Raw genomic sequence first — 144,179 nt, forward strand, 5'->3', positions numbered from 1 at the left:
GACCCTCACATGATGCACATCAGCCTGTCTCAGAAAGGCTGGGCCATACAGGACCAACGTGTTTAAACAAATTATTGAATACATTAAGAAATAAACTAACAGAAAATACTAAATACATGTACGACAGATGAATTTTGTTGACCATCAGTCACTACTGAGAGTTCCCAGATATCCTCAGCTTGAACACTCACTCCACCTAATGTCGGTGTCCAGGGGTCCCAGCAAGCTCTGGAGACCACGGGGGACTTGCTCCTGGCCAGCCTCCTATTGTCTGAGATGCTCAGACCCCGAAGCTCCGGCTCATGGACGGCGAGGCCTTCACCTCCTCCTCCTGCTGCTCTGTGAGAGGTGTGGCCCAGCCCCCTGCCCATCATTTGCCCAGTTGGTCCCCATGAACACCGACATCCACTCAGGTGTTCGACTCCTGTTTTTATAAAATAAGCCTGTATGTTCAGTTATATTTAGTTATATTTAAAAGGTTACCATAAGAAATTAGGAGTCTAGTGGGAAGAGTACAGTTGCAAACATCCAAAACCTTGATTCAGGCCTCAAATCTACCACTTAACAAGCTGTGCGATCTTAAGAAAAATGGATTTCCAATAACTGTTTTGAATGCATTCCTACAAAGGTGAGAGCATTGGCATAGATTAGTAATTTTCAATCTTTATTAAGCAGTTAAATTCTTTAATTTTTTTCCAAAGTGTAATGTTAAGCAGAAGCTCAGTTTGAAAATGAAAGAGTTGTCCTAGATTAAGGGCCCTGCTTTCAGAGCCCAGATGTCCCGGTCCATTGTGGGGCTCCTGGAAGCTCTTGAAATACTGATCCTGTTCCAGTGCAATCTGACATGATTGTATCAAGTAACTCAACAGTAAGAAAAACATATGGGGTTTTCCACACAAAGACACGGAAAGCACAGAAATGGTGCTGTCTCTAAAATGAAGATGTCTCAGGTTCTTGATGAAGGAAGATACAAGGAAGTTGTCATTTATGAAGAGAATCACCCGGGTTAACAATAGCAGCCTCGAGTCACAGCGGCTGATGGTGTGGTTACTTCACTGACAGAGTGACATGCGTGAAGGTTGGGTGTGGTTACTTCACTGATAGAGTGACATGCGTGAAGGTTGGGTGTGGTTACTTCACTGATAGAGTGACATGCGTGAAGGTTGGGTGTGGTTACTTCACTGATAGAGTGACATGCGTGAAGGTTGGGTGTGGTTATTTCACTGATAGAGTGACATGTGTGCAGGTTGGGTGTGGTTACTTCACTGATAGAGTGACATGCGTGAAGGTTGGGTGTGGTTATTTCACTGATAGAGTGACATGTGTGAAGGTTGGGTGTGGTTATTTCACTGATAGAGTGACATGCGTGAAGGTTGGGTGTGGTTATTTCACTGATAGAGTGACATGTGTTAAGGTTGGGTTTGGTTATTTCACTGATAAAGTGACATGTATTAAGGTTGGGTTGGTTATTTCACTGATAAAGTGACATGTATTAAGGTTGGGTTTGGTTATTTCACTGATAAAGTGACATGTATTAAGGTTGAGTTTGGTTATTTCACTGATAAAGTGACATGTATTAAGGTTGAGTTTGGTTATTTCACTGATAAAGTGACATGTATTAAGGTTGAGTTTGGTTACATGGGGGTTTCCCTGGTAGCTCAGCTGGTAAAGAATCTGCCTGCAATACAGGAGACCCTGATTCGATTCCTGAGTTGGGAAGATCCCCTGAGAAGGGATAGGCTACCCACTCCCAGTGTGTTCTTGGGATTCCCTGGTGGTAAAGAATCCACTGGCAATGCAGGATACCTGGGTTCAATCTTTGGGTTGGGAAGATCTCCTGGAAAAGGGAATGGTTACCCACTCCAGTATTTTGGCCTGGAGAATTCCATGGACTATATAGAACACGGGGTTACAAAGAGTCAGACATGACTGAGTGACTTTCACTTTCTTTCTTTCCTTTCTTTCACTTTTGGTTACATGGACCAGGATATACAACTTGCAATGGCCTGACCCCATAGAGAATTATCTTTTGCATAAAATAAGCAGGTGCCATTAGGCAACCCAGCAGATACACAGCAAATCCACAATATCACCAGCCTCCTACCAGCCTTCTGCTTCACATACCCTAGACTTAGCGAGGTTCTCTCGGCCAGCAGGAAGCCCACCCAAGGGAGGGAGAGAATACCCTTCACTGTCACCCCCCTGCTCCCTGCCTGTGAAGTCACCCGAGCTGATCTGTCTCTCCTGAAACCAGATCTTCTGTGGTATTCTCACCCTCATCGCTCTGGGTGTGGGAGGTGGAAGCCCTTGTGTTTCCCATGGCCTGTCTCTAGTCATCATGTCATTAAATATCCCCTCCTAAGTCTGATGACTGATGAGCGTAGTCATGATCCGTGCTCTTGCAGAGCACCCCCTTTGACCAGCCAGTCCCCGAACACTCTCCTCTGTAAGGCCTCACTCTCTCTTCACCTGCATTCTGCCTTCAGTTCAAAAATCCAGGGTTGCAGACAAAGTGAAGACCAGAGGTGGCTCCCCCCAGTCCACCGACCCATTCTCTTAAAGGCTAGAACTTGCTGACATGCGTATGCTCTGGTGCAGCAGAAACAGGAACAGAACTAAATCACACAGTAAACCCTGGTCATCAACATCTTCGGTCACTGAGTTGGGAAGACTCTCCACTGGGGCCTGGGGAAAAAACCCTGAGTCTAAGGCAGCCAGCATGAGACCAGGACAAAACATCCAGACGAATGACGGAGGTGCCGGACTGACGTCCTAGAGCCACTGACCAACGCCCAAAACTCCTACCTGGCTCTGTGTGCGTGTGCATACACACATGTACATGTGTGTATGCATTGTGCATGTATATTTTTAGCCCCCTTTGAGTTTCCTGTTATTATTAATAAAATCATCACTAAATCCTTCATTCTCAACTTTTAGGCCAGCTATAGCCAAGCATGACAGTCTTGATGGTGGTCTGAACAGAACATGTGACTGATCAGCCTTGAAGCTAAAACGCAGAGGCCTAGATACTGATGTCGGGAAGGGGCAGAGTAAAAGAAGTTAAGTGCTTGTAGAGCAGAAGGGCAGGTAGATTATTTACAGTAAGAGTCAGAGTAAAGTGTGTGCATCTCCAGTGGAACCCACGGAAAAGCAAAATGCAGAGAAATAATTCCCTTTGTCTCATGAGAGGAGAGAGCTAAGAGGAACAGGCCACATCCAGACGCCACAGGGCAAGTTTGAACCATCTGACGAGTCCAGTGTTTGAACCATCTAACGAGTTCAGTGCGAGGCAAATGGCTGCTTCTAACCTTTAATGTGTGTGGAACTGCTGGGCCTCGCTGAGATGTAGATGCGGATTCTTGGTGAAGGGTGTGGAGGCGGTTATGCCAAGGGGATGCCATGCTGGCCGGTGACCCGAGGCACCACCTGTGCCTGGGGTCCAGCGCCAGCCCAAAGAACGGCTTCAGGAACCGTCTCCTTGGAGAGGAAAGGACTCAGGACCTCATGCTGAGGGTGGTTTTTTTCTGTTTGAGGCTTGTTTACTCATCTGACCGTTATAAGTCAACCTTTTTGGAAGGGACAGTGTATATATAGAGAATGTGGCATAATGAGCAAGTGGTCTCTCCTTGACTGTCAAGATTTTCCAGCAAGTGATGATAAATGATGATGAGGAGGAGGATAATAAGATGGACAACAGTAAAGATGAATCCTTCCTGAATAAGAAAAAGGGCTGCATTGCACTTCTACGGACTCTTTCAAAGCCCCAGATTCAAGTATAGCCAGAGTCCACTTGGAGGTAATGAGGCTTAGAAATGCAGAATTCCACAGTGGCAAACATGAAGCCTTTGTATGTCTGTAGATACCAGGTACCAGAGTTCTTACATAGCTTATTATAATTTAAATATGAGGATTAAAATAACTATTGTAAAAATGTAAGGAAATAATCAAAAGAAAGGCATCCAAGATTGTTTTAAAAATCTATTTCTACTTAGTGAAATAAATTTAAATTTGCAAAAAATTATAATGAATATCAATTTTCCTCATTTTTAAAAAGTATATATTTCTTTAAAAATAAATTAACCAGATTCTTTAAATAACACCGTTAACATGTTTAGGATTCAACTCAATTTAAATTTCACCCATGTTCTTGGGAATATACATAAGTAATTACAAGCATATTCTCAGGGTCAGCTCTATCAAAATACTTTCTAAAAAATGAGCTAATTATTTAGATGGAATTTCTACAGATGCCAAACATTTGAAAGCATAGAAATGATTGATACCATTATTCATTTTTCATCTGAATATTCTTGCCTTTTGTAGAGTGGATATTGTCATACTATATATCAGTTTCTCAAAACTGAGTGCATTTTAGAAGATGGAGGAAATTATAATTACTAAACCCCTACATATGGGACTATTCTTTCACAAACTGGCTAATCATAAGGGTTCAAATAAAAGTCAAAAGTGTAAAGAGCTGTTTTACTTTCTGTACATACAAATTACATCAGGGAAAAGCTGGATCCAGTGAAAGCTGCGACTTTGGAATTGATATAAATTTGTTTCTACCATTTTCTATCACTCTAATTTCAATATGCTGACAATAAAAATGGAATGTCTTCATACTGTGGTATGCACATGGAATTCATTTATTTACTCATCAGAATCTGAGTAGGAGCACACTTAGGAAGTAAGAAACGCTGTCAACCACTTAAAGTAGGACATCAATTAATTTTATCAAAAACGTCCTTTGAAAACTGCTTATTGTTATCACTTCAACTAGGAACGCTTTTAAAATTACACCAATCAATTCTAGGTTGTTCCAACACAGATCTCCATTAGACTGGTTACATCCTCATCAATGCCATGGTATTGATAACATTTAATCAGGGCCTGCCTGAAGGAAGTCCGATAATCAAGATTCTGAACAATGCAAACTGGATTTACTTTTTGCTATTTATATCCAGTTACTATTTTATAAAATAAATGCAATACAATGCTAAACAAAGTGTCCCTTTTAAGGTGCTCTCTCTTCTCAAACTCAAGTCCTCCCACTCTGTGGGGAAAAACCCCACTGCCGCTGGCTTAAGCTCTGCTGTACAGGAACTGTTCACATTTCTGTGGCAGTGGCAAGAAGCAGCCAGGTGTGTGACTGTGTCCCCAGCTGCAGAGCAGGTTACGGCCTTGGTTTAAACTTTTGTTTTTGTTGCCTATTTTTTCTAAGTGGCTAACGTTACCTCTTAAGCCAAGTAGTGAGAACTTCGGCTTTGCACACTGCAGTGTTCCCAAATCTGCTGACTGCTCAACGCACGGTGGGCACAAGACCGGTTTCTGCTGAGTGGAAAGATGAACCAGCTAATGGAGGTTCAAGCTTTGATCTTTTCACTGTATTTTTAACGCACGTGGGGACCTTGCCTCACTGGGCATGTTGACCTCATGATGAAACAAGAAAACAAAGGAGGTAGTCGTCCTAGGCAGCCAAGACTTCCCTTCCTTTCCAGCCTCGTCTCCGCGCCCTCATTCTGGGCTTCATCCTTTCCTCACTTCTATTGCTGTTTCCATTCTTCAGATTTCTGTTCAAACGACACTTCTTCAGAGATGATTTCTCCTGCTACCTTGTGAAACACAGGTTCCTCTCCACATCTTTTGACCCCATCTTTCTCAGAATTTCTTTCTTTCCTTCTTCTGAGCCTTTTGTAATTTGCGGTTTTATTCAGTCATCTGTTGTCTGGCATGAGAGCAACACCAGGCAGGGACCTGATGTAGTGCTGGAGAATCAGTGAGGCCCACGGTGTGAGGTCCACAGTGAGGTCCACGGTGTGAGGTCCACAGTGAGGTCCACGGTGAGGTCCACAGTGAGGCCCACAGTGTGAAGTCCATGGTGTGAGGTCCACAGTGTGAGGTCCACGGTGAGATCCACGGTGAGGTCCACAATGTGAGGTCCACGGTGAGGTCCACAATGTGAGGTCCACGGTGAGGTCCATGGTGAGGTCCACAGTGAGGCCCACGGTGTGAGGTCCACGGTGAGGTCCACAGTGTGAGGTCCACAGTGTGAGGTCCACGGTGAGGTCCATGGTGTGAGGTCCACGGTGAGGTCCATGGTGTGAGGTCCACAGTGTGAGGTCCACGGTGTGAGGTCCATGGTGAGGTCCACGGTGTGAGGTCCACGGTGAGGTCCACAGTGAGGTCCATGGTGTGAGGTCCACGGTGAGGTCCACGGTGTGAGGTCCATGGTGAGGTCCACGGTGAGGTCCACGGTGTGAGGTCCACGGTGTGAGGTCCACGGTGAGGTCCACGGTGTGAGGTCCACGGTGTGAGGTCCACGGTGAGGTCCACGGTGTGAGGTCCATGGTGAGGTCCACAATGTGAGGTCCACGGTGTGAGGTCCACGGTGAGGTCCACGGTGTGAGGTCCATGGTGACTTCCACAGTGTGAGGTCCACAGCCCTGCAAAGGACAGCTGCTGCCTGGAGGGAGGGTTGAGTGAGAGAATGAACCGCAGGCCTCTTCACTGGGCCATCTGCTGCTGGCAAACCCTCTGAATCTACTTTTCACATCCACCCCCAGAAGGATCCATGTAAAATATAAACCTGAGGACCCCACAAACATTTATCACACACCATAGGAGAGAGTCCACAGAGCTCAGAATGGCCTTGTCTCTCTTCATTTCCCCAGAGAGGAGCTCCTCAGGTTTTCCAGGACTTACAGCAGCTGAAGGTGTGAGTTAAAGTTTCTCCACGTGCATTCACCCTGCCTTCCTAGAAGTATCGCACTGTTTGTGTCTGATGTCGCTGAAACCGAGCTCCATCAGGACCAGGTATCAGGCTGCATCTGATGGGTGCCAAGTATCCCAAATGCTCTGCTGACGGATTGCGTCATAAAAGTGGCAGAAACAGAAGTAGTGCTGCACATTCAAATGTTCCCATGATTGCAAGTGAGGGGCAGGTGATCAAAAAGAGACCGTTCCTACGTATTCGTGTCCCAAGCCAACCACACACACTTGTCTTCCTCACTTAACAGCGGGTCCTGTGCTGCCTCAGATTAGGGCAGTGGCCCTCACCCGCTGGTCTGAGTGCCAGCTGGTCACATGGACTGTTAATAGTTCTGGATGTTTCAGTCCACTTTCTAACTATAGATTTTCCGTGCAGCTGTGAACGAGTCACCAAATTCTGCTGCCCCAGACACTGTAGGATTTGGATGATGCTCTCTTTCACAGCGTATTGTAAGAAGTGCAGAAAAAGACTTTTGGAGTGGGGCACAGGAGTCAGACCGAGCCGCGCCCTCCACCCCCCTGGGCTCCCTGGTCCGCAGCCTGCTCCCAGCAGCTTCTCACACTCCAGACCCCTGTGGCTTTGTGCACTCAACTTGGCCTTGGACATGCACGTCCCTCATCCCCACGGACAACCCCCATCATTCAAGTGCATTTCAAATATCACTTTTCCTACAAAAGTCTTATGAGATAGCTTCAACTGGAGATAATGTTTTCTTATTAACAGTATATTAGTTGATGGCACCCCACTCCAGTACTCTTGCCTGGAAAATCTCATGGGCAGAGGAGCCTGGTGGGCTGCAGTCCATGGGGTCATGAAGAGTCGGATACGACTGAGCGACTTCACTTTCACTTTTCACTTTCATGCATTGGAGAAGGAAATGGCAACCCACTCCAGTGTTCTTGCCTGGAAAATCCCAGGGACTGGGGAGCCTGGTGGGCTGCCGTCTATGGGGTCGGGCAGAGTCGGCCACGACTGAAGCGACTCAGCAGCAGCAGTCATAGCTTTATCATATGATCAGACACTTTCTAAAGGGATGTCCCCTCTGTCCATGGGATACTCCAGGCAAGAATACTGGAGTGGGTTGCCATTTCCTGATAAGTATTTAAGTCATGCTTTATGAGTATCTGTCAGAAAAATTATATAAAAATAATATCTTTATTCATATTTTCAAACATATTTACTTTGTATGCACAATGTTCCCCATATGACATCAACATTGACTATCTAAAAGAGCTCCTGGCTGCAAGAGGATACAGAAAAGTAACGCAGGATATTTCGGGAACTAAATGGAGTGAGTGAGGTTGATGCTGTGATAGGAAGAAGCACAGATGCGAGGCTCAGGCAGGTGGGGGCTGGGGGTTCCCAGAAGATCTGCTGTCTGAATTGGGAATGAGCTATTCAATGAAAGTGAGGAGTAGAAGGAAGTGGTTCTGCACAAAAAGAGCATTTTGGGTGAAGGTCCGGGGGCGAGAATTCCTGAAGCACAGCTACGTGGCTGAAGCACAGATCTTGAGGCTGGGGTCTCCTTCAGGGAGGCCAGTGAGCCCTGCAGTCCTGCCTCTCTGCCCGGAGCCTGGCAGTGGGCAGCACAGGGCTGTCTGCTGGCAGACAGTCTACCCTGCTCCACTGTCCACAAGCGGGCACAGGGACCCTGACCCGAGGGCAGGGGTTAGGAGCTGTTGCTTCCTGAATTCCTTAAGGGAAAGAAAACAGGTCTTAGGTTTCTGAAGAGAGCCTGCTCCTGCTACTCACACTGATCTGAACCCCACGGTGAGAGGACAAGCTGGCGTGTTTGGCAGGCTGCTGACCCCGGGAACTGGGCGGGGTACCATGTGCCAGCTCCAGGCCAGCTCCCACCACCTGCCAGGCCAGAGGCAGAGGGCCCAGTGGGGCCTTCCGGCCCAAAGAAAGGCGGACCCTGAGTGACAGCAGGGAGAGACCACGCCCCTCTGCATGGTAGACCCAGACTTGAAAGGTTTTATTGCATTAAGCCACTAAAATACAAGGACTGTCTGTTAGAGAAGTTGCTGCTGCTGCTGCTGCTGCTGCTAAGTCGCTTCAGTCGTGTCCGACTCTGTGCAATCCCATAGACGTTATCTTACTTTAAAAAGTACTACTTGGTTTGGGAGTATCTTTGGAATACGGCATCTTTTTGGCACATTGGAATTGCCTACATAACCCCAATCATTACACACATCTCTTTTGATCAGGATGTTTGATCTCCTGCAGAAAAAAGTATCCAGAAAATATTAATAGACTGAGTGGGTATATCACATTTTTCCTCAGCAGGATTATAGTCTGTACAGATATTTCCATGGGCGAACCTGACTGTTTACAAATTTGAGACGTATTTACCAAATAAGGAGTCTTTTTTTGATGTGGGGTGTATACATTTCAATTTACTCTCCTTGTTGCCATCAAAAGGCACCAGAGTGTTACCTCTAAGGACAGAAACGCTCACCAAGCCTCAAGACACCTTCACTAGCTGGGTTCTATAGCTGAACCAGTTCCAAGGAACAAGGTAAGGTCCACACTCCCTTTAAGCTTTGCCCCTGAAGGGCGTCCCCTTCAGCCCTGGACAAAGATCTGAGCGAGGATCAGTCAGTGACGTCATCAGGGGCCCTCGGGCCCTGTCCTCTCTGGACCAGCATGAACACGGCTCTGCAGACTGAGAAGTGTGCATAGAAAAATAGAAAGCGGGTGGACGGCACGGCCTACGTATCTTTAGAATAGCGTGCTCCCTTCTCATATCTGAGGGAAAGAACTATGTGGAAGCTAAATTTCGTTAATCCAAAATACACTGCCAGGTAGCATTGTTACTTCTATGTACATATAACAACGTCATTTGTATTACATTTGTACTAAGAAGGTTGCTCCTGTTAGAAAGATTGTCTTCCTAAATGCACAGTTTTGAGTACGTGCCTAGCATACTAACAGCATATTAATAGTGAAAATAACAGAGCCGATAAAAGTTAAACATTAAACAATATTTCATTATAGCGCATAATGTTATCCTTTATGAAAGGTAATTGTTTTCTCCCTAATAAGAGTTTAGTTAGACTATTAAATGATAAGCATAATGGTTTAACAAATGTAACAATTCATTTTCAAACATGTAGTTAATTAACATATACCTACTTTGGAAGCCTTTGAAGTTAGTTAATAGTTATCTCAAATAAAATATATTCCTTTTGGAGGGAAAGAGAAAATTGATGTAGCTGAAACACTGGAGTTTTACACTGTTTACAAAAAAACACTTTTCATCTCACAACGTACATCTACAGTAAATATAAGTTAAACACAGCTCTTCCCTTTATGATCCAATATTGCTTTCTCAAAAACTGAAATCAAATCTAGCAAAATAAATTATTTTTGTTGTTGTTGTTGTGTAATTTTCTCCCTTATCTTTTCTGGGCCCTTCAGAGTGGAAAGCTGTTCACTTACTAAAGGAGGGAATTAAATTTCTTAATACGAATATATCACCTCTTCTTGCCTAAAAACAGATGTGAAACTTGTAGAGATTATTTCAGTGAATTATCTTCAGCTTTTGTAGGAAACTTCCATTTTGTGGTTTTTAAACTTTGTTGGTAACCATCATGGAATTACACTTAGACTTCAGAAACCGTCCAGTCCAACCAGCATTTGACACAAAAGATAGTCAGTCCAGTTCAGATCAGTCACTCAGTCGTGTCCGACTCTTTGCGACCCCATGAATCGCAGCACGCCAGGCCTCCCTGTCCATCACCAACTCCTGGAGTTCACTCAGACTCACATCCATCGAGTCGGTGATGCCATCCGGCCATCTCATCCTCTGTCGTCCCCTTCTCCTCTTGCCCCCAATCCCTCCCAGCATCAGAGTCTTTTCCAATCAGTCAACTCTTCGCATGAGGTGGCCAAAGTACTGGAGTTTCAGCTTTAGCATCAGTCCTTCCAAAGAAATCCCAGGGCTGATCTCCTTCAGAATGGACTGGTTGGATCTCCTTGCAGTCCAAGGGACTCTCAAGAGTCTTCTCCAACACCACAGTTCAAAAACATCAATTCTTCGGCGCTCAGCCTTCTTCACAGTCCAACTCTCACATCCATACATGACCACAGGAAAAACCATAGCCTTGACTAGACGAACCTTTGTTGGCAAAGTAATGTCTCTGCTTTTGAATATGCTATCTAGGTTGGTCATAACTTTCCTTCCAAGGAGTAAGCGTCTTTTAATTTCATGGCTGCAATCACCATCTGCAGTGATTTTGGAGCCCCCCAAAATAAAGTCTGACACTGTTTCCACTGTTTCCCCATTTCCCATGAAGTGATGGGACCAGATGCCATGATCTTCGTTTTCACAAAAGATAGGGGAGAGTCTAAACAATTTGCACATACAATTTCACATTTTGTGTGAGCCAGTTTACATATATTATACTTCAATTTGCCTTAACCAGCTCAAATTAATTTAGCCAATCAGATGTGTTAACGGTCTGTACAATACACATATTTCTGGTGATTGGAGAGCTCCAGAAAGTTAATTCTGACAATACCACAAGTGGAAAAGCTCAGTAGAGATTCTAAATCAGTGCACTCTTTTATTAAGTTGAAAAAGTTTGTTAAAAAGGCTCATCCAAACTGAGGGCACCTAGTCATGTCAGCCTGTGCAAAAAATGGATGAACTAACACATGAACTGTCTGAGCCTTCATGGGCAGATCTCATGAGTCTAAAGACCGACTAAATACCAGTTTTGTCACTGTTGTTTATACATCTGAGTATCTAATAAGCTGAGCTGAAGTGTTGGCATATATATAATTGGGTGATAGAAGGATTCATTCAAGAAATCCATTTGTCTGTCCCATTTAAACACTGCAAAATAAAAAAGGACGACAGTGATTACTATCAAGGCTTCTTTGACTGGTATAATTTGGGGTGCAGTGGAAGATAGTTCTTACTGGTACTTTTTAGAAAAAAAATCTAGCTTTTGATATGGTAAGATTTAGAAAGAAAGATTATATGCAAATTTAAAATAATATGAAATTGGGCTAATTTATTTTTTCACTGCAGCAAGATGTTTTTACAAAAACAGATTTACACCAAAATATTTTTTCATAGAAACGTCACCTGCTTCCACTATGCTGGAGAGGAGTCCAAAGATATCCCGGCTGCACAGGGATGCTGTTGAGAGCTGGCTGGGAAAGACTTGTCACTAGGCGGTGCTCTCCCTAGAGCAGCGTGAACTCCATCTACCCACAGAAGGGGGAAAAGGAAAAATACCTCTTTTATCTGCCTCAGAGCAGTTTGATATGAGTTTTTACTTTTCTAGAGCACACCTTGACAGAAAGTTCACGTTTTAGTCGTATTGCTTGGAGAAAGAAAAAGTTCACTGAGAAATCAAACCATCTCCTTCAAACACATACCCCCAAAGTGTGTGTGCAGAAGGCGGTGCGTTTAGATGACACGATTTTTCAGCTCTATTCTATTTACCCTACCCGACTCTGCCAAACACTTTCCTGAGGACTCGGACCTCCGGGAGGGAGCGAGAGGAAGAGACGCGGAGATCCGCGCGAGTCCGGCCGGGGTCGCCGCGCGCGTCCCGGGCGTCCCGGGCGCATCCAGCCGGCCGGCGGCCGCCGCGCTCGCGGCCGAGGTTTCCATTCCCGCCGCCGCGCTCCCTGCGGTATTGCGCCCAGAATACCTTTCCCAACCAGATCGCCGGTTTGGAGAAAGTCCAGCTCTTGCCCAGAAAGAGCTAATAAAATGGGGAAGTGCGCAACTGATTGATAATACATTTTACAAGAAGAAAAATTAAAGGAGGTAAACTGCTGAACTCTCACAAATGGGCCTGCCTACAACCTAAAACTTTGTGCAGGACGCGGGCCTGGACGGAGGGCCCGGGAGCGCTCCCGAGGGCGTTGCCGAGGGAGCCGGCGAGCCCGGGGCCGAGGGTCCAGCGCGCCGTCCTCCGGGGGCTCGCCGGGCGGGTGAGGGTGGCAGGGGGCCGCCGCGGTCCAGCCAGGGGGCTGTGTCCGGGGGTCCCAGCGCTAACTCAGACCCTGCCCTCCCTGCCGCGCCCCGGACCGGCCTGGGGCGAAGCGACCTCGCCCCCGGGAGTGGTCCCCAGCCTTGCCGGCAGATCCCCCAAAACACACAGACTCTCGTTGACTTATTAAATGTGAGGCAATCAGGCAGCTCCTTTTTTAATAGCCCGAGATCTACATTTAGACAAAAACAGATCCGAGTTCCTGGTAAAGGCGTTTCTTCTCATCCTGTCATAAGTGACAGGAACGGAGGGAAATAGACTGGAGGAGAGAAGGGGTGGGGGGGGGGATGAAGGGGAGGGACAAGGAGAGGAGGGAGATGGGAGAGGGGGGCCGCCGGGGTGGGGGTGCAGGGTGGGCAGTGGGGGAGGGAAATGGAGGAGACGGGAGAAAGGGGGATCGGGTGCGTGGGGAGAGGGGGTGTAGGAGGGGGTCGGGGAGGGAGGGGAGGGGAGGAGACGGGGAGTGTGGGGAGACGGGGCGGGGAGACGGGGAGAAGGAGGGGGAGACGCGGAGGGGCGATGGGGGGGCAGACGGGGTGGGGAGACGGGGAAGAGATGGGGGTGGTGAAGGGGGTGTCTGACGAAGATCCGCGCGGGGATACGAACACTCCGGCGGCTTCTAATTAAAGACCGGAGCTGGGCCCTCGGGGACCCGCCTGACGTCGGCAGCCGCGGGGATAAGAGGCGCCCAGAGGTCCGAGGCCGGACTCCGCCAGCCCGCACCCCAAGCCACTGCGAGTTCCGCGCCCGCAGCTCCGAGGCGCCGCGTCCCTTCCCCGCGCGTCCAGTGCGCCCCGCGGCCGGGCGCCGCCGGGCATGGAGTAGGGAGCCGGGCGCCAGCTCCGGGGCGCGGGGACGGACGCCGGAGGACGCGCACGGCTGCGGGGCGCGGGGACGGGCGACCCGGCCGGGTTCCTGCGCGCAGGTGGCTCCGCGGCTGGCCCCGGGCAGGTACGAGCCGGGCTCCCTCCCCGGGGCCAGGGGTTTTCCAGAACCGGGCCCAGAGGGCGTCTGGGGAGAGGGTCTCGTCGCCGGGGCTTTTCGGCGGAGATCGGGGACACCGGGAAGAGGGGGCGACCGCCACACAAAGGCGCTGCTGGAAACTTGAGCCCGGCCGCCGGGCGGGGCGCCCACACCCCCGGCTTGCCGGGGTGCGCGGCGGTTCCCTGAGGGAGACGCCTGGGCCCGAGCCCCCGAGCCCCCGCTACCCCCCGCTCGGCGCCCGTGGGGGAAAGAAAGTTGAGGCGCTGCGCCGCGCTGCGGGGCTCCGGCCGATGTGCCATCTCCAGGAAAGTTCGGGGCCGCGGCGGGGCCGAGGCGCGTGCCGCCCTGCGCAGAGGGCGCGCGGCACCCAAGGCGCGCTCTCCACGTCGCCGCGAGGGGCCTCGGGGAGGGGGCGTCCGCGTGGGGACCCCGCCCAGCCTCCCGCCCCGGCCCCGCGGCAGCCTTCCCGGTCCGGACGGCGCGGGGCGCCCCTCCACCGGCTTGGCGACTCCGGGGCGCGGGGGCCGGGGCGCGCGGTCCGAGGGGAGTGGCCTCGCCGCCCTCCCTACCGACAGGCTCTCCAGGTCTCCCCGCACCCTGTCCCTCCAGCGAGCCGAGCTCCGGGACCGCACCGACCCCACCCGGCCCGGCCGAGCGCAGAATGCACGGACCCGGGCGCCCCCTCCTGCTGGGGCTGCTGCTTGTGCTGGGGGCGGCGGGGCCCGGCAGGGGCGGCGCGGAGCCCCGGGAGGCCGCGGACCGACAGACGCTGCTGCGGCTCATCGTGGAGATCGTCCAGGAGCTCAGGAAGTACCACTCGGGGGAGTCCAAGAGGCTGCAGCTCTCGGGCCGGCAGGACTACACCCTGGACCGCAGGGAGGTCTCGGACTACGCTTACCCAGAGGAGCAGAGAGTGGGTGAGTCCCCGCCCGCCCGCTGTGGAGGCGAGCGCCGCCTGCAAAGGCCTCCTGCCTGTGCGGCTGGCCGAGCCCCCCCTCCCCGCGCCCCCCGGGTCTGCCTGTCCGGTATCAGGGGACGCTAGAAGAACCAGGACTTGCTTGGAGATAGAACTCTGAGAACGCATACGTAGTTTTAAAATATAAATGCATTTCTACTGTTCTTTTTTTTTTTTTTTAAAGTGGGAAATATTTTTATTTAAAAAAGGAGATAGGAATTCCATGAATGATGCCTGGCAGATAACATAACTACCCCTCATCCACATCTAAGACGTGTGAGTTGTTACCCGAGTCGGTAATTTCAGCATGGAACTGTCATCTGTTATTTTCGAAATGGAAATATTTTCAGCAAAGCAGTTTCAACTGAGACAGAAATGTTTCAGAACCCCCACCCCCATCCCCACGGCAGAGCCTTCCCAGAGTGGCTGCCCTCTGGGAAATTTCCAAGGAAAGCATGCAAGCTTTTAATGCTTTCATGACACAATCAGGTCAAATATGATAAGGTCAATTTTATATAGACGGACTAAACTTAGTTGTAAACGAAGACTGACATTTAGGAGATGTCTAAACCTTGCAAGCAAGATTCTTACAGAAATCTCCCCTCTTTGAATGAGGAGAATTGGTGGTAGTGTGACCACATGCCATCACATTACTAGTGCAGATCAGGTGAGTAAAAGTGAATCCAGATGACTGTTAAAAAGAGCAAAAGCAAGGCTGAAAGCAGAAAGGATGTCAGCCAGGCTAGTCACCAACACCAGCTGGGACTGTGCAGACACAGCTTTCCCTGGGAACTGTACTTTAGCTCATCTGCCCGATTATGTCTGTTTGCATGCATTCATACCAACCTTCACAACAGGTGGTATTGACAGACTCTCACCCTTTTTCTAAGTGAATACCTAGAAGAATACGCCTATGGCAGATTTTTTTGTTTGTTTGTTTGAAGGATGATATCAGGTTTTCCTCTTAGAACTTTGAGAGACGGTTGAATTTGATTCTCTAGGTCTTCAAGATGAAAGTGTCTAGAGTGATTTATTCGCTGGAAGATAACTGTCACACACACACACACACTTCATGGTCCCTGCCTCCCTCCTGATGGTGGAGATCGGTGTTAGTAGCAGATCTTGGTGTGTTGTGAACCTGGCTTGAGGACAATGTGCCCGCTCACCCGTCCTCGTATTGCTGTTGTATAGCAATCAAGGGACTGCTATGATTGCTGTTTATAGCAGAATATCCAGTAATTTTAAAACATCCACTTCAGATCACATGAGAAAACGCTTCTTTTGGTCAAGTTAATAATTTACTTCTTTTCCCTTAAACAGAAATTGTCCCTCGAGATCTAAGGATGAAAGACAAGTTTCTAAAACATCTTACAGGTAAGCTTGCCCCTCGTTCCTTCGCCTCTCCCCCGATACTGGCCTCCCAGGAGCTCTCACTATCTGTTTCTCCTTGCACGCTCCAGGCCCTCTGTATTTCAGCCCAAAGTGCAGCAAACACTTCCACAGACTTTACCACAACACCCGAGACTGCACCATCCCCGCATGTAAGTGACCACACCTGAATCGCTGCGTAGAGTAGACGTGAGTATGGGCCTCCACCTGGGTGAGCAGCGCCTGCCTTGTGTCACCCAGACTGGCTAATATTTACTCCCTGTTGACTCTGCAGTCAGGGGCTGGGCTAAGTAGACCATTGAGGAAGATAACGACATGCAGCAGCTAGTGCCAAACAGAACACAGTTTACATTTGCTGGAATTAATCAACTCTTGGAATGGGCTGGACTCTTCCGTGCATTTCTCGAATTCTGGCCTCATGCCTGTCCTTGTATCCACTCAACTCTGACAGTGGAGCAAACGTTTAAAATGAGTTGCTAAAGTGACTACTGTAGGGTATAAAGTATCGAAGGATGGATCTGGACCATTCCCACCACCCTGGCCAGAGACTTTTTGTTTCCACCAGTAATTCTAACCTCATCACCCAAGAATTTTACTGCTATTTCAGAACTTTGCTCTTCTGCTTGGTTTCATCATTCATTCAGAAATGCAGGTGCCCCTCTTCATGTGGCTCTCAGCTGTAACTTTCTGGGTTATCTACAACAAAATGGATTTCATTTCCCCCAAATGTGGCTCCTTGTGCTCTTCACAAAACATGCAATGATGACAAGTAGCTGAGTAGCTGGCGTGACATGTGCTAGAGCCGTTAACCAATTTTTGTGTGTTGTAGGGACCACGACTTCCCTTCCCTTTAAGGCTCACAGGAGGACAGCTGTGCAAATAAGTCAAGCCTCTTAGAAGCAGTTTTCAGGACTGTCCTTAGGCTGTCCTTAGACTGTCCAGACCTGCCTGTCCTGCTCAAAACAGTAAGCCCCTTTCCATGAAGGGGAAAACTGCTCTGCGTAGGCAGCAGAGCCACTTTGTGGAGCTCTCCCACCCCCAGACACAGCAGGAAGGCAGGGAGCTCCTCCTGGAGGGAGGGGCGGTGGCCTGAGTCAGCACCGTCACAGGGACAGAGGCACAAGCGCTGTCTGTGGGCTGCATGTGCCTGATCGCAGACGCCACACGCTCATCCACAGACCCTCCCCAGGACCACCCCCCCCCACACACACACACTTGCTGCCTCCTCTGCCGAGGAGTAACTGAGTAGCGAGGCAGTGATTCTCCTGGTCACCCAGAAGGGGAGGTGGCAGGACCAGGACGCATCACGGCTGCACCTGGAGACAGGTCAGTGTTCTGGACGCGCGGCTGATCACACGGCTCCCACCCCTCTCAGCTCATAATGAGCTGTGGAGCCAAATCTGGGCACGTCTGTGCAGTTCAAGGCTGAATACAAGAGTTCCCAGAATCCTGGCAGGTCAGACAGAAGGAACAATGGACCTTCTCACTCAAGGTGTGGTCTTGTGGTGAGCTCCTTTGAAGAGCAGGACTTGTGAGTCCACCACACCCGCTGGGCAGTCTGCACCTTAAGGGGACCCCCCCAGGTGGACATCAGAGTGGAGACCATGTTGTCCAGCAGGGAGATGGTTGACCTCAGGATCTTAGGGCGTGTGTCAAATGCCAGTATCTTCTTTGAGCTCATACAATCCACTGTATCACATATGGTCTGTTTAGGAAAACCACATCCTAAAAAATGTGGTGCATCTGGTGAAGAGCCAAAAAGCCAGGAGTCCCAATGACCCTGCTTCCAGCTGTCAGATCATCCTTTGAGTCTAAATTATGTCCTCTAAATATTTATCAGGTGTGATTTTCGAAGAATTAGCTGCTTGTCTACCATGCGGTGCATATTTATTGCTGTTAATTTATTCATTCACTCGGAACTTGGCCAAGAGTATGAACTCTTCCATCTTTAAGTAGGATTTTGTGACTCTTGAGAAGTAAACTCTGTCTTGAGGAATCCGTTGTATGGCCATGACTGCTGAGCTGCCTGTCCTCTGAGGCAGCACCTACGAGACAAATGGAGCAGGCAACCACATGCGCTCGCTAGGGCCAGGCTGCACCCAGAAACCAGCTCTTGCGTCCCTCCATCGTCCAGCCAGGTGTTTTCACTCTGGTACTTGGGTGCTGACCCACTGTCTTTAGAATTTTTGTGCGGAAGGCTTTATGTTATGGTCAACTCAAGAGGGGACCCGGCCTGCACGTGACCTAAAAGTTATTAAATAATACAGGGCACGGAAGACCATCTGCCAGGAAGCAAACGAAAGCCATATTGATGAGCCCAGCCACCCCTGTGCGGAGCAGACGGGCAGAGCAGGCGTGTGGACGTCTGCGTCCCCGCCCCCAGCGGCCTCGCGCTCACATCGCCTAGTTTCTGCCACGTGACAGTGGCGGCCCTGAGCTGCCATGAATCGTTAAGCCAGCAGCTTCAAGCCATGATTGCGGGTGACAGTCTGCGTGCTGCTTCCAGGGAATTCAGAGTGTATAAAGGAATGGATGGCTTTAGCAGCTGCTATGGCTTTTAAATGAATGCTGTTCATCTAAGCTGCTGAGGTATCTCACGAGGGTCTGTGATCTGTTCCCACTTGCAGACTACAAGAGGTGTGCCCGGCTTCTTACTCGGCTGGCAGTCAGCCCGATGTGCATGGAGGGATAAGGTAAGTTGGCGGCCCTGTCACCATGCCCTGCACACCAAAGATGGGGTGTGTTTGGGACTTGAAAAATGCACGGGGGTTTAGAGACAGTCATTCTCGGTGAAAGTGGAGTTATTATGGATCAGGCTGACAGAATACTCCAATTGTCTCTAAATACTGGCCAGCAGTAAAACACACAGCCACGCAGGCAGCCGCTGGGGCCCAGTCCCAGGAGGACGTGCTGGCCGAGCGCACGGTAGTCTGCACACAGCCCACTGGCTACTGACTTCAGCACACGCTTGGTGCACGTGTGAAGTCCTGCTCACCCACCTACAGGCTCTCGTTCAGACGTTCATAGATGAGGATATGACTAACCGTATCCATGCAGATTCTAGAGACATACTGTTTGAGGCGGACGTCTATCAGGATGTCAGGGCACTGATGAAGCTGTAAAGAACAGCTGAGAACAGGTCTGTCTGCATCTGATGGCTGCCCCTTAGTCTCCCGTGAGTCGAGGAGAGGTGCTTTTTGTGGCGAAGGCCACGCTGACCAAGGTCTGCGCGGGTGTCCAGGGCAGCCGCCATGGGTGCTGCCCTGAGCTCCGTCCACAGCACTGCTTCTCCCCAGCGGAGTCCGTCCAGCAAACAGGGGTTCAGGGAAGCACGCGGTTACTAGAGGCTGTGACCCCACACCCTCCACAGGCTCATGGAACTTACAACACTTCCTATCTGCGGGGAGTGAAAGCACATTTTTTAAAGTGAAAGCTGAGAAATCCCTCCTCCTTCGTGTTTCATCTGAATGCTGCCCAGTCTCTCCTCCACTGCCCACGTGGCAAACAGAACACTTATTTTTAAAGCAATGAATGGATTATTATAAGTCTCCCAAAGAACCTGCCAGGAGAGATGAGAATGCTTTTATTAAGTATTTCTTTATAGTTAAAGCATCACTGTTCCCAAAGATGAACCAGGCACATCCTTGGAAAACAACTGCCATTTACTCACAAGTGGGGAGACCCGGTCAGGCCGCAGGCTCCCTGCCTCCCTGCCTGTGAGCTGACCCCTGCGTCCCCTCACTGCTCTCCCGCAAAGACAGCTGGCGCAAGTGCACAGGCGGGAGTAGTGGCTCCCAGGAGCCCGGCGGCTGTGCGCTGCTCCCAGCACGGCCCCGCCCTGCTCCGAGTCAGGAGGGCTTTCCCGCACAGCAGGCGTGCCACCAGTCAGTAACCGTGTTTGTTTTGGCCAAGGTGTCATTTACAATATAGACTCTTATGCTAAAATAGCTTTATGGTGCTTTAAAAGATTAATTTCTTCCAATTCCAGAAGCTTTAAGCCACAATTGCAAACGCTTAGCTGGTTGGTGACAGTGCAGAGTCAAGGGTCTCCCTGACCCCCTGGAGGGTAGAGCCCACGTCCTGCATCAACATCCGACTTTGCTCACGAGCCATAAGCTGTGCCCAAGTGCCTCTTCTGTGGTCCTAACCCACGAAGACATCAGGACGCACCTGCAGAGGGAGATGCTTCTTCCCACGCCAGACCATGACCTCAGCCTCTTAAAGGCTGGTCTGAAGGAAGTCAGGCTTCAGGGGGTCCTGAGCGTGGAACCCCTCCACTCCGTGATCTCAGAGCAGAGCCCTCTCCTTTCTGCACCTCACGACCTGATCTCCTCCAGCCAGAGGAGTCTAGCTTTCCAGCCCCTCTCCCACATGGCAAGACAGCCTCCCCACACACTCTCCTTGTCCTGGGCTTCCCCTCAGGTAATTTCACAGCCTCAGGCATGGAATATTTTCAGAGGAAACAAGTAGCAAGCATCCACCTCATTCTACAAAATGCAGCCCAGGATCACCGCAGTCAGTTAGACTGCACTGCCGAGAACGCACAGCAGACGCGGCAACACCGAGCTCTAGTCTTCAGCCCGGCAGGCATTCTCTTCATCTGAGACGATTTCACTCCTTCAGCACAGCAGGCCCATGGTGACAGCAGAACTGAGTTATTTCTCACAGTAAAAGACACACAGGAACACGGGGAGACACATGCAGACTGAAACTCCTCAGATCTGGACACACATCAGTGTTGCTCACTCAGTCGTGTCCGACTCTTTGCGACCCCATGGATGGTAGCCCGCCAGGCTCCTCTGTCCACAGGATTTCCCAGGCAAGAATTCTGGAGTGGGTTGTCATTTCCTTCTCCAGGGGAATCTTCCTGAACCAGGAATTGAACCTGGGTCTCCTGCATCGCAGGTAGATTATGTTGCATGTACTTTAACATATAGGTCTTCCAGTGCGAGTCATTCTAGAAAACCAAGCCTGTCTGTTTTGCAGTGAGCAGAGCTGTGCAGCAGCCCAGGACCCATGAGAAGTGCCTTGGAGACCAACAGGACAGAACCCACTGCCTTCTGAACACACCCCGTGAACAGAGATTTATTTTTGCAGACAGACTCGTCCATAATTCCTTTACCTTGAGTTTCGTATGTTGTTGACACCATGTGTGGACACATAATCAGTACATTTGTGTGCCTGACAGTAATGCTTGCCACTCATTTTTTTAGACAACAGGACCGCCTTTGACATGTGTCATGCTGTGAAATGGCAGAGAGATCTTTTTCCTGATTAGGTGACATCACAGATATTTCTTTAGAAACATAAGCAGAGTCAGCAGAATCTAAAAATATATTTTCATATAGCATATGGTATTAATATTTTATTATTTTTAGAATTAAATTCCCAGAATATTATTTGGAACTGCATGAAAAAAAAAGAAGAACTTCAGTGTGGAGACATCTGTGTACATGCTCAGGCTGACTTCATTTGTCCTTTTGTAAAATAAGTGTAAAGTGGTATCCAGATACTGTGCAATATGTAAATACTGTAAATAAAACACCAGTAATAAATGAAGTGTTTGGTACAGTGAGGTCTTCAGAGTGACTCTTTACTTCTGAACAAGTTTATCTGGGGAATTTGTGATTTACAAATCTTTATGAGACTGAAATACTGGCAGAAGTCACAGAATATAAAAGGCATAAATAAAATGAGAAAGCTACAAATTCTTGTAAGGGACAACCAGCATTTTCTAGAGACTGGTACTATATTGGTGACATACTCCATAAGATACGTGATCTGGTAGTGAATAGTTCAAGTAAGTGTGCCTCTATTTCCTATATGACTTTGTAATGGAAACATTAAACCAAGAGGGACCTTAAAACTTCCGAGAAGCTCCAGATTTTATAGGTAGATGTATTTTGAACAAATCTGACTGGATCTAATTTTTTAAAAACAAGTGACTTCAGCAGTGATATTTTCTGTTCAGAGGACCCCTGGCCTGATGCGGCCTAACACGTAGCGCTGTTGTTTCAGTCCTGTGTCTGCAACCGCGTGGACTGTAGCCCGCCAGGCTCCTCTGCCATGGGCTTCTCCAGGCAAGAATACTGGAGTGGGTTGCCATGCCCTCCTCCAGGGGATCTTCCTGCCCCAGGGAACTAATCTGTGGCTCCTGAGGCTCCAGCATTGCAGGTGGGTTCTGTACCGCTGAGCCACCAGGGACGCCCCGGATATAGCCTAGGGACAAAGTCAACTAGAATCCTAGGATTTGTGTGATAATCCGCATGTAAGACATAAACATTAAGGAAAGTAAACTACGAACATGAAAGAACAGAAACAGTAAAAAATTCTCTGGCCCTGAGATTATTAAGCAATTACTAAATGGTCAAGACTCTGGGGTATAGCTTCTGAAGTACGTTGCTTCCCTGTTTTCTAGCTGCAGTTATACTTTTCCCCTTGATTCTTTTTAGAGCTACCATTATCAAATCCTCAGTCCACCTGACTCTCAAGTCTTCAGGATGTCTCACGTAGCAGTCTTCTGGCGAAACCTCCCCAGCGTTTCACCTCTGCTACCCCTGACGGCCTGGGGTGACGACAGCCTTATTCGCCCCTCAGGCCCAAGGACTAAATGCCCCACCTGAGACCCTCACGAGACTGAGGACTGGACACCATGCCTCTGCGCTCTCCCTGCTGCTGAGTGACTGTCACTCAGACTGACCTGAGACTCAGTCCTCCCAGGGCTTCAGGTCACCAGCTATGGACAGGGGTGAAGACTCGGAGAACCACTGTCCCTCATCGAGCCCTCCATGCAGAGTCTCTCTTGGGGTCCCAGGCGGCTATGGCTGAGGGCCACCAGCTTCTCCCATGAACAGATGAGTCAAGCGGAAGCAACATGCTTGCTCAGCAGGCCCGCTCCTCAGGCTTCTGCCTGACCCTGAGCAGACAGGCATACCACACCCCTAACACAGGGACAGGGGAGCCCAGGCATTCTGACTCTTCCTCACCTCTCTGTAAAAAAGCAGGCAGACACCAGACTTGCACCTCAGTTGTATTTTTGTAATTTCCCCAGTTTATTTGAGAACAATTTTTTCTGACATATATTCATATGAATTTTAGATTAGTTATTTCAAAGTGTGCACAAATTATGTATATTTCCCTATAACCAGGCACTGACAAAACAATACTTAATATATCGATATTTAAGCATTCGAACATAAAAGGACTTTTTCCAACTTAATACTTTTCCCACACAAGGTGATTTGTAATTGACATTCAGGCAATTGTACACATGTAGAAGCAGACACAGTCCCCAACTGACCATAAGACAAACCAGCACACACGTCCTTCTCCTGGATATAACTACATTTCCAGAGGCAAAGGGGTTCCAATGGGAACACATAAGGTGACTTCCTTATGAAACGAACTACACAGACACAAACTAAGAAGGAGTGAAGGTGCTGAGGATGATCCCACGACCCTCGCTCCTTCCTGTCCTGAGTGTGCGCACGTGGCAGCTCACCGCCGCTGGGCGCCGGCCCCGTGGAGAGGCGGTGCGGCAGGGCCCATCCACAGAGGGGGGCAGCGCAGGCCCCCGGGGCGTCTCACTTCCCTTCACTATGGTCTACTGTGCTGCTCCACTATTTCGACTGTTCCACCGTTTTTGTAACTGGGGCATAGTGGGAGGTTAGCTAGTCTAAGGAACTCTTACCCCATATAAAGATTTTTTATTTACTCTTTTGCCAAACACAAAGACTGATTTCCATCTACAATTATTTTTTCAGGTAAGAAACAGTGAGTCAACTGAAGAGAGGGCTGCGGCCTTGGCTCGGGAACGGTGACGCTGTTGGCACTGGACACACGGGCGGGGACGAGCCTGGGCCGCAGCGGGACGGCCGGTCAGCGAGCCTTCTCCAGGAAAGCCCTGCAGCACCGCACGCACTGCTGGTAGACGGTCTCAAAGTCGGCGTCGTTGCCCTGGGAGGACAGGGAGGAGGGAGAGTAACAAACCACTCAGGAACTCGCCTTCAGGGAGCCTGCCTCTGGCCCCCGACGGCAGGCACTCAAGCAGGCTCCCTGTACATCGCCCTTGTCTGTGAGCATCAGGATGGAAGTGAGACCACACTTACATAATAGGGATCTTCAATGATAAGTTGTTTTTGTGGATCATAGCTCCCGAGCAGTTCGATTTTCGCTCTGCAGTTTTTAACTTGATTACTTTTTCTATTCAAATCTCTGTAAAATTGAAACATGAACTTAGTTTTCTGATCTATGGCTTCCAGTTAAACTGGGACATCTGCTAGGGTTTTATGAAGTATCCGTATCAAAATCCAGCAAAAGTGACCTGATTTAAAAAGGAAACCAAACACTCGGCAGTTGGGCACAGCCTCCGGGTGGCTGCCCCCGCGGGCTCTCTCTCCCAGGCAAGGGGGCTCCGACGGCAGCACGTTTACACAGGATGTGCTCCCTCAGGTCGGACAATAATTAGCCCTCTCCTCTGAAGCACATGTTCAGAAAGACCCAGGGTCAGCAACTGAGCAAGAAGACAGGACGGAACTCAAAAAGCCACGAAGACAGGTCCCAGAGGGTGGCAGGCTCCCTGGGGAGGTGTCCTGATCGGACCCTACGGCCACTCCGTCTGCTTCCAGCTCAGCCTTCTCACTGAGCTTTGTGGGGCCTGATTAACAAACCACAGGGGAGGCCAGCAGGAGACCTGCAGCCCTCAGCGCAGAGCCTCCCCGAGAAGCCACGAGGCTGAAACAAGGAGAGCGGGGAGGACTGGGGTGGCAAGGGCTGCACCACCAAATGCCAACCACCTCCGAAACTTCTCTAATTAATATGCACACAGAGTTCTCTAGCAAGATGCTGCAGATAACACTGATAAGCTATTCAGCGAGAAAAATGAGGCCAAACAAGTGAAAAACAAAAATAGAAAATTGACGCATTTTAATGAACTTAACGAAAACCTAGTAAGCTTGGTGCATCTGTGCCTGACCACCCCACAACAGCGACTCAAGGAAAGTTTCTCTTAATTAAATGCATGCACATTTACGGGTTAGCAGGGAAGCAGTCAGGGTGGTCCTGTGCTCACGGGGAGGGCTGGTCTCTGTCCCCTTGGTGCGGGCAGACTGTGACAAGCAGCTTGGTGCCTGTCTCACAGTGGGCACACGGTCACACAGTCCTCTGAACAGCCAGATACACCGTATTCACTTACCTTTGCACCCTCGGCACATTATATCATACTGTTTGTTGGGTTTAATTTTCACACACGTGGCCCACCCTAGACTTCACGAGAGGCCCAGGTGACCAGTGTTAGGCACACACCGCTGAAGAAATGCCACCAAGTTCCTTGTCACCCAGATTTAGGTCGCGAGGGTCAAACCCACGTGAGGTGGGGCTGTGACTCAGGCCATGCAGAGCCGAGGCCTGAAGCCCACCACGTCCACCCCTGAACCGTGAACCCGGGCACGTGACGAACCCCTCTGTGCCTCCAGTTCCCAGTGACAAGATGGGGCCAGCATGCAGACTTCTGGGCTAGTGCTCTGGTGCGCAGAGCCACTTTTGTCTAATACCTTAATCTGACAGCTTTTGTTTTTAAATTGATTAAGGCAATCAACAATTTAAATGGAGTAAGAAGTCTTTTTTGGCCAGCCTTTCCTTCGGGGTGGGGGTGGGGCAGCACTAAAGGGGAGTAGGATGAGACACAGTGAAGCACCCCGAGAGTTATCACAGCAGTAACAAAGGCTCTTTTCTGCAAAACAGTCACCTTACACAGCAGACCTTCCTTATCAGAAGGTGTGCCTCGATGTAAACACACCTGTGAGACTCAATTCTAAATGACTCTGGATTTCTCACTCTTCTAAATAAATAATTCTGCATATTATGACCACCACCATTTATTAAAAGTTTAAGGTAATAAAAAATCATTTGGACAACAAACTGCCTGGCCTATTACTGAAATGAGTTGAAGAGAAATACCCTTTAAAAATGTGATTACCTCAGATTGCTCTCATCCATACATAGTATATAATCAAAAGTGGCAAAGTCTTCTTTGGTAACCTAAAAGCAGATGAGAAATCAAAACAGTGTTTACATTCAGACCAATCAAGCCTAGAGGATGGAAAACAACTTAAAAAAAGCTATACTGGAATCTGCTACTAATTAAGTTAAATCATTTAGGGCACTTTAAAGTTAAAACAGAGTTAACTTATTAGTAATTTCCTAAAATTGTATTACAAAGAAGTTTTATAAAGTTTCCTGGGGTCATCATAAGATAGTATTTTACAGTATGTGCATGCAAAGCTTATATTTCATCGTACACTTCTTAGAAACAAAGTGTAATACAGCTAACTTATTATACATTCCATATTTGAGTCCTGTTCTTCACTCTCCAGGCACTCATTCTGAGCCCCAGTGACGGGTGCCCACTGCAGGGCAGACACTGTCCTTGTGGGGCTTCCCCCATGCAGGGCGTGCAGCTCACAGGAGTGACTGTCTCATGGAAAAATAAAGCAGAGCAGAGGGGAGAGGAAGCTGACATGTAAGTGGGGCTCAGGGATCTAAGACAGAAACGCATGAGTGACACTCCCTGGATCTTCTTTCTCCTTACTGAATGTGTATAATTTGGACATGACACAGAAGAGAGTGCCGCTCTATATTTTTACTAATTCTAACCTAACCTTGGCATTTTTTGACACCTGTAAACACAAGCCTGCTAAAATATAAACGAAAAATTATTTTCTGATTTTTTACTGTTATAATGACAATAAAAAGGAGCAACTATATTCAATTTTAATAACCTATAAGGGAAAAGAATCTGAGAAAGTATATATATATAATAGAATCACCTTGCTGTACTCCTGAAACTAACACAGCATTGTAAGTTAGCTATATGTCAACTAAAAAAATGGCAGGAAGGGAGGGAGGGAGGAAGGAAAACATGCCCCAAATCAAAGGTGGAAATAATTTCTAGGAATGTTATTTCAATCATCATCTTCATCACTAAAAAAAGTCCTCTGAAATACAGTGGTACAGTGATAACCACAAGGAGGATTCTGATCATCTGGTTAAGAGAGAAGTGACACTCGACTATAGTCAGTGCTGCAGAAGAACAATAAATATACTCATTATTCTGTTAAAAATAATAAATTTTGGCTCTCAGTATGCATTTGCATTAGTTTTCAGTATACTATATTGATAAAATACTGGAATCAAATTTTGTTCACATTCCCAAGGCACTAGATTATTTCAAAATGTATTAGAACAAATATTACAAGTTATTTCCCCAAGTTAGCTGTCTGAAAATGTCCTGGGATTAAACATTGTTTTTAATTTTGCAAAGACTGTGACTGCAGATCCTAAACTTTAGTCACTGACAGCTGCATGTGGCTACATCAGGTCAGGATGTTAAAATAGTTGTCACTGACAGCTGCATGTCGCTACATGATGTCAAGATGTTAAGATAATTGTCAAAGAATCGACAACTAACATGAAGAATGCACGGTAAAGGGTTTTCGCTTGCAGCTATAAATCAACAGCTGTGACAAACAGCCCTATTGCTAGAAAAAACCAGAAAATGCCATCAAAACCGAACACTTCTGCACAGTCATTAACACGCTCCCATGATGGCCAGGCTGAGAAAGGCCAAAATCCCAAGTGCGTGCGCAGAGCCGAATGTGCAAACCTGGGGACTCTCTGCCACTGTAGACAAGCCGGGCTACTTGAGAGGCTGACCTGCCAGGGGCAGCCGGCAGCCTGCTCCCACCCCCAGAGTACCTGCTGACCCTGCGCCTAGGCTTGAGGTCGGAAGAGAGATCTTAAACTTTTTGGCTGCAGAATGGTTTAACTCTCAAAATATTTACCAAAGTTATTAAAAGTAAAACTGTTATAAACTATTTGCATAAAATAATAAAAATTCATTACTTGTTATTATAACATTTTTGTAAATGAAAAACAGCTATGTTTTCCACACTGAAACACAAGGAGGAGAGTTGCACTGTTTTACATTTCTGCAAATTTCTTTAATATCTACATATTCAAGACAGGTGGTTATCCTGTGTGCTTCAGCATCTGATCGGCTGAAATACACAAACTCAGCCTCACACAAGTACATAGTTTAAAAGAAGTCTTTTTACACCCATTGTATGACTGTGGATATTCTTTGATCTAACACCAAAACTCATTCAGAGGTGGTTTCTCACAGGTTACCTGCAATGTGGAATATGAAACCACATCAGCAAGCTTCTCCTACTCTGCCCATGTTCACTGGTTAGTCTGATCCTTTGAATGGATCCCTCCCTCACTCATACATTTTGACCTCATGACCGAGGGTCCCTGGACCCCACTGTGGGGATCATGCTTTAGACTCACAGGAGGGGCTACCAGCAGCATCTGAGGACACTGTGATCATCGCAGTGGGGGGGAAAGTGGGTGCTCGGCATCAAGAGAGTAGAACCACACGGCCTCCTGGGCCACGAGAAGGCTGGGCAGAAGCACCAAAGACAGCCAGCAACTTCACCAGCTGGAGAAGCTGGAGGTAAGGATGGCAAGATGGCCAGAGGAGGAGGGAGACCCCAGAGAGGGAAGCCTGGTCCCCACAGGGTCTCTCTCAGAGCACCCGATGAGCTCCTAACAGACTCAGCACAAGAAGCCAAGAGGACAGGGGGCCGGCGGCAGCAGGCCCAGGGAGGGAGAAACAGAACTCGACCTCCAGACAGAAGCAGGCCCCCCGATCAGGTGGGGTTCCTGAGTTCCCCCTAAAGGAGCTGGCCAGGACGGCCAGAGCCCCGTGAAGCAGGATGAGCTCCCAGTCAGCTCTGAACCAGACCCTCCCCACCAAAGCGAAGCCCCGATGGCAAAGGACCTGAACCCAGAGCGTCCACACGGCTCACACATCGTGCTCAGCATTTAATCCAAATCAGCACAGAAGCAATAAATAAAGCGGAAGGAGAGCAGACTCACAGAGGACCCAGGTGTCAGTCACCAGACCTTATTTTATTGGGTTGGCCAAAAACCTCCTTTGGGTTTTTCCAGAATGTTACGGAAAATTACCAAACTTCTTCCAAACAAACTCTTGTCGTCGTTGTTCAGTTGCTCAATTGTGTCCGATTCTTTGCGACCCCATGGACTGCAGCACACCAGGCTTCCCTGTCCTTCACTATCTCCCAGAGCTTGCTCAAACTCAGGTCCGTTCAGTCAGCGATGCCAGCCAACCATCTTGTCCTGTCACCCCTTCTCCTCTTACCATAATCTTTCCCAGCATCAGGCTCTGTTCCAATGAATTGGCTCTTGGCATCAGGTGGCCAAAGTATTGGAGTTTCAGCATCAGTCCTTCCAATGAATATTCAGGGTTGATTTCCTTTAGGATTAACTGGTTTGATCTCCTTCCAGTCCAAGGGACTCTCAAGAGTCTTTTCCAGCATTACAGGTTGAAAGCATCAATACTTTGGCACTCAGCTTCTTTATGGTCCCACATACATACATGACTACTGGAAAAACCACAGCTTTGACTATATGGACCTCTGTCGGCAAAGTCATGTCTGCTTTTTAATATGTTGTCTAGGTTCGTCAAGCTTTTTGGCCAACCAAATAAACAGCTATGATCAGAACTGTTCAAAAAAATATAGGGCAAGATGCATAATTTTACCCAAGAGCTGGAATAAATTTTTAAATGAAATAAAATAAAATTTATTAAATAAAATAACAGACATCAAGTATTCAATAAAGGCTTATAACAGTTTGAAAACACAGAAAGATTAGTACATCACAGAACAGGTCAGTAGAAAATCTCAGACTAAAAACTGAAGTGAAAAGGATGGAAAAAGTAGAAAAGTCGTAAGAAATTTATGTTTAAAATACATTTAGGTTGAATTTCAGAAGAATGAGGGGAAGAAAAATAGACACAGATAACAGCCCAGAATTTTCTGATAAAAAACTGATAAAAACCATCAAGACACAATTCAGCAAGTGAAGCTGACCACATAAAATTGTTGGAAACTACGCACCAAAGAAAAGCTAAAGACAGCAGGAGAAAACGACAGCAAGGGTAGGAAACAACAAAATTAGGATGGAGCAGATGAACCCTCCCAAGCCGTTAGAGCAGAAACGCTGTCGCTGTTTGGCGAAAGTTTTCTAAGTGAAGAGAACGTTAGGCCACCTGTGTTACGAGGCTGCTCCACCCAGAGGTACTGATAAACAGACTGTCACTAACTGTGGAACGACACCGAATCCACAAATGAAGATGACCGAAGCTTTGCTAGGAGCAATATGGAGAATCTCACAAAGGAAAATGCTGACAGAAAGATATGCACTAGAGGATCCCACTGCCGTACAGGTAGGAGGTTAGGAGGCATTCTGAGTGGGGCCCTCTGCAGTAGAGGGGAGCTGGTATGATGCAAGATGCACTGCGTACCCAGACATCTGTGTACGTGTCAAATAAAGTTTACTGAAAAGGAAAGAATGTATGGTAAAGTAAACAACCCCCCAGAACTAACCAGATGTGAGTTCGCATAACCAGGGAACTGATTTACACGTGATACAGAGAAAAAAGCAGCCTAGATGTATCTTGTCTGTTAAACTCAGGTTTAGTAGAAGTATTGCAGTTCTCACACAAGTTGTGACGCTAAAGAGGAAACCTGTAAACATGAGAAAATGCTAAAAATAACAAAGGTCTGATGCGATACTGACATATCTTACTAGGACTTTGAAATTAAAAAAAAAATCATTGTTGAGAATTTTCTTAAAAGCAACAAGGAAAAGGAAAAAGTAGTTTATGTGGAGATACTACTTCAAAAGCGGGTAATAATTTCATAAGCAATAACTTTCTAGCTTTGTTTTTTTAAGGCATGTGTATTTAAAATACTTCATTTGTGCACATTTTTATTATAAACTTAGTGTATGAAAAATAATCTGACCTTAAAAATAGAAAACATGAAAATATGATTGCTCGTAATTCTCAAGGACTACTCAAAATATTTAAAAAGCAGAAAGTAGAAATTGGCAAGGAATCCAAAACCCTAAAGAGATTAGAGTGGAGAAATGATATAAAAAATGTTTAATCTCTGTCCAGTGAAATTCCACTTAAGAAAGGGTTTTTAAAATAGTTAAATAGTAAATTGTTAACACAGTCAACTGACATAGCCAGAAAATTAGTTCACAAATCTCAGAATAAATTAATCTAAGACAAAAATAATCTGTATATTACTAATTCCTGAGACACAAACATGTTAAAAGTATTTCTATAGCAATTTTGTTTTGTGAATTTTCTGGCTCACATTCCACCAAATAAACCTGTAATTAAATCCAAGTTCTACCACTTGGCAGCTGGGTAACTTTTAATAAGTCATTTATTTTCTCTCTGGAAGTGTTTCTTGATCTGTAAAATGTGTTTATCAACTACTTCCTCCCATAATTGGTAAAAATTAAGACATTAATAATTTAAAATATGATGCATGGCAAAGCAATCTGCAGTTTTAAGTCGAGACAAGATTTAGTGTAACAATGACTGAGGGATCTTTATCTAGTTTTACAAACAGTCCTGCTTTAAGCACTAGTGCTCAATTATAGTTCCCATGCTGCCAGCCATACTTATAAACATGCAATACACTTGACAAGCGATTTGAAAATATTTGGCTTCTCGTTTTGAAGGCCTCAAAAGCTCTTCTCCAGGCGTGGGCTGTCATGCTCTGACACCAAGCCACAGCCCTTCTTGGGCTGTGCGTGGTTCAGCTGGAATCCCAGTCCACAGAGCTGTACATTTTGTTGGGATGATACAAAATGAAGTTTGAAGGTTTTAGACAGGTTTTTTAAAACATCCAATTGAATCTCCACAATATAATCGTACCAATAAAAGTAACAATTCCTGTAGAACACAGCAGTCAGAACGAAGCCTATTTCTGCAGAAGCTGGTCCCCATGGCTACAGAAGTTCCCGGTGCCAGCACCCACTGCAGCTTCTGCACAAGGAGCACAGGGCTGGCTGCCCGTGGGCCCTGATGTCTTGCCAGGCACGCCACCACGGACACCTCACTCCCCCACCCCACAGTCCCATGTGAGTCTGGAACCCTACAGGCACCCACCAGACCAAGTGGCTATTGAAATGTGTTATAATTTAAAATTCACTCCCATCACACTGGCCATACCTCAAAGGTGAAGAGCCACATACAGCTGGCGGACTCCACCCTGGAAAGCAGGTGAGATGCACCAGCCGCAATGCAGAATGCTCTCCTGGGCCACACTCAGAAGTAAAATTGCTGTGTGCAGAATACGCATCCATAAAAATATCAGCATTACCCTGTACTTCCAAGGCACTTCACAGCTGGAAATGTTTTTGTATTAATAGCAGAACTGTATTCTGTTGGGTTGGCCAAAAAGTTCGTTCAAGCTGTTCTGTAAGATGTTGTGAAAAACCCAGACAAACTTTGGGTCAGGCCAATAGCAGCAACCTCGCAATGGAAGCAGAGTAAGCCACCTGGACCAGAACATAAAAGGGCACCAGAAACAAAAAGGGGACGACAACGCAGGTCACCCAGCGCTTGGTCAGGGCTCTCGACCTCGTGCTCTAGTAAGCCAGTTCCAAGGTCACGCAAACCTTTCAGAACTGTGGACCCAGAATGGGTGCACTGTAGCTGCTTCAGCCAACCCTACATAAACACATTCATTACACGTAAGTCTCATTAAGCTTCTCACAACTCTCAGGTTATGGGATCAATGTATGAGAAATTAAACAAGGTTTCTTCTACCTGTCTTGCTTTATGGGCTGTGTTAATGCCATGATTTCTTAGGCAGCTCACAGCTCTTGGATCTGGTGACCGGCCCACGTTCCAGTCAGAAACAGCACCACTGTCAATGATCCACTGCAACATAAAACACACAAGTGCGCTTTCAAGGTCAAGCACGGTACCTGCCGGGCAACGTGGCTCATGGGGACACCATGCTTCTTCATGCAGGCCTGCCCCCGGTAATCAGGAGGGTTTCCTAGTTCATACGTGGAGGTCGCTGCACTGTCTATCCTCCACTGCAGGAGAAAAAAAGAATTCTTTTCACAATTTTCTGCCCCAAAGCCAATCAAGTTGGCTTCTTTAAGACAGTGAACAGTACTTACATTATCTGAAATGTTTTGATCAGTTACAAGTTTCCTGAAAACCGCTTCTGCGATGGGTGATCGACAGATGTTACCTTAAAAAGAGGTGGGGGAGCAGAGAGTGAGCGTCTGGTTTGAGGGAAGTGCAGGTGCTGAGCCCAGCACAGCACAATCACACAGCTGGAGCAGCGAGGAGGCAAACACTCGTCTCTGCGGCGACTGTGCTTCCAGCACGTGGCGGGACCCAGCCAGACAGCCGGCCCAACCCCACTGCATGACTTCAAAGCAACGGTCCAAACACACAAAGTACGAACGACAAGGACATCAGAAACCAGAAGTCAGGGCCCAAATCATCTTTCAGTTTGCTATCACTAACCCAGAAGCTAACCATGAAATCAGTGAAGTGGGTTGCAACCAGTCTATTTTAAAATGATTTAGAATAGACTTTTAAAATATATACTTTCAAGTATACTGCACACAATAAAGCAATATGTTGCTTCATAAAATACAGAAGCAAATACATTTAGGCCTAACTGTGGTTCTACACAGACTTCTACTAAAGGACCTGGCAGAGCCCCTGCTTGAGCGCCGTGCACCCAGGAGCCGGCCAGCTTGGTAGGGACAGTCCTCCAAGCCATCCAGTCTGCCCAGAACTTTTATCAGCTGCAAGTTCATGGATTCCTAGGACCACCCTCAGTTCAAACTAGCTGGCCACAATTTTGGGGGTCTGCACCTGATGTGAAGAGCTGACTCACTGGAAAAGATCCTGATGCTAGGAAAGACTGAGGGCAGGGGGTGAAGGGGGTGACAGAGAATGAGATGGTTGGATGGCATCATCAACTCATTGGATATGAATCTGCGCAAACTCCAGCAGATAGTGAAGGACAGGGAAGCCTGGCGTGCTGCAGTCCATGGGGTCACAAAGAGCTGGACACGACTTAGTGAATGAACAACAACAGGTTCAATATTTCTCTAAAAGGATTGTAGAATTCAGGAAAATGTTATAGTTTCACTATTACAAAAAGACACAGAACAGAACCAGCCAAACTCAGAGGGCACATTGGAGATTCTGGAAGAGTTCTAAACAGGCAACTCCGGTCTTCAGGGACAGGTCGCCTTCCCATCATCCACGTGTGACAATACTCAGGGTACTGTCAATCCAGGATGCCACCCGAGCTCCAGTGCCAAGGACTTATTGGGAATAACTACAATTAATTTATAGCTTAATTAACTATAATTAAACTCAATTAAAACAAGAAAATAAATGCTGGTAGATACAAGAGAACAGGAAAAGAAGATGACGACAACATTTCTTATAAGAAAACAAGAACAATTAGGCTTGGTTTGTAAAGGATGAAAAGTATCTATCAATAAACCCTGATCAATTGTAGGGAAAGGCCGCCCGGCGCCACTGAGCTCTCATCTCCTGCGGCGCTGGCTGGACATGAGCAGCAGCACACACACTCCAATCGGTCCACTGCACAAAAGCACCCAATACTCAGTCTCGCCAAAATAAGCAGTTCCATTCTTTTCTGCTTTCACCCTTACTGACGGTAAACATGTGACACTTTTCTGCACTTCAATCTGAAAAAGGTCCATATAAATGCTTTGAAGGAATAGACTTTCACCTTCTGGGAACGCACTGCTGCTACTGTCCTGCATACAGGCTGCCCAGTGAAATGGCAAACAGGGACCTCAAATCCCATCAGAACCCCACGTCTCACCCCCTCCACCAGCAAAGCTCTGGTCCAACACACAAGCTCTCTTTCAATGGTGGGTCTCCCTCTTGTGGCTTTCACCCTTCTTCAGTCCCATCTCAACACGACAGCTGAATGGCCACAACACCTGAATTTCCCACCTCTGCTCAAAATCCTCCAAAGGCTTAACTCACTCAGTGCTCCAAGTCCTTACACAGCCTCACCAGATCCGTTCTCCACAGGACCTATAGTGGGTCTGAAAACTAGGACTCAGGACCCACCACCTTTGTATACAGTTCTCAATGCTAAAAATAATTTTTACATTTTTAAGCGACTGAAAAAACTCAAAAGTACAGTATGTTGTGACATGAGAATATTATACAGAATTCAAATTCCAGTGGGCACGACCAATCACACCGAGCATGACCACGCGCTGGCTAGGGCTGCTCCTGCACTACTCCCGGTGTGAGCGTCGAAGCTCAGCGTATTTCTTCTCTGGCTTTTTAAAGGGTTTGCCGACTTCTGCCTCAGAACACTCACTGTATGTGCACCAAGAATGGGCAAGTTTCGGATCCATGGGCGCTGAGACAACAAGCCCACATTACCTCCAAGTCCTCAGGAACTGAGGTAAGTCCGTCCAGAAGCAACTAGGGCACCGGGCCCGGTGCTGCAGCTTCCCTGCTGCGTCGTGAACGTGGCCAGAACCCTCATTTCAGAATCCTTCACCTGCTTTCCTCCAGGTCCAGGACGCTTTTCCAAAATACCCTATGCTTGCTTCCCTACCTTTTCCAAGTCTTTCTTCAAATGGCACCTTCTCAGTAAAGCCTCCCCACAAAACCCTTCTTACAGCTGCACTCCACTCCCATCTGCCCTTCCTGCCTTAGTGTTAACACCAGCTGACTGAGTAGCCAAATACCTGATTGTTGATGACACAAGGTGAGCTCTGGAGAGGCAGGGATTGTTGTCTGTTTTCCTCACCACTGTATCCCTAGCACTCAGAACAGCGCCTGGTACCATGGCAGTTGCTGGAAAAAGAAAGTGTACTGAAGAAAAATACACACAAGCAGCTATCTCCCATCAACAGCCAGCAGAGTGCACCACGTCAGCCTAATCAACACTGCTAAGTAAAACGAGCACAGCAACGGAACCCTATTAGCTACTCAACACAGACCGAACCGCCCTTCAACAAAGCTGCTGACTCCATCAGTCAGCTTCAGTGTAGAGCTTAAAATCAAATGACGCCCATTGTCAACGTGAAACAAGGACGCCTTTCCGTTTTTCCTTCACAGATACTCAATTCCACAAATACTTGGTGAACATATTTTGTCTTAAAGCTGTAAACAGAAAGAAAAATAAGCCACAGTCATTGCAGCAGTCTTTCAAGTAATTATAATAAAATTTGTGTGAGGAAAGATGTCTATAAAGGGTCATGGGAACAATTACCTGTACCAAGAGGATCTGGAAAAAGTAAAGAAGGGAATGCTTGGGTCTGACCTTTTAGAAAGATTCTCCTGGAAAAATGCAAAGTGAGTTCCCAGAAAGAAGTACACAGTGGAAGGCACGCTGAGCAGCTGAAAAGCAAGGGAGCAGGCAGCCAGAGGGTGTGTGGGTGGGAAATAGGAAACCAGGGAAAGTGGGAAAGGCCAAGCAGATCTCTTGTGGTCTTCCGTAAGAGCGCATCTAAAGAGGAGTGGAAAAGCTATTATTCTGCAGGAAATGCAGACTCATCCGGAGCTTTTTATGGACTTCTGGCCATTTAGGTCTTTCTCTCTGGGAATTAAGGAGATGGAGTGGAAGTGCTGAGATGGTGGTATCAAAGGAAGAGTCCCAAAAGCTAAAGGGACAGTGAACTCTATTTTAAGAAACGAAAGCTGATTGCTGAAATCTTAAAAATGAAATAATTCCGAGCTGGAAAGTACCTGAAGAATTAAAAGGGAGAAAAATACCTTCATTTCACGTACAGAAATATTGACACATCGGGCTGTTACACAGCGACCTAGAGAATCAAATCTCCCGGGTTTGAATTTTATAAGAAATCCTAAGCCTTCGCACTCCATTTGCCTTTAAAGTGCGCTCCATCTGGGAGCCTGAGGCAAGTAAACAGGCCAGCAAACCAGTGCATTCATGGGTCTCGGGTATCAGCAGACCCTTAAAGGTCAGATCAGTTCAGTGGCCTCGGGTTTACCTGCAGGGGAAGGAATTATAGGCAAGTACATGGGGTCGCAAAGAGTCAGACACGACTGAGCGACTGAAGTGAACTGAACTGAACTGAACAACGGCAAGAGCACCGGCTTGGAGTGCAGATGCTGCAGGTGAGCGGGGACCCAGGCTTGAGAAGACTGAACAAAAGCTAGAGACCCAGACCTGCACAGAGGAGTCAGCAGGCGACAGAGGTTCTGACTGACACAGGACTTAGAACCAGCCTTGTCAAGAGCACCCCACGTACAGAGCCGCCCGGCGGCCGCGGGGAGCAAACGAGGGGCGCCGCGCACTGACCACCCTCGGGTCTCCTCTCTCTGGCCGCCTCCCTAGCACTTGCCCTGGTTCAGCGGCGCAGCGCAGCTCAGAACGCATGACGCCCTACCCAGCCCTCCGGGAAACTCAGAGCGGGGCTAGATCGGCGCCGTCTCACCCAGACACACGAACAGCACCGACTTGGTCACCTGCTCAGCCATCTTCCCGCGCGCGCAGAGGCGCCCAGTAATAACGTCGGAACGCTTCCGGCGCGGCGCATGCGCACTGCGAGCGGCCCGCCCGTGCGCCTGCGTAGTCCGGCGCCGACCTCCGGGGCGAGCGGGTGGTTTTGCGCTCGCGCAGTCTGGCCCCAGCGCCGCGGCTGGAGGCGGAGCCGCGAGCCACCTGCAGGCCGTGGGGGAGGGGACGGCGGGGCGGCGCCGAGAGCCACCTGAGGCGGGAGGGCGCCGGGGAAGAGCGGGGTTCGGGCCGTCGAGTGACCGCCGGGGCCGGAGAGGGCGTAGCCCGGGCTGCAGGGGCTCGCGGAGCCGCAGGGCGAAGCCAGCGCGGCGGGTTCTGCTCGGTGCCCTCGGGTCCTTGCAGAGCGCTCAGGTGAGCGCGCGTCAGCGAGCCACCAGCTGCACGTGACTGCCGCCCTCGGGGGCGGGTCCACTCGCGCCTCCCGAGACCTGGGGCCCCGCCCCCGCCCGGTGGGATCGCCGCGCTCGGCCCGCGCCGCGCGCGACGGCCGTGGGCTGCGCGCTCGTCGACGACGGGCTGGTTCCGGGCCCGAGGGCGGGCGCGCCCCCTAACTGCGAGCCCGTACGAAGCGGTGCTCCCCCGGCGGGAGCGTGTGGACCTGCCCCTCACCTGCCCCAGGTGTGCGCCGCCCACAGCGGCCTCACCTGCCCAGGTGTGCGCCGCCCACAGCGGCCCCCGCCCGGAGGCGGAGCCGCGACTGCGCCCGTCCTCTGCCCGGGCGCGGTCCACAGCGCCGGGGCGCCGGAGCGGGCCAGGCTCGGGGTCGCGAGTGAGTAGGGGCGTCGGCGCGGGCCTCTCCTGGCCTCGGGCTGCCCCCGGGCCTCGAGAGTCTGGCTGGGGAGGGTCAGTCTTCGGGGGAAAAGGGAGAAGCTGTGTCTCTGGGATTGTTTGCTGTTGCGCGTCTTTTAATGGCTGTCATCCCACAAGCTGTCAGAAGTTAAAAGGACTCTCCACAAACGTGGTTGTGATGCGGACTCAGCCCCCGTCGATTCGATAAACAGACACGCTCTTCTTGTTTCCAGTCTTTACGGTTATCATTCATTTTATACGATGTGTAAATATTTAAAGCTTGAAAAGCCAGGTATTGGTTGCTGTCCTTTCCGTTTCCTGTGTGTAAGTGCAGGTCATTCTGGACCTCTGTAAGAGCTGTCTGGGTTGAGTCGGCCTCTGACTCAGGCAGGAGTCCGGGTGCTGCCCTTGCTCCGCGACCTCCTGAGGCGTAACTGTCAGGCCCTCCAGGCTCACCCAGCCCTGCCTGTGATCAGCCGCGCTTTGCGGGTATCGCTTAGGGCAGACTGACTGCAGCCCCGCTCTGAGAGCCCTGGACCCCGTATTTCTTTGCTGTGGTAGTTTTTCCTTGTTTAAAGAAGCAGGAAACTGCTCTGAGTTGGTAGATGACCAGACGGTAATGAGATGGAGCCTACTAGCTGGAAATGTGTCGTTTTCACTTCCTGTCCGTTGGAGTATCGCCACGGCTGCTGCTGCTGAGGCTGAGTCGGGGAGAATGACAGACAGGGGACCCCTGCCCACAGACAGTAGGAAGCTGATGGCCCCCCAGAATGTTCTACCAAAGGGGCGAGGTTTCTAGGTTTTATTTTGTATACAGAACATGCAGTGTTCTGCATTTTTGTCTCATGAGACTTTTATTGGGATGTGAGAGATGCCTGAGTTAATAATCGGTTAGTCAGACACTCTGCACACACCCACCTCGGAGAAACAAGTCTCCAGTGGTACTGTTTAGTTTTTTGTGTGGCCTGCTGTTGAAATACCTGTGCAGTGACCAGCTGGAGGTTAAAGAAAGTTATTACTTCCAGCCTGTTTATCATGCTTAAACTAAGGAGAATTGGTTGCCTGGTTTACAAATGTTCTATTTAAACAAAGATTATATAACCTTAGTTAATACTGCTCCTCATCTTTTGAAAGATTAAAAAAAATGTTTAAAAGAAATTGTTGCTCATCAAGAGTGATTTGATGCTTTTATTGCATTTAGGAAATTTTCTCAGGGAGTTTCTCTCTGTTTAGAAATTAGGAAGTGGTGTTTGGAAAGAAGAGACTGCCGACAAGTCAAGGGGATGCTGCTGCCGTGTCGCTAAGTGACCGGTGGGCACAGACGTCGTTCTACAAGTTGCCTTATGAGCAAGTAGTTGTGGTAAGACGTCATCCTGTGCAGCTGAAGACCTTAGCACACTGAATTTTTATTTTCTTTGGGAGGAATCAATTTCACAGTCAGTGATCGGACTAGAGTGGCATATGTAGCCTTACTCTGAGCCAGGATCACTATTCAGTTTGAGAAATGGTAAAGCGAGTATAAGTCAAGGGTCTCCTTACGCTGGAAGTTATGGGTCTCGTCACTCCATACTTCTGTACCCTATCCAAAGCCTGCAGTCAGGGGAAACAGAACAGAGGCAAAGGCCGCGATAATGTTTGGGGTTCAAATGATCAATTTGGTTTGAAGTTTGGACTAGAAGGCTAATGACCTGACCAGAGGGGCCCATTTTGATTTCTAGAACTGATAGACTTTGTCTCCTTAAGACAAAGGAAGCAGTTAAGCCTGGACCACCGAAAGATAAAAACTGGTTTAAGAAACAATGGACATAGTTATCAGGCAGTGGTGTCCATGATGATGATATACTAATAAAGCTAAAGTCAATATTTCAAAGATTTTTGAAAGATCACATATAGTTTGTTTTAGCTAAGATTTATAGCCAAAATAAAAATTTGTAAAAAATTTCCTGTAGATAGCCTTCTCGTAATTGAGACTCTGTTGAGGAAAATAATATATTGGATGCTTTTTGTCAACAGAAGGAAAGTTTGGAAGCCCTTGAAGTCTTACAAAGTTGAGGTGCTGGGAGGGGCCATTCCTCTCCTGCATTCATTCCAGACCTCTGAAGGGCCGGACAGGAAACTAGTCAGACTTCTCTCCTAGGTGGCAACTTTCTCCAAGTAGATTCTAATGTCCTGGTTGCCCCCAGTGCCCCCAGCCCTGAGTTTAATACCCTCTGATCAATATGGAAATTATTTCTACATCTTAAGGTCGTTTCAAGGTTTTGAGGTTTCAAAAGTAAAAATTTTCTCATTAGTATTTAAAAAAAGTCCTCTCAAAAAAAAAAAAAAAGACGACTTAGTATGGGGATTTTCAATTATTTTAGTTACTTTTTAAAATTTTATTTTATTCTTGGCTGCACAGGGTTTCTGTTGCAGGGTGTGGGCTTCTCATTGTGGTGGCTTCTCCTGTTGCGGAGCACCGGCTCTAGGCACGTGGGCTCAGTAGTCGTAGCTTAGTTGCCCTTCACCAGGGATTGAACCAGTGTCCCTTGCATTGCAAGGCAGATTCTTAACCAGTGGACCACCAGGGAAGCCTTATTTTAGCTACTTTTTAAAGGAAATTTTGCCTCTATTTTCTTGGCTTGAGGTTTGGCAGCCATCCTTCTCTTAGGAGGAAACTCAAATATTTATATATAATTTGCTTTGCCTTGGAATTCAAGAGACTTAAAACTTTTATGAATGTTCAGATGCAAACCACGACTTAATAGTGACCTGTATCTTCATAACTTCAGCAACATAATGATACTAACCTTCTGATCAGACCATGCCCCTCTGCCTTATGGTCAGCAGAGGAATGTGGAAGAGCCACATCATGACACTGAGGACTGGAATTGAGGCTTGTCTCCAAATCATTATTGTTACTTGTTGGCTCTGACAGAGAAATTCACTGTACACAACTATGGTTGGGCAATATGCTTTTATTAGAGATTCAGTAGGATCTGTGCTATTTAAATGCATTAGCCAGGCTCTTCTGGAGTTCAGCTGAACATGAAGCTGTCCTCACCATGGCCAGCCTTGTGACACCAGTTCTCAGTGACCAGGGCTGTGTCTGGCATTCAGGCTCAGTGGTCTGCAGGCATCCCAGCTGGATCTGAATTCCCCAGCCCAGTAGCTTCCCTTCCCCTGTTTATAAAAGAGGCTCTGACCTTCCCTAAACAGGATGTTTGCAATAGCAACTCTCAACATGGAATTTTATTGTTTAACTGGTTTAACTCTGCTTGGTTGATAGAGTTCAAAGTAGAAGGTCTTTTGGGGGTAGGATTTATGATCATTTACTAAACTTCAGTTGCACGTTCCAGAAAGTCTGATCCAAACTGGCTTTAGCAGAAGAGGATTTTACTGGCCCATGTGCCTGAAGAGGGGGCTTCCCAGGTGGTGCTAGTGGTAAAGAATCCGCCTCCAGTGCAGGAAGCGCGAGAGACTGCAAGGGCTGCTTGTGGCCTCAGCTGTGGCCCAGCCCCAGGCTGAGGCAGAGCCAGCAGAGCCCGGCTTCTTTCTAACTAGTCAAGAGCTTCTCTGCACGGCTCTGCTCTCAGGCTCTCCCCAGGGGTGAAAAAGTCTTGCAATAAGTCCAAACACAAGGACCTGCAAGAGAGTTCTGACAGCTCCCACACAAACCCGGCTGGATGTTGGTGTGGATCAGCTTTGGTTACAAAGTTCAGCTGTAGCACAGGGAGGACACTTGTTCTGATTCAGCAAACGGGTCACCTGTCCTGCTCTGGATGCTGCTTTAGGGGAACAGACAAACTGCTGTTCCCCCCCAAAAGACATAGATATTTAGCAGCCAAAGGAACCAATTTCCACTGCAGTTTATTAATGCACGGCAGTGAGAGAGACTGAGCATCTGTGTGCTTTGTAAAAGTACTCCTTCTGACCTGCGAGGACTGCAGCTGAGAGTGGTAGACTGGTGTGTGGATGAGTCTCAAACCACACACTCAAGTGCCAGAAATGTAAGCATTTTATCCTGAGCCCTCACGTTCAGTCACTTTTCAGAGTGGGTTTGAGAAGAGGAGTTGGCTCTTTGCCATCTCTGCCCAGTCAGGTTTGCTTTTGGTCTTCAGTTCGGTTCAGTTCAGTCGCTCAGTCGTGTCTGACTCTTTGCAGCACGCCAGGCCTCCCTGTCCATCACCAACTCCCAGAGTTCACTCAGACTCATGTCCATCGAGTTGGTGACGCCATCCAGCCATCTCATCCTCTGGCATTCCCTTCTCCTCCTGCCCCCAATCCCTCCCAGCATCAGGGTCTTTTCCAATGAGTCAACTCTTCGCATGAGGTGGCCAAAGTACTGGAGTTTCAGCTTTAGCATCATTCTTTCCAGAGAAATCCCAGGGCTGATCTCCTTCAGAATGGACTGGTTGGATCTCCTTGCAGTTCAAGGGACTCTCAAGAGTCTTCTCCAACACCACAGTTCAAAAGCATCAATTCTTCAGCGCTCAGCTTTCTTCACAGTCCAACTCTCACATCCATACATGACCACAGGAAAAACCATAGCCTTGACTAGACGAACTTTGTTGGCAAAGTAATGTCTCTGCTTTTGAATATGCTCTCTAGGTTGGTCATAACTTTCCTTCCAAGGAGTAAGCGTCTTTTAATTTCATGGCTGCAGTCACCATCTGCAGTGATTTTGGAGCCCCCCAAAATAAAGTCTGACACTGTTTCCCCATCTATTTCCCATGAAGTGATGGGACCAGATGCCATGATCTTAGTTTTCTGAATGTTGAGTTTTAAGCTAACTTTTTCACGCTCCTCTTTCACTTTCATCAAGAGGCTTTTTAGTTCCTCTTCACTTTCTGCCATAAGGGTGGTGTCATCTGTGTATCTGAGGTTATTGATATTTCTCCCAGCAATCTTGATTCCAGCTTGTGCTTCTTCCAGCCCAGCGTTTCTCATGATGTACTCTGCATATAAGTTAAATAAGCAGGGTGACAATATACAGCCTTGATGTACTCCTTTTCCTATTTGGAACCAGTCTGTTGTTCCATGTCCAGTTCTAAGTGTTGCTTCCTGACCTGCATATAGGTTTCTCTTTGGTCTTCAGTTATCATTCATTCTGAAGATGATCCTTGTTGCATTCACAAGGTCTGACACTCCAGCTCTCAGATGGAACAACGTGGAGTTCCCCGCCACAGGTGCAGCTGGCTCTCCGGTGCCTTCTGGGCAGAAGTGGTCTTCGTGGGGTGCGCACCATTTACACTGGAGCTGCACACAGATCTCAGCTTTGGTTTGGTTTGGTTTTGTCTTCCCTTTCCTGTGACAACTTTGAAAGGACTATTTTAGGGCATTACACCACTTATACCTTACTACCCCTTAACCTCTACTCTTTTAATGTCTGGGAAATGTTACAGAGTCTGAGAGGTAGGGAATCTTAGCTCTTATTCAGCACATATTCTTCTAAACCTATTGGATTTTCCAAGTAAATGAATCTTTCCTAGTCCACACAGACATTTGACCTTTAATTCCAAAAAATCACAAATACCTTATTCATTTAACAAATATTTATTGGGCACTTACTGTATACACTTAGGGTGTGTGTTGCAGACACTACACTGAATGATATGGTCAATGTGCTAACCTGTGGCACCTACACTGGAGAGAGATTAGGGTAGAAAGAGTAGAGACAGGGTGGTGATACAGCCCATGTTGTTGTTGCTCAGTCGCTAACGGTGTCTTGACTCTTCGTGACCCCATGGACTGCAGCACACCAGGCTCTGCTGTCCTTCGCTATCTCCCGGAGTTTGCTCAAACTCATGTCCATTGAGTTGGTGATGCCATCCAACCATCTCATCCTCTGTCATCCCTTTCTCCTCCTGCCTTCAGTCTTTCCCAGCATCGGTCTTTTCCAGTGAGTCACCTCTTCACATCAGGTGGCCAAAATATTGAAGCTTCAGCTTCAGCATCAATCCTGATAAATATTCAGGGTTGATTTCCTTTAGGATTGACTGTTTTGATCTTGCAGTCCAAGAGTCTTCTCCAGCATCACAGTTTGAAAGCATCAATTCTTTGGCACTCAGCCTTCTTTATGGTCCAGCTCTCACATCTGTACGTGACTACTGGGAAAACCATAGCTTTGACTATATGGACCTTTGTTGGCAATGTGATGTCTCTGCTATTTATTACACTATAGGTTTGTCATACCATTTCTTCACTAGTGGATCAGATGGTAAAGAATTTGCCTGCATTACAGGAGACCCAGGTTTGATCTCTCGGTGGGGGAGATTTGCTAGAGAAGGGAATGGCTACCCACTTCAATATTCTTGTCTGGAGAATTCTGTGGACATAGGATCTGGGCAGGCTATGTCCCTAGGAAAACAAAGAATCAGACACCACTGAACAACTAACCCTTTCGCTTTCACTTGTCTTCCAAGGAGCAAATGTCTTTTGATTTCATGGCTGCAGTCATCACCTGCAGTGGTTTTGGAGCCCAAAAAAATAACTGGGCTGTCTGTCATTGTTTCCATTTTTTCTCCATCTGTTTGCCATGAATTGATGGGACCAGATGCCATGAACTTAGTTTTTTGAATGTTGAGTTTTAAGCCAACTTTTTCACTTTCCTCTTGCACACTCATTGAGAGGCTCTTTAGTTCTTCGCTTTCTGCTGTTAAACCATCATCTGCATATCTGAAATTGTTGATATTTCTCCCAACAATCTTGATTCCAGCTTGTGAGTAATCCATCCTGGCATTTTGCATATGTACTCTGCATATATGTTAAATAAGCAGGGTGACAATATACAGCGTTGACGTACTCCTTTCCCAATTTGGAACCAGTCCGTTGTTACATGTCTGGTTTTAACTGTTACTTCTTGACCTGCATACAGGTTTCTCAGGAGACAGGTAAGGTAGACGGGTATTCCCATCTCTTTAAGAATTTTCCACAATTTGTTGTGATACACACAGTCAAGGACTTTACTGTAGTCAATGGAGAAGTAGTTTTCTTTTTGGAATTCCCTTTCTTTTTCTATGATCCAACGGATGTTGGCAATTTGATCTCTGGTTTCTCTGCCTTTTCTAAATCCAAATTATACATCTGGAAGTTTTCTGTTTATGTACCGCTGAAGCCAGCTTGAAAGATTTTGAGGATAATCTTGCTAGCATGTGAAATGAGTGCAATTGTACTGTAATTTGAACATTCTTTGGCACTGCCTTTCTTTGGGATTGGAAACTGATGTTTTCCAGTCCTGTGGCCACTTCTGAGTTTTCCAAATTTGCTGGCAAATTGAGTGTAGGACTTTACCAGCATCGTCTTTTAGGATTTGAAATAGATCAGCTGGAATTCCATCACCTCCAATACCTTTGTTTGTAGTGATGCTTCCTAAGTCCCACTTGACTTCACCCTCCAGGATGTCTGGCTCTAGGTCAGTGACCACACCATCATGGTTATCCACATTAAGACCTTTTTGTACACTTCTTTGTGTGTTCTTGCTACCTCTTCTTAATATCTTCTGCTTCTGTTAGGTCCTTGCCATTTCTGTCCTTTATTGTGTCCATCTTTGCATAAAATGTTCCCTTTTGCATAAAATCCCCAATTTTCTTGAAGAGATCTCTAGATCTTTCCCATTCTACTGTTTTCCTCTGTTTCTTTGCATTGTTCACTTAAGAAGGGTTTCTTATCTCTCCTTGCTATTCTCTGGAACTCTGCATTCAGTTGGGTATATCTTTCCTTTTCTCCTTTGCCTTTCACTTCTCTTTTTTTCTTAGCTGTCTATAAGGCCTCCTCAGACAACCATTTTGCCTTCTTGCATTTTTTTTTTTTTTTTACTTGTGGATGGTTTTGGTCACCAACTCCTGTACAGTTCTCTCTCACATGTCCAACTCTCACATCCATACATGACCACTGGAAAAACCATTGCTTTGACTAGATGGACTTTTGTTGGCGAACTGATGTCTCTGCTTTTTAATATGCTGTCTAGGTTGGTCATAGCTTTTCTTCTAGGGAGCAAGTGTCTTTTAATTTCATGGTTGCAGTCAGCATCTGCAGTGATTTTGGAGCCTAAAAAGATAAAGTCTGTCATTGTTTCCATTGTTTCCCCATCTATTTACCATGAAGTGATAGGACCAGATGCCATGATCTTAGTTTTCTGAATGTTGAGTTTTAAGCCAGCTTTTTCACTCTCCTCTTTCACTTTCATCAAGAGGCTCTTCAGTTCCTCTTCACTTTCTGCCATGAGGGTAGTGTCATCTGCATATCTGAGGTTGTTGATATTTCTCCTGGCAATCTCGATTCCAGATTGTGCTTCATCCAGCCCAGCATTTCACATGATGTACTCTGCATATAAGTTAAATAAGCAGGGAGACAGTATACAGCCTTGATGTACTACTTTCTTGATTGGATCCAGTCTGTTGTTCCATGTCTGGTTCTAACTATTGTTTCTTGACCTGCATACAGATTTCTCAGGAGGCAGGTGAGGTGGACTGGTATTCCTGTCTCTTGAAGAGTTTTCCACAGTTTGTTGTGATGCACACAGTCAAAGGCTTTGGTGTAACCAATAAAGCAGAAGTAGATACTTTTCTGTAACTCTTGCTTTTTCAATGATCCCCTGCTGCTGCTGCTAAATCGCTTCAGTCCTGTCTGACTCTGCGACCCCATAGACGGCTGCCCACTAGGCTCCCCCGTCCCTAGGATTCTCCAGGAAAGAACACTGGAGTGGGTTGCCATTTCCTTCTCCAATGCATGAAAGTGAAAAGTGAAAGTGAAGTCGCTCAGTCATGTCTGACTCTTAGCAATCCCATGGACTGCAGCCCACCAGTCTCCTCCGTCCATGGGATTTTCCAGGCAAGAGTACTGGAGTGGGGTGCCATTTCCTTCTCCGTCAATGATCCCCTAGATGTTGGCAATTTGATCTCTGGTTCCTCTGCCTTTTCTAAACCAGCTTGAACATCTGGAAGTTCATGGTTCATGTACTGTTGAAGCCTGGCTTGGAGAATTTTGAGTATTACTTTGCTAGCGTGTGAGTGCAGTTGTGCAGTAGTTTGAGCATTTTTTGGCATTGCCTTTCTTTGGGATTGGATTGAAAACTGACATTTCCCAGTCCTGTGGCCACTGCTGCATTTTCCAAATTTGCTGGGATATTGAGTGCAGCTCTTTACCAGCATCACCTTTTAGGGTTTGAAATAGCTCACCTGGAATTCCATCACCTCGACTAGCTCTGCTCATAGTAAAGCTTCCTAAGAGCCACCTGACTTCACGCTCCAGGATGCCTGGCTCTAGGTGAGTGAGCACACCATTGTAGTTCTTGGGTCATGAAGATCTTTTTTGTATAGTTCTTCTGTGTATTCGTGCCACCTCTTCTTGTATCTTCTGCTTCTATTAGGTCTATCCCATTTCTGCCCTTTTTTGGCCCATCTTTGCATGAATTGTTCCCTTGTTATCTCTAATTTTCTTGAAGAGATCTCCCGTCTTTCCTACTTTATTATTTTCCTCTATTCCTTTGCATTAATCACCAAGGAAGTCTTTCTTATCTCTCCTTGCTATTCCTACTTTCTTCAATTTGAGCCTGCATTTGGCAGTAAGGAGCTGATGATCTGAGCCACAGCCAGCTCCAGGTTTTGTTTTTGCTGACTGTATAGAGCTGCTTCATTTTCAGCTGCAGAGAATATAATCAGTCTAATTTCAGTATTGACCATTTGGTGATGTCCATGTATAGAGTCATCTCTTGTGTTGTTGGAAGAGGGTGTTTGCTGTGACCAGTGTGTTCTCTTTGCAAAACTCTGTTAGCCTTTGCCCTGCTTCATTTTGTACTTGGAGGCCAACCTTTCCTGTTACTCCAGATATCTCTTGACTTCCTACCTTTACATTCCAGTTCCCTGTGATGAAGAAAGTGTTAGTCACTTAGTCATGTCCAACTCTTCATGACCCCAGGGACGGTAGCCCTCCAGGCTCCTCTGTCCATGGGATTCTCCAGGCAGGAATACTGGAGTGGGTAACCATTCCCTTCTCCAGGGGATCTTCCCAAGGCAGGGGTTGAACCTGGGTCTCCAGCATTGCAAGCAGATTCTCTATCATCTGAACCATGAGGGAAGCTGATTATGATGAAAAGGATATCTTTTTTTTTTTTGGTGTTAGTTCTAGAAGATCTTGTAGGTCTTCATAGAACCATCCAATGTCCTCTTCTTTGGCATTAGTGGTTGGCGTATAGACTTGAATTACTGTGATGTTTAATGCTTTGTCTTGGAAACAAACCAAGATCATTCTGTTGTTTTTGAGACTGTATCCAAGTACTGCATTTTAGACTCTTTTGTTGACTGTGAGGGCCACTCCATTTTTTCCTAATGGATTCTTGCCCACCATAGTAGATATAATGGTCTTCTGAAATAAGTTTGCCTATTCCCGTCCACTTTAGTTCACTGATTCCTCTAATGTCGATGTTCATACTTACCATCTCCTGCTTGACCATGTCCAATTTAGATTTACCTTGATTCGTTGAGCCTGGACCTAACATTCCAGGTTCCTTTGCAGTATTGTTCTTTACAGCCCTGGACTTTACTTTCACCACCAGACACACACACAGCTGAGTGATGTTTCTGTTTTAGCCCAGCCTGTTCCTTCTTTATGGAGCTGTTTCTCCATTCTTCCCTAGCAGTATATTGGACACTTACTGACCTGGGGGCTCATCTTCTGGTGTCATATCTTTTTGCCTTTTCATTGTGTTCATGGGGTTTTCAAGGCAAGAATACTGAAGTGTTTTGCCATTGCCTTCTCCAGTGGACCACGTTTTGTCAGGCCCTGACTAGCAGGGACATGCCCTTCAGCCACTCCCCGGAGCCGGACAGCATGCTGGCACCCTGGTTGTCCCACAGCTGGTCCTCACTGAGCCTGTAAACCTTTACTGGCCGCCCAGTGTCGATCAGCTTGCCACCCAGGGGCCTTGGCAGAAGCCATGCTGGAGTGCCCGGAAAGGGGTCTGGGGAGGCGGGAGCTGAGGTTGGAGCACACCCGGAGCGCGTGGTTCCTCAGCCTCACCGCTGGACTGGCCGCCCTGGGGCTGATCCGCCGCCCACATGACCCGCAGCCTGCCGAGCTCTGGGCCCTGTCTGTCCTCTCCTCTGGCTCCTCGGCCTTATTGTTCAGTCCCGGCAAGCCCAGCCACCCCGCATCTGCCCCACACAGATACAGGTCATGGTGCAGGCTAAATGTGATGGAGGAACTTTAAGGGATGTTATCAGTGGACGGCTATTATTTGAGATATTACTTAGAGCATTTCTTCGGAGAAATGACCACAAGAGTTCAAGACTGGAACCAGAAACCCCAGAGGAGGCTGCTGAATGGACACCACAGGACTGATACTCCCTGGGCCAGACTGGAGGTGGGAGGAGGGTGAGCTGCAGTCAGATTCTAAGCTGGAGGTTTGTGTTCGGAACTGCATACTGGGGGATGGCAAGGCACGAGAGAAACGTGGGAGCCCCAGCTGGCCTGGGGTTTGAGAGTGTGCTCTCTGATGGATGAAGCCCACCTGGAAAGGAAACTTGGGGAGCAGGCTGGAGAGGAGTCGGGCGTCACTGTAACGTCTAAACGTGATTTATTTGAGATGCTGACTTGATTTCAATGTCAATTAGTAACTGATACTCTGAGTCTGGCATTTCGGGAAAGGATTACCAGATATAAATGGTGTTTAAAGTCATAGGCCTAGGGTTGAGTGTGAATAGAAGAGGATGGCGCCTTGGGGAGGCTGAGAGGACCGTAGCCTCCACCTCTTGGCTCATTCCTGGAGGCTGTTGATCGAAAGAGATGCACAGTGTGAGAGCTGAGAGTTCAGTTTATTGGGTGCAAAACAAGGACCGTAACCCAACAGACCGTCGCGGAGGTCCTGCTGAGGGGCTGCTCTGAAGAGATGGGGCGGGGAGGCCAGTACTTCTGTTTTGCTGAAGAGGGTACCTGCAGCCAAGCACACATTTTGGCAGAAGTTGCTGCTCATCACAAGGAAGGGGTGTCTCCATTCATGATTTTAGTGTTCTTCTAGATATGAGAAAAGGCAAGAAATTGGGCTCTTAAAATCTTCTCCTGAAAATAGCTATCTGAAGGCCTGTTCTACCAGTTTTTCCAGAGCAGAGAGGGCTTTGTTCTGATCTCCAGCCTGAACTCCCTTCAGGGTGTGTGGAAGGTCTGCACCTGCAGTGGCCTAATCTTTGTGGAGTCAGATGCCAAGCGCCAGTGTTGAGCTGGCGAGGCAGATGAAGTCAGCGTTAGCAGCCTCGGTGCTGCCGGCCCCCGGGCCTCGCCCTCCAGGCCTGGGGTAGGGCTGCTCCTCACCCCTTAGCTCACCCGTGTTTTGTGTGGTCCAAGTGGTGAGGCTCTGCTTAGCTGCCCCAGGAAGGGATGGCCCGGAGCAGGGCGGGTGGGTGGGAGGGCTTCATGCCAAATCTCAGGCCTGGTCTAAGATTTCAGTTCCTCAAAGGGCTGTCTGTGTGCAATGATTTCAAGTAGAAACAGCGTTTAAAGTTGATCTTGAAGAATGAATGGTATTTTAAGAGGTTGCCATTTTTTTCCAGTAGGGCCAGCCAGCCAGTAGATCAGGCTTTGGCACCCAAGAGGCAGAACTGTGTATTGGCACACAAGAGAGAAAACAACCTTCCACAGATTTTAGTGGTAACTGGATTGTAACAATAACTGAGCACTTCTTCTGTAATCCAAGTGTACTGATGTGTGGAATGCGATTCTCTTTGTGGGAGAACACTTTCGACTTGAGCTCACTATTTAGTGCCCTTTATCAGCACAGGTCATGAGTGTTTAGCTGTCAATGCTAATCTATGACGGGATTTTACCTATTTCATCTTTGAAAGTGTGTTCTCCCCTGAAATGTTCTTTTGATTTGGTTTTTTGCAACCAACCACTCTCACATCCGAGAAGGCAATGGCACCCCACTCTAGTACTCTTGCCTGGAAAATCCCATGGATGGAGGAGCCTGGTGGGCTGCAGTCCATGGGGTCACTAAGGGTCGGACAGGACTGAACGACTTCACTTTCGCTTTTCACTTTCGTGCATTGGAGAAGGAAATAGCAACCCACTCCAGTGTTCTTGCCTGGAGAATCCCAGGGACGGGGGAGCCTGATGGGCTGCTATCTATGGGGTCGCACAGAGTTGGACACGACTGAGGCAACGTAGCAGCAGCAGCACTCTCACATCCAGGCCATAGGAGAGCAGGTGGCGGCTGGATTTGCTGAGTCCTTGGTGCTCTCGGCTCCGCACGCGGCCTTCATCGTGTGCTCCGGGAGGACCAGCAGAGCTCCTTTAGAGGGGCCGGTGCCCAGCTTCCTCAGGAAGGGTCAGGCGGGGTCAGCGAGTGGTGAGAGGTCATCTGGCAGAGCCTTCTGAGCCACAGGCCCAAGAAAAGCCCTCGGAGAACTCCACACAGCCCCCTCCACTCAGAAACTGGAGCCTCCACAGGCTCTGAGGGTCCTGCCCCCGCCTCACCCAGATCCCACGTCTGCCTCTACCCCTGGGCACAGCTCCCAGAGGGGCCCAGCCTGGTGGAGCACGGCGCTCTGCTGTCTGCGGCTGAGCCTCACCTCCTCCAAGAAGGGCTGCGTCCTTGCACATGTCCCCCTTCAGAGCGAATGGTTCCCACAGTTAAGGTCCCAGTATACCCGCTGCATGCCTCCACCTGCTGTCGGACTTGCCTGCTGCACCTCCTCCAGGCGGGCGGGAGGTTACAGCCACAGGAGCTGGCATAACTCAGGGGTCGGGGGGGAGCGCAGGGAGGGCCCTCTGACGTGAGGCTGTTTCCAGGTGCAGACAAGATCCATCTTTTCATCCATTTTAACATTTAATGAAAAGGCAAAAGCCACACCTTTGCTTTCTTTAACAAGGACTTGCAAATAGTTTATTATAAAAGCTATGTAATCAAAGAGAAAGATATTAACATATGTATGTTATATCTTAAAAGTGTTTTTACCCATTTATCTACCTCCCCAAACTAATTGAGTGATTAGAATGTATATAAAACAAGTCAAGTTAGAAAATAAAAATTGCAAATACTTTTCCATATTCTGTAATGCCATGGAGAGATGATAAGTTTCAGCTGCAACAACAAGCCCACGAATCTCAATTTCTCGCCACTGTAAGAGTTATTTCCCCCTCATGCTCCAGGTCATGGGCAGCTCCCCGCAGCCAGTGAAGGAGAGGGAAAGGGTGGGGAAACATGCTGCCCCGCCATCTGAGCAGCCGCTCCGGAGGACAGCGCTGCGCTGAGGAGCATGCGTGTGGGTGGGAACTCCTGCCCAGCCGCGCGACTCACCCAGCAGCCCTCCGCCTGCAGCTGTCCATTCTGTTAGGAGCAAGGCTGCGTAAGAGAACAGAGGCCTGCCTAGTCGGGTGCAGTGTGCAGACAGGTGCACTCTCGTCAGTTTTCCCCTCGTGTCCCCGTGGGCCCTGCTGACTCCTGCGGCTCAGGGCCTGCGTCCCTCGTCGTGATCACTACAAGTGGGGCTGGCTTCCATCGCGTGCTCACTCTGGCTGTGGTTTTCAGAGTCTGTTCACTGCGTCAGTACTGTGTTGAAAACTTGGAAATGCCCCCACCATAGGCACGTTTTCTCGGTCACTGTGGAATATCAAACCAGTTGCATGTCTTTAGCCTGCTACTGGTGGCCCTAGTGGTAAAGAGCCCCCGCCACGCAGGAGACGTGAGAGCCCAGGGTTCGATCCCGGGTCAGGAAGATCCCCGGAGAAGGAAAGGGCAACCCACTCCAGGGTTCTTGCCTGGAGAATCCCATGGACGGAGGAGCCTGGTGGGCTACAGTCCTTAGGGTCACAAAGAGTCGGATATGACTGAAGCAATGTAACACGGCATTAGTCAAGTCACAACTAACAGCTACTTCTATAAAATGTACTTTAATGGCCCAAATAGCTACATAAATGTGTTCATTTGGAATTTTTCTAGGTTATATTTTTTCTAAGACCTTTTAAATCCAGATTGTTTAACCAAAGCACTGATAATAGGAAATGTTTAAAAGTCACTTGTACATTGACATACTTTTAAATGGGTGTTTTAAGATTCCTTCCCTATTTAAAAATTATGTGCTTCTGGGAATTTTTCAGTGTTTGTGCTTCATATCCACCACTGAAAGTGACAGCAGAGTACTGAGAATATCAGCCCTTCAGTATCTTAGTACCATCAGCGAAATGGGACAGTGTGATTTTAAATACATGACTGGGGAGACGAAGAGCAACTGCACGTTAGTTCCTAAAATTAAAGTCTAAGAATTGGCAATGATACACAAATGCATATGATAATAATTGAACATTTAGTGTGTAGCTACTCACCCAATCCCTGTCCTGTGAATCGTGTGTGTGTTTGTGTGTGTGTCCAAACATGCCCAGGGGAGGGGAGGCTGTCTATACTCTTTGTGTAAAATGTAAGGATATATTTTTCACTTTTCTACACCTCTTCATACAAGACATGTTCATTGTGAGAGATCACATTTTAAACAAAAGATAATGTATAGAGTAATTATTCATAATATACATTTTTTTAATAGCTGGAGTCATGCATTTCCACTACTACATTAAATATTTAATTGTTCAATATTCAATTTATGCTGAGCAATCTTTGTTATGTAATATTTCATACATACAACATACAAAGGACTATTGAGAATAACAATTTACCTCCATGACTTACTATACACAGTACAAGTTTCCAGCAAGCTTCCTATATAAGCCTTCCCCACACCCCACAGCAAGTATCATTATACTTGATTTTTATATATAAATATTTATATAAACATTTACATGTGTGTGATACCCTATATGTCTTTATGTAGCTTGCTTTTCCTCTCAATATTCATATTTTGCCATGCTGATACATGTAAACCTACTTTATTTGAAGTTCTGTGTAGAGTTCAGCTTTAATACTCTACCACACTAGGTGTGTCCATTCTCCTCTTGAGCAGAATTTGTTTCCTGCTTTGAAAGTGTTTGATTTTATGTGCTATTCTTATATTTTGCTATTAAAAGCATTGCCTCAACGAACCTTCTTACACATGTAGAACTGGTTTCCTGGGCTGCATGACAAGCTACCAGGAACTGGTTGGCTCACAGCAACAGGCAGGTCATCTCCCACAGGGGAGGCCTCCTGTGGGGAGTCAGTGGCGGCACCTGGAGGGCCCCACGTCTCCAGAAGGCCCGCCTTCTCCCCAGCCCACGGGCTCCAGGCTGGAGGCCGCACGGTGCAGCCTCCCCTCCTCTCCAGGTCTCACCCTTTCTGTCTCCTTAAGGATAGTCATCTTGCACTTAGGGACCACCTGGGGAGTCTGGAGTGATTAACTTATTTACATCTGCAAAGGCCCTTTTTCCAAGTGAGACCCCTTTCACAGGACCCGGTGGACATGAATTTGGGGCCACCGTCCCGCCCAGCCACCAGTGTCTCCATGAGTGCATCCAGGTGTGGAATTGGTGGGTGCTCTCTGCTGTCCTCAGAGAGCTCCCACAGCAGCCGCCCTTCCTCAGGACCTCACCAGCGGGCCACAGGCTTCCCTCCATGCCCCTGCCCGGCCTGCATATGCGCACTGCAGGCTTTGGTCATTGCTGTCCACCTAGAGGACGAGAAATGATAATGCATTGTGGTCTGGCTTTGCACGTCCCTGGTTTCTTAGGAGTTTGATCCACTTTTCATGTATTTATTGGCCATGGTGGTCTCTTCTGCGGATTAGTAGTTGAATATTTTGCCTAATTTTCTATAGTAATTTCATATTTTTTGATATTAAAAGATCTTTATATATTCTTGATGTGGTACATATATACAGTGGAATATTACTCAGCCATAAAAAGGAATGAAATCATGTCATTTGCTACAACATAGATGGACCTGGAGATTCCCACACTGAGTGAAGTAAGTCAGACAAACACAAATACCATATGATACCACTTATATGTGGAATCTAAGAAAAAGGTACAAATGAATTTCTCTATAAAACAGATAGAGTTACAGACATAGGAAACAATCTTATGCTTACCAGAACTTAAGGGGTAGGGAGGGATGAATTGGGAGATTGGGATTGACATATACATATGACTGTGTATAAAATAGATAATAAGAACCTACATAGCACAGGGAACTCGGATTAATATGCTGTAATAGCCTATATGGGAAAAGAATGTTAAAAAAAAGTAGATAAATATGTGTGTAAGTGACTCTTCTGTACAGAAGAACCTAACACAATATTGTAAATCAACTATATTCCAATAAATGTTTTTTAAAAAAAGGAGAAATTGAAGAAGCAAAATGTGCAGAACCAAAGATGGACTTAAAAAAGTCAACCTGAAGAACTCTAAATTTTAAATAACACAAGAAAAAATACTAAGGATATAATAGAGATACAAATTGAACAATGATTTGTAATTATAATCAATTAAGCATAAATTATATCAATCATAATACAAGTAAATACATTTAAATATATGTATTAAAAAGTAAAATATCTTTATATATTATGAGTTCTAAATCTCTATCATTTATACTTATGACAAATATATTCCAGTCTGTGGCTTATAGTCTTCTTTTTAAATGTATGTTGATATATAACTTTTTACATTTTAATGTAGTTGAATATATCTGTAGTTTCCCTTTATTTTGTGCCTTGTTTATACCATTCCTCCATCCTCAGATCATAAAGATACTCCCTATTCTTTTTATTCTAAAAGTACAAAGTTATGCTTTTAATATTTAAGCATTCAGTTACATTGAATTTTTTGTGTGATATGATGTCGTAATCTAATTTTATTTTGTTTTCCTTTGAATGACCCAGAGTTGTCGCAGAACGATTTATTAATCTGTGTCATCTCTGTCATATATTTTTAAACATGAGTATATATATTTATATGAATATTCCTTTCTTTTGTTGTGAATGTAGCATTGTTAATTAAGTGCTGTGGTTTATTCAATACATTGTGTCATATATGTTTAAAATATTAGGTTCTAAGTTCACATCCTATACAAACACGAAGTTTGAAGTACTTCAAATATTTAATGTAAAATAAAAGCTCTGAAAGAAAATCTGAAGTAATACTCGTATAACTTTTGTCTTAAAGTAAGACTTTTAGTCACAATAATAGAAAGATGATAATGGTAGAAAGCCCAGAGAGATATTGCCACATAAATGAAAACAAATACTGAGAAACTGTAGATAAAGGTGTAAAAAACAAGAAGCTGAGATGGAAACTTGCGACATGAAATTTTAATATGAAAATTATAGAGAAATGAGTATAGGACCAGAAAAATAGGCAAAGAGCACCAACAGAAAATACGCAAAACAAAATGAAATGAGTGAGACATCGGCTGGTGTTGGATAAACACGTCCTGTTCTGACGTGCCCACCTCGCCTGTGCTGCTTCCCTGGTGACAGTACACGTCTCATGGTAACACTTGGTGCTTCTAAGGTTGGAGAGTGTTTTTAGAAGGCGACTTCATAATGGAAAAAAGCCTAAAAATTTTTTTTAAGTCATTAATTCCAACTCCTAAGATTCTCTCAAGATAATTACTATCCAACAGTGGTATCAATAAAAGCTAAAAATGAAATAATCTACTTGTTTAACAATAGGAACCAATTGAAGCACACGCTAAATGCAGACAGCGGTACTGGTGAATATCAGTGGTAGGGGTGTCTTTTTTCTTCGGTATTTGCATACCTATACTTTTTCTGTTATTTTTACAATGCACTTATGCCATAATTTGTTGGTTTTTTTTTTTTTAACTTTTCGTCTCAAAATTCATGGGCCTTTTACACAATGAATTTGAAAAGTAATTCTCCCATAATTTCTAATTCTTTTATGGTTTGACTTTGGCATTTTGAATCATTGGTAGATTTGGAGTTCCTGCAGTGTGGCACTGCGGATGGTAGTCCACAAAGGACTACTCTTGTGCAAGATGACTTTTCCACATTTATTTGAGATGCAGTGTTCATCACATATTAAATTCCCCTATACATCTGGGCCAATTTTTGAATTTTCTATTTTGTAAAATTGATTTTTCTGTCCATATTTGTATCACCAGGAGGAAACTTATAGAGGCTTTATAATATGTTAGATGGAGGTTTTCACCTTCTTTTTCCTGGTTCACACATTTTTTTCTAGCCTTTCTTGCTTATTTTTCCAAATGAATTTGAGGACTACTTTATTTAGTAAAAAAAATACTTGTTAGACTTAAACGGAGAAAGCAATGGCACCCCACTCCAGTACTCTTGCCTGGAAAATCCCATAGACAGAGGAGCCTGGTACTCAGCGACTTCACTTGCACTTTTCACTTTCATGCATTGGAGAAGGAAATGGCAACCCACTCCAATGTTCTTGCCTGGAGAATCCCAGGGACGGGGGAGCCTGGTGGCTGCCGTCTGTGGGGTCGCACAGAGTCGGACACGACTGAAGCGACTTAGCAGCAGCAGCAGACTTAAAAGAGGATATGAATTTGATTTCATTTTTTAAAAAGTAGAAAAACTATCATAAGAAAATTGAAAAGACAAATGACAAAGAGGAAATCAATGTAACTTGTATTCTAGAAAAAAAGGTTAATTCCTTTAATATATAAATCAATAAGAAACAGAGAAATACCCTCCCTAAATAGACAAATATTTTAAAAGATTTGACAGAAATGGAAGGACATTAATATTACTCATCATAAAAGAACAAATTAAAAGTGCACTGAGAGCTTCACAGGAGGAAGCTGGGGTTGGAATTGCCATTTGAGTAACAGTTAGAAACTGAGGGAGACGTTTAGAGCATCGGTTTTTACACTGAATGACAGCAAATGGATCCAGGATTCCTGAGGGGAGGGAGACGCAGCCCAAGATTTCCCGCTTTTCTGCCTGGAAGCTACGCGGGAGAGAAACCGCCTTAGCCTGTGTTCCTTCCAAACTGTTGCTATTCAGTTGCTAAGTCCTTTTAAGATCCTTTAGATCGCCGTGATTTTAAATTTCTAAGATTTTTGAGAGTTTAAGGTTTCCCAATCTCAGAGTGAATTTTATTTATTAGGAAAATAGAGATGAAATGATCACCAAGTAAAGATTTTCAATTTATTTCTTTTGTCTGGTAGGATACAGTTTGTTAATGCTTAATTGTGTATGACAAAAATGAAATTACAACAAACTACTAACTTCTATTTAGTAGATTTTTTTCATTAAAATCACTTTTTTAATCTTTTAGTGAACAACCCTATACCTTCCAATTTGAAATCTGAAGCAAAAAAGGCTGCTAAAATTCTAAGAGAATTCACAGAAATAACTTCCAGAAATGGACCTGATAAGATCATCCCTGGTAGGTGAATAATATGAGTACTTTCCACTTCTGCATTTGCTCTGTTTCCCAAATTATCTTCTCAACCCTTGACTGCGCACAGGTCCTCAGACCGCCTCTCTGCTCTGGGCCTGTCTTCCCTGCCGGGCTCTGGGCGGCCTCCTCTCCCGCCTGCCTTCGCGCTCCTTCCCCTTTTGTGAGTATCCCTTGTCCTTTGCCAGCGCCACTTCCCTCAAACTCACAGGTCCTTGTCCTCAGTTTCTGAGGGCTTTGCAAACTCACTAGCTAATCTCATAAATAAATTTTAAATTTGTGTTTTTTCTTTGTAGATAAGATAGTTATACATTACAGTGGTTTAAGAAGACTAATCACTGATTTCCAGTACAACCAGAAATCTGTATTCCTGGGGTCCGAAACTTCAGTTCCTAAGCTCCCCCAGACCTGCTGAATCAGACTCCGTGCTTCTCCTGTAGTCAGGCGGGCCACACCAGACCTGGTCCAGAGGCAAGCCTTTGGGAACCACTCTCTGTTCATTACTACTACCCGTTGTTTCTAAAAGGTGTTTCAGAAAATACTTATCTGATGCTAAGAGACTCGTATGCAAACTAGCTTGGGCAGACAAATTTCCCTCTTAGTGCAGGACTTTCATCCTTCATTAAAGAAAGGAGTTTAATTTCTTAAGCTAGATTTTCTGAAGTTATTTAACAGGTTTTTAAATGTTTTTAAAAATTACTAATTTGTTGTTATAATAATAATACTAATTACTCTTATTTTGGCCTAGCCACTCCTCTCATCTTAAGAAAACAGGGCTTTTTAGAGCATTGATACTCAAAGAGCAGACTGGACAACATTCGGGCATCACTTGGGAGCTTGCTAACAAATGCAGGACCTCAGGCTCTTCTTAGACCTAAGGAATCATAATCTGCATTTTTCACAAGATCTCCAGTGAGGTACATGCATGTGAAAGTTTGAGAAGCACTGCATAGGACTTGAAGGAAATCCAGCCAGAAAAATCTGAGTTTTCTTAGCTCTGTTCTGAAGCAGGAGGTAGAAGACATTTCTTGATATATATCAGCTACATATCAGGCTAGCCCAACTTACAGATAAAGTGTATTTCCTACCATAAAACTATCTGGGTATGGATTATTTCTCAACGATTTTGTCCAGCAGAATTCTGTCTTGCCTTTTCTGCCTCCAATTAAAGGCCACCCAACTCCCTTTCACTGGCTGTCACTCAGAAAATGAAAATCTGTTTACATAGGAGCCTTAGGAAGAAGAGCTTGCTCCCAGGGTCTACAGACTGCGAGTGGAGGGGTGGGGGTGGGAGGCAGGAAGGCCCAGCTGCCAGGGGACCAAGCCTTGCCTTTCCATGGGACGCGGAGGGAGGGCCGCTGTGTTTACATTAAAACCGGGAGCTCTGTTATGGAACAGGAGATGAAGTCTCAAAGCATTTTAAAACAGAATGCCCAGCCCTTTAGACCTCCTTGGCTGTGAGTTCACAGTTTTCTGGTGTAAGGGCTCTGAGATGTGAGACTGAATTTAGAGAGTAAATTTGCAATCGATCCATCCTCGTTACAAATGAAGAGCTAACTGGACAATTATTTAGTGATTGTTGGTAGTTTACTGTCCCTGAACTTGGGTGGATAAGATATTAAAAACACACCTGGCATTTGAAATGTGTTCATTAAAGAAATCTACTTTGGTTCTATTTAATGTTTCTGAGCACAGGCAGTGCTCACTGTAAAGGCAGTGGGAGCGGCCTGTGCGGTGTTGAGGGTGGTCTGCTGCTGTGTGCTGTGTAAACAAGGCTCCTGGCGTGTAATGAACCTGTCCGTCATCATTGCCTTGTTACACCCCTTAGAAATGGAACTCAGGCACCTTAGCAGCCGCCCTCTGAACAGCATCACTTCTGACCCTGCTTCAGGACCGGCAGCTGCAGACAGTCTGCGTCTCACCCTCCTTGTGCCTTTGGTTGAATCATCTCTGAGGGTCTGTTATTAAATTTTGAAATGGTATGCATGATTGTATTCGAAATTTAGTGTCTCCTAAGGACTGAAGGATACATACAAAGTCTTTTCTGTGTATTTGAGTATACTATTTGGTCTAACTTCTTCAAAATAATATGTGACTAAAATGATGATAAATTAAACTATCTTAAAAGTAGGATTGGGTTCCAAGAATAATTTCAGTCTTAAGGCTTCCTTTGTTATTTGAAAGATGTACTATTGTGTAAATAAATCCACCAAATAGTGAGGCACTGTGTTTAGTGGGACCTATGTTAATAACCTTCCTTTTATGGAAAGAACTTCCCTGAAATGTGAATAAACCGATATTTTGTAAATGGAATTATATTTTCAGTGCTTTGGTAGTTATGTGTTTTTCAAATACTGATCAAATCATTTTGTAAAGTTAAAAGCCTTTTTTAAGTGGCATTAAATTTTTCTGGTTTTGAAACCAGATTTTCATATTATTAGCAGGTGAGCTCAGTGATGTGGCTTTAAGCTCAAACACTCTGCCACACACACTGCCTATCAGTCACTGTTTAAGTTTCTCCTTAATACTCTGTAGATCTTAATTTCTTTGAATAAATTTGAAAATTATACATTACGTTTTAAATTAATTGAAATCTCCAAATTATTTGCCCTGCTGCTAGACATCAGCACAGTCTCATCCCAGGCTCTCATTTCTTGTGGCCATTGCAGAATTTCTGAGCACCTCTCCGGTCGGGTTAGGGCCACCAAATGCTTCAGGCTCTCCTGGGGTGGATTCTCCTCAGTTACCAGGGGCCCGGGCCCGGGTCCGGGAAGCACAGCTCCGTGCCCAGGTCTGACCCGTCGGGGTGCACCCTGCCCTCATCTTTTGCAGCGCACGTCATCGCCAAAGCCAAGGGCCTCGCGATCCTGTCGGTGATAAAGGCTGGCTTTCTGGTCACGGCGAGAGGAGGCAGCGGGATCGTGCTGGCGCGCCTTCCAGACGGAAGTAAGTCAGCGGCTCTTCACCGGGAGGAGCGGAGAGCCCCTCTCCGCGCTTGTGTTCCGTTTCCGCTGTGAGCGGCGTCCCAGGAGGGAGGCAGGCTTTGTGTCTCCACCGGCACCGCCTCCCTTGGGCGGCTCCCTGGGTGTTTTCTGTTAGCCGGCCAGCCCGGGAACCTCTCAGAACACCAGAAGGTGCGCCCCGGCCTTTACATATTTTCTCGTCCTTTCGTGGAGCAAATACTAAACGTTGACATTATATTTCTCTTGTCAAATATGCATTCTTATTCCTCAGCTTTAGGGTACCGTCTTCTAATGTTTTATGGAAGCTGATAAGGTGAAAGACCATTTGTAAGCTTTCCCCCCATTTTTCCTGTAGGAGACCTTAAAAACTGAAACATTTTAAAGAATATCCATCCTCAGGGCAGAATCATACCAAGATCATTATAATTTGGCTTTACTTTCTGGTGTGAAATCTAATACCTGATTTTTCAGACATGACACCAAAATACATTTGCCTTGAATCTCAAGAACCAACATTTATCATATTTGAAATGTGTGTAGGAGTGTGTAGGGGCCGGAGAAGGCAATGGCACCCCACTCCAGTACTCTTGCCTGGAAAAGCCCGTGGACGGAGGAGCCTGGTAGGCTGCAGTCCATGGGGTCGCTAAGAGTTGGACATGACTCAGCGACTTCACTTTCACTTTTCACTTTCATGCATTGGAGAAGGAAATGGCAACCCACTCCAATGTTCTTGCCTGGAGAATCCCAGGGACGGGGGAGCCTGGTGGCTGCTGTCTATGGGGTCGCACGGAGTCGGACACGACTGAAGCGACTTAGCAGCAGCAGCAGTGTGTAGGGGCTTCCTTCGTGACTTAGTTGGTAAAGAATCTGCCTGCAATGCAGGGGACCAGGGTTCGATTCCTGGGTTGGGAAGACCCCCTGGAGAAGGAAATGGCAACTCCAGTATTCTTGCCTGGAGAATCCCTCAGACAGAGAAACCTGGCAGGCTATAGTCCATGGGGCCGCAAGAATCAGACATGATTTAGCGACTAAACCACCAGCAGGTGTGTCATGACCATCTAAAAGCCTTATTATATGAATTTAACGTTAGCTGTTCAGTTATATAATTGAACACATTTTTTTCTGTTAATGTGTTAATGTGTCGGGCTTCCCTTGTGGCTCAGCTGGTAAAGAATCCGCCTGCACTGTGGAAGATCCCCTGGAGAAGGGAAAGGTTACCTACTGTAGAATTCTGGCCTGGAGAATTCCATGGACTGTATAGTCCACGGGGTTGCAAAGAGTCGAACACAACTGAGCGACTTTCAGTTCACTTCTGTTCATAGCTCTTTTTAGTGTCAATAATTTAATTTTCTGCTGAGAGAGAACGGGGCCATCCACTTGCAGTAGATAAATCTGGGCATTTGTGGGGTGCACAGCTCTGGAACATGTGTCAGTGGGATTTACTCTCCCCTGTGAAGTGTCCCCAGAGTAAATGAGAGTTTGCCCCCGAGTTTGCACTTCAGATTTCATAGCTCCAGACTTGCTATGAAACCAAAATGACAAAATTCTCTCTTTCTCAGGAGAAGACGTGTTACCCAAATTTTCATAGGCAGATTCTCAGCAGTACAACCGGACAAGTAGGCACATTCAAATTGAGTCCACTGTTAGGCTCCAGGTTTGCAAGAACCCCCCCATCTTGCCCTGCAGGTCAGCGCTGTGGTGGACAGGTGCCTGTCAGGAAAGGGGAGGAGCTATCCATCCTGGGGCTCCTCTCAGAACCTCAGGGGGACCCACCCACTGGTTTAAGTACCCAAGTTTCTCTCTCCCATCTTCCCAATTAGCTGATGGTCACTCCGCAGAGAGTATTTCAAAAGCCAGCCAGTGGGGCAAGCATATCCCTGGATCCTGGCCAAGTGGGTGGTCTTTAAACAGGGACAGTCCCTAACAGAGGAAGTGGAAAACAACTTTGGGGTTACGAGACATTAATTTCTATAGTCAAACCCTCCCTAAGCCCAGACAGATGAGTTCTGGATGCATTCAGGCACCAGCCTGTCATCTGAGGTACCTGACAGCAAGGATGCTAGCGAGCGTCTTCCTGAAGTGCTCCAGCAAGATCACCCCCATCCCCCCAGTTACTTTTCCTTAGACTTGTCTAACATAATTGTGTCTACATCAGGAAATATGCACAAATAGTCCTGAAATGTACCATATCATGGCAAATGGAGTTATTTTACTGAGCTTCCAAATGTCAGGATATGTATCTTGTTAGAATTTTAATAATCTTGAATTGATTATCTGTTTCTTGTGCTTGTACTAGGCACAAAGGGTGTCAAAACCGGTTTTTGCCCTCAGAGACTTACAGTAGAAACAGTTTAGTGTTATGTTACCCTTAGAAGTGATTATAACACTGTTTTGAATCCTTTTGCTCTCATATCTATGATAAAGTTCTAACTAAAGACTAGAATTCCAGTTCAATTATTTTGCAAAAAATTATAAATAGTGATGAAATTATCAAATGCTATGTATAGTTAATCAGTGAGAATTCAGTAGTTTGGTATTATGCATATTTATAGGGAAAGATTGGAAAACATAGGCTTGTAAGTCTGTGAGGCTCATATACAATGCAACACCTTTCAAACATTTTTAACTTAAAAAATTATATATGTTTATTAAAGAACGTTTAAAAACATAGGCAAAAATGCCAAAGTCTCATTATTTTAAAAATAAATACCATTCATTCACATTTTAGCATCTTTCCTCTCTATATTTATATGCCAAGGAGTTTTATTGTTAGAGTAATTGCTTGTTTGTTTCTATTAGAATGGTCTGCGCCTTCAGCCATCGGGATAGCTGGGCTTGGTGGCGGATTTGAACTAGGAATAGAGGTGAGTGAGTGCTGTGTGTATGTACAGTTGCCTTATTCTCTAGAAGCAGCTGATACGTGAAAGATGAGGGATTTGAGATTTCCTCCTGTTCTTGTTTTACCACCTGTGGCAATTGTTCCCCTTTATTTTCTTGAATCTCTGCCTAAAACTATGTAATGTTTATCATTTGTCTCTTTTTCTTTCCTTGGCGGTAGCGTTTCTTCCATTTACCATCTCATGTGTTCCCATCTTTAGCACATCTGAAGAGCAGTTATTCTCAGATCTGACAAAATTTAATTGGCAGCTTCTGGCTTCTGATTGCAGTCGTGGGTGCAAACAGCTTAACGTTATGTATCATCATTGTGGCAAAATCCAGTTTGTGTTACTACTAATGTTCAAATTACTTCAAATTTTTAAAGTACAAATTGTCTTTGTATTATTTCATTTTGTAACTTTGCTCTAATTATGGTTTCTATCAAATGGACTAGAAATTACAGCAGTACACACGCCTTTTCAGAGGTCTCTCCGTCAGCAAGCATCTGCATGATATTAACCTTTCATCTGTTGTTTTACTGCCAGTGATGGTAAATCACAGCTCCTAATGTTCCCGAATCATTTTCTTCTCAAATTACAGCCAATGTCTTCCTAAGCTCTGCTTTTATGAATTTGCTCTTTTGCCATAGTTTAAAATGCCCTTGGGCTTCCCAGGTGGAGCTAGTGGTGAAGAACCTGCCTGCCGGTACTGGTTAGACATAAGAGACGTGGGTTCAATCCCTGGGTCAGGAATATCTCCTGGAGAAGGAAATGACAGCCTACTCCAGCGTTCTTGCCTGGAGAATCCCGTGGAGAGAGAAGCCTGGCAGGCTGTAGTCCATGGAGTCACAAAGTGTCAAACCTGACTGAAGCGACTTAGAACCCACACACGAGGAATTATTTCCACTACTGTTCTTTTTCTTTTTCATTTTTTTAAAAAATTTTTTTAAAATATTTTATTTTTAAGCTTTGCATAATTGTATTAGTTTTGCCAAATATCAAAATGAATCCGCCACAGGTATACATGTGTTCCCCATCCTGAACCCTCCTCCCTCCTCCCTCCCCATACCATCCCTCTGGATCGTCCCAGTGCACTAGCCCCAAGCATCCAGTATCATGCATCAAACCTGGACTGGCAACTCGTTTCATACATGATATTTTACATGTTTCAATGCCATTCTCCCAAATCTTCCCACCCTCTCCCTCTCCCACAGAGTCCATAAGACTGTTCTATACATCAGTGTCTCTTTTGCTGTCTCGTACACAGGGTTATTGTTACCAACTTTCCAAATTCCATATATATGCGTTAGTATACTGTATTGGTGTTTTTCTTTCTGGCTTACTTCACTCTGTATAATAGGCTCCAGTTTCATCCACCTCATTAGAACTGATTCAGATGTATTCTTTTTAATGGCTGAGTAATACTCCATTGTGTATATGTACCACAGCGTTCTTATCCATTCATCTGCTGATGGACATCTAGGTTGCTTCCATGTCCTGGCTATTATAAACAGTGCTGCGATGAACACTGGGGTACATGTGTCTCTTTCCCTTCTGGTTTCCTCAGTGTGTATGCCCAGCAGTGGGATTGCTGGATCATAAGGCAGGTCTATTTCCAGTTTTTTAAGGAATCTCCACACTGTTCTCCATAGTGGCTGTACTAGTTTGCATTCCCACCAACAGTGTAAGAGGGTTCCCTTTTCTCCACACCCTCTCCAGCATTTATTATTTGTAGACTTTTGGATCCCAGCCATTCTGACTGGCGTGAAATGGTACCTCATAGTGGTTTTGATTTGCATTTCTCTGATAATGAGTGATGTTGAGCATCTTTTCATGTGTTTGTTAGCCATCTGTATGTCTTCTTTGGAGAAATGTCTATTTAGTTCTTTGGCCCAATTTTTGATTGGGTCATTTATTTTTCTGGAGTTGAGCTGTAGGAGTTGCTTGTATATTTTTGAGATTAGTTGGTTGTCAGTTGCTTCATTTGCTATTATTTTCTCCCATTCTGAAGGCTGTCTTTTCACCTTGCTAATAGTTTCCTTTGATGTGCAGAAGCTTTTAAGGTTAATTAGGTCCCATTTGTTTATTTTTGCTTTGATTTCCAGTATTCTGGGAGGTGGGTCATAGAGGATCCTGCTGTGATGTATGTCAGAGAGTGTTTTGCCTATGTTCTCCTCTAGGAGTTTTATAGTTTCTGGTCTTACGTTTAGATCTTTAATCCATTTTGAGTTTATTTTTGTGTATGGTGTTAGAAAGTGTTCTAGTTTCATTCTTTTACAAGTGGTTGACCAGATTTCCCAGCACCACTTGTTAAAGAGATTGTCTTTAATCCATTGTATATTCTTGCCTCCTTTGTCAAAGATAAGGTGTCCATAGGTGCGTGGATGCTGCATAAATCTGTATCATAAAAAGAGGAACATATTTTAGTTTTGCTATTACGACTGCTTTTTTGTTGTATATTCAATGAACCCAGGTCTCCAGCATTGCAGGCAGACGCTTTACCGTCTGAGCCATCAGGGAAGCCCTTACAGTGAAGTCATAGCCTTCAGCAACACGGCACTCGTACGCAAAGTGTGTTTTCAGCATCTGTTGTGCACCCCTGCTCACACCTCCTGGCACTGTACCCACATGTCCCTGTTGTCACTGCCCTCTGACCCCAGATTTTGGGGCTCCATCTCAAATAACATTTACTTATATTTGCTATCTTTGGGAAATTTGGGGCTTCCCTGTGGCTCAGATGGTAAAGAATATTCCGGTAATGCAGGAGACCTGGCTTCAATCCCTAGGTTGGGAAGATCCCCTGGAGAAGGGGATGGCTACCCACTCCAGTGTTCTGGCCTGGAGAATTCCATCGACTATACAGAGGAACCAGAGATCAAATTGCCAACATCCACTGGATCATCAAAAAAACAAGAGAGTTCCTAAAAAACATCTACTTCTGCTTTATTGATGACACCAAAGCCTTTGACTGTGTGCATCACAACAAACTGTGGAAAATTCTTAAAAGAGATGGGAATACCAGACGACCTGACCTGCCTACTGGGAAATCTGTATGCAGGTCACGAAGCAACAGTTAGAGCTGGACATAGAACAATAGACTGGCTCCAAATTGGGAAATGAGTACATCAAAGCTGTATATTGTCATCCTGCTTATTTAACTTACATGCAGAGTACATCATGCGAAATGCCAGGCTGGATGAAGCACAAACTGGAATCAAGATTGCCAAGAGAAATATCAGTAACCTCAGATATGCAGATGATACCACCGTTACGGCAGAAAGTGAAGAAGAACTAAAGAGCCTCTTGATGAAAGTGAAAGAGGAGAGTGAAAAAGTTGGCTTAAAACTCAACATTCAGAAAACTAAGATCATGGCATCTGGTCCCATCACTTAATGGCAAACAGATGGGGAAACAATGGAACCAGTGAGAGACTATTTTCTTGGGCTCCAAAATCACTGCAGATGGTGACTGCAGCCATGAAAGTAAAAGACAGTTGCTCCTTGGAAGAAAAGTTATGACCAAAAAGCAGAGACATTGCTTTGCTGACAAAGGTTCATCTAGTCAAAGCTATGGTTTTTCCAGTAGTCATGTATGGATGTGAGAGCTGGACTATAACAAAAGCTGAGCACTGAAGAATTGATGCTTTTGAACTGTGGTGTTGAGAGTCCCTTGGACTGCAAGGAGATCAAACCAGTCAATCCTAAAGGAAATCAGTCCTGAATATTCATTGGAAAGACTGATGCTGAAGCTGAAGCTCCAATACTTTGGCCACCTGATGGGAAGAGCTGACTCATTTGAAAAGACCCTGATGCTGGGAAAGACTGAGGGCAGGAGGAGAAGGGGACAACAGAGGATGAGATGGTTGGATGGCATCACCGACTCGATGGATATGAGTTTGAGCAAGCTCCAGGAGTTGGTGATGGACAGGGAAGCCTTTTGTTCTGCAGTCCATGGGGTCACAAAGAGTTGGACACGACTGAGAGACTGAACTGTGGAAACTTTGAACACAACTTACCCTTGTGTCTGTATAGAAATTAACTCTAGAATTCTATTTAAATACTGTACATGGAAAATACATATTAACTTTGAAAAAATATCCACTTCAAGTAGAGATCAGACTGTCCTAGGAGTTTGTGCCTCTTGAATATGACCCGGCTTTGCTTCCCCAAGCACAGCTGTAAGGTTAGAGTCATCTGTCACTTTTCAGTGCTAGGAAGAGGCCGAGCTGGTCCCCTAGGAAGCATCTCAGACCTGGACGGGAGTGTGTTTCCCCTCTGGGCGCACCCCTGAACCAGGACGAGTGAGGAAGCTGGTGGGTTGTTGGCCATGAGCCCACAGAGCTCCTGCTGCTGGATGCTCTTGTTAGCCCAGCTCTGGTCCCAGTGAAACGCAGCAGAGCCATGGCCAATGGTGCTAAAGACCCATGCTCCAGAGTCTGCAGCCCCCTGGGCTTCCTGGTTGGTCCTCTCTTTGGTGCTCTTCTTCCACCAGACACTTGTTGTTAATGAGATGGAGTGCTTGACACACGCTCCAGCCTGGAGAGTTTCTTGTCTGGCCCTTATCTGAATTGTGAGTCCTTCGTACCTATGTCTTTAGACTGACCAAGTATCAGCCACAAGTAGACACACAAAATAAGTCTGTTTCTTTAAAGCACTGGGGTTAGTGGTTCAGAGTATCAACTATTTGTTGAATACTTTAATTATCTGCCATTCTGTTTTAGAATGGAATAGTTAGCAATAATGGTTAATAGTCTCATAAAATGCTCACATATCTTCTTACAGAATCATTTCCACACCATAGTCATGAAGGATGTCATTGTGTAGATAACTGAGTTACGTGACCCCTCCACAGCCAGAGAGTGACAGGCTGGTTATTCAGAGGGAGGCCTCTGGCCCCAAACACAGTTATGAGTTGTCCGCAACCCTGGGTGCTGGTTCCCTCATGAGACATCTCGTCTGGGCTGCCTTTCACAGGCAAGGAGAGGGAGGCTCAGAGACATGGAGCCCTGTGTGCTTGGTTCCAGGGCTGCTTCCGGTGCCCCATCTGGTCTTGCCTGTAACTGCCGACCCTGTAACATGCTGTGGATTTGAGGGCATGTGCGAGGTAGGCAGGGTGCGTGAGGGTATTTCAGTACTGAGAGATGCTCAGCACCATACAGAGGTGGTGTGTGGTTGTCTCTGATTGGTTTCCCTGGAGACAGAGCCTGAGACGGGACAGGTGGGTTGGCCTTTATTGGCTTGGACATTAGTTAAATATTCAGTCTGGCACTGGTCCACTTGAGACAACTGCTGAGAATTCCCAAGGTTGTATAACTTATACAAACCCACCAAACACAACAACAACAAACAAAAGTTTTAAAAGTCAGTGGAGTCAGGAAAGATAATGCTAAGATCTAGTTTAAATGCTACTAATATTTTCTTTCCAGGACAATTATAGCAGAGGGCAAAGCTCTGAAAACCTCAATACTGCAGATTATCCCATTGTTTGTTGTTTACCAAACCCAGAATCCACACTGGGCCATGGAGTCTGATCAGCCTCGCCCAAGACTGTAATGTGAGAAAAATGGCTCAGTCTTTTCCAGGAAAATTTGGATGAACTCTTTTACTTTAATAATGAGAAAGGCTAGACCTAGGCTTAAGCTGAGAAGCTACTGTTAGAGATCAGAGTTCAGTGTCTAAGTCCCCTAAGGTTGCTGTGCAGGAGAGGATCTGTTGGTGTGAGGAGTGAGAGGCGCTGGGAGCCTCTCAAGTTTGGCTTGGATGTTGGGGCTGATGATGCCCCTGAGTGAGAGTGAAGCTTGTAACCCACAAGAGAAGGCTTTCCAGGGGAGTGGGGCAGACTCCTGAGCAGAATGGCCGGAGAGATGGAAAAAAAGACCATCTGAGCTTCTGCAGGGGGTGGAGGAGGTGGGGGCAGGTCTCACCAGAGCCACAGGAGGAGCCCTGGGCTTTCTCACCAGGTTGCCTGGATGTGGGGCTTCATCACAGTACCGCAGTGTCGGGGACTCGGGTCCTCGGTGGGTAAACGTCTGAGGGCAGAGGGCAGGGTGTGTGGGGCAGGGGGTCGGGGAGCTGTGGCCAGTGGCTCCTGAGAACACTTTTCCCTAGCTTTTCCTGCATGATAGTGATTTTTTAAAATTCTTGTTTAAGAATTGGATTTAATTATAAAACTTTCATTTTATTTACAAGTTCATTGTGTCTTAATTCAAACTTCTTAAGAAGCCCTTGTCAGATTCTCAGCTGTCGGTCGGTCTTATATGGCTTATGTGCTCCACGGCTCCAGTTTTCGTTCAGGAAACCCACCCTGCTTTTAATTCTAAGCTGTGGGAATAAGTAGAGGGCCGCTGGCGCTGTTGCTGCTCTTCATGTGGGGCTTTGGAGCTGGCTCTCTGTCTAATTGGCCGTGTCACTGAAGAACACAGGAGTATCTTACTCTTATTTCAGGAGAACTGAATTGAGATTGGACATAAACTTAAAGGACTAATTTATTTTCGTTATTGACTCAGAGTTGTGCCTTACTCTACTAAGGTGTGCCAAGCAGGAGGAGACGTAATCACTAGAGCACCTACAGTGTCGTGACTGGAGACATAGTACGTAGTGTGCATACACTAAGCACTGTGCACAGTAATTTCATGTATGTCATCTTAAAAAGTATGTACAATTTGGTGATACAATCATTGGCAAAATTGCTTAACTTTGCATGAGAAATGCTAAATAATTCTATATCATTAAACACCATGATCCTCAGAACTGTTCTTGTATAAAGTAGAAATAGCAATTGATATGAGTCGCGGTATGTTTTGCATGGGTCAGTTAGCTGGCATACTTACTCTGTCCTTCAGAACCTGAGTGTACTTTTTCATGAAGTGATTCAAATTAAACTGTATCAAGAATTCTACTAGGCCCTTCCAAGTGCAATCACATTTGATAATAATTGGATTCTTCTGTCAGATGAAGACATCTACTTTAAAAATGTAAAGAACAATATAAATGAACTCATCTTTTAAGCATTAATCTGCTTGGCCTTTGCATATTTTATTGAGATGTAGTGAATATGCCAGGCTTTACAAATTATTTTAATTCATCTTTCAAACAACTGTGTCTGTGCATGCACATATATACATGCAAAAGAGCCAACTCAGTGGAAATGACTCTGATGCTGGGAAAGACTGAAGGCAAAAGGAGAAGGGGGTGGCAGAGGATAAGATGGTTAAACAGCATCACCGATTCAGTGGACATAAATTTGAGCAAACTCAGGGAGACAGACGGAGAAGGCAATGGCACCCCACTCCAGTACTTTTGCCTAGAAAATCCCATGGACGGAGGAGCCTGGTAGGCTGCAGTCCATGGGGTTGTGAAGAGTCGGACACGACTGAACAACTTCACTTTGACTTTTCACTTTCATGCACTGGAGAAGGAAATGGCAACCCACTCCAGTGTTCTTGCCTGGAGAATCCCAGGGACGGGGAAGCCTGGTGGGCTGCCGTCTGTGGGGTCACACAGTCAGACACGACTGAAGCAACTTAGCAGCAGCAGCAGCAGGGAGACAGTGAAGGACAGGGGAGCCTAGCATGCTGCAGTCCAGGTGGTCGCCAAGGTGGATGCAATTTAGTGGCTGAACAACAACAATGCACCTGCCTGTGTGAGCACTGCTGCTGCTGCTGCTGCTGCTGCTGCTGCGTCGCTTCAGTCGTGTCCGACTGTGTGACCCCATAGATGGAAGCCCACCAGGCTCCTCCGTCCCTGGGATTCTCCAGGCAAGAACACTGGAGTGGGTTGCCATTTCATTCTCCATTGCATGTACTTATAAATGTGGGAACTACTATTGTACCCATTTTACAGGGAAGGAGACTGAGGCTCTGAACTGCTCAATTTGCCCAAGGTCATGCAATGTGCTGGAGAAGGAAATGGCAACCCACTCCAGTATTCTTGCCTGGAGAATTCCATGGACGAAGGAACCTGGCAGGCTACAGTCCAGGGGGTCGCAAAGAGTCGGACAAGTGAGCGACTAACACGCACACACACATAGTGTGCAGGGGCGTAAGTGGAGTTATCACCCAGATGGTTTTCACTTTGAGCCCAGATATCGAGCTAAGCCCTCCTGCCTTCTGCTTTCTGAGCACTTGACCTGTTTTCTGGGCACGTAGCTCAGGGGGTGGGTCCTCTTGTGGACTTTAAGTATGAAAAGGCCAAAGGTGCCCACAACGGCCCTGGGACCCTGTCAGCCCTCCTGGCGGTCCTGCCCCAGAGTGTGAAGAATACACCCCCCAGGGCATGTTCTCCCTCCAGCTTCGCTTTTATTGTCCTTGGAGACTAACGTGGTGATAGGCACAGCTAGTGGCAACAAGTCTTCCTCCTGACATCTTGCAGGTCTGTGCGGGGTGGGGTGGGGGGCGTGGGTGGGATCCAGACCTTGGACCCCCAACCTTCCAGCCTGCTCCTCACTCCCATTCTCCGGCTCAGCCTTCGCCGAGTGTTTAGTTTGAGAAACTCCTTTGACCTTTCACACCTACCTGAGTGTGAGCCGGTCACTAGGACAGCCCACCCGGCCTCACTCACCCACGAGGCTGTGGAGAAGCTGGAGCGGCCCCCAGGGGCCCCTGGTGGGTGCCCGGCCCCTCTCCTTACCTGGGGGAAGGGGGCTGCTTAAGTCCTCAGCTGAAAGTAAAGCGCGACTCTGTTTTCGTGCTCTTCCTTTGACCACATTGAAATTCTTGCTGCATTACATATTGCATGTTTGAGTTGTAATAAACATATGTTAAATGATGTACAGGCAGGATTATTTTAAAATACATGGCTCTACTTTTCAGGTATCGGACTTGGTAATAATTTTGAACTATGACAGAGCAGTAGAAGCTTTTGCAAAAGGTGGTAACCTAACACTTGGCGGGAACCTCACAGTGGCCGTCGGGCCCTTGGGAAGGTGAGTGCTCGAAACCCTTTCTGAGCAGCTATGGACAGTAAAAACTTTAAAAACCATATTGTTTTGCATTAAGAGAAAATTGAATTAGAATGACAGAAATTTATGATTTACACATGTCCCAGAGGATTTTCCCAGGTGGAGCAGTGGTAGAGAATCCACCTGCCAATGCAGGAGACAGAGAGACAAGGATCCCTGGATAAGGAAGGTCCCCTAAAGGAGGAAGTGGCCTCCCACTCCAGTATTCTTGCCTGGGAATCCCGTGGACAGAGGATACTGGCGGGCTACAGTCCGTGGGGTCCAAAGAGTTGGACACAACTAAGCACACACACATGCAGAGAGGGTTGGAGGTTGCTTACAAATAAGAAAGCTACAAAGCACAGCTCGTGTAATAAAATGAGAAAATCTGAAACTAACACATGTAAAAAGAAACTCAATTTTCAGCAATGCAGAATTAACATAAAATTTATGTATATGCTTTGAAGGAGCCAGGTCAAGTCAGTTTTAATTAACGGAGAAAGAGCAGCATTGATCAGGAAAAAAAAAAAGAAAAGCATTTTACCAGACTACATTGTGAAAAACTGAAGCGGGCGTGTTTTACTTGAGTGATGTTTACAATACTATGGCTTCCCTTCTCTATTAATGAATAACTATTCCTGAGTTAATCGAGCAATTAAATATTTTAAACTCAGACTGTTTGTAGAAGTCAGTAAAATCATTTAAAAATGTTTCTGAGTTTTATGAAAATACTCACAGTAAAAAGAACCACAGTCTTTTACTCTTGAGATGCACTTCCCTGTTTTGGTAAAAGAAGACAAAGTTGGAAAATCTCAGCTAACATGTGTTCTTCCCGTGTATCACCTTGTCCTACAACCATCTTGCCTACTATGTCATGCTGTGAACTGTCCTTTCCTCTGAAGCACCTTCAACACACCTAGCTTAGGCCAGCAGGAAGTGAAATATATAAACATAAAGTAGGCATAGGGCGAGAAGTAGGTTAGGGCGAGATCCTTCTTTTGGGTTGGAAGTTAGTGCCCATCAGACAGCCACCTTTAGGTGAAGATGCTCACAGTTCTGGGATGCTGTTTTGCAGGAATTTAGAAGGAAATGTCTCCCTAAGAAGCTCAGCTGCCGTCTTTACTTACTGCAAGTCAAGAGGCCTCTTCGCCGGCATATCTTTAGAAGGCAGCTGTTTGATTGAGAGGAAGGAAACTAACCGAAAGTAAGTCTAAGGCAAATAATTTTAATTGATTTGAAGAAAATGAGGCTTTGCAGATTCGTATGGTTCTTAAGCGTGTACAGAGCACCTTCGTATGGCAAGTCTGCTGGCACCGAGTTTCCAACAGCACCTGCTCACTTTGCGTCTCTGTGTCACGTTTTGGTAATTCCTACAGGATTTCAAACTTTTTCATTAGTACATCGGCTCCAGTGATCTGCGATCTGTGACCTTGGATGTTGCGGTTGTGGTTGTTTGGGACATCAGGCGCTGCGCCCTGTCAGGGGAGAACCTAGTCAGTAAGCGTGTCTGTGTTCTGACCGCCCCTCCCCGAGGCTCTGTCCCTCTCCTCAGGCCTCCCTTTTCCCTTAGATACAATACATTGAAATTAACAAGGACCTCCAAGTGTTCAAGTGAAGAGCTGCACATCTCTTAGTTTAAACCAAGAGCTGAAAACGCCTGAGCTTAATGAGGAAGGCACGTCAAAGCTGAGACAGGCCGAGAGCTAGGCCTCTGGTGCCGAATAGTCAGCCAAGTTGCGACTGCAAAGGAGAAGTTCCCGAAGGAAGTGACAAGTGCCACACCAGTGAAAGCATGAGCGATAAGAAAGCAAAACAGCCTTACCACTGATACAGAGACAGTTTTAATGGTTTGGATTGAAGATCCAAAGCAAGCACAACATTGCCTTCAGCCAAAGCATCATCCAGAGCAAGGCTCTAATTCTCTTCAACTCTATGAAGGTGGCGAGAGGCGTGGAATCTGCAGAAGAAAAGTGTGAAGCTGGCAGAGGCTGATTCATGAGGTAGAAGGAAAGAAGCCGTCCTCATAACATATTAGGTTGGTGCGAAAGTAATAGCAGTTTTACATTGTTGAACTTGGTCATTTGATATTGGAATCCATTCTTAAATAAATGTGGTTATGTTATACTTCATTTTAATGCTCATTTCTCCCTTTATGCTTTTTGCTAATGACTTATTACTTGCTGTTTATTTTGTATTTATTTTAGATAAAGGAAATGGTGTTTAGACAAAAAGCAAATTCGAGTGATTTTTTTATTCGAGTTCAAAATGGGTCGTGAAGTAGCAGAGACCACTTGCAGTATCAACAGTGCACTTGGTCCAGGAACTGCTAATGAACATACAGTGCAGTGGTTTGAAGGTGAGAGCTTTGAAGGTGAGGAACGTAGTCGTGGGCCATCCGAAGTTGACAACAATCAATTGGGAGCCATCATTGAATCTAATGCTCTTATAACTAACTACATGACAAATTGCCAAAGAATTCATTGTCGACCATTCTACAGTCATTCTGCATTTGAAGCAAATTGGAAAGGTGAAAAAGCTCAATAAGTGGGTGCTTCATGCTGCTGCTGCTGCTGCTAAGTTGCTTCAGTCATGTCCGACTCTGTGCGACCCCATAGATGGCAGCCCACCAGGCTCCACTGTCCCTGGGATTCTCCAGGCAAGAACACTGGAGTGGGTTGCCATTTCCTTCTCCAATGTGTGAAAGTGAAGTCACTCAGTTGTGTCCGACTCTTCATGACCCCATGGACTGCAGCCTACTAGGCTCCTCCGTCCATGGGATTTTCCAGGCAAGAGTACTGGAGTGGGTTGCCATTGCCTTCTCCAGGGTGCTTCATGAGCTGACCAAAAATCAGAAAAATCGTTTTGAAGTGTAGTCTTCTCTTATTCTAAACAACAGTAATGAACCATTTGTTGATTGGATTGTGATGTGTGATGAAAGGAGGATTTTATTCAACAACTGGTGATGACCAGCTCAGTTGTTGGACTGAGAAGAAGTTCCAAAGCACTTCCCAAAGCCAAACTTGCACCAAAAAAGATCATGGTCACTGCCTGGTGGTCTGCTGCTGATACTATCCACTACAGCTTTCTGAATCCTGGCGAAACCATTACCTCTGAGAAGTATGCTCAGCAAATTGAAGAGATGCTTCAAAACCTGCAGTACCTGCAGCTGGCGTTGGCAGCAGAGTGAGCCAAATTCTGCTGCGTGATAACGCCTGCCACCTGTCACACAACTGATGCTTCAGAAGGTGAACAAATAGGGCTGCAGAGTTTTGCTTCATCCACCGTATTCACCTGATCTCTCACCAGCCGACTACCACTCTTTGAGCATCTCAACAACTTTTTGCAGGCAAAGTTCTCCCACAACCAGCGGGAGGCAGAAAATGCTTTCCAGGAGCTCATTGGATCCTGAAGCACGGGTGTTTACACTACAGGAATAAGCAAACTTATTTTTTGTTGGCAAAAATGTGTTGATTGTAATGGTTCCTATTTTGATTAATAAAGATGTTTTTCAACCTAGTTATAATGGTTTATAATGATTTAAGGTCTTCCCTGTAGCTCAAAGGGTTAAGAGTTCTCCTGCAATGCAGGAGACCACGGTTCGATTCCTGGATCAGGAAGATCCTCTGGAGAAGGGAGTGGCAGTCCACTCCAGTGTTCTTGCCCGGAAAATCCCATGGACAGAAGAGACTGGCGGGGTCTGTGGGGTCGCAAAGACTTGGACATGGCTGAGCAAGTACTGCTGCCGCTACAGCGACTCAGAATCCCTGTCTGAAGCCACAGTTGCGTTTGTACCCGTGATAAAAGCGCAGGGCTCACCGCTACAAGAGGGTCCCTGCTGTTACACTCAGCCTTTGTCTTTCTTCCATAACTCACAGACCAGTTTTGATCTAAAAAAAATACAAGATTTGGAAGTATCCTAACAGGGAACAAGGAACTTCCTCTTTAACCTGGCATCTAGCTAATAGTTCCCAAAACTGCGCTTCCACATTTCCGCTAAAATGTGTCTAATTGCCCAGAAAAAGGTAAAAAGCTAGGACTGAGAGGACTTCTTGTGGAAAGAGCAGGAATCCCACAACAGTGGCCCTCACAGACCTGGCCCTGCTGGCGGCGGACGAACGCCTGCTGCTCACGGCTGACAGAGAGAAGGCAGGAGCCATGTGTGTGGCGCTTTTCCACCTGGAATCCCACACTCGTTCAGTAATGTTCAGTGCAGACCTCAACAACCAGAGAATGGGAGGAATGGGGGAAAGTAAGGCTTGCAGAACTCTCTAACTTGTAAAGTCAAGAGAAATGTTTTTACTTCTGGTTTTATTAATTTGAGAAATTTAAGTGAAGAATGCTTTTAGAAATGTGTGATTCTAGGCCTTTGGAAGATTTTCCCACTAAAGTTCACCTAATTCCTGGATAAACTAAAACAAATATACTTTTTAATCAACTGCAGGGCTTCCAAACATGTAAGGCAAATCCTTACATAATTTTGTTACAAATAAACATTTTAGGGAACTAAAGGTTGGTACCATTTTTATAAGAAACTTGTAAAGCAAAAACCTGTAAAAAATGTATGTGCTTGTAGGTACATCTCCATAAGTGTTTAATATATGTGTATATATATGTTTATATATGAATGATATATATATATGTTTTTATGTATAAATGTCTGTGTATGTGAAGTGCTTTTATATTATTGGGAAAAGGACATAAATATCAGACCGCTTATGGCAGTGCCTCTAGAGGTGAGCTTAGAGGGATGAATTTGGGGCCCTAACATGGGTAGTTAGTGTTTGAAGAGTGGTTTCTGTAAAGTGCAGTAGCCAAGTGAAGCACCCCAACATACACGGGTGTGTGTCCTACGTTCACCTCTAGAAAAGCTAGGCAAGAATACTGGAGAGGAGAAGGAAATGGCAACCCACTCCAGTATTCTTGCCTAGAGAATCCCAGGGATGGGGGAGCCTGGTGGGAGAAAAGATCTATGTCTGCAAAATAAGGGTTCTTCATATGTTTCCTGCTAGATTTTATTGTCAAGACATTCGAGCCTATGACATTTTATTTGGCGATATAACACGGCCTGCTCAAGCAGAAGACCTGTATGAAGTTCTTGACTCCTTTACTGAGAAGTATGAAAGCGAAGGACAACGAGTCAACGCCAGAAGAGCCGCCCGGGAGCAGAAGGCAGCTTCGGTGATGCTGGGTTTCTCTATTTTTCTTAGTAGCTGCAGAGAATTTCTTCATATAGACTATTCTGTCTTTGATATTGGGTTTCCCAGGTGGCTCAGTCCATAATCTGCCTGCAATGCGGTGGACCTGGGTTCCATCTTGAGCCAGGGAAGACCCCCTGGAGGAGGGCATGGCTACCCCTCCAGTATTCTCGCCTGGGCATTTCTTTGGACGCAGGAGCCTAGTGGGCCACAGTCCGTTGGGTCACAAAGAGGTGGACGGGACTGACCGACTAACACACACATCCTTCATATCCGATTCTAAACACCCTACTAAACTTCCCTTGTAATTTCATTTGCATACAGTTCTTGTGAAAAATGTCATAAAACCTTGACATTATATACAAATTTCTATACAAATTTCAGGAAGAAACGCAGTTTTCTTTGATTGCCTTTCTGCGAGGATAGACCTTTATAATACTAATTAATAATACTAATAACCGCTGCTGGCCTGGTGCCTTGATGCGCGGAGAGCCTTCTGCGCTGGGTTCATAGCTCCGCTCGGCCATCGGGGTCTCCTCCTGCGCAGTGGCGGGGCCGGGAGGACGGACGCTTCCGGCTGCAGAAGCGCGGCCCCTGCGGTCACCCTCCAGTTGTCCAGTTCAACCAGGGGTGGCCCGGAGCAGCGTGTGTGCTCTGCTAATGAGAGCAGGGGCTAGCGTTCACATGTACACACACTGGCGGGAGTGGTACATGTGCTCCTAAGTAAAAACAGTTTTAAAATCATGTGCATTTTTCCTGCTCTTCCCAGGCTAAATTGCCTCCAAAACCATCGTCAAGACCACAGCAATCGTCTGCACAAGTACAGCTGAGTTCTGGCTCTCAAAGTAAGTGTTTTTGTTGCAATTCAAATACAGTTATAATTAAGTAATTATGAAATATTATTAAGAAATCAAAAGTTATAGCTTTAGAGTCCAATAGAAGAACTGATGCATATTAAAGAGAAAAAAAAAATGCTTGGCCTCTTCTAAACACATGAGGCTAATTGTCATTCCTGTCATTTGTGAAAATGTTTATTCTCATTCAGAAAATGCTTTTTCCAGTGACAGATTTACCTTTAAAGTTTGTCTCTCTCCTCTCCTTTTTTTTTTTTTGCATCTCTTCCAAACACTGTTATTCTGCTGATTTGAAATGGAAGCAATAAACCTGTTTTTCTCCTATACACATAGATTTATATTTCTGAATATTGATTTTACCATACATTCTTGGAAGCTCAGGGTTTCACAAAATAGAAACCCTATTTTCTAGGGTTATTAAATAGCTCAGGGTTGTAAAATAGAATAAATTCATAAAGCATCAGGTTTTTGGCCTTTACTCCTCTTTCCATTACTCATTTTTATGACAGTCACTTTTGGAATTCTGGTTTTCATGTACAGAGGCTTCCAGTAAATAGCAATGTAGTAAAGTAGGCAATGCTCCATACAATAAATAACTATTATGCAAGTGGCATTGTGCTGTGGCTTTTAAGAGCACAGTGATGAAGCTAACTTATCTCCTGCCTTTAAAGAACTTTCCTTCTAGGAGCAGAGAGATGACATGTGGAAAAGTAACTACAATTACAGGAAGACGTACCATGAACCCTCGAATAATGCAAGGGTCTGAGGCACCAACCCCTCTTGCCAAAGTCAAATATATATATATATATATATAACTTTTGACTCCCCCAAAACTTTACTAATAGCCCACAGCTGCCTGGAAGCCTTACTGATAACATAAACAGTTGATTAACACATATTTTGTAAGTTATATGTGTTACCTACTGTATTCCTATATAAAGTAAACTAGAAAAAATATTAAGAAAAGTATAAGGAAATGAAAATATATTGATGGTACTGTACTGTATTTATTTATACCAGAAGTTTGCACCATCTGTTCACAAGATGAATTGTCTGTCAGTACCCAAGTCCATATTGTCCTAAGTGACACAAAACACTGGGAATTTTATATGTAATACTAACATAAAAAATTAATAGGAAAAAGAAATTCGCGTTTACAGATATAATGATTCATGAATTGATAAAAATAAGCAGCAATATGATTGCTTTATGGTAGCTTAGCTTATATACTGATGAATGAAGAACTGTAAAGTTTTTCTGGCATACAGTATTACAGCCATATTCATAATAAATATTAGAAACATTGATACATTTTTTTAAAACCACTTACATGTGATGAAGACTGATAGTTTCTACAAGAAGAGGGAGAGAGGCATGCTATACAGTAATGTAATTCTTTGAAAGCCAAGTTATTCAACGGTAAGAAAACTAGCACGTTGTTAATTTTGCATCGCATGTGACTCGTCTCGGCCTGTGGAGGATAGCCTGTCCACTTCTCCACAAGTCTTGCACACAGTGCGCTACGTGCTGAACACTGGGCGATGCTGGTGATGACAGAGCCCTCTCACAGTTACTCGATTTTCACAGGGGGACATGCGCATACACAGCAGGGAAGTTTGTTAACTGAATGACATGATGATTATTTACTATTCATTAAGTGAAGGTGGATCATCACAGAGGATCATCTTCATGTTGAGCAGGCTGAGGAGAAGGAGGGGAAGAGGATGGGGTGGTCCTGCTGCCCCAGGGGTGGCAGAAGTGGAGTGGGGCAGGGGGGAAGAGAGGCAGGCACCCTCGATGTCCCTTTATGGAAATACATCATAATTTCTGTCTGACTTTTCTGCCTTCTCATTTCTCTAAGAATGTGTGTGCAGGGTCCCCGTCCTCCTTCCACTGTTTGCTTTAGTTTCAGTCCCTGTATCATACGAGAGCCATGTTGAAAAAGAAGTTTAAAAGCAGTCTTGAATAAGCAGGGGCTTCCCGGTAGCTCAAGCATTAAGGAATCTGCCTGCCAATGCAGGAGATGTGAGAGACTCAGGTTTGACCCCTGGGCCGGGAAGATCACCTGGAGAAGGGCGTGGCGACACACCCCAGTATTGTCGCCTGGAGAATCCCATGGGCAGAGGAGCCTGGCGGGCTGCAGTCCTTGGGGTCACAGAGTCGGACACGACTGAGCGACTGCTGCTTTAGCTCTCACTTGAATAAGCAGAGCCCTCCACCAGATTGTCTGATGTCAGTTTGGCACTGCTCCTGCATCTTTTTCCTCATTGTCTGGCACTGATTCAAGAGCTCTCATCTGCATCAAGTCATCTTTTGCTAATTCCTCTGATGTGGTGTCCATTAGCTCTTGAAAGTCTCCAAGATCCATATCTTGAGACCCTTCACAGCCACCCTTCCCCCACCTATTTTGCTGTATTTGCAATCTGTTTCCTGATTCCCTTGATTGGCTCTATTGTAAATTCTCTGAAGTCATGTATGACATCTGGAACAGTTTTCTCCAGCAGGAATTTATTGTTGCAGGCATGATGGCTTTCATGGCTTTTTCTATAAGAAATGGCATCTTCAGTGGTGTAATCTTCCAGACTTGCATACTGTTCTCGCTCTAGGCATTCTCTTCCACAGCATCAGCAGTCCTTTGTGTAGAGTACCATGTGTAGTGAGCCTGTAAAAGTCCTGATGATCTAGAGGTTTGAAATAGAGATGTGTTTGAGGCCAGCAACACCACTTGGTGGTCTATTCATGGAGCTGAACTTGCGGGGTTCTTGGGTGGCCAGGGGCATTGTCCAATATCAAAAGAACTTTAAACGGCAGTCCCTTAGTGGCACAGTACTTCCTGATGTCAGGGACCAAAAAAAGAAAAAGAGTTGTCATGATCCAGGCCTTCTTTTTGCACAACCAAAGGTTGTCAGCTTGTGTTTATCTATTCCCCTTCTAGGCTGGGGGTTAGCAGTTCTATAGAGGCGGGCAGACCTGGTCATGAACTCCAGTGCCTGTGCTCAGAAGAGTAGAGCTTGTCTGTCTCTTCCTGCCTTAAATCCTGGTGCTCACTTCTGTTCCTTACTGATAAATGTCCTTGGTTGCAATTTTCCCAGAATAGGGTAGTTTCATCTGCATTAAAAACTTGTTCAGGCAAATATTCTGTCTTGTCAATGATTTTCTTAATGGTGTCTGGGACTTGGCTATTGCCTCTTGGTCAGCAGAAGCTGCTTCTCCTGTTATCTTGATGTTACTTAAGCCCAACTTCTTACTAAAATTATCAAAGCAAACTTGGCTGGCATTTAGTTCTCCAGTTTTAGATCCTTCACCTTCTTTCTGCTTTAAGTTGTCATATAATGACTTTGCTTTTTCTCAAATCTCATTAGAGTCTATTGCACCCATGTAAAAACTGCATTTGCAATATAAGATAAAAAGGTATTTCACAAAAGATGCAACGTTTCTGTGCCTGTTAGTGTAGCTGCAGCAACAACCTCATGGATTTCCTTTTCTCTTTTAAAAACGGTTCTTGCACTGAATTTATTTATGTTGGAATGGTGGGCAGGTGCAGTTGCAGACCTGTTTCTACACATCAAGCAGTTCAGCTTTTGCTTGTAATGACTTTTCTCTGCTTCTTGGGAGCACTTCCAGGATCACTAGTGGTACTTTTTAATGGGTCCCTTGGTGTTAATCAAGGTTTATAGTATGATTTTAAACACAATGGAAAATACACCAGAACCATGAAAGAGAACTTATCATAGTGATACACAATTTACTGGAGAGACAGCTCGTCACGTGGAGACGATTAAGGTCAGCATCTTTGGCAGTTACTTGTAACACTCATCACCTCAGCACAGCAACAGGGGGGTGGCCACACAAGCATTCCAGGGTATAGTATGAGTACTTGTGTATGTACAATATGTACGTTCATTTATATGGTTAAACGACTGGTACTGCAGCCTCTCATCTGCTTACATCTCTCTCCACTGCAGATGGAGGGTGTGAGTGCATGTGCGTGACTTTTGATAAATATTAGCTCCTAGTAAAAGATCTGTGTGTATCCTACAGTGGCAAATGGTAAAACAGAATAGTATCTACACAAATTCCATGCATTCATGACACACCTACCTTTTTCTTATTTCTTTTGATATTTCTAGGCTGTGTGTTTCATCTGAGTTTTTTCAGTTTGTGGCAAATCTCAGACAAATTTTCCAGTGTTATCAGGAAAAATCCACTTGTAAGTGAACCCACACAGTGCAACCCATGCTATTCAACGGTCAGCAGCATATGATAAGCTCTGGGCAAAGGACTCTAAGTGTCAAAGTGCTGCCAAGGCCATAAAGCTGGTCCTGCCCTCCCCCTCCGTGTTTTGTATCCATTTGCCCAGTTTTCATGCCCAGGTGAAAAGTGATCACGAAACCTGACTCATGGCACTCATACTGATTCCTGGCTATGCCTTTAGCTTGTCTAAATTTACCTCATCTAGGAAGAGCCTCAGGAACTAGACCTATTCTTCTTTATAGTGTGTGTGTGTGTGTGTGTGTGTGTGTGTGTGCGCGCGCGCGCGCGCGCTCAGTCACTCAGGCGTGTCTGACTCTTTGCAACCCCATGGACTGTAGCCCTCCAGGCTCCCCGTCCGTGGGGTTTCCCAGGCAAGAATACTGGAGTGGATTGCCATTCCCTCCTCCAGGGGATCTTCCCAAGCTAGGGGTCAAACCTGTGTCTCCTGCATCTCCTGCGTTGACAGGCGTGTTCTTTGCTGCTGAGCCCCACCCCACGCCCTAAACACACTCACAACTTGCCCTGTATCCTGTTCTTTTGGGATGGTGCTTTCTTCCTCCAAAGGGATGGTCTATTTTTATTTATGTTCTGGTGATTGATTTGCTTACACTGTTATTTTCAGTAGCAAGATGTGAGCATTGAATCTATTTTTAATTTAGATAGGACTGATTACATAAAATCTGACCTATGTGAATACTTCAAAATACAGAGTGTTTCTAAAATTTCCTCACTGAGGGAGTAGGTATCTATATCACACCTACATAAAAATCCTGCTGGTCTTCAATATCAGTTACTTGTCAGTGTAGATTAAAAAGCTGCTTACCTTATCTCAAGAAACTCCTCTCAGCTGACAATGGAACAATCTTGGAAGGTCTGTTTCTCTTGCGTGTTCCTCCTGAGCAGGTGTTTTAGCATCTAGCCTCGTTGGTCACGGGCCCACTGCGCCAGCCTTGGCCTGCCTGTTTGCCGCAGTGACCTCGGCTCCGGAAGCTTCCTGTCCCGGCAGGGGCTGCTCTCGCTGATCTCACAGTGCGCTTGCCAGCTCACCTGCTTGCCTGGGCACGTTTCTGCAGACTCAGCTCTATTCACCATCCACTCTTCTCCTCCCTTTACTTTTTCAGCTTCAGTATTTGTTGCTCGATTCCTGTTTTTTTCACATGCCCATTGTCTTTTCTCATGTAGCATATCATGCCTGGTGGCGAACACCTGGTTTTGATTCAATAAAACCAAAGTTTAAAATTTGTATCTATTCTTAACCTTTCATTTTAAATATGACTTATTCCTAAGTGCTTTATTAAAAAACAAAATCTTAATTTTTAATTTCTTATATATCCTCACATATATAATTTTATTTAAGTGTATATGTGATTCATAAATATGGTTTTTGAAAGCATTTTTTTCTTTTTCTTTTAGGAATCCTTGCCCTTTTCCCATTTCTCCTCTGTCCTAAACTGCACGTCACTCTCTTCCATACTCACACCAGCAAACCCATGGGAACAGTAGGAATGATGCTTCTCTCGTGCTTATAGTTCCTCCGTGTTTTCTCCATGTCGTCCACACACAAGCATGTGTACAAACGTGTGGACACACAGGCCCAATGTTTTGTGGTCGTCTCACAACAATGCTGCTGTAGTTTCATGCTTTACTACAGCTTGTTTGTTTGTGGGATTTATTTGTTCCTTTTGCTCAGCAACATCTCACGGAAATCCCTGAATCAACTGTGTTCTTGCAATTATTGGATACTTACTCCTCAGTTAATTTAATTCTTTGTAGTGGCTATTCAGTATTCCATCATGTAGATGGACATTTTTATTCAGCCACTCTCCTACTGATAGATACTAACCTTCAGCTTTTATCCCATGCGAAGCTGTGTCACAGTTAATTTCTTAAGCTGTCTACGTAGTGGAAAAAATTTTAAGGTAGTTTCCAGGAACAGACATGATAGGTGAAAGGATATATTTTTAAATTTTTAAGAGATTTGGTAGATTGATTTTTAAAAGTTTTTACTACTGCAATCTTGTCAGCCATTACCCACGACCTACGCTCCCACCATGCGCACCCGTATCAGACACCTACACTCCCTACTGTGCGCACTCCTATCAAACACCTACAACACCCTACTGTGCACACCCCACTCAGACACCTACAGGCCCTACTGTGCACACCCCGCTCAGACACCTACAGGCCCTACTGTGCACACCCCGCTCAGACACCTACAGGCCCTACTGTGCACACCCCGCTCAGACACCTACAGGCCCTACTGTGCACACCCCGCTCAGACACCTACAGGCCCTACTGTGTACACCCCTATCAGACACCTGCAGGCCCTACTGTGTACACCCCAATCAAACATCTACACACTGTACAGTGTACACCCCTATCCGACACCTGCACCCCCTACTGTGTACACCCCATCAGACACCTACAGGCCCTACTGTGCACACCCTGCTCAGACACCTACACGCCCTACTGTGCACACCCCAATCAGACACCTACAGGCCCTACTGTGTACACCCCTATCAGACACCTGCAGGCTCTACTGTGTACACCCCAATCAAACATCTACACACTGTACAGTGTACACCCCTATCCGACACCTGCACCCCCTACTGTGCACACCTCATCAGACACCTACACTCCCTACTGTGCACACTCGACTGCAACACGCCTCACAGTCATCCCTCATCACTGGTAGTGTTGGAGTGTCCTGAAGTGTTTACTAGTCTGACAGTTGGTTATATTTCCTTGTTAAGTGACTGTGTTCGTCCCTATTAGTGATTTAAACATTTTTTTCATCTTATTGCTGGTGTTTGGAATTTAGTCTTATCTTAAAAGTCTCTATTTAATTGGTTAATTTTTTTCTCTTGGAATACTTGTTGCATTTTCAACTTGTATGAGTGTTTTGTATATTAAGGGGTTTCTCATTTGGATGACAGTTTATTTCTCTAGATGTATTGTTTGTTGATCTCAGTTTTCATGTAGTTCATAATCTATATGAAATATAAAAGTTGATATATAAAACTTTCATATATCAACATTTTAACATTTATGTAAAAATATATCTGTCACTTATTTTTTATAGATTTTGTATTTTGTAGTTGTTGTTGTTACTCAGTCACTGAGTCATGTCCAGCTCTTTGCAACCCCATGGACTGCAGCATGCCAGGCTCTGCTACCCTCCACTATCTCCTGTAGTTTGCTCAAGTTCATGTCCATTGAGTCATTGATGCTATCTAACCATCTCATCCTCTGTCATGCTCTTCTCCTTTTGCCTCCAGTCATTCCCAGGCTCAGGGTCTTTTCCAGTGAGTCAGCCCTTCAACTTCAGCATCAGTCCTTCCAATGAGTATTCAGGGTTGACTTCCTTTAGGATTGACCGGTTTGATCTCCTTGCTGTCCAAGGACCCTCAAGGTCTTTTCCAGCACCACAGTTTGAAAGCATCAGTGTTTTAGCATGGTTAGGGTCTTCTCTCCTGTACATTGCCTTCATAGTGTCCTAGGTTTTCTTGAAGCATTTCATTCTTGCAGTTATTAGATACTTACTCCTCAGTTAATTAAGAGCATTTTACCAGTACTCCTGTCAAGTACCAATATGCAGTTCTGGTTAAAGTAATATTATGTACTTATATGAACTCTATGATTTTTTAATATTAATTACAGTAACTATATATATAGACAAATAAATTTGGCATTTGTATGATAATCTTCCTATTTTACTCTTTCCATTTGTAGAGATATTATATTATGTCTTTCCTAAGATTTCATGGTTTCTGTGCCTTTCTTGTTAAATTTATTTCTAAGTACTTTGTAATTTTGTTTTGCTGTGTGTTGAGTGGAAGACGCTTTCCCATTTATTTTCAGAGTGCTTCTTTTAATAGTTGAGAAAGCCTTAATTTGCACATATTTTGTCTTACATATGGTCGCCTACCCAAAATCTCTTACTTCTCATCAGTTTTTTAAAATAGATTCTCTGATATTTATACCCTCTTCCCCATCTTGCCAATGCTTATTTCTATATTTTTATATTCATAAACTTCTTAGGCCAGTGGCCTTCACATTGATGCACCTCTATCCTTAAGGGGTACACAGAGATGAGGAAAGCATGCGCTTACTCGCTCAGTAGTGTCCAACTCTGTGACCCCATGGACTGTAGCCCACCAGGCTCCTCTGTCCATGGAATTCTCCTGGCAAGAATACTGGAGTGGGTTGCCATGCCCTTCTCCAGGGTATCTTCCTGACCCAGGGATCGAACTTGGGTCTCCTGCATTACAGACAGAGTCTTTACCAACAGAGCCACCAGGGAAGCCCTAAGGGGTACACAGAGATTGAGAAAGAGCTTCTGGGCACAGGTAATTTAAGATACAGTTTACAGATGGCTGGTTTCCACTCGTGTTCTTTGTTGAGAACATGATGTACACGTTGCCCTCTTTGTCTTCTATTCTTTCACAGTAGTTTTTTTCACACTTGAATAAGAAAAGCAAACTCCAAACTATCTTATTAATACTACTACAACATTGTCCCCAAAATGTAAGGACAATGATACAATTTGAAATATGAAAGTTGATATTAGTGTAGTTGGTAAGTCTGATGAACAGTAAATAATTTTGTAAATTAGATGAATTACATTTTTTTTAGCTTTCAACAAAGCTGAATGGAGACCTAATGGACCGTTATCTGAATTTACAATAAGAATAGTAATTAATATTATTATTATATATGAATTATTTATAAAATCACATAGCTATCATCAAAATAAAAATTATAGTAGTAATAGTTTATTAATTAATAAGTAATATTTTATTATTGCTATTTTTTTGATGATAGATCTCTATTATGAGAATTTTTTTACCTCTATCTAAGAAGGGAAATAAAAAATTCTGTCACATTCTTACAAAATATCTTTCTTGCCCTCTCTAGTTTTTCTAAAAACCATCTTTCTTAGCATTAATATCTTTAAAAAAGAACACTGAGATACAATTTTATGTTGAAGCTATGTCATTCCATAAATAATAGTTATCCTCGGTATATGACCTAAATTCAGGTATGACCTAAATAAAATCCCTTACGATATACAGTGAAAGTGACAAATAGATCAAGGAATTAGATCTGATAGACAGAGTGCCTGAAGAACTATGGACGGAGGTTTGTGACATTGTAGAGGAGGTGGTGATCAAAACCATCTTCAAGAAAAACAAAGGCAAAGTGATTGTCTGAGGAGGCCTTACAAATAGCTGAGAAAAGAAGAGAAGTAAAGGGCAAAGGAGAAAAGGAAAGATATACCCATCTGAATACAGAGTTTCAAAGAATAGTGAGGAGAGAAAAGAAAACCTTCCTCAGTGATCAAAGCAAAGAAATAGAGGAAAACAATAGAATATGAAAGATCAGAGATCTCTTCAAGAAAATTAGAGATACCAAGGGAACATTTCATGCAAAGATGGGCTCAGTAAAAGACAAATGGTATGGACCTAACAGAAGCAGAAGGTATTAAGAAGAGGTGTCAAGAATACACATAAGAACTATACAAAAAGCATCTTAATGACCCAGATAACCACAATGGTGTGATCACTCACTAGAACCAGACATCCTGGAGTTCAAAGTCAAGTGGGCCTTAAGAAGCATCACTATGAACAAAGCTAGTGGAGGTGACGGAATTCCAGCTGAGCTATTTCAAATCCTAAAAGATGATTCTGTGAAAGTGCTGCACTCAATATGCCAGCAAATTTGGAAAACTCAGCAGTGGCCACAGGACTGGAAAAGGTCAGTTTTCATTCCAATCCCAAAGAAAGGCAATGCCAAAGAATACTCAAACGACCACACAATTGCACTCATCTCACACGCTAGTAAAGTAATGCTCAAAATTCTCCAAGCTAGGCTGCAATAGTATGTGAAATGAGAACTTCCAGATGTTCAAGCCAGATTTAGAAAAGGCAGAGGAACCAGAGATCAAATTGCCAACATCCGTTGGGTCACAGGAAAAGCAAGAGAGTTCCAGGAAAATGTCTACTTCTGCTTCATTGACTGTGCTAAAGCCTTTGACTGTGTGGATCACAACAGACTTTGGAAAATCCTTCAAGAGATGGGAATACCAGACCACCTTACCTGTCTCCTGAAAAATCCATATGCAAGTCAAGATGCAGTAGTTACAACCGGACTTGGAACAAACAGACTGGTTCCAAATGGGATAGGAGTATGTCAGGGCTGTATATTGTCACCCTATTTATTTAACCTATGGACAGAGTACATCATGTGAAATGCCAGACTGGATGAAGCACAAACTGGAATCATGATTTCCAGGAGAAATATAAATATCAACCTCAGATATGCAGATAACACCAACAATAGGGCAGAAATCAAAGAGGAACTAAAGAGCCTCTTGATGAAAGTGAAAGAAGAGAGTGAAAAAGCTGGATTAAAACTCAGTATTCAGAAAACTAAGATCATGACATCCAGTCCCATCACATCATGGCAAATAAATGGGGAAACAATGGAAACAGTGAGGGACTTTATTTTCTTGGGTTCCAAAATCACTGTAGATGGTGACTGCAGACATGAAACTAAAAGATGCTTGCTCCTTGGAAGAAAAGCTATGAGCAACCTAGATAGTGTATTAAAAAGTAGAGACATTACTTTGCCAACAAAGGTTCATATAGTCAAAGCTATGTTTTTTTCCAGTAGTCTTGTATGGATGTGATAGTTGGACCATACAAAAAGCTGAGCACCAAAGAATTGATGCTTTTGAACTGTGGTGTTGGAAGAGACTCTTGAGAGTCCCTTGGACTGCCAGGAGATCAAACCAGTTGACCCTAAAGGAAATCAGTCATGAATATTCATTGGAAAGACTGGTGCTGAAGCTGAAACTCCAGTACTTTGGCCACCTGATGTGAAGAACTGACTCATTAGAAAAGACCCTGATGCTGTGAAAGATTGAAGAAGGCAGGAGAAGGGGATGACAAGGATGAGATGATTGGATAGTATCACTGTTTTGATGCACATGAGTTTGAGCAAGCCTAGCATGCTGCAGTCCATGGGGTCACAAAGAATCGGTCACGACTGAGCTACTTAAGTGAACTGAATGGTGTATATGAACCAGTTTTTAAAAGTCTAGTCCACCTGTTGAAATACATTTCAAGTAACACTTTAATGTTTAGTAAATTAATGAATTTATAATATGTTTAAAGTTTTGATCAATGTGTGCTTATAATGATCATGATAACTCAATCTATAAGAAATTATTAAATAGATGATTGTGTTATGTAAAATAAAATTTTTAAAATAAATTTATGTATAAATTCTTGTTGTAGAAATTTGCATAAGTTCAGTTCAGTCGCTCAGTCGTTTCTGACTCTTTGCGACCCCATGAATCGCAGCATGCCAGGCCTCCCTGTCCATCACCAACTCCTGGAGTTCACTCAGACTCATGTCCATTGAGTTGATGATGCCATCCAGCCATCTCATCCTCTGTCATCCCCTTCTCCTCACACCTTCAATCTTTTCCTGGATCAGGGTCTTTTCAAATGAATCAGCTCTTCACATCAGGTGGCCAAAGTATTGGAGTTTCAGCTTCAACATCAGTTCTTCCAATGAATATTCAGGACTGATTTCCTTTAGGATGGACTGGTTGGATCTTCTTGCAGTCCAAGGGACTCTCAAGAGTCTTCTCCAATGCCACAGTTAAAAGTACAATATTAATACACTGGTTAAAAATCTTTGGAACAAATGAAATGAAAATATGATTTAAAGATTAAAAATGAACAGTATATAATTTCTGATTATTAAAAACATCTTGTTGATTTTCTTAATGAATGGTGATGGGGTCAGATCACTATCATATTTAGATCCTTTTATCCAAAAAGGGAGTGATATGAATTTTAAGTAATTGACATTAAAACATGCTAAAAATACATCCTTAATCTTACATTTAACAATTTTAGGTATCAGTTTAAAAATATACATATAAATACTTCTTTAAAAACTAGATGTTAAACAAGCAAGACTGTCTGAAAATCACTGGCTTGGTGATTGCAGATTTTATTATTCTGGTAATTTTGGAAAAAGATGTATCTGTTTTCTGTGAATGTGTGATTGCAATGCCATGAGTTGTAGTTTATGTGCACATGGTCATAGATATTAGACATTTACTGTCTGCCTTACGTTTGGTCTATTTTCTGTGTATATTCAGGTATTCCTTTTGATTGAAAGAGGATATTATATTTCGATCAATTAGAGTGATTTAAAATATCTGCTTATCAAGAACAGTATTTGGCATTCTTGGGTATCTTATATGTGTGTGAAGTCGCTCAGTCGTGTCCGACTCTTTGCGACTCCATGGACTGTAGGCTACCAGGGTCCTCTGTTCATGGGGATTTTCCAGACAAGAATACTGGAGTGGGTTGCCATTTCCTTCACCAGGGGATCTTCCCAACCCAGGGATCGAACCTGGGTCTCCAGCATTGCGGGCAGACGCTTTACCATCTGAGCCACCAGAGAAGCCCTGGTTATCTTATATACTATATACTAATAAGTTTTCTAAATGTTCCTCTCTTACGTATCTATTTACTTTTTGCAGGTAGCAGAAACGAATATAATCTGTATCCTGAACTTTCCAGCTATCGTGAGAGAGTTGGTAAGTAAAAATATTTCTGTTTTAAAAAGATTTGTAACCATCTTATAATTACAAACCTCCTAACTAATCTGGCAGGTTGTGAAAATATAAATGAAATATCTTATTTCATTTATAGGATATTCATGTTACTTTGAGAAGCACTTCATTTAAAACATACTCTGCACAATTGGACTGATCAAACTTGATGAGGTCAGCAGATAGACTGGACCCGCTTGGGAAAGGGCCATTGGGCCCTGAGGGGTTAGGGGCCTTGACTACAGCGGAGCAGAAGTGGCGTTGGCAGTGTGACTCTGGGGACTAGTGTTTCTTTTCTCAGATCCCTCTAAAGTCTGCACTTGTAGTCTAAGTGCCTGATAAATATTAGAAATGTCTCTTAAAAAGCATTGAGGGAAGATAAGAAACAAAACCCTAAGTGGGATCTGGGGACAGAGGCTCAGACTTAACACCCGTACTTTTATTCTCTGGCTGTGTGTTCCACACACTTTACTACCCATGGTTGGTCGGTTGGTTGGGTTTTGCTTTTATATTTGAGGGTAGCACAAGCTAAGTGTTTCAAACAGTAGGTAATAAGTTAATATTAATATTAATTTATTTTAGTCCTTTCTCAAAATATAAGGGATTTTGAAAATGAATTTCTTTGAAAAAGAAAATGAATTTCTTTGAAAAAGAAAATGCAAGGAAAGATTTAAAATCTATTTTAAAAATAAAGCTTACTTTACATTGCTGTGTGAAACCAGTTAAACTCTTACTAAGGACTTCCTTATGCCAGTCTATCAGCCTTGCAGAGAAAAGTCCCAGCCCTGTGACTCCTTGGTCCTGAGGCTTGAGTTGAAAACCAGTCTGAGCAGGACTCGTGGCCTCCCGGGCTGGCTCTCCTGGGCCTACCCACGCTGTGTGGGCACAGCGATGGTTCTCCAGGTGGTGTGTGCTTTTGCTTCGCACCTTTGGAAGCTCCTGCTACCAAGTCTTCTGGCCTCACGGTAAAATGGGATGAGCATCCATAGCCCTGTTTACTGAGGTTTTCATACCTGGAGGTCCGAACCTCCTTGGTCAGCATCCATCACCACCCCCTGTCCGCCCTGTGACTGGCAGGGGCCCTCTGGGCCTGGCGTACAGCTCTCTGCCGTGGGGCTGTCCTGAGCTGTGTGTGCCTGAGGACTAGGCCCACTCGATGCCAGTAATGCCCCCTCCCTGAATGTGACAACCACGGATGCCCTTCATCTTTTGACTTTGCTGTTTGAGAATTGCGGGTCTCATGACCTCTCCTGGTGGCCCCATCCAGCTCACTCACACTCCTATAGAGAGATCGCAGTCACCAAGGGTTGTGGATACCACCCGTATCCTGGGGCATGTGGGTGCCAGGATCGAGTCAGCTGCCCAGCTCATCACGGCAGCAAAGATGCCACGTCTAGTGCATCTTGCAGGAGACCTTCCAAGGTCTGAGATTGTTCTGAGTCATGTCTGGGGCCAGATGTGTCGATGCCATATGGGTCACATCATGCAGGCTCCACTGAGAAGTGAAATAAGACAGTGGCATCCTGTGGACGCAGACTTGCTAATTACGAGCTCAGAGCGGCTGCCAGTCACCAAAGCTGACTGTAATCTGTTTCCTGTTAAGTGTGGCCCTGATTTGGGAGAGAAAAATAACCTCTATTTGAATAAACTTGAATATTTGGATACAAAATAGTTGCTTCAAAGATCCTCCAGATTGTTTTGAAGTGTAGGAATGTAGGTCTTGAAGGCGCGTGTCCTCAGCAGGGAAGGCGCCTGTGTGTGGACACTGGCTGTTTGGGGGGCCCTCTGGGCCTTACTTCCCTGCGCTCCATGGACCCTCTTGGCTGGCCTTTTCTAATGGATTACGTGGCGGACATTAAACTTCTCCTGTGGAAACAGTCCCTACTATTTACAGTAAAGAGGAGCTTTAAGTCATTTTGAGCTTGTTGAAGAGAAAGCCAGCGTCCCTACTATTTACCTTAAAGAGGAGCTTTAAGTCATTTTGAGCTCGTTGAAGAGAAAGCCAGCAGGGACCTGGCACCGAGTGCGCGTGGACTGGTCCCTGCCGGGGGTGTCCGCTCTCACCCGGGCCAGCTCTGTCCTTTGTGTCCTGTGGATGAATTTTTCCAACAAGCCCTCAACTCAAGACCCTCCTGCACCCTCCTAGAATAGAGGGATTGCCTGACTGGTGAGTGGGTGAGGAATTGGCACACCTCTGTCTGCCTGTCCTGCCTACACCCTTCACCAGCTCTGCCAGCAGCGGCCCCTCCCTCTCTGCTTCACCTCTGTGCAGAGTGGATGCCAGGAGCAGAGGGACTCGGAGCACCAGCCTCCTCCCACCCAGCAGCACCGCCTTGTCCTCTGTTGGCTCAGAACCCCTGCTTGGCCCTGAGACCCGTTTTTCCTGTTACTGTTTTATCTTCATCTTATTTGGAAACTGCAATTCAGAGGCAGTTAGACAACCTCCAGTGGGGGGAGGGGCAAAGATTGAATCTGGTCTGCAATCCCTTCTGTCTTTTCTTAAGGTCATAGTATCTTTCTTCCTCTAATTATTCGTTATAAAATATATCTCTAAAACTAAGAACAAATTCAGGGATCATCAGCAACAGATATTCCTATTATTTGTACAGTCTGGATAACTCAGTGACTCAGGAAGATAGTTTGCCTAACCAAACTACAGGGAGGGAACACAGCCCCACCCATCAGCCGGAAATTGGATTAAAGATTTACTGAGCTTGGCCTCCCCAAGCATAGCAAGACCCAGTTTTCCCCACAGCCAGTCCCTCCCATCTGGATGCTTCCACAAGTCTCTTAGAGGGCAGACAGACTGAAAACCACAGTCACAGAAAACTACCCAAACTGATCACATGGACCACAGCCTGGTCTAACTCATTGAAACTGTGAGCCATGCTGTGTAGGGCCACCCAAGATGGACAGGTCATGGTGGAGAGTTCTGACAAAATGTGGTCCACTGGAGAAGGGAATGGCAAACACTTCAATATTCTTGCCTTGAGAACCCCATGAACAGTATGAAAAGACAAAAAGATAGGACACTGAAAGATGAACTCCCCAGGTCAGTAGGTGCCCAATATGCTGCTGGAGAAGAGTGGAGAACTAGCTCCAGAAGGAATGAGGAGGCTGAGCCAAAGTGAAGACAGTGCCCTGTTGTGGGTGTGACTGGTGGTAAAAATAAAGTCTGATGCTGTAAAAACAATAGTGCATAGGAACCTGGAACGCTAGGTCCATGAATCAGGGTGAATTGGAAGCAAACAGGAGATGACAAGAGTGAACATAGACGTTCCAGGAATCAGTGAACTCAAATGGACTTGAATGGGCGAATTTAATTCAGATGACTATTATATCTACTACTGTGGGAAAAGGAATAGCCAACATAGTCAACAAAAGAGTCTGAAATGCAGTACTTGGGGGCAATCTCAAAAGCAACAGAATAATCTTGGTTCATTTCCAAGGCAAAGCATTGAGTATCATAGTAATCAAAGTCTATGCCCCAGCCACTAATGCTGAAGAAGCTGAACAGTCCTATGAAGACCTACAAGACCTTCTAGAACTAACACCAAAAAAAAAAAAAAATGTCCTTTTCATTATAGTGGACTGGAAAGCAAAAGTAATACCTGGAGTAACAGGTAAGTTTGGTCTTAGAGTACAAAATGAAAGGCAAAGGCTAACAGAGTTTTGCCAAGAAACACACTGGTCATAGCAAACACCCTCTTCCAACAACACAAGAGATGACTCTATATATGGACATCACCAGATGGTCAATACCAAAATCAGATTGATCATATTCTTTGCAGCCCAAAATGGAGAAGCTCTATACAGTCAGCAAAAACAAGACCAGGAGCTGACTGGGGCTCAGATCATGAACTGCTTATTGCAAAATTCAGACTTAAATTGAAGAAAGTGGGGAAAACCACTAGACCATTCGGGTATGACCTAAATCAAACCCCTTTTGATGATAAGTGGAAGTGACAAATAGATTCAAGGGATTAGATCTGATAGAATGCCTGAAGAACTATGGATAGAGGTTCATGACATTGTACAGGAAGCGGTGATCAAAAACATTCCCAAGAAAATGAACGGCAAATGGATGTCTGAGGAGACCTTACAAATAGCTGAGGAAAGAAGAGAAGCAAAAGGCAAAGGAGAAAAGGAAAGATATACCTATTTGAATGCAGAGTTCCAAAGAATAACAAGGAGAGATAAGAAAGCCTTCCTCAGTGATCAGTGCAAAGAAATAGAGGAAAACAATAGAATTGTAAAGACTACAGATCTCTTCAAGAAAATTAGAAATACCAAGGGAATATTTCACGCAAAGATGGGCTCAATAAAGGACAAATGGTATGGACCTAAGAGAAGCAGAAGGTATTAAGAAAGGTGGCAAGAATACACAGAAGTGAAGTGAAGTGAAGTTGCTCAGTTGTGTCCGCCTCTTTGCGACCCTATGGACTGTAGCCTACCGGGCTCCTCCATCCATGGGATTTTCCAGGCAAAAATACTGGAGTGGGTCGCCATTTCCTTCTCCAGGGTAAATTCCTGACCCAGGGATTGAACCCAGGTCTCCTGCATTGTAGGAAGACGCTTTACCATCTGAGCCACAAGGGAAGCTCAGAATACACAGAAGAACTATACAAAAAACAAACATCTTAATGACCCAGATAACCACGATGGTTTGATCACTCACCTAGAGCCAGACACCCTGGAATGCAAAGTCAAGTGGGCCTTAGGAAGCATCACTATGAACAAAGCTAGTGGAGGTGGTGGAATTCCTGTTGAGCTATTTCAAATCCTGAAAGGTGATGCTGGTTAAGTGCTGCACTCAATATGCCAGCAAATGTGGAAAACTCAGCAGTGGCCACAGGACTGGAAAAGGTCAGTGTTCGTTTCAAACCCAAAGAAAGGCAATGCCAAAGAATGTTCAGACTACCACACACTTGCAAAGTAATGCTCAAAATTCTCCAAGCGAGGCTTCAACAGTACGTAAACCGAGAACTTCCAGATGTTCTGGATTTAGAAAAAGCAGAGGAACCAGAGATCAATTTGCTAACATCTGTTAGGTAATGGGAAAAGCAAGAGAGTTCCAGGAAAATATCTACTTCTGCTTCATTGCCTACACCAAAGCCTTTGACTGTGTGGATCACAACAAACTGTGGAAAATCTTTCAAGAGATGGGAATACCAGACCACCTTACCTGCTTCCTGAGAAATCTGTATGCAGGTCAAGAAGCAACAGTTAGAACTGGACATGGAACAATGGACTGGTTCCAAATTGGGAAAGGAGTATGTCTAGGCTGTATATTGTCACCCTGTTTATTTAACTTATATGCAGAGTTCATCATGCGAAATGCTGGGCTGGATGAAGCACAAGCTGGAATCAAGATTGTAGGGAGAAATATCAATAACCTCAGATATGCAGATGATACCACTCTGATGACAGAAAGCAAAGAGGAACTAAAGAGCCTCTTGATGAAGTTGAAAGAGGAGAGTGAAAAAGCTGGCTTAAAACTCAACATTCAGGAACCTAAGATCATGGCATACTATAAAGCAATTATCCTTCCATTAAAAATACAATAATTTTTTAAGAAGGTAAAATGTACTGATGAATCCAAGTTCGATCTATTGAATGCAATTTAAGACTCCTATGGTTGCTGAAGACCCTGTGGCTTAATCTCAGTAGTGATTAAGATTGCCTGGATACAGGTTTACGAGATTCAAATCTCACCCCCTGGGCAGATCACGTAACATTTGCAGGTCTCGGGTTCATATTCTGGGGAGTGGGGTGAGAGCTCCCTCCCTGGAAGTGAGGAGCAAGTGTGTTCACCACAGTGCCTGGCTCAAGGGCCCGCAGCCGCTCCACTTCCCCACGTGGAACGCCGCCTGCTGCCGTGGTGCTCACCATCCTGTGCATCCCTGATTGTGTAAGTAGTGCCTCAGGTGTGTGCACGTGCTGCAGCTAAGGTGGCTGTAGCTTCCAGAACATTCCCTCATATTCACAGGCACTCTTTTTACTTGCCTCTGTTATCCACAATGTTCGGGAGACAAGAAGGGGGAGGAGGAGTCATTGAGGGCTTTCACTAATTATGTTTGGTATGTTGAGACTGAGCTTTGTATATGGAAGTCATGGATATGGTTATTGATGAAATCATCTTCAGAGTGCCTTTTTCTTTGACACCAGCTTGCACTCTGTGTCTGACCGCGGTGAGGCTATCACGAGGGCTCTCAGCGCTTCCCCTCAGCGCCGCGCCAGAGCCAGTTTTCAGAGAGCGCAATGGCGACCATTCGTATATGTTAACAGTCATGTGACTGCTTTGATTTTATCCAGACTGTGTCAAAACTTTATTCTTTTCATGACACACTTTTATTTCTTTAAAGTAATAAGTTAAAAGTAAATACAGTGTAAAATATAAAAATACATAGACCTTCTCTGTTTTATAGAAAACTATACCAGCAATATCACTAATATAATTATGTTAGGTATTATTTAAGTTATTTCTTTAGGAGAATTCAACTACATGGTACATGCTTTGTTAAAAGAACTGTAGCACCGTCTTGTGTGAGATACAAATTCAGTGCTTCAGTAAATGTAATTTTATTAGAGTGTTGACTATTTTCATTTCTTACTAATAGGTCAAAGTCACTTTATTTTTTATGATTATAGTATTATAGATTCAAGCAAGTAACTAGATTTAGAATTCGGTTATATACGCTTTCAGTATATCTGTACTAAGATGCGTTTAACAAGCATTTAACTGCCTAATTCATGCACAAAATTATATGAAACATGGAAATACCAGATTCCATGCAGGTGAGCACACATTAAATATCTGGTTTTAAATCTCTTATGATTCGATACAATTTATAATAGTTAATGTCTTTTGCTCATGTTACCCACTCAGTCCTCAAGGTATTTTTTCTGAATACTTGTTGAAGTTCTGGTTAAACATACGTAGGCATGCTTCTTGATGTGCTAATTTGAATTTCATCTCTCTTTTGAAAGAAAGGATCAAGTATAGAAATGAAAACAGCCATAAAAGCCTAGAGGGAAGTAAGTGTCTACTGATGAAACAGCACATGCATCTGAGCTGTAATCCACATTATCAGTGACCACAGAGCATGGTTCTTAAACTGAGTCTTGTATAAAATATCAGCTTTTACCTAATAGTGTAATTCATTGAAACTACCATGACTATTCTATTAAAATAGGGAAAACGTAATAATATTATCTTATAGACTAGACAAAATTTAAGCAGTTATAACCACAGATATTTGCCAAACACATATTTAAGTATATAATAATGTACAGTTTGGCTTGTGTAATTTAGGAAATGTTATTACCAAATATTTGCTGTTTACAAAGCAAAACATAAGGTTAATGATGTAACGAAAAGTCACGCAGACCGTGTGCTCTGGGCTCTGCTGGCCTCCCACACTAGAACCTCAAGCCCTGAGTTGCTGATTTATCTCTGCCCTACACATGCTTCCTGTCTTTCTCATAAAAATGTGAATAAACATTTTTTCTTGTTTTAGGCAATTCAAACCAGCCCATAGAAGTGACTGCACTATATGCTTTTGAAGGACAGCAGCCAGGAGATTTGACTTTTCAAGCTGGAGACAGAATCGCAGTTATATCAAAAACAGATTCACATTTCGATTGGTGGGAGGGAAAGCTTCGAGGCCGAACTGGCATTTTTCCAGCCAACTATGTTACCATGAATTAAAGTTTATATTATTTTGTTCTTTGAGAATTACAAAAAAATTAGTTCTACACTGGAGGGAATTACTATTCAGTTAAATAATGTTTAGTATAAATGTAAAGACACCTCTGTTTATTCCATAAACTTTTATCCAGTATGTAAAAGATTTTGGTTATATATATATATATATATATATATATATATATATATATATATATATGGTTAGCTTACATATCTTTACTTTCCATTGATTTTTTTTATCACATATACTATTTAATAGTTAATATCACATCTTTCTTGTGTTCATTTTCAAACATACACTAAGCCTTTGATTTGGCTGTGTATATGGTGACTTGATTGTATCTTGAGAAGCTAAGGATTAGGGTATGAATACCACTTCATATATTTGCAAAATGACTAGAAAAGAATAAATCAGCTTAGATAGTATATTAAGTAATACTTGGAGTTGGAGATACGGACTAGAATAGTAATCCCTAAAAATTATCTCTATATCGTCAAAAATAATATATGTATGAAACATTATAAAGAATTTCAAAGAAATTCAACTATGCATTAAAAAAGATGACATCTGTTAGCTTTACTTCTTTATGAGGTGATGCTCATTCATATGTAGCAGTAGAATAAAGTTATGTTGATGTGGTTCCTTTGTCTCTAAATAAATGTTTTTAAAATGCTAAGTTACTGTCTTGATTTTGTTTTTCATATTTTCTTTTTTTAACCAGAGGTCTGTGGTTGGTCTAGAGGTTAAAATCAACCTCCATGACTGTTTTGCTAGCTTCTTTTTTTTTTTTCCCCAGCTTTCTTAACATGTAATTTCTTTGCACTAATCGCTGAGGAAGGCTTTCTTATCTCTCCTTGCTATTCTTTGGAACTCTGCATTCAGATGCTTATATCTTTCCTTTTCTCTTTTACTTTTCGCTTCTCTTCTTTTCACAGCTATTTGTAAGGCCTCCTCATACAGCCATTTTGCTTTTTTGCATTTCTTTTCCATGGGGATGGCCTTGATCCCTGTCTCCTGTACAATGTCACGAACCTCAGTCCATAGTTCATCAGGCACTCTGTCTATCAGATCTAGTCCCTTGAATCTATTTCTCACTTCCACTGTATAATCATAAGGGATTTGATTTAGGTCATACCTGAATGGTCTAGTGGTTTTCCCTACTTTCTTCAATTTAAGTCTGAATTTGGCAATGAGTTCATGATCTAAGCCCCAGTCAGCTCCCAGTCTTGTTTTTGCTGACTATATAGAGCTTCTCCATTTTTGGCTGCAAAGAATATAATCAATCTGATTTCGGTGTTGACCATCTGGTGATGTCCATGTGTAGAGTCTTCTCTTGTGTTGTTGGAAGAGGGTGTTTGCTATGACCAATGCGTTCTCTTGGCAGAACTCTATTAGCCTTTGCCCTGCTTCATTCTGTACTCCAAGGCCAAATTTGCCTGTTACTCCAGGTGTTTCTTGACTTCCTACTTTTGCATTCCAGTCCCCTATAATGAAAAGGACATCTTTTTTGGGTGTTAGTTCTAAAAGGTCTTGTAGGTCTTCATAGAACCGTTCAACTTCAGCTTCTTCAGCGTTACTGGTTGGGGCATAGGCTTGGATTACCATGAGATTGAATGGTTTGCCTTGGAAATGAACAGAGATCATTCTGTCGTTTTTGAGACTGCATCCAAGTACTGCATTTCAGACTCTTTTGTTGACCCTGATGGCTACTCCATTTCTTCTAAGGGATTCCTGCCCACAGTAGTAGATATAATGGTCATCTGAATTAAATTCACCCATTCCAGTCCATTTTAGTTCACTGGTTCCTAGAATGTCAACGTTCACTCTTGCCATCTCTTGTTGGACCACTTCCAATTTGCCTTGATTCATGGACCTGACATTCCAGGTTCCTATGCAATATTGCTCTTTACAGCATCGGACCTTGCTTCTATCACCAGTCACATCCACAACTGGGTATTGTTTTTGCTTTGGCTCCATCCCTTCATTCTTTGTGGAGTTATTTCTCCACTGATCTCCAGTAGCATGTTGGGTACCTACTGACCCGGGGAGTTCCTCTTTCAGTATCCTATCATTTTGCGTTTTCATACTGTTCATGGGGTTCTCAAGGCAAGAATTCTGCAAAGAAATAGAGGAAAACAACAGAATGGGAAAGACTAGAGATCTCTTCAAGAAAATTAGAGATACCAAGGGAACGTTTAATGCAAAGATGTGCACAATAAAGGACAGAAATGGTATGGACATAACAGAAGCAGAAGATATTAAGAAGAGATGGCAAGAACACACAGAAGAACTGTACAAAAAAGATCTTCACGACCCAGATCATCACGATGGTGTGATCACTCACCTAGAGCCAGACATCCTAGAATGTGAAGTCAAGTGGGCCTTAGAAAGCATCACTACGAACAAAGCTAGTGGAGGTGATGGAATTCCAGTTGAGCTATTTCAAATCCTGGAGGATGATGCTGTGAAAGTGCTGCACTCAATATGCCAGCAAATTTGGAAGCCTCAGCAGTGGCCACAGGACTGGAAAAGGTCAGTTTTCATTCCAATCCCAAAGAAAGGCAATGCCAAAGAATGCTCGAACTACTGCACAATTGCATTCATCTCACACGCTAGTAAAGTAGTACTCAAAATTCTCCAAGCTAGGCTTCAGCAATACATGAACCGTGAACTTCCAGATGTTCAAGCTGGTTTTATAAAAGGCAAAGGAACCAGAGATCAAATTGCCAGCATCTGCTGGATCATTAAAAAAGCAAGAAAGCCCCAGAAAAACATCTATTTCTGCTTTATTGACTATGCCAAAGCCTTTGACTGTGTGGATCACAATAAACTGTGGAAAATTCTTCAAGAGATGGGAATACCAGACCACCTGACCTGCCTCTTGAGAAATCTATATTCAGGTCAGGAAGCAACAGTTAGAACTGGACATGGAACAACAGGCTGGTTCCAGATAGGAAAAGGAGTACGTCAAGGCTGTATGTTGTCAGCCTGCTTATTTAACGTCTATGCAGAGTACATCATGAGAAACCCTGGGCTGGAAGAAGCACAAGCTGGAATCAAGATTGCTGGGAGAAATATCAATAACCTCAGATATGCATATGACACCACCCTTATGGCAGAAAGTGAAGAGGAACTAAAAAGCCTGTTGATGAAAGTGAAAGAGGAGAGTGAAAAAGTTGGCTTAAAGCTCAACATTCAGAAAACTAAGATCATGGCATCTGGTCCCATCACTTCATGGCAAATAGATGGGGAAACAGTGGAAACAGTGTCAGACTTTATTTTTGGGGGCTCCAAAATCACTGTAGATGGTGATTGCAGCCATGAAATTAAAAGACACTTACTCCTTGGAAGGAAAGTTATGACCAAACTAGACAGCATATTAAAAAGCAGAGATATTACTTTGCCAACAAAGGTCCGTCTAGTCAAGGCTATGGTTTTTCCAGTGGTCATGTATGGATGTGAGAGTTGGACTATGAAGAAAGCTGAGTGCTGAAGAATTGATGCTTTTGAACTGTGGTGTTGGAGAAGACTCTTGAGAGTCCCTTGGACTGCAAGGAGATCCAACCAGTCCATCCTAAAGGAATCAGTCCTGGGTGTTCATTGGAAGGACTGATGCTGAAGCTGAAACTCCAGTACTTTGGCCACATGATGCGAAGAGCTGACTCATTGGAAAAGATCCTGATGCTGGGAGGGGTTGGGGGCAGGAGAAGAAGGGGACGACAGAGGATGAGATGGCTGGATGGCATCGCCAACCCGATGGACATGAGTTTGGGTAAGCTCCGGGAGTTGGTGATGGACAGGGAGGCCTGACATGCTGTGATTCATGGGGTCACAAAGAGTGGGACACGACTGAGCGAATGAAATGAACTGACTGAACATGTAATTGACAAAATTGTTAAATATTTAAAGGGCACAGCATGATGATTTGAAATACATATGCATTGTGAAAGGATCTCCAATTAATTAACACATCCATCATCTCACATATTTACTTCTTTAATGAGAACACAAGTTCTACTGCCTTAGCAAGTTTCAGTTATATAACACAATATTATCAACCATAGTCACATGCCGTACATTAGATCACCAGAACATATTGCTCATAGAAACTGGGCGTTTGTATCCTTTGACTTGTATCTCTTAATTTTCCCTCCTCCCAATCTCTGATAACCACCAGTCGAGTCTCTTGTCTCTATGAGTTTGACTTTTCAGATTCCCGCACGAGGTCATACGGGCTTCCCAGGGCTCAATGGTAACGATTATGCCTGCCCAAGCAGGAGACACAAGAGGCACAGTTTCGATCTCTGGGTCAGAAAGATCCCCCAGAGGAGGAAATGGCAACCCACTCTAGGATTTGTGCCTGGAAAATTCCATGGACAGAGGAGACTGATGGGCTTCAGTTGGTAAGGTTGCAAAGAGCTGGATACAACTGAGCAAGCGTGCGCGTGTGTGCACACACACACAGACACACACACACACACACGAGATCATACAGTGCTTGTCTTTCTCTCAGAGAGCTGGACTTATTTCACTTAGCATAATGCCCTCTAGGTCTATCCGTATTGTCTCAAGTTCCGCGATTTTTTGCTTTTATTTATGTATACCATATTTTCTTTGTCCAGTCTTCTGTTGATGGACGCTTGGGATTTTACAGATAATAACATGCCATCTGCAAACACAGATAACCTTGCTTTTCCCATTTGGACGCTTTCCATTTCTTTCCCTTGCCTCATTGCTCTGGTGAGGGTCGCAGCACTAGGCTGAGCAGCAGCGGTGAGAGTGGCACCCTGCTTGGTCCTGGCCTCGGAGAGAAGGTTCCACATTTTCAGTTGAGCATGATGTTAACTGTGGGCTGGTCACATGTGAGCTTGTTGTTTAATCTCTACTTCGTGAATTTTCCAGTTTTCTTCCTACTCTAGTTTCATAAAATGTAGTCAGAAAGATGCTTGATGCTATTTCAGTTTTCTTAACTTTATTAAGACCTGTTTTGTGCCTAACGTAGGCTCTATCCTGGAGAATATTCCATGAGCACTGGAGAAGAAAGTGTGTTCTGCTGCTATTGGTCCAACATGTCTTTACTGATTTTCTGTCTGGATGATCCGTCTACTGGGGAGAGTGGGATATCACAGCTCTGCACTGTTACTGCATCGCCATCTGTTATCCTTTCATGTCTGTTAATACTCGCTTTATGTATTTAGGTGCCCCTATGCTGGGCACATAGGTATTTACCAATGCCATTGCCTCTTGTTGAATTGACCCCTTTATCATTATGTAGAGACCTTCTTTGTTCTTATTATAGTATTTGGTTTAAAGTCTATTTTTCCTGATATATATATATATAGCTACCTCTGCTTTCTTGTGGTTTCCAGTTATGTGGAATATTTTTTCCATCTCTTCATTTTCAGTCTACATGTTTCCTTAAAGCTGAAGTGAGTCTATTGCAGACAGCATATAGTTGAGTCTTTTTTTTAAAAAAAATCCACGTGGCCTCTCTAGACTGTTTTTATTAGGGAATTTAGTCTATTTACACTTAAAGTAAGAATTGATAGGTATGGACTCACTATTGCCACTTTGTTCATTGTTTTCTGGTGGTTTTGTAATTCCTTTGTTCATATCTTCCCCTCTTACTCTCTTTCTTTGTGATCTGATGATTTTCTGTAGTGGTTTGCTCATTCGTTTTTCTTTATATTTTGTGTATCTACTGTAGATTTTTGCTTTGTGGTTACTGTGAGGGCTTACATAACACGTGTTTATAAGAGTCTGTTTTAGGTTGATGACAACTTAGCACACATATCATAGCTCTGCATTTTACTAACCCTAACCCTAACCCTTCATGTATCTTTAATGTTACAATTTATCTCTTTTATCTGTGTATCCATCAGCAAATTCTTACAGCTACTTTAGCACTTTGCTATCTGACATTCACACCAGATTCATAAGGATTCAACCACCACCTCAATCACAACAATAGAGCATCTGCATTTAGTGCTGCTGCTGCTGCTGCTAAGTCGCTTCAGTCGTGTCTGACTCTGTGTGACCCCATAGACGGCAGCCCACCAGGCTCTGCCGTCCCTGGGGTTCTCCAGGCAAGAACACTGGAGTGGGTTGCCATTTCCTTATCCAATGCAGGAAAGTGAAAATGAAAGTGAAGTCGCTCAGTCGTGTCTGACTCTTCACGACCCCATGGACTGCAGCCACCAGGCTCCTCCATCCATGGGATTTTCCAGGCAAGAGCACTGGACTTAGACTATTCTCCCAGCTGCCAGCTTCAATTTCTTGCCTCCACACAGCAGCCAAATGATCCTCACACTCCAGCTTTTTTATCCTACTTTATGATCTTATTGCCTTATATTTTATGCATAAATGTGTAGACTTTTTTTTATAAAATAACTCTTAAGACATGAAAAAAGGAGAATAAAGACCCATATTATCATCACCCAGCAAAAAATAAAGCAAACTTCCTTTTCTTACTCAAAGATAATCATCATGCTGAATTAGCTATTTATTAATTCCATATATTTCTTTATATTTGTATTACTTATGTATGTGTCCCTAAACACGATGTTGTATTGTCTTGTATACTTGAAAGCTTACAAAATTTAAATTTTAAAAAATTATACTTGAATGTACTCATTTGCAATAAGATTATCAGAAATTATGATGTATACATTCAAGGAATTAAAAACATGTTAGAGAATTTCAACAGAAAGTTGACACTATAGGGAGAACTAAATGAAAAAAACTGGGGTGAAAAAATAAACTAGGAACACAATAAATGGATTTAACGATAACTTAGACTCAGCAAATAGAGAATCATTGCACTGTCGGTAGGTCTAAAGCATAGGGAGTTGAAAAAAGTTGAAAACACAGGAAACACTTGTCTGTACATTTTCCCAAACTGATCGGATTACAAGACTTTATGGTATATTTTGCATGTAGCAGGGCAAGCAGTTCTTCTCACCTTTTTTTTTTTTTTCTCTGCAGGTTTCCCTGGCTGTTATTTTTGCTTATGTTACATGTGAACTTAAGAATCAACCTAATTGTCTTCAGGAAAATAGACTATTTTTTAGTGGCACTGTACTAAGTTATATTAATAATAAATGTATTAACATAAGGAAAATTATCCTTATGATGTTCAGTTGTCCAAAGCAAGGACAGTGGGTGTCTTTGTATCTGTCCGAGTCTAACGTTGTCTTTAGAAGCATTCTAAGGTTCTCACATGGCACTTGCATACTTCTGCTAAGTTTCCATCTTGGCATTTTATCATGTTTGTGGATATTTTAGTTTTGCATCCACCTACTTTAAATGTCTCAGCACCGCACTTGTTCATATGCTGCTCCTTTCACCAAAACTCCTGAGGAGAAGACCAAGCCTTAGGCAATTTTGTATTTTCAGTGCCCAGCAAAATTCTCTGTTACTGAATGAATTTCCATTTCTCAACTGAGAAAAAAAATAGAGGACAAGACAGTTAAACAGTTTGCCAAGACTAATGGACTTGTTAAGAACTGGAACTTAAAATACACTCTTCTGAGTCTATAGAAACACCCTGTGTTTAATGGGATTCACAAAATCCTCCAACCATTACTCATATATCACAAGATATTTGTTTTATATCTAAGACCTCCCTAGAGCCAGCTTTTGTTAAAAAAAAAAGATAAACTTTTCTTTGTTCATCTAAGACACTCATGAGTATTTCTTCAATATTATCTACAATTTGAAAGCTTTATCAAGAGTTTCAACCAGAAATGAGAATACTTTTTTTAAAAAAAGCTAGATGCCTAAACACCTTTTGAGTTTTGTCTTTTGTCATCTGGAGTATTTTCTGTACTCTCTCTCTTCAATCTCAGTAATCTCATTGTCCTGTCTATTTAATTGCCACGTGAATTTGTGGTCACACTGAGTGGTCTGGCCTTTGGGACTCAATGCTGTCAGTCAGGGCTGCACTTACAACAATCAGTTCACTTCAGTCGCTCAGTCACGTCCAGCTCATTGACCCCATGGACTGCAGCACGCCAGGCCACCCTGTCCATCACCAACTCCTGGAACTTGCTCAAACTCATGTCCATCGAGTTGGTGATGCCATCCAACCATCTCATCCTCTGTCATCCCCTTCTTCTCCTGCCCTCAATCTTTCCCAGCATCAGGGTCTTTTCCAATAAGTCAGTTCTTTGCACCAAGTGGCCAAAGTATTGGAGCTTCAGCATCAGTCCTTCCAATGAACATTCAGGGTTGATTTCCTTTCAGATTGACTAGTTTGATCTCCTTGCAGTCCAAGGGACTCTCAAGAGTCTTCTCCAACACCACGTTTCAAAAGCATCAGTTTTTCGGTGCAAAGCTTTCTTTATGGTCTAAGTCTCACATCCATACATGACTGCTGGAAAAACTATAGCTTTGACTATGTGGACCTTTGTTGGCAAAGTAATGTCTCTGCTTTTTAAAATGCTTTCTAGATTGGTCATCGCTTTTCTTCCAAGGAGCAAGCATTGAGAGAGTCAATTCCTAGGCAGGTTGATTAGAAGTCCAGGGGTCCCCAGGGAGAAAGGTGTTTGGAATTCTCAAGGAGGGGAAAAGGACAAACTTTTTTCCCTCTACATTCCTTAGGATTATATAACAGTAATGTATCCTGCTTGAGGACAGTTTCTGGAAAAAACCTTCTGGCTAATCCTGTAATCTTAAAATGTAAATTATGGGAGTGGGTCTAGTAAGGTCTTTACAATCTCCAGACATTCTTTTGATTCACTGTAATAAGTAATTAAAAAGCATATAACTCCATTTCTAACACTAGCAAGGGGAGTATTCTTTCTGCCACCTTCCGATGTCTTTGTTAGAAGCTTTCTCTATCTCTTTTATACTTTAATAAAACTTTATTACACAAAAGCTCTGAGTGATCAAGCCTCAGCTCCGGATTGAGTTCTTCTCCGCTGGAGGCCAAGAATTCTGGCATCTTTCATGGTTCAGCAACAACCTTTCAGCATCTTTTAATTTCATGGCTACAGTCACCAATCTGCAGTGATTTTGGAGCCCAAGTAAATAAAGTCTGTCACTGTTTCCATTGTTTCCCCATCTATTTGCCATGAAGCCATGGGAACTGATGCCATAATCTTTGCTTTTTGAATGTTGAGTTTTAATCCAACTTTTTCACTCTCCTCTTTCACTTTAATGAAGAGGCTTTTTAATTCCTCTTTGCTTTCTGACCTAAGGGTGGTGTCATCTGCATATCTGAGGTTATTGATATTTCTCCCAGCCACCTTTATTTTGTTCTTTTTGTCTGTTTTTTCCTATGCATTTGCTAATTTTTTTAATTTATTTTTTAATTGAAGGATAATTGCTTTACTGAATTTTGTTGTTTTCTGTCGAACCTCAACATGAAGCAGCTATAGGTATACATATCTCCCTCCCTCTTGAACCTCTGTCCCATCTCCCTCCCCATCCCTCCCCTCTACGTTGATACAGAGCCCCTGTTTGAGTTTCCTGAGACATAAAGCAAATTCCCGTTGCCTATCTATTTTACATATGGTAATGTAAGTTTCCATGTTACCCTCTCCATACCTCTCACCCGCTCCTCCGCTTTCCCCATGTCCATAAGTCTGCCCTCTATGTCTGTTTCTCCATTCAGTTCAGTTCCATTCAGTCGCTCAGTCATGTCCGAATCTTTGCGACCCCATGAATCGCAGCACGCCAGGCCTCCCTGTCCATCACCAACTCCCAGAGTTCACTCAGACTCACGTCCATAGAGTCAGTGATGCCATCCAGCTATCTCATCCTCTGTCCTCCCCTTCTCCTCCTGTCCCCAATCCCTCCCAGCATCAGAGTCTTTACCAATGAGTCAACTCTTCTCATGAGGTGGCCAAAGTACTGGAGTTTCAGCTTTAGCATCATTCCTTCCAAAGAAATCCCAGGGCTGATCTCCTTCAGAATGGACTGGTTGGATCTCCTTGCAGTCTGAGGGACTCTCAAGAGTCTTTTCCAACACTACAGTTCAAAAGCATCAATTCTTCGGCACTCAATTTCTTCACAGTCCAACTCTCACATCCATACATGACCACAGGAAAAACCATAGCCTTGACTAGACGGACCTTTGTTGGCAAAGTAATGTCTCTGCTTTTGAATATGCTATCTAGATTGGTCATAACTTTCCTTCCAAGGAGTAAGTGTCTTTTAATTTCATGGCTGCAGTCACCATCTGCAGTGATTTTGGAGCCCCCCAAAATAAAGTCTGACACTGTTTCCACTGTTTCCCCATCTATTTCCCATGAAGTGATGGGACCAGATGCCATGATCTTTGTTTTCTGAATGTTGAGCTTTCCCTGCAAATAAATTCTTCACTACCATCTTTCTAGATACCATATATATGTATTCAGTTCAGTTCAGTTCAGTCACTCAGTAGTGTCCGATTCTTTGTGACCCCATGAATTGCAGCACACCAGGTGTCCATGTCCATCACCAACTCCCGGAGTTCACTCAAACTCATGTCCATTGAGTCGGAGATGCCATCCAGCCATCTCATCCTCTGTCATCCCCTTCTCCTCCTGCCCCCAATCCCTCCCAGCATCAGAGTCTTTTCCAACGAGTCAACTCTTTGCATGAGATGGCCAAAGTACTGGAGTTTCAGCTTTAGATCAGTCTTTCCAGTGAACACCCAGGACTGATCTCCTTTAGAATGGACTGGTTGGATCTCCTTGCAGTCCAAGGGACTCTCAAGAGTCTTCTCCAACACCACAGTTCAAAAGCATCAATTCTTCGACGCTCAGCTTTCTTCACAGTCCAACTCTCTTATCCATACATGACCACTGGAAAAACCATAGCCTTGACTAGACAAACCTTTGTTGGCAAAGTAATGTCTCTTCCTTTTAATATGCTATCTAGGTTGGTCATAACTTTCCTTCCAAGGAGTAAGTGTCTTTTAATTTCATGGCTGCAATCACCATCTACAGTGATTTTGGAGCCTCAAAATATAAAGTCTGACACTGTTTCCACTGTTTCCCCATCTATTTGCCCTGAAGTGTCTGCTTTATTGACTATGCCAAAGCCTTTGACTGTGTGGATCACAATAAATTGTGCAAAATTCTAAAAGAGATGGGAATACCAGACCACCTGACCTGCCTCTTGAGAAATCTGTATGCAGGTCAGGAAGCAACAGTTAGAACTGGACATGTGCCGGGGACCAGCCCCAGCTGATCCAGGGTATTCGAAGGAGAGACGGCATAGGCGAGGGTCAGGAAACAACTGCTTAATTAAACGTTAATTAAGGAAAAGAATAAGGATAGCTCAGTAGGAAAATTCAGTGGAGAAAAGAGGCTGAGTAGCTTGGTTTACGCGGGGGACCAATAAAACTTCAAGACAAGAAGCTTGCACCACTTACGTAGGCCGCAGGCGTCCTTCCGTTCTCCCGAAGGAGAGGAGACACTGAGGCCTCCCCGGTCGGATCTTAGAAGCCCAGGCATAATTAGTAAGCATGGTGGGTTCCGCGCTCCAGATGGAGACTCAACCAGAGTGAGAGAGAGAGACATGGGGAGACCAGTCTTTCGAGGAACTGATCCCAATTCTTTATTTTCCATGGTCTACTTTTATACACTGAGATGTTATGCAAAAGTCACGCGGGGTCAGCAGTCCTGACTTTTATCAAAGTCAGGTGCTTCATACAAATGTATACAGAGGTCTTAGGGGTGTTACATCATCTTCTGGCCGGGGGGCCTGCTGACAATTTACGACCCTCTCCTTGTGACAGCGGTCAGTCAACCAGGACACTTATTTCTCCAGGGGTGATTATTCTTAAAACAGACGCCACCCAAATAAAGTTACATTCCTATAGGGTGAGGGTGTAGTGGGTTTTAGTTAAGGAAAGAATTTACTTAGCCTAAGGTCTAACATGATTGATATCAAACATTAATACTTATTTCTTCTATATATTCATTAATGTGTGTAAGGGCAGGGGATATGGAGACTTAGCAACAAACATTGGCTCAACAAATGAAAAACCCTTCACCAATACAATTTCTAATCAGCCCATTACACTTATACTAATAATTTTCTAACTTTTCTAAGGAACCTGTTTTTAGAAGGTTTAAAGCATCTCGTGCCTCTCACAGTTGGGAGGCTGTGAGCAATCACATGTGGCCGGACAAGCCTGTCAGGCAGGCTAGAGAACCTTCAGAGGAGTTTGTAGGTTAAAACACTCCTATCACGCCCAGGAATTATTATTAACTGGAGCTCTAAGTTAACTCCTTCTCCGAAAGAGGTGGTGGGGGACAGCCCCCCGTAAAGTCAGAGGTGTAGGTGAGAGCACAAAGTAGTAAAGTAGGCAGGCTCTGGTTATGGGGGTAGATGCTTGAGGATTTCCAGGGGGACTCCTGAGGCTCGATCCCGCCTTTGCGTATGTCAAGCCTCCTTCCTCATGACCTTTGCCATGGGCGGAGTGCCTCACGCCGGCCCCCAACAGACATGGAACAACAGACTGGTTCCAAATAGGAAAAGGAGTACGTCAAGGCTGTATATTGTCAGCCTGCTTATTTAACTTATATGCAGAGTACATCATGAGAAATGGTGGACTGGAAGAATCACAAGCTGGAATCAAGATTGCCCGAAGAAATATCAATAACCTCAGATATGCAGATGACACCACCCTTATGGCAGAAAGTGAAGAGGAACTAAAAAACTTCTTGATGAAAGTGAAAGAGGAGAGTGAAAAAGTTGGCTTAAAACTCAACATTCAGAAAAGGAAGATCATAGCATCCGGTCCCATCACTTCATGGGAAATAGATGGGGAAACAGGGGAAACAGTGTCAGACTTTACTTTTTGGGCTCCAAAATCACTGTAGATGGTGACTGCAGCCATGAAATTAAAAGACGCTTACTCCTTGGAAGGAAAGTTATGACCAACCTAGATAGCACATTCAAAAGCAGAGACATTACTTTGCCAACAAAGGTCTTTCTAGTCAAGGCTATGGTTTTTCCTGTGGTCACATATGGATGTGAGAGTTGGACTGTGAAGAAAGCTGAGGGCTGAAGAATTGATGCTTTTGAACTGCGGTGTTGGAGAAGATTCTTGAGAGTCCCTTGGACTGCAAGGAGATCCAACCAGTCCATTCTGAAGGAGAGCAGCCCTGGGATTTCTTTGGAGGGAATGATGCTAAAGCTGAAACTCCAGTACTTTGGCCACCTCATGAGAAGAGTTGACTCATTGGAAAAGACTCTGATGCTGGGAGGGATTGGGGGCAGGAGAAGGGGATGACAGAGGATGAGATGGTTGGATGGCATCACTGAGTTGATGGACATGAGTCTGAGTGAACTCCGGGAGTTGGTGATGGACAGGGAGGCCTGGCGTGCTGCGATTCATGGGGTCGCAAAGATTCGGATACGACTGAGAGACTGAACTGAACTGAACTGTACTGATGTGATCAGATGCCATGATCTTCGTTTTCTGAATGTTGAGCTTTAAGCCAACTTTATCACTCTCCTCTTTCACTTTCATTAACAGGCTTTTAGTTTCTCTTCACTATCTGCCATAAGGGTGGTGTCATCTGCATATTTGAGGTTATTGATATTTCTCCCGGCAATCTTGATTCCAGCTTGTGATTCTTCCAGTCCACCATTTCTCATGATGTACTCTGCATATAAGTTAAATAAGCAGGCTGACAATATACAGCCTTGACGTACTCCTTTTCCTATTTGGAACCAGTCTGTTGTTCCATGTCCAGTTCTAACTGTTGCTTCCTGACCTGCATACAGGTTTCTCAATAGGCAGGTCAGGTGGTCTGGTATTCCCACGTCTTTTAGAGTTTTCCACAGTTTATTGTGATCCACACAGTCAAAGGCTTTGGCATAGTCAATAAAGTAGAAATAGATGTTTTTCTGGAACTCTCTTGCTTTTTCGATGATCCAGCAGATGTTGGCAATTTGATCTCTGGTTCCTCTGCCTTTTCTAAAACCAGCTTGAACAACTGGAAGTTCACAGTTCACGTATTGCTGAAGCCTGGCTTGGAGAATTTTGAGCATTACTTTACTAGCGTGTGAGATGAGTGCAATTGTGCGGTAGTTTGAGCATTCTTTGGCATTGCCTTTCTTTGGGATTGGAATGAAAACTGACCTTTTCCAGTCCTGTGGCCACTGCTGAGTTTTCCAAATTTGCTGGTATATTGAGTGCAGCACTTTCACAGCATCATATTTTAGGATTTGAAATAGCTCAAGTGGAATTTCATCACCTCCACTAGCTTTGTTCATAGTTATGCTTTCTAAGGCCCACTTGACTTCACATTCTAGGATGTCTGGCTCTAGGTCAGTGATTACATCATCGTGATTATCTTGGTCATGAAGATCTTTTTTGTACAGTTCTTCTCTGTATTCTTGCCACCACTTCTTAATATCTTCTGCTTCTGTTAAGTCCATACCATTTCTGTCCTTTATCGAGCCCATCTTTGCATGAAATGTTCCCCTGGTATCTCTAATTTTCTTGAAGAAATCTCTAGTCTTTCCCATTCTGTTGTTTTCCTCTATTTCTTTGCATTGATCACTGAGGAAGGCTTTCTTATCTCTTCTTGCTATTCTTTGGAACTCTGCATTCAGATGCAGATATCTTTCCTTTTCTCCTTTGCTTTTTGCTTCTCTTCTTTTCACAGCTATTTGTAAGGCCTCCCCAGACAGCCATTTTGCTTTTTTGTATTTCTTTTCCATGGGGATGGTCTTGATCCCTGTCTCCTGTACAATGTCACGAACCTCCGTCCATAGTTCATCAGGCACTCTATCTATCAGATCGAGGCCCTTAAATCTATTTCTCACTTCCACTGTATAATCATAAGGGATTTGATTTAGGTCATACCTGAATGGTCTAGTGGTTTTCCCTACTTTCTTCAATTTAAGTCTGAATTTGGCAATGAGTTCATGATCTAAGCCCCAGTCAGCTCCCGGTCTTGTTTTTGCTGACTGTATAGAGCTTCTCCATCTTTGATTGCAAAAAATATAATCAATCTGATTTCGGTGTTGACCATCTGGTGATGTCCATGTGTAGAGTCTTCTCTTGTGTTGTTGGAAGAGGGTGTTTGCTATGACCAGTGCGTTCTCTTGGCAGAACTCTATTAGCCTTTTCCCTGCTTCATTCTGTATTCCAAGGCCAAATTTGCCTGTTACCCCAGGTGTTTCTTGACTTCCTACTTTTGCATTCCAGTCCCCTATAATGAAAAGGACATCTTTTTTGGGTGTTAGTTCTAAAAGGTCTTGTAGGTCTTCATAGAACCGTTCAACTTCAGCTTCTTCAGCATTACTGGTTGGGGCATAGGCTTGGAATATTGTGATATTGAATGGTTTGCCTTGGAAATGAACAGAGATCATTCTGTTGTTTTTGAGATTGCATCCAAGTACTGCATTTTGGACTCTTTTGTTGACATGATGGCTACTCCATTTCTTCTAAGAGATGTGTTAGCATACGATAATTATTTTTCTCTTTCTGACTCATTAGTACTGACTCAAGTGCATTCCATTTTATGGCTGAGTGATATGCCATGCTTGGCTGGATGAAGCACAAGCTGGAATCAAGATTGCCAGGAGAAATATCAATAACCTCAGATATGCAGATGACACCACCCTTATGGCAGAAAATGAAGAAGAACTAAAGAGCCTCTTGAAGAAAGTGAAAAAGGAGAGTGAGAAAGTTGGCTTAAAACTCAACATTCAGAATACTAAGATCATGGCATCTGGTCCTATCACCTCATGGCAAATAGATGGGGAAACAATAGAAAGAGTGAGAGACTTTATTTTTCTGGGCTCCAAAATCACTGCAGATGGTTTCTGCAGCCATGAAATTAAAAGACGCTTGCTCCTTGGAAGGAAAGCTATGATCAGCCTAGACAGCATATTAAAAAGCAGAGACATTACTTTGTCAACAAAGGTCTGTCTAGTTAAGGCTATGGTTTATCCAGTAGTCATGTATGGATGTGAGAGCTGGACCATAAATAAAGCTGAGTGCTGAAGAACTGATGCTTTTGAGCTGTGGTGTTGGAGAAGACTCTTGAGAGTCCCTGAATCTGCAAGGAGATCCAACCAGTCCATCTTAAAGAAGATCAGTCCTGGGTGTTCGTTGGAAAGACTGATGCTGAAGCTGAAACTCCAGTACCTTGGCCACCTGATAAGAAGAATCTACTCGTTGGAAAGGACCCTGATGCTGGGAAAGATCGAAGGCTGGAAGTAAAGGCAACGACAGAGGATGAGATGGTTGGATGGCATCACTGACTCTATGGACATGAGTTTGAGCATGCTCCAGTAGTTGGTGATGGACAGGGAGTCCTGGCATCCTGCAGTCCATGGGGTCACAGAGAGTCAGACACAACTGAGTGACTGAACTGAACTGACTATTCCATCTTGTATATGTACCACAACTTCTTTATCCATTCATCTGTCGATGGACGTCTAGGTTGCTTCCATGTTCTAGCTGTTGTAAATGGTGTTGCAATGAACAATAGGACACATGTTGTTTTCAATTTTCGCTTCCTCAGGGTATATGCCTAAGAGTGGGATTGCTGAGTTATATGGTGGTTTTATTCCTAGTTTTTAAGGAATTGCCATACTGTCTTCCATAATGGCTGTATTTATATTCCCACCAACAGTACAAGAGAATTCCCTTTTCTCCACACTCTCTCCAGCATTTATTGTTTGTGAACTTTTTAATGAGGGCCATTCTGACCAGTCTGATGTGATATCTCATTGTATTTTTGATTTGTCTTTCTTTAATAATGAGTGATGTTGAGCATTTTTTCATGTGTTTGCTAGCCATCTATATATCTTCTTTGGAGAAATGTCTATTTAGGGGTCTTTTTTCCCACTTTTTGATTGGGTTGTTTGTTTTTCTGGTATTGAGTTGTATAAGCTACTTGTATATTTTGGAAATTAATCCCTTGTCAGTTGTTTCATTAGCTATGACTTTCTCCCATTTTGAGGGTTGTCTTTTCACCTTATTTATAGTTTCCTTTGCTGTGCAGAAATTTTAAGTTTAATCAGGTCCCACTTGTTTACTTTTGCTTTTATTTCCACTACTCTAGGAGGTGGGTCATAGAGGATCTTGCTTTGATATATGTCATCAAGTATTTTGCCTGTGTTTTCCTCTAAGAGTTTTATAGTTTCTGGCCTTAAATTTAGGCCTTTAATCCATTTTGAGTTTATCTTTGTGTACAGTGTCAGGAAGAGTTTTAATTTCACTCTTTTGCATGTAGCTGTCCAGTTTTCCCAGCACCATTTATTGAGGAGTCTGTCTTTGCCCCATTGTATATTCTTACTTCCTTTGTCAGAAATAAGGTACCCATAGGTACATGGGTTTATTTATGGGCTTTATATCTTGTTCCATTGGTCTATATTTCTGTTTTTGTGCCAGTACCATACTGTCTTGATGAGTGTAGCTTTGTAATATAAACTGAAATCAGAAAGGTTGATTCCTCCAGCTCCATTCTTCTTTCTGAAGACTGCTTTGCTATTCGGGGTCTTTTGTGTTTCCATATGAATTGTGAAATTTTTTTGTTCTAATTTTGTGAAAAATACCATTGGTAATTTGACAGGGATTGAATTAAATCTGTAGATTGTGTTTTGTAGTTTAGTCATTTTCACAATATTGATTCTTCTTAGCCAGGAACAAGGAATATCTCTCTACTTGTTTATGTCATCTTTGATTTCTTTCATCAGTGTCTTATAATTTTCTGTCTACAGTTCTTTTGTCTCCTTGGGTAAGTTTATTACTAGATATTTTATTCTTTTTGTTGCAATGATGAATGGGATTAATTCCTTAATTTCTCTTTCTGATTTTTCACTGTTTATAGGGATTGATTTTGTATCCTGCGACTTTGCTAAATTCACTGATTAGCTCTAGTAATTTTCTGATAGTATTTTAGGGTTTTCTATATATAGTATCATGTCATCTGCAAGCAGTGAGAGCTTTACTTCTTTTCCAATCTGGATTCCATTTATTTTTTTTCATCTCTGATTGCTGTAGCTACGACTTCCAAAACTATGTTGAAAAGTGGTAAAGGTGGACACCCTTTTCTTGTTTCCTTGATCTTAGGGTGAATGTTTTTAGTTTCTTACCATTGAGAATAATGTTTGCTGTGGGCTTATCAGATATGGCCTTTACTATGTCGAGGTAGATTCCTTCTATGCCCATTTTTTGGAGTTTTAACCATCAATGCATGCTGAACTTTGTCAAAGGTTTTTTCTGTATCTGTTGAGATTATCAGGATTACAGGACCGGAAAAGGTCAGCTTTTATTCCAATCCCAAAGAAAGGCAATGCCAAAGGATATTCAAACTACTGCACAATTGGACTCATCTCACACACTAGCAAAGTAATGCTCAAAATTCTCCAAATTAGGCTTCAACAGTATGTGAACCATGAATTATCAGATGTTCAAGCTGGATTTAGAAAAGGCAGAGGAATCAGAGATCAAATTGCCAACATCTGTTGGAACATCGAAAAAGCAAGAAAGTTCCAGAAAAACATCTATTTCTGCTTTATTGACTATGCCAAAGCCTTTGACTGTGTGGATCACAACAAACTGTGGAAAATTCTTCAAGGGATGGGAATACCAGACCACCTGATCTGCCTCCTGAGAAATCTGTATGCAGGTCAAGAAGCAACAGTTAGAACTGGACATGGAACAACAGACTGGTTCCAAATAGGAAAGGGGGTACATCAAAGCTGTATATTGTCACCCTGTTTATTTAACTTATATGGAGAGTAAATCATGAGAAATGCTAGACTGGATGAAGCACAAGCTGGAATCAAGATTGCAGGGAGAAATATCAATAACCTCAGATATGCAAATGACACTACCCTCATGGCAGAAAGTGAAGAGGAACTAAAGAGCTTGTTGATGAAAGTGAAAGAGGAGAGTGAGAAAGTTGGCTTAAAACTCAGCATTCAAAAAACAAAGATCATGGCATCCGGTTCCATCACTTCATGGCAAATAGATGGGGAAACAATGGAAACAGTGAGAGACATTATTTTCTTGGGCTCCAGAATCGCTGCAGATGATTCCTGTAGCCATGAAATTAGAAGACACTTGCTCCTTGGAAGAAAATCTATGACCAACCTAGACAGCATGTTAAAAATTAGAGACACTACTTTGCCAACAAAGGTCCGTCTAGTCAAAGCTATGGTTTTTCCAGTGGTCATGTATGGATGTGAGAGTTGGACTATAAAGAAAGTTTAGCATCAAGAATTGATGCTTTTGAACTGTGGTGTTAGAGAAGATTCTTGAGAGTCCCTTGGACTGCAAAGAGATGAACCAGTCAATCCTAAAGGAAATCAGTCCTGAATATTCATTGGAATGACTGATGTTGAAGCTGAAACTGCAATACTTTGGCCACCTGATGTGAAGAATTGACTCATTGGAAAAGACCCTGATGCTGGGAAAGATTGAAGGCAGGAGCAGAAGGGGACGACACAGGATGAGATGGTTGGATGGCATCACCGACTCGATGGACATGAGTTTGAGCAAGCTCCGGGAGTTGGTGTGGACAGGAAAACCTGGCGTGCTGCAGTCCATGGGGTCGCAAAGAGATGGACATGACTGAGTGACTGAACTGATTTGTTTATCATTTGTTGCTAACTCTTCATCAATTACAATCTTTTCTTATTTAGGAGATACCTAAGTTTTCATTTTGTAAAATCCAATAGCTATATTAGAATATGTTTATTTTTATTTAAAAACTGGTCCTTTTCCTTTAACTCAGGCTTGCATATAAATATTTGGTGTTTTCATTCATGTCAGATGATACCAGTTTTCCATGTAGCATGCCAATACAAAACAAAAGTTCCTTTTAATAAGTGTTTAGTAACTGAGAAGATGGTTTTCTAAAGTGGTAGGAAATTGTGAAATTATATATAAATGACTGATGTTTGAGAAACAGTTTCTCAGACTGGACAGTTTTTGTGCTTTTCTGGACTCTCTTTCTGTTCTCATGCTTTTGGAAATGCCTTTATGTACAAGAACCCAAGTGAACATCTAAGGTGCTACAACGTTGACATTCACGTCTAGAGTGCAGTTTCCAGTAAACTTCAGAGCAGTCTTTGGAGATAACCACGTAAATAAAGCATCGTTTTAAACTGCATCAAAGAACGTGAAAGTGACATGACGTGAGAGGAAGACCATACGGTGAAGCTGCGTTGCAGGCGAGTCCCTGGAGGTGCAGGAAGGAAAAGCCTTAGTCTAACTTTGACAAGACTGTGACTGAGAAAAACAGATTCAAAATCACGCACAAGTCCCACACTCTAGCTGGTGAGTGTGCTCGGCGGTGTGGAGAGCAGTCGTAGCCATGCGCGCCCTGGGACTGAACAAACAGAAAGGCCCTGTCTCTCACATGAAATAAGTTACAAGCTCAGCTGCCGGGAATAAGACGAGAAGGAGCCCTCAGTTTGAGGTTGGAGTCAGAGGCACTGACGGTCACTCATGGCTTGCGATACGTGTGCAGATAAACGGACACAGACCGTCCACACCACATGTTCCCAGCTCTGCACTGAGAGGGCCCCGGAGCCGGGAGCCCCTGCTGGAGTGAGCTCACCAGCCCCCCAGATCCTCATTCTGAAATACCGTGAAAATAGCAATACCATCTAAACGTCAATGAAAGAATTGGCCGATGCCGCTATCAGAGGTAGGGAAAATACTAGATGAGCCTGAGAAATCTTGTGGGGCCAGAAAGTAAGGAAGAGCTCAGAAAGGGTCTGGGATGTGGGGACGGCCCAGGCCGTCACCAAAGAGAGTGCCCAGTGACCAGGCTGAATAATCTGAGCAGCAAAATAATGAAAGCTTTCTATTATAACCCAGAAAATAAACACCGAGAGTTCATACTGCTATTACTAACTGAATAAATAAATAAATGGGGAAGAAGGGCAGCTCTTCCTCAGGGAAGAATTCCAATCAATAATGTGAAAAGAATCAAGAAAATATAAAATCACCTAAGAGCACCATAGTAATCATTCTAGCAGGCCAGATCCACTCACAGATTCAAAATTAGGGGCAGGAGATTCATACATATTTCAAATTGTCTCCCCAAGATAGCTGATTAAAATGGGAAAATGATAATCTTACAATGGGAAAGTCCAGTAGGGAGTTCTTTAACCAAGTGACCAAGACTAACAGCGTCGATAATAACATTGAGCAGCAGTTTGCGTACTCTTCAAAAGCACTTTCTCATCATGAAAGATGGGAGACCTAGCAATGTTGCATGTTGGACGAGAGCAAGGAGAGACTCCTGGAACAGCAAAGGGCATGGATGGGAAAACGTGAAATACAAATAAAGTCTAAGATTAATCGTTTTGATAACTAATAGGATATTAACATAGGAAGAAGACAGGAAAATCTATCTAGTAGTTTTACAAACTTTCTATAAGTCTAGAAGTATGTCAAAATAAAAAATGCACAATTGCAATTAACTTTTGTGCATGAAGAGATTTTTAAAAGGTTTGCACGTTTAAGCGTTGCTTGAGTATGCCTTTAAGGCCCAAATCCCTCTACTTGGCATTCTTTAGGGTTTAGGCTAAGTTGCTGTGCTTGGCTGGGTTGTTATTGTGTTTGGCTTTTCTGAATGTTTTTATATGCACATTTACATTATTTAATAATTATGTTTTTATTATCATAGCAGAGTAAGCAGAGCTGTCTGTCTTCAGACACAGCTCTTGTGGGACTACATCAGCAAAGGGTGGAAAGTGGAAACCAGCAAGGAGGCTTTGCCTGAAGCAAAGCAAGGGGTCCTTCTCATGAGCTTAGCGGGTCACCTGGTGGTCCTAGGGCTCCCTGCTTATGTAGGAAGAGAGAATCTGGGAAAGCTTCTCAGTATTGAACATTGGTTCGAAACAAAAGTTAGCCCTGAGTGATTCCTCTTTCCTTTGTTGATCTGGACAAAGCCAGGCTGTGAACACACTGCTCCTTGACCAGCTGGTTCCACCGGTAGTTTCCAGACTTCATTTGGTTTTCACAAATGATTAAGGTTCATGTTCAAATAAACTCTGTGGGGCAAGTTCACTCTATCAGACTGATCTGTCCATTAAATACCCCCAAATCCTTATTGGTCACTGTGTAAATCAATATAGCTTCTGTGTCATACTACAGAGATAGTGATTAAAGAATTTAGTTAAAAACAACAATAAAACAGATGTTTAAAATCTCATACAATTATTTTATATTCACAAAAGTGAACCATGTTTTTTTTTAACATGTTGAAATGTCCATGCTTTCATTTAAGTCAAATAAAAATGTCAAATAGATGTGTATTTCAGGCTTCATGGTTTATGAGTTACTTTCAAAACCACTCTTTCATTTAATCTTCACAGATGAACAAATACAGTATCACTGTGCAAATGTTAGTGGTGCAGAAACTGAACGGCCAACTGCACACCGCTGGTGCGGCAGAGCCAGAGCTCCAGAACAGGCGGGAGTGCTGGTTCCAAACTCACACAGGCGTGCCAACCAGCTCTGAGACCGTGGGCACACCAGCTGTCTCACTGATGGCTCTCACCATCTACTACTCAGGGCCTTTCTTCCAAACTTTTCAGGATCCCGTGTTTGAAGCAATTTATCAGTTCAGTTCAGTCACTCAGGGGTCTCTGACTCTTTGTGACCCCATTGCAGCACGCCAGGCTTCCCTGTCCATCACCAACTCCCAGAGCATGCTCAAACTCATGTCCATTGAGTTGGTGATGCCATCCAACCATCTCATCCTCTGTCATCCACTCCACCTCCTACCTTCAATCTTCCCCAGCATCAGGGTCTTTTCCAGTGAGTCAGTTCTTCACATCAGGTGGCAAAAGTATTGGAGTTTCACCTTCAGCATCAGTCCCTCCAATGATTATTCAGGATTGATTTTCTTCAGGGTTAACCGGTTGGATCTTCTTGCAGTCCAAGGGACTCTCAAGAGTCTTCTCCAACACCACAGTTCAAAAGCATCAATTCTTCAGCACTCAGATTTCTTTATGGTCTAACTCTCACATACATACATGACTACTGGAAAACCACAGCTTTGACTAGACAGACCTTTGTTGACAAAGTAATGTCTCTACTTTTTAATATGCTGCCTAAGATGGTCATAACTTTTCTTCCAAGGAACAAGCGTCTTTCAATTTCATGGCTGCAGTCACCATCTGCAGTGATTTTGAAGCCCAGAAAAATAAAGGCTGTCACTGTTTCCATTGTTTCCCCATCTATTTGCCATGAAGTGATGGGACCAGATGCCATGATCTTAGTTTTCTGAATGTTTAGTTTTAAGCCATTTTTTTCACTCTCCTCTTTCACTTTCATCAAGAGGCTCTTTAGTTCTTCTTCACTTTCTGCCATAAGGGTGGTGTCATATGCATATCTGAGGTTATTGATATTTCTCCCAGCAGTCTTGATTCCAGCTTCAGCCAGTCCAGCATTTCTCCATTTCTCATGATGTACTCTGCATATAAATTAAATAAGCAGGGTGGCAATATACAGCCTTGATTTACTCTTTTCCTGATTTGGAACCAGTCTGTTGTTCCATGTCCAGTTCTAACTGTTGCTTCTTGATCTGCATACAGATTTCCCAGGAGGCAGGTCAAGTGATCTATTATTCTCATCTCTTTAAAATTTTTCCACAGTTTGTTGTGATCCACACAGTCGAAGGCTATGGCATAGTCAATAAAGCAGAAGTAAATATTTTTCTAGAACTCTCTTGATTTTTTGATGATCCAACTGATGTTGCCAATTTGATCTCTGGTTCCTCTGCCTTTTCTAAATACATCTTGAACATCTGAAAGTTCATGGTTCATGTACTGTTGAAGCCTAGCTTGGAGAATTTTGAGCATTACTTTGCTAGTATGTGAGATGAGTACAATTGTGTGGTAGTTTGAGCATTGTTTGCCATTGCCTTTCTTTGGGATTGGAATGAAAGCTGACCTTTTCCAGTCCTGTGGCCACTGCTGAGGTTTTCAAATTTTCTGGCATATTGAGTGCAGCACTTTCACAGCATCATCTTTCAGGATTTGAAATAGCTCAACTGGAATTCCGTCACCTCTACTAGCTTTGTTCATAGTGATGCTTCCTAAGACCCACTTGACTTCACATTTCAGGACATATGGCTCTAGGTGAGTGATCACACCATCATGGTTATCTGAGTCATTAAGATCTTTTTTGTATAGTTTTTCTGTGTATTCTTGCCACCTCTTCTTAATATCTTCTGGTTCTGTTAGGTCCATACCATTTTTGTCCTTTATTGCGTCCATCTTTACATGAAATGTTCCCTTGGTATCTCTAATTTTCTTCAAGAGAATGTAGACTTTCTCATTCTATTGTTTTCCTCTATTTTTTTGCATTGATCACTGAGGAAGGCTTTCTTATCTCTCTTTGCTATTCTTTGGAACTCTATTCAAATGGGTTTATCTTTCCTTTTCTTCTTTGCCTTCACTTCTCTTCTTTTCACAGCTATTTGTAAGGCCTCCTCAGACAACCATTTTGCCTTTTGCATTTCTTTTTCTTGGGAATGGTCTTGATCCCTGTCTCCTGTACAATGTCATGAACCTGTGTACATAGTTCTTCAGGCACTCTGTCTATCAGATATAATCCCTTGAATCTATAATCATAAGGGATTTGATTTAGGTCATACCTGAATGGTCCAAAGGTTTCCCTACTTTCTTCAATTTAAGTCTGAATTTGGTAATAAAGTGTTACATAATTATATAAATTTTAAGTTAACATATATACTAGAATTAGACCGCTGAGCACAGTGGTTAAATACCAGATCCGGACTCGACTGTCTAGAAGCTCTATGACTTATATAAGGAACTTTCCGTATTTGAATCTCAGGCGTACCATATGTAAAATGTGTATGAAATAAGGTAACACATGTAAGTAATTTCATCGAGTGATGGTTGTTTAAGAAATGCTCAATAAGCATTATTAAAGTATTATTGCTATCGTCAGATAAACTTTGCAACTTGAACAGGTGATCACTGTTAATCAATATTCATAAACCCATCTGGGTGCTCAGATTTCAGCCACCTGCAGAGCCAATATGCTTCATTTCGCTCTTGCCACTTTCTGGCACAATCATCAGTAGACATGATCACCAAGGAACATGAAGTGGGAGGTCCTGGAGCATCACACAGGACTATCAACTCAGCAGTCTCTGCACCCAAGGGCTGTGTGGATACCTTCCGGCTCTAACTGCTGCTTCTGAGGCATGTTTGTTGCGGACTGAACCCACGTGTATTGTACATTGTACTTTCTATGCCTGCTTCCATCCGTATCTCCCCGATAGGACAGAAGTTTTGTCGTTGTGCCCTTGGAATTTAACCGAACTAAACTGCCAGTGTAATAAGTGGAAGTTGGGTAAGTCTTAAAATTCCCATGTTAAAATTTTATTACTGTATTGGTGAAAAATAGGAGGTGCCAACACTCGTCATTCATCAGGGTCTAGAAAAATACACAAGGAGGCATTAGGAGCAGTGTTTGGCATTATTCTGATGCCATACTATGAAATAAAACTGGAAGTCATCCAGGTTGCATGAAATCTGAGCCTCTCCTTCCTGCCCCAGACACCTTGAAGTCAGATGCCTCCCACAGCCAGAACACAAGCCCGCCAGATACTAGGCTTTTCCTGGCCGTGAGCTCTGATGGGCAGTCCACACCTTGCTCACCTTCCCTCCACCAGCTTTTCACAGAGCGCACATCAGGTTGGCAAAGGCCCAGCTAAGCTGAAGTGTCTGTAGCTTGCACTCTTCAAAGAAGTTGAAAACCAAATTTAGGCAGAAGAAGACCTAAATACATATGGGCATATGTTTGAGGAACTAAAAAACAATCAACAGACTAGCAAGGCTAATTTTTAGTCAGTGTTTTGGGTTCTTATGTCCCAGATTATTGTAAAGTGGTCACATTGCTTTATTCCCATACAGTCAGCACAAGCAGAAGAGGAACACCTCTTTCTACAGAACTTGGTTGTTCTGAGCGGTACCCACACCTCCAAAGGCACCCTTGATTTGAATTTATTTTTATAATTGCATGCACATTATCTAAAAGAAGTAAAGAACATGGGAAAAGACAAAGTTTAAAACAAACGTTAAACCTTGAGACTGCAGGTGACCCAGCTGAAGAAAAGAGAATGACAGGGAGCATGAACCTAATGTCTGTGCTACAATATGTTCACCACAGCGAGATGACCCGAACATAGAGGTAAGGACCAAGGATGCGGAAATGGAATCAGTTTCAAAGCATGTGAAGCCCAGGGAAAATCCAGCTATTGTTGGCCGTGCAGGAAATACTGTTTAATTTTTTAAGGCCCATCGTGGTTCAATATTATTTTATTCACAGTCATATGAGCAGTGTTGAGAAACTCTGAAATATTATACAGCCGTTACAATTATGATTATGACAACTAAATAACTCAGAAAAGTGCTTATAATATATTGTTCAGAGAAAATCAGAACACACAATTTTATGTGCATTATGACAGAGTAAAATGTGCAAATGATCGGAGGTTGGAAGGGGAAACACAGGTGAGCGTGGACTGTGTGCAGGGAAACTTTTCTTTGACGTTTTATATCACGTTTTACTTTCTTAATAATAATAAAACCTAGAAAAGATTTTAAGTAGAAATTAATTTTTTTTCCCAGAGAGCCGGGGTATTTACTCTTCTTTGGTGGACCTTTGCTAAACCTGGCAGCAGCTCCAAGATTATTATTACAATGTCGGTCCTGAGGCGCGACTTCCCGGGAGGCTACACATCGGCCCTGCAGCAGCCAGGTTGGGGCATCAGGACGTGGACGGGTTAGTGCGCCGCCAGGTGCTGACAGGCGCCCGGGCGGCCATCTGCAACAGTAGGCACACCTACCGTTTCCTGCTTCAGCCACTGGAAGCCAATCGTCTCCTACTGAACAGGAGCCACACGGCGTGGCCGGACTGACCCCTGCTCCCTGGCTGGGCGACACCAGAGGGGGCCTTGCTCAGGCCTCTGGCCGCCCCCTGCCCAGGTCTGCCTTCGAGGGCGGCAGCAGTTAAGTGGGGTCCACGTGATCCAAGTTTTTAGCTCTCAACAATATTTGAAGGGTTTCTTAAATATAAAACTTTGAAAACGCTCTAAGATGTGTAGTTGAAAAGGTTGAGTTCATAATATATGCAAGCAGGACAAACCGCATCATTCTAGAAACGAGACGATTAAAATCCTTACGTTTCTGTTTCCCAGGCAGTGACAGTGGTCCACTCAGGATCCACTTTCTATGGAACGGAAGTGCTGTTTCGTTTAATTTTTCTCCTAAGAAGAAGCGCGCAGTGCTGTGAGCTCAATACTGCCGTGACTGGTGATAAGGGGCCTCAGGTAAGAACTCAACAGCACTGTAGCACCAGAACTCCATACAAAATTGAACTCTGGATACGGAATGAAATCCATCCCAAACAAAAGTTATTTCTAACTACTGACAATGCTGAACTTTACCCAGCCCCGGGGTCCTAGCAAAGAGCGCTGGGCTCCCCACCCTGTGTCCTGAGAAGAAACTGACCGCACAGAACACCCTCCCCACGTCTGCGATGAGAATCCCCTTGTTCACCCGCGGCAAGGCCAGGAGCAGACCCTGCACATTCCCTTCTTTGCCCACAAACAGCCAGCTAAGCTGCTTTGTCTCCACTGATGCCGAGAACAAAATCTTGTTGGCTTATGAACCAACCCTGGGCTAAGCTTCTCTCCTCCTAGAGGCCCTTGAAGGCAATGGCACCCCACTCCAGTATCCTTGCCTGGAAAATCCCATGGGCGGAGGAGCCTGGTAGGCTGCAGTCCATGGGGTCGCTAAGAGCCGGACACGACTGAGCGATTTCACTTTCACTTTTCACTTTCATGCATTGGAGAAGGAAATGGCAACCCACTCCAGTGTTCTTGCCTGGAGAATCCCACGGATGGGGGAGCCTGGTGGGCTGCCGTCTATGGGGTCACACAGAGTCGGACACGACTGAAGCGACTTAGCAGTCGCAGCAGCAGAGGCCCTTGAACTTGGACTTCCCTTGAGCACAAAAATGAGCAGCTGACCTCTGACCTCCTCCCTTCAGTCTCGCCCATGGCTCACACCTCTCTCCACCCGTGTCCACTACTCCTCAGAAAGGCACAGCCTCTCCTGCCTGAGCTGGACATGCTTGAATACCCCAGTCCTCTCCATTGTCATAAAGTCCTCTCCTTTCCTTGAAACGCCTAAGTCTAGGTTTGTTTGATCTGACACTGCACTGATTAAGGATTACATTAAGTTCTTAACCACGGTGAACATTAGTCTAGAGGGTTCACTCTCTGCAAAGTGGCGACCTGTGGGCCAGGGAGCCAGGAAAAACAAAAAGAAATAAGACATTTGAAAACTTACACCTGAGGTTGCAGAAAAATAAAACAAACTTTGGGGTCTAATCTGCAAGAACAGGCAAGTCCTCATCGGTCTTGTTATTTTTCATTCTTTTGACTGAAGCCATTCTGGTGAGTGTGAGGCGGTATTCCTCTGTGGTTTTGATTTGCATTTCTGTCATGACTAGTGATGTTGAGGAGCTTTCCTATTTATTGGCTACTTGCATATCTTCTTTGGAGAAATGTCTATTCAAGTCATTTGCCCATTTTTAAAATTTTTAAGTTTTTTATTTTAAAATAGATTAAAATTCACAAGAAGCTGTCAAAATAGCATCAAGATTTTTCTCTATATCATTCGCCCACTTTACATAATGACAGTCAAATATTTAAACTAAAAGTCATTAGTGCAATGTGTGCAGAGAGTTTCATATCATTTTATCATGTGAGTGGATTCCTGTAAGTGACACTGGAGTCAAGAATTTTTGACGAGATTATTATTTTTTTGTTGCTGTTGCTGCTGCTGAAGCCTGTGCTGTGCTGTGCTTAGCCGCTCAGTTGTGTCTGACTGTGACCCCTCAGACTGCAGTATGCCAAGCTTCCCTGTCCTTCACTGTCTCCCGGAGTTGGCTCAGACTCATACCCACTGGGTCTGTGAAGCTACCTAATCGTCTCATCCTCTGCCCTCCCCTCCTCCTTTTGCCTTTACTCTTTCCCAGCATCAGAGTCTTTTGGGCAAAATCAGTGATTTTGGAGCCCAGGAAAATAAAATCTGTCACTGTTTCCACTTTTCCCCCATCTATTTGCCATGAAGTGATGGGACTGGATGTCATGATCTTAGTTTTTTAATGTTGAGTCTTAAGCTAGTTGTTTCACTCTCCTCTTTCACCTTCATCAAGAGGCCCTTTAATTTCTCTCTGCTTTCTGCCATTAGAGTGGAATCATATGCATATCTGAGGTTGTTGACATTTCTCCTGGCACTCTTGATTCCAGTTTGTGATTCATCCAGCTCAGCATTTCACATGATACATTCTGCATATAAATTAAATAAGCAGAGTGACAACAAATAAGCAGAGTGACAATATACGGCCTTGTTGTACTCTTTTCCCAATTTTCAACCAGTGCATTGTTCCATGTCCGATTCTAACTGTTGCTTCTTGGCCTGCGTACAGGTTTCTCAGGAGACAGTAAGGTGGTCTGGTATAAGACCACCTATCTCTTTGAGAATTTTCCACAGTTTGTTGTGATCCACACAGTCAAAGGCTTTTGCATAGTCAATGAAGCAGAAGTAGATATTTTTCTGAAATTGTTAAATGATACAATTGCCTTAATAAAGAAAAGGTATCTTTTCCCTTAAGTGATGCATGTGCCTAAAATATGATGTTAGAGTTTATATACAAGCATTAAAAAATAAAAATACATCCGTTTGAGATTTCATTTAGTTCAGGTTTCCCCACATCAGCACTGCTGACATTTTGAACTGAATCATCTGTGCAGTGGGGGCTGTTCTGTGCATCATACATACGTAGCAGCGCTTGTCCCCCTCAGTGGTGGCAAACACACCTTCAGACACTGGCATATGCTGTGGGGACAGGGACCTGGACACCCCGAGCTGAGAATCACTTACTTAACTGAATGAGATCAGGGAGTCATTTTGATACTGGAGTCTCACTGAAGTCGTATTCTGCATGTTACCCAAGATACCAAATACCTGCTTTACCAAGGTTAGCCTTTCTCAGCCAATCAATATCACATTCTGGAGGGAGGGTGATTTTGTGTGCCTTGTCAGCATGTGTGAGAGAGTCCAAAGGAAGGTATCTGCTAATTCTCCTTTTGAAGATTCCCCATTGGTTAATCTTTTGGAATACAAATGACTCCAAGGGAAAATGTTGATATTTTAGAGGAATTTATACTTTCTTTTTAGTTAAAAAAATCTAATCAGCAAATGGTTTAAAGCCAACATGGAGATACAATTTGTTCACTAAACAACTAGCTTAGTATTATTTCAATTATATTTGACATGTGTACTATACTCAAAGAATAAGGTCACTTATAAATAGTCTTTAAAAAATAAACTCTCTGTGAAACTGCTCTTGAATTTTGGCATGCACACATATTCTTTAGAAATGACAACAAACGCCCTCCTTTTAATTCTCTCCTGGTGTCCACGTTAACAAATTATGTCTATATTTTGCTAAATTTCTTCAACGCAGCTGACTTAAGTCTATTAATTAATTAAGTCTATTAATTATTAAAGAAAATATCAGATAAGCCATTATGTCTTCTCTTACAAAAAATGGAGTATGATATATATATATTATTGTGTATTTTTAGCATATATGCACATGACTATAAGTTATACAGATCAATTTGAAAATATGTAACAGTATTAAGGAAAAAAGAGTGTTTCTTATAATCTTTATAAGAATTAGAAAATGATTGTGATTGCATTGTGTGTTGCTGTTTTTATACATTGTTTTCTAGATTTTAGGTTGTCTCCACGTTTAAAAAAAGCCCTGAACATAATTTTCATTATTATATAGTATTACATTTTCCTCCAATTGCTAAATAATTTCTAATTGTTATACATATGGATTATTTCCAACTTTCATTTTCGTATACATCTTTGTGTGTAAAGTTTTCTTATAGCATGCATTTGCCCAGGGAAACTTCTAAAATACTAGTCAAAGGCTATATTTAAAAAGTTTTGATGTGTATTAACAAATTGTTTCTTTAATAAGTTGAACCAATTTGTTCAACATCAATAGAAATAAGTATTCTCAATATGATGTTTCCCCAAAATCACAGAGGCATGCTGCTTAGAATTATATAGGTGTGCATTCAAAGGTGAATAATTATAAAGGTGTGCATTTACAGATGAATAACTATATGAAAGTGAAAGTTGCTCAGTTGTGTCCGACTCTTTGAGATCTCATGGACTTTACTGTCCATGGAATTTTCCAGGCCAGAATACTGGAGTGGGTAGCCCCTCCAGGGGATCTTCCAAACCCAGTATATATAGGTGTGCATTTAATGGTGAGCAACTAGGCAGGCATGCATTTAAAGGACAAGAGTGGCTCAGATGGTAAAGAATCTGCCTGCAGCACAGGCAGCCTGGGTTCAATCCCTGGGTCAGGAAGATCCCCTGGAGAAGGGAATGGCAACACACTCCAGTATTGTTGCCTGGAGAATCCCAAGGACAAAGGAGCCTGGAGGGCTACCGAATGTGGGGTCGGAAAGAATTGGACCCATGTGAGCAGCTAAGACTTCCGCTTTCAACTATGTAAGCATGCATTTAAAGATGAACAACTACACAGGTGTGCATTTAAAAACGAATGCATCTTTGTTTATCAAAATAAAGACGATAAGCAAAGAAATAGCTAAAATAGCTAACATCATATATTTCCTAAAGGCTGTTTTTAGATTTTTCAAATGAAAAGTGATAACTTTATTTAAAAACTAAGTAGTCCAGTGCTTTTGTCTTGTACAATTTTTCTTTATTTAGGGAAATCAAGTTTGTTTCTTACTGCCTATTGTTACTCTGGACTAGATAATGGTACAGGATTTTCAAGAGCCTGTATCTTTGATATGTTGACCACAGGATTCCATTTGTAGATAACAACTCGTAACTAATCAAAAATATAAACTCCTTTGTTTTTGTTTTTAAACATAATTTCTTCTTTTTATTTTATTAAAAATTTTTTTTATTGAGGTATAATTGGCATGTGACACTGTATTTATTACTTTCAGGTATACAGTGTAATGACTGAATATTTGTACACCTTATGATGGAGAAGGCAATGGCACCCCACTCCGGTACTCTTGCCTGGAGAACCCCATGGACAGAGGAGCCTGGTGGGCTAGAGTCCATGGGGTCACTAGGAGTCGGACATGACTGAGCGACTTAGCAGCAGCAGCACACCTTATGAAATGATCAGCACAGTAACTCTGAGTACCATCCATCACCATTTATAGTTACACATTTTTTTTGTGATGAAAGCTTTAATTTTGCATTTCTGCGTATTCTCACAACTTTATTAACTACCATTTTTATAAGTTTTAACTATTCTCTTCTTAAACTGATCTTTTACATTGGCCTGAAGGGTAATTTTTTATTTTGCTATAAGTTGAAATAATTTTAAGAATATTATAAAAACTTTACTTTTTTCTCCAGTTGTTCATACTTTGCTTCCTTTGCTTATTATTTCATAGATATTTATTTGTTTTTATATGTGCATATTGTTTTTTCTGAACCATTTGAGAGTAATTTGGAGACAGTGGGCCACTTGATCCTTAGAAACTTAGGTGGATATTTCTTAAAAGTAAGAATTTATGGTGGAGGAATAGTCCCTTGGACTGCAAGGAGATCCAACCAGTCCATCCTAAAGGAGATCAGTCCTGGGTGTTTATTGGAAGGACTGATGTTGAAGCTGAAACTCCAATACTTTGGCCACCTCATGCGAAGAGCTGACTCATTGGAAAAGACCCTGATGCTGGGAAAGATTGAAGGCAGGAGGAGAAGGGGACGACAGAGGATGAGATGGTTGGATGGCATCACCAACTCAATGGACATGAGTTTGGGTGGACTCTGGGAGTTGGTGATGGACAGGGAGGCCTGGCATGCTGCGATTCATGGGGTCGCAAAGAGTCGGACATGACTGAGTGACTGAATAACAACAACACCATTTCAACCCACCCTAGGGATGGGAGTTTGTACAAAGGCATGAGAACCGGGAGACAGGATCATTTGGTGGGAGAGGTGGGGGGGCACCTCAGTGCTGCCTACGGCAAGAAAGATTTGAGCAATTCTGACCACCTATCTGTAGAGAACTTCCAATATGAGTACCAATTTTGAGGCCGAATGCCACAATGCATTCTCCCAAATCAGGAGGTTATGTGTGCGTTATGTTACAAAAAACCAACAAGAACCAATAATGCTTTCAAATATTTATGATAGAAGCACATTTCTATTAATGAATTACTTAACTGATGTAACTGGAATATTAATCTCCCTCTGATTAGTTCGCATTCATGTTTCTGGAGGAACGAGAATACAAACCACAATCATAACAATGTCCCTCCCACAATAAAGAGCGGTGAATGTTTTGAAGCCATGTGATACTTTGCACATTGTCTTTAAAAGAGATAGCATTCTGTTTATTTTTCTGTAAATATGCAAAGGAAGTTTTACACAACTGAATTCTGTGGGCTCCCTGATGGCTGCTTTACCCCGTCCTCAGGTGGACTAACTGAGGATCTTTTTCGTGGCTGAAGGACAAGCGTGTTGCTCTGGGGGATGTTCCAGGACCCGGGGAGCTTTGGGCAGCCACGTCCCCTCTGAGCCCAAGGGCCCGGGGGTCCCCCAGGATGCGCCTCCACCAACACATTCACCTCCGGAGGCAGAGGATGGATCTCAGTTTGAGGCTGGGCCCTCTGACTCTAAAAGCATTCAGGAAGTCTTGAGCCGGGCCCGACCCTGTGTTTAACCTGCTCCTGTGGCTACCAGGAAATGAGAGATGCTCAGAAATAACCGCATGGCAAGTGGAAAAGGTGCACCAACGGTGGCCTGCCAAGAGAGGCCCAGCGGTGAAGATCATGAGGGTTCGCTGCCAGTCCAGATCCAGCCCTGCCCACTGCTGGTGCAACCGCGGCTCCCCTCTGTGTTGTTCACATGCCTTCCCAGCTCTCTGAAGCTGGTGCTGATGCCCTGACTCACACAGCACCCAGTACTGAATAAACCTGTGTGGCTCAACATTGTTCTAGGACTTCACCAGGCCACACGTTTCATCCACACTTTGGGCCTAAGACCCAGATGTTACTATTTTTCTTTAACTAGAAGAAAATTGACGTTCGGTGTCCAAGCTCTGAAACCTGGTGCCTTTCCACATTCCACTTCAAGTCCAGTTACTTCCTGGTGGACAAAGGGCTCTGAGAGAACTCGGATTCTTCACAACTTTCTACTCTGAATCAGAGCCCTCTAGCAAGATAGTCTTTTTTTTTTTTTTTTGCAATTTTTATGGCAATAGAGGTATTTGAGGCCTTTGCCAGATCACAATGCCAAAGTTAAAGGTGGTCTTTTTTCTGTTGTACACTGCATTGAGGAATTTATGACTCAGGATAGAAAACTTCATGTGGCTTAGCCCTAGGCATTTGAGCTCCTAGACCAAGAAGGATTTGTTTTTCCAATAGCTGACTAAACCTGGCTTGATCACAGCTTGTAGGAATGCAACACCCCCAAAAGACCCCAGCATTTCAGAGAGTTTTGTTTACATGACACTAACCCCTGAATGACCTTAAATTCTAAATGAAAGTTCTGTAGGCAATGTATATAAGAAGCTTGTTTTTAAAGAAAATAAATTATATGACAGGTTTATTATATATATTACAAACTAGACTGGTGAACATTTTACTCAACATTTAAAAATCTTTAATTAAGACCTTTTGGTATATATAAAGCTTACATGACAAAATCTAGGAGAAATCTACAAAATCTAAACACATTGCTAAAAGAAGGGATGATGCCACTTAGATTTACTTGCTGAGGCTTCCAGGGAGGCTGCCCTGTGTGGAGACATGCATGTTCTCTTTAACCATCTCAGTGTTTTGCATCCAAGACAGCCTCAGCTCAAGGAACTTTCAAAGCACGTTTGTCGGCCTGTATCCTGTGGCATTTGGCAAGTGAGGCCTGTTTAATATAAGGTGTCAATAAAGCAAAGCTATGGTGTCTAAAAATAATCCACTCTAATCCCCCAGGACGCTCAGTTAGCGTGCCCGGTGTTCTCGCGGGGTCCACAATCTTATGCAGCAGCTCCTTCTTTTTTCCAAAAGAAGAAACAGCAACCTGAGGATTAAGGTGACTTGCTAATGTTCACAAAGTTTAGAAGAAAAGCAAAGAGCTTGTTCTATTGTTCTTTATTATTCAAGATAGGAATGTCAAGTGCATTTGAAATCACTGTCATTATTAACGCAACATGCTCTAGGTTTCAAAGGTTAAAACTGAATGTTTTTTCTTGGGAGTCTCAGAATTGCAACTTGTTTTATTTTTACACATTTCCAAAACAGATTAGCTGAAAGATCAAAGAGGTCTGTGTTCATATGGCATGAAAAATCTGAAGAGAGTAGCAAGAACACACTTCATTGTGTCACACAGGAGACAAGCAGCGCCTTTCACCTCCAAGAGTCTGAAGCCGCCAGAACTGACTGAGCGGTGATTCGCCTCTTTATTCCAGGAGGCCCTGATGTTAGCTGGGACAACTGGAGAAGCAGCAGTTTTGGTCTCAGTGGGGGTTGTATGGACGCGCGCGGATGCGCCCAGCCACCAGCGTGGGGAATGAGGCAAGGCAGGTGTTTATTCCAAGTGTCCCTCATCTCTGTGGAGGGATCTGGGCTTTGAGTGGAGGTTTGCGAGTGGGGAGGAAATGGGGAATTCCTGTCAACTTCAACGCTGCTGCATTGACAGAGGAGGCGATGTGTTATATCTTGATAGAACACCGGGCCTCTGATCTAGTCTGACGTCTCTGCCACTCACCGCCCCCCTGAGGCTGCAGCAAAACACACACCACGCAGCTACGACTCCGTTGCACTTGCTGGTTTTCAGTGGCATCTTTAACACCCCGAGGACATCTGTGCTTTATCAGGCTGTGAGGGGCTGATGCTCCTCCCCAGGCCCTGTCTCTCCACCCGCTACTTCTTCTCCCTCTCTCGCAGCTGCTCTCTTTTCCTACAGCCTGCATGAAAAAATGAAAAGGAAATCAGTTCTGATGAATCACAGAGGCGTCTTTTGGTTCTAAAGGGAGCTGAGCTGAATTCAGCAACCACATGGCCAGCACTGAGCGAATGGGCTTCAGTTCAAGACGAGCAAGAAGAGTCCAGTGGAGACAGCAGTGACCCTGCCCCTCCCACCGCCCAGGTAACTTGTTTGTCCTTTGCTTGAGCAGCTGAACACATATGTGCACACATGTGTGCGTGAACATGTGATATGCACTCATATATGAACAATGTACACAAGACCATGCACACACATATGCATGTTCGTGTGCATTTGCCACTTGCGTGCCTGCATGTGTGTGCATGTCTGTATATGTGTGTGCGTGTGCACATGCATATGCATGGTCATGCACATCTTGTGTTCTATACGTATGTTCGTGTGTGTTTGTACATATGTGTGTCTTTGTGTGCATGTCTCTACAGGTGTGTACATGTGCCTCTACATGTGTGTATGTGCGTGTGTGTGTGTGTGGTGTGCATGTGTGTGTGGCTCGGTTGTGTCTGACTCTCGGCAACCGTGTGGACTATAGCCCTCCAATTTCCTCTCCTGGGATTCTCCAGGCAAGAATACTGGAATGGGTTGCCATTTCTTCCTCCAGGGGATCTTCCTGACCCAGGGATCAAACCCACGTCCCCTGCGTCTCCTGCATTGTAGGTGGATTCTTTACTGCTGTGCCACTGGGGAAGCCATTTGTTAATTTAGTCTCCAAACATCTAAGTCAGTCTTTCTTAAATTTTTTTATGGATATAAATTTTTAAATTCCTTAACATGGACATTTGTGCAGTTATCTGGGTCATTCTTTCCAAGCGAGGGTTTAATTGCTCCACATCTGGAATACGTCAAGTTTACCATTTTTGGAATTGTGTCATGAACGTTCCTTCCCTGAGTCAGTTCAAGAATCTGCTGCCAGCATGATGCTCTCTGGTTACACGGTTCCTTCGAGTTCTGACTCCATGGACAGAAGTTCTTCTAGTTAAGGCTTCCTTCTCTTACCTCTGTTTGCATATTATCCTTCCCTTCACTCTTTCCCCACTGCCTCTGTCTCACATTCTTTCCAGGATCTCATCTTGGCCAGCGTCCTTTGGGAGGTGGAAGCAGAGGCTACGGAGTCGGTCAGCCGGACCGCTGGTCCCAGCTCCAGTTACTCGCTCAGTTAAAGCGATGTTCGGAGGAAGCTTCATTTATTTGGTCCTGGACTTCTCCACAGTTAACAATATTTAGGCATATTAATTTAATTACACAGCTGTTTAGAGTAAAACCAAGGCAGTTTATGTCAGTCATTTTGCAAACTGTAAAGTTCAGATCTTGCAGTCGTTGTTGTTCAGTCATGTCTGACTCTTAGTGACCCCGTGGACTGCAGCACACCAGGCTTCCCTGTCCTTTGCTATCTCCCAGAGTTTGCTCAAACTCATGTCCATTGAGTCGGTGATGCCATCCAACCATCTCATCCTCTGTCACTTCATTCTCCTCCTGGTCTCAGTCATTCCCAGCATCAGGGTCTTTTCCAATGAGTTGACTCGTCTCATCAGGTGGCCAAAATATTGGAGCTTCAGCTTCAGCATCAGTCCTTCCAGTGAATATTCAGTGTTGATTTCCTTCAGGATTGACTGGTTTGATCTCCTATCCAAGGGACTCTAACAGTCTTCTCCAACACCAGAGTTTGAAAGCACCAATTCTGTGGTGCTCAGCCTTCTTTATGGTCCAACTCTTACATCCATCCATACATGACTACTGGAAAAGCCATAGTGTTAATTATACAGATCTTTGGTGGCAAAGTGATGTCTCTGCTTTTTAATATGCTATCTAGGTTTGTCATAGCTTTTCTTCCAAGGCCAATCATCTTTTTATTTCATGGCTGCAGTCACCAACCACAGTGATTTTGAAGCCTAAGAAAATAAAATCTGTCACTGTTTCCATTGTTTTTCCATCTATTTGTCATGAAGTGATGGGACTGGATGCCATGATCTTAGTTTTTTTGAACATTGAGTTTTAAGCCAGCTTTTTCACTCTCCTCTTTCACCCTCACCAAGAGGTTCCTTAGTTCCTCTTTGCTTTCTGCCATTATAGTGGAATCATTATGTGTATCGCAGGTTATTGATATTTCTCCTGGCAATCTTGATTCCAGCTTGTGAGTCATCCAGCCTGGCATTTTGCATGGTGTACTCTACATATGTTAAATAAGCAGAGTGACACTATACAGCCTTGTTGTACTCTTTTCCTAATTTTGAACCAGTCTGTTGTTCCAGGTCTGGTTCTAATTGTTACTGCTTGACCTGCATACAGGTTTCTCAGAAGACAGGTAAGGTGGTCTGGTATTCCCATCTCTTTAAGAATTTTCCAGTTTGTTTCAATACACACAGTTAAAGGCGTTCAGTGTAGTCAATGAAGCAGATGTTTTCTTGGAATTCTCTTGCTTTCTGTATGATCCAATGAATGTTGGCAATTTGATCTCTGGTTCCTCTGCCTTTTATAAATCCAGCTTGTACATCTGAAAGTTCTTGGTTCACCTACTGCTGAAGCCTTAGCTTGAAGGATTTTGAGAATTACTTTGCTAGCAAGTGAAATCAGTGCAATTGTATCTTTACTTAATTATAAAATCCTCCACTCCTTGCTTCTTCCTTTATTGTTGACCTGGATATTGAACTAATTTTATCCTTTCTATTTGAAGAAATTATTATGTGTGAAATTGTTAGTATTAGACTATTTCACCTATAAGAAAGTCACTTTCATGTGGTTTATCCTACTAATTAAAAATATAGCAAAGTGGTGTATTTGCATGGCTAAAACCTAAACATGGCCATTAGATGAACAACATAAAAGTGTTATTTGTGTCTCATTTTGCTAAAGGGTTAGTTTCTCAAGAATAAGCATATCTGCTTGTTTACTTTCATCTTTTTTTTTTTTTTTTTTTTTTGCCTTGAGATGGTTTCCCTTAAATGTCTGGTGATCCTTTATTTCCTGTTCAAACTTAACATTGTCACATCAAAAAGGTGAACAGACTCTACACTGTCGTTAGTAAAGTTTGTCTTTAGTAAAGGGCTTTCTCTGGGGAAATTTGACAGGGAGTGCTCACTAAGCTGAAATTTCCCAAACGTTAGAAAGTGATGTCTAGACTTCTTCGTTTCTCTAGAGAAAAGTCCCTCATCTCCTTTTGGGAGCAGGGTGCATGCATCCTGGCGCCTTGCTCACTGGTGGTAGGGAGAACAGGCTCGCAGGGAGGGTTGAGGCGGGTCCCGTTCCAGGCACAGGTTTTCATAAATCCCTCTGTTTTCAGAGGGGTGTCTCCTTTCTGCTCTGGATGCCCTGAGTCTCAGTGTCCAGAGCTCCTCCCATGTATGTGGACTGTGGTTCCCTTCACTTTGTGTGAGCTTCAAGGCACCTGCTATGAAAGAGACACTGTAATAACACTGCTTTCTTGGAAGAAAAGGGCAATAAGGGGGATATTTTGTTCTCATCTTTAAGCCGGAAGGCTTCTCCTCTGACAGTAAAACTTGAGAACATGTGCAGTAACTTAACTTTTGGGACAATTTTAACATTTTAAGGCACCAACGTATTGTGTTTCCTGAAAGTGGTGATAAGAGAAGAGCTGATTATTTAGCTTCAGCTTTGTTTCAAATATATTATGCCAATCCTGTGTCATATTGTCTACCCTCAGAAAATACAGATCAAATTTTGATATAGGGTTTTCTTGGAAAAAATTACTTAACTACTCTTTAATGCCCTACTTAAGGTGTAACCAAATTTTATTTGATAAAAAATTTATTCTTTTCTCTATATACATTTTTCCCCAGATAAAGATATTGTACTTTGCAAAACATATAACACATATTATTTGGGAATTCTAAATGTCTTTATTGGTTTTCATGAAACATTTGGTTAAGACAAAATGACCTGGCATCACCAACTCTATGGACCTGAGTTTGAGCAAGCTCTGGGAGATGGTGAAGGACAGGGAAGCCTGGGGTGCTGCAGTCCATGGGGTCACAAAGAGTCAGCCACGACTGAGCCACTGAACAAGACAACTGAGCATCTGGCTGGGAACAAGGAAGGAACGGGGAATTCTTAGAGGAAAACAAGGAGAAGGTGGTGACTCTCACTGTCACCCTTTCCCAGAGGCATAAACTGAGCCTTAGAAAATTTTCGAGTGGAATTGAAACGGGTGCCTGATTTTATATTCTGTAGCTGAACGTTCTTTCTCTTCCATCCTTCTGAGTTTCTTGGCCAAGGCTGAGTCACTGTGAGCGTCAGCCTCCACACTCAGCACGCATTCGTGCGTCCTCTCTTTCGTTGGTGTGTCGTGTGCTGGTAGATTTGAGAGGAGTCTGTGGCCAGGTCCCCGCGCCTGGCACGCGGTGCCCCGGGGCCTGTGTTCTGGGCCGCGTCCCCGCCATTCTCACGCCGCCCCCTTGTGGCCGACGTTCAGTCTGTAGAGGAGACTCGAGGACGCTCATCAGCGGCCCCTCCGGGGAAACGCGTTCCTGCGCGCGGCGCGCGTGCGGAGTCGCTGTAGTCCTGTCTGACTCTATGACCTTAGGGACCACAGCCCGCCAGGCTCCTCGGTCCATGGGGTTCTCCAGGAAGAAGACTGGAGTGGCTGCCATGTGAAAAGTGAAGGTGTTAGTTACTGAGTCTGTCCAGCTCTTACCCGAATAGGTGCCCACATAGAGGTAAATTATCTGATTAGATTAGTGATACCTGAGAGGTTGAATACCTTTGATGTTATCAGAGTAGTTTTCAAAATGTGTTGAGAGAATTCCAAGGAGCTTCTTAAGGTCTAAATTTTATTTATTTATTTTTTAATTTTAATTTTATTTTATTTTTTAACTTGACAATATTGTATTGGTCTAAATTTTGTATTTAAATTCCTGTTTAGCCATTGTGTTTCCTCCATTCCCGGCATGCTTTTCCATGTTTTAATATTCCTGAAGTCAAGATGTGCTTTACAGTTGATGCGGTGAGGTCTCTGGTCACTAGGAAAAAGTGGTGACTGTTCATTTAGAAGGATCTCAGCATCGAGAGCATTCAGGCTGTGACCACTACCTATTCCTCAAAGTTTAGATGCAAGAGGACCACATAGCTTTCTTTTTAGAAGTCAAATTATATCTAGTGGAAGCTCCCACGTGCCAGGATGTGGAAAATTCCAGTTCACAAGTTTCTTTTTGTCTTCTGTGCCAGGGCACTGGCCTCGTGTGCACCCCGGGGAAGCCCCACAGGATCCTGGTCCTCCTCCGGGGCATCGCCTCACTCCCAGACCTGTGACCCCCACGTGCTGGCCCTTCACGGGACAGGAGAGGGCCGGCTGCCCTGGTCTCCTGGGAGGTGCTCCTCAGAGCACTTCTTGGCGCTCAGATGCTGGTGGCACTTTTCTCCTTACACTGTGGTCCGAATGGTGCTTCGTCTCAGGGTCCTTCTGCCTCCTGCCCATACCCTGGGATCACGTGAGCCTGACCCGTTACAGCGATAGCCTTCTCTTGTGCATGATTATGGATGCTGTCCTCCAAACTTCACTCCTGTGTTGGAGCTGGTAGCTACTATCTATTACAGTTTGTGTTTTTTATCTCTATTTGTCATGCCAATGGCCTTTTTTTTTCCCTTTCAGTTTATCCAACTGAAATAACTTCTGCCCAGGGAGCAAAGCACTCAGTCTTTTGACAGTTGTTAGGTTAACTTCTGCAACTTTTCCTGATATAAACTGAATTTGCATGGTTTTGCTTCCCACACTTGCTTTCATATAATATCTGGCTAATGTTTCTCTGGTCAATAACACTGTGGTGCTTACTTTTATGTGTCACCTTGAGGCCTAAAAGTGTCCAGAGTAAGGGTTATTTCTGGGCGTGTCTGTGAGGGTGTTTCTGGATGCAGGTAGCACTTGAATCAGTGGAATTGGCCATGCAGACAGCCCTCCCCCCGCAGTGGGCATCATCTCGTCTGTTGAGGGTCTGGACAGAAGCAAAGGTAGAAGGAGGAGGGCGCACCCCTTTGCTTCCTGCCCTCCTGGACTTGGCGGGGGTTGGGGGAGCTCCTTCAACAAGAATACCCGGGCCAGAGCCGGCAGCATCCTCGACCAGGGCAGGAGCAAGGGGCTGACAGCCCTGCCCTGAGGAGTGGTTGTGCCAGCAGCGGGCAGGATTTCTCCCAGACAAGGTTTCAGGCTGCTTTGTCTCCTGTTTTCTGATTTAAACAATATGCTCTACATACCTCTTATATATAAAAATACTAGACATTCATTGGCTAAATCCAATCTCATCTAACCAAAACATATGCTTTATTTAAACCAGTTTCTTAGTTGGGAGGCTTTTAATAACTTTATTTCTTCTTTACTTTCTGTTTTATATATCTTCATACAAATGTGCCTAAACAAATGTGATCATTTAATTTGGATGGATACAGCAAAGTGGAATTAATTAGACAAAGACTATGAACTTTTTAATAATTCAAATTTATATTGTTGCTTTTCTCATCAGATAGATAGTGCCAGTGTATGTATGGTTCTCTGAGCTTCCCTCGTGGCTCAGTGGTAAAGAATCCGCCAGCCAATGTAGGAGATGTGGTTTGATCCCTGAGTGCGAAGATCCTCTGAAGAAAGAAATGCAACCCACTCCAGTATTCTTGCCTGGAAAAATTCTGTGGACAGAGGAGCCTGAAGGGCTCCATGGGGTCATCAAAGGGTCAGACACGCTTAGTGACTGAACAACAGCAAGTATGGTTCATCACCAACGTGTTGACAACATCGCTTTCTAACTTTTTAAAGTTCATAAACTGCAAATGTTTTGCTCTCATTTTATTAATTCTTTGTAAATGATATTTTATGTTTTTTTAAATTATACTGCCCAGTTTCATAGTGTTTATGAATTATTTCTAATTACAAGTCCCTGACTCGGAGGTTACTGTCTGGAGAATTTAACCCTGAGGTCCTTAGTGGGAGTTATAGCTGCTCTATATTGTTATAGACCCTCATGTGTGAAGCATGTCTCTCCTTCATTTCAAGGGTCCTGTGAGTTACCAGTACCACCTAGGCTTGGTTTAGCACGACGGCTGTCCAGCCTGTCACTGAGACACTCTCAGCCCTGTGCTCCTGGTGGATACTGGACTGTCTTCTTCAGATTACTTTCCAGCGTCCAGACACACGATGGCATCACAAGCTGGGGAAGCTAACTCGTAGTTTCTGATCACTGTGTTTTCAGGTCAAGAGGAGGCTTATTTTCTAAAGGCTCAGATCTCTAAACACTGACTCCAAGGGAAAATGAGCGTGCTTGCTCTAAGTTGACCTTGTTTTAATAGAAACAGCAGCAATGCTCTGGGCCACTGTAAGTCACTGGCTTGATGTAAATTAACCAAAGAATTCTTTAGGGTATGGTTTAATCGTTCCAGCTGTCCAGAAGCCTGGGGATGAAAAGGACTATGGTAAGCTATAATAGGCATTTTTAGGGTTTTAGAGAGCCCTGCGTTACCACAGAAGCAAAATGATTTCCCTGCCGGATTCTAGATGGTTAGGGCGATGCAGTCCAGGAAGAACTGGAGTGATGTAGTTCAGTAAGACCGTGATCACACGTCAGCAGCATTTATTTCAGCCATTCAAAATACTTCCTTACCTTCTGATGGCAGAATTTCTAGAAAGCCCATTTCCGTCAAGTCCCAACTCATGATGACCCTGGTGAGCTTCCTTGCCTTAGATTAACGTTCTTCAAAGGTAGTTTTTCTGACAAATGGCACTCCTTTATGTAATTTCCTGAATTAACTGACCCTATTACAAGTGCGGTAAGGGTCCAAGATTTCCAGTGTACACTTTTGTTCGAATGAGCTTGCTTGCGGCATGAAGAAACCCCCGAGCACACAGTGGCTGGGACAGGCCCCTCTGCCTGGGTGTCCCTCGAGGATAAGCACTGTCAAGTCAGCACATGGATTGGGAGCACCAGAGGAGCCAGACAGAGGGCACGGGTCTCCCTGACGGGAGTTTTTCGTACATTGCTTTCACATATTTACATACTTTACATTCTTGAGATCACAATTTTGTGGTATTTTAAAATCAGT

General features: G+C 44.1%; 3 protein-coding genes across 8 annotated transcripts; 2 read left to right on the forward strand and 1 right to left on the reverse strand.

The window, feature by feature from the left end:
* The first annotated feature begins 13,376 nt into the window (after positions 1-13,376).
* On the forward strand, positions 13,377-21,242 carry ALKAL2 (ALK and LTK ligand 2). Its single transcript, XM_044940577.1, has 6 exons — positions 13,377-13,740; positions 14,383-14,690; positions 16,049-16,102; positions 16,189-16,269; positions 18,745-18,810; positions 21,104-21,242. Exons 2-5 carry the CDS (start codon positions 14,435-14,437, stop codon positions 18,807-18,809), a joined length of 456 nt encoding a protein of 151 aa, XP_044796512.1. The 5' UTR covers positions 13,377-13,740; positions 14,383-14,434; the 3' UTR covers position 18,810; positions 21,104-21,242.
* Positions 21,243-23,148: 1,906 nt separating this feature from the next.
* ACP1 (acid phosphatase 1) lies at positions 23,149-37,661 on the reverse strand. 3 transcript variants are annotated; one of them, XM_006062614.3, is made up of 6 exons: positions 37,505-37,661; positions 33,197-33,270; positions 32,996-33,109; positions 26,094-26,155; positions 24,226-24,331; positions 23,149-24,073 (listed from the first exon to the last, which is right to left on the reverse strand). In XM_006062614.3, the coding sequence occupies exons 1-6, from the start codon at positions 37,545-37,547 to the stop codon at positions 23,996-23,998; spliced, it is 477 nt and encodes a 158-aa protein (XP_006062676.1). In that variant the 5' UTR covers positions 37,548-37,661; the 3' UTR covers positions 23,149-23,995. The 3 variants fall into 3 exon arrangements, with proteins under 3 accessions (XP_006062676.1, XP_006062677.1, XP_044796511.1); XM_006062615.3 differs by lacking the exon at positions 32,996-33,109 and adding an exon at positions 32,835-32,948 and having other exon boundaries at positions 37,505-37,658; XM_044940576.1 differs by lacking the exons at positions 23,149-24,073; positions 24,226-24,331 and having other exon boundaries at positions 26,100-26,155; positions 32,835-33,109; positions 37,505-37,660.
* A 144-nt stretch (positions 37,662-37,805) lies between these two features.
* Positions 37,806-100,764, forward strand: SH3YL1 (SH3 and SYLF domain containing 1). 4 transcript variants are annotated; one of them, XM_006062613.4, is made up of 10 exons: positions 38,231-38,356; positions 58,540-58,650; positions 61,495-61,608; positions 64,425-64,489; positions 73,311-73,423; positions 74,514-74,642; positions 78,448-78,616; positions 79,403-79,478; positions 92,308-92,364; positions 99,900-100,764. In XM_006062613.4, coding segments are annotated over exons 1-10 (1,026 nt in total). In that variant the 5' UTR covers positions 38,231-38,355; the 3' UTR covers positions 100,091-100,764. The 4 variants fall into 4 exon arrangements, with proteins under 4 accessions (XP_025138166.1, XP_025138165.1, XP_006062675.1 ...); XM_025282381.3 differs by lacking the exons at positions 38,231-38,356; positions 61,495-61,608; positions 64,425-64,489 and adding an exon at positions 37,806-37,938; XM_025282380.3 differs by lacking the exons at positions 61,495-61,608; positions 64,425-64,489 and having other exon boundaries at positions 38,225-38,356.
* The last annotated feature ends 43,415 nt before the right edge of the window (positions 100,765-144,179 follow it).

This window comes from Bubalus bubalis, chromosome 3 (genome assembly GCF_019923935.1).
Source record: "Bubalus bubalis isolate 160015118507 breed Murrah chromosome 3, NDDB_SH_1, whole genome shotgun sequence".
Classification (NCBI taxonomy): domain Eukaryota; kingdom Metazoa; phylum Chordata; class Mammalia; order Artiodactyla; family Bovidae; genus Bubalus; species Bubalus bubalis.

Bases quoted from the DNA above. Each gene is read 5' to 3' on its own strand.
- SH3YL1 (XM_006062613.4), top strand. The intron at 64,490-73,310 runs GTGAGTGAGTGC...TCTACTTTTCAG, and splicing joins GATTTGAACTAGGAATAGAG to GTATCGGACTTGGTAATAAT. The intron at 92,365-99,899 runs GTAAGTAAAAAT...TTCTTGTTTTAG, and splicing joins CAGCTATCGTGAGAGAGTTG to GCAATTCAAACCAGCCCATA.
- ALKAL2 (XM_044940577.1), top strand. From the start codon at position 14,435: ATGCACGGACCCGGGCGCCCCCTCCTGCTGGGGCTGCTGCTTGTGCTG. The intron at 14,691-16,048 runs GTGAGTCCCCGC...TCCCTTAAACAG, and splicing joins CCCAGAGGAGCAGAGAGTGG to AAATTGTCCCTCGAGATCTA. The intron at 16,103-16,188 runs GTAAGCTTGCCC...TGCACGCTCCAG, and splicing joins GTTTCTAAAACATCTTACAG to GCCCTCTGTATTTCAGCCCA.
- ACP1 (XM_006062614.3), bottom strand. From the start codon at position 37,547: ATGGCTGAGCAGGTGACCAAGTCGGTGCTGTTCGTGTGTCTGG. The intron at 33,271-37,504 runs GTGAGACGGCGC...CCTCTTTTTAAG, and splicing joins GGTGCTGTTCGTGTGTCTGG to GTAACATCTGTCGATCACCC. The intron at 24,074-24,225 runs GTAAGTGTGGTC...CTGTCCTCCCAG, and splicing joins TCATTGAAGATCCCTATTAT to GGCAACGACGCCGACTTTGA.